This window comes from Mesoplodon mirus, assembly GCF_964341445.2.
Source record: "Mesoplodon mirus genome assembly, chromosome: 3".
NCBI classification, from domain to species: Eukaryota; Metazoa; Chordata; class Mammalia; order Artiodactyla; family Ziphiidae; genus Mesoplodon; species Mesoplodon mirus.
The window spans coordinates 123,136,471-123,279,445 of NC_138978.1; the positions used below are offsets into that span (position 1 = coordinate 123,136,471).

Below are 142,975 nucleotides of genomic sequence, written 5' to 3' on the forward strand. Positions count from 1 at the left end.
ACCAATGGGAGGGGGAAGAAGGTTGGGACAGCCCTTCTCCCCACCGCCTCTGCTCAGCATCAGATCACATTTCCAATCACTATCGACCCCACCCCTAATTTCTCTTTTGGACCCCCCTCAGGACTTCCCTTGCCTCTTCCAGGGGTGTCATCCCCGCTCCTGGGCCTTCCTGACCCCAGACCCAACTTCTGTCCGTCTCCCAGATGCCCACTTTCCCAGATTAGAACCCCAACCCAATTGAGGACACATGAGGCCCCCATCCGAGGTTCTCCTCCACACCCGGGACCTCACCATCTCAGCCGCACTCTCTTAACTCCGCGCCTCCACCGCCTCGGCCACCCACGGCACCACCGACTCTAGGTGTTGACGCGTTACCATAGTAACCAAGAGCCCGCGTTCTCCGGCCAGGGCCCCGCCCCCGCCCGGCCCCGGCCCCGCCCCTCTTCTCTGGCTGGTAGACGCGGCGTGCTGTGGCTTTAGGAACACGAACCCCACCCTCTGACCGTTCCCGCCGGCGCTTGAGCGGGAACTTTGGCTCTGAAAGACTGACCCGCCCTGGCGTGCCCCGCTCTTCACTTAGCTTTGGCTGAACTCTTGGGTCAGGACCCAAACCGTCAAGGTCCTAGCATGGGCCCAGGGGGTCTGACTTGCTGGCAGCCACTCCAGGAGCCAGGCCCAGGGTCACGGTTTTCCCCTACACCCCATCTAGGTTACCATGGTAACCGTTGCCCCAGTGCCTGTGAGGGACCAAGCCAAACGCTGATGAGAATTTAGTCTGCAGAGAAGCAAGCAGGATCAGACGAAACAAATTTCACAGCAGCAGAGAGTCTGGTTAGACCAAAGAAAGAACTTACAGCCGTGAGGATATGTATGTAGTTTCAGGAGCAGTTCCTTAAAATGTGGGCCTCAGACATCCAGCTCCGAATCGCCTAGGAGAGTTTATTAAAAATGAAATGTAGACCCTACTAGAGTATCTGAATCGAAATCTATGGACCTCGCTTTAGGGAACCTGCCTTTTAATGCTTCCCAGTTTGTATGTACTGTTCTGGAAAGCTTTTTAGGAGTTTTATGATTTTCCCAATTTGGTTTGGCACCTATACCTCCCAACCTGCAGGGACACGATTGGACTTATCCCACAGCTGTGCCTGCTCCAAGCCTCACAAAGCCTTCCCACAAGACCAAGTCCTTTTGTTTTTTTCTCCAGTGCTGATAAACTGAACTCTTAGACCAAAAAGAAGTGGTGACTTCGGTTCTGAGCTACTTTCCCACGCCCAAACCTCTCTCCACAGCCCACTTTTCTGGGGCTTACTCCAACCTGACTTTTGTGTTGTAAAGCCAGTCACTGCCTCCTCCGACATACTCAGGGCTGAAGGATCGGCTGCAGAGCTAGGGTGGTTGAGGGCTGTTTACAAGCTCCAAGGGAGTGGGGGAAGGGAGACCAGGTCACCTCCAGTTGTTTTTAAAAGGGCTTAACTCCGGCAAGCTTCACATTCCTTCCCTGGATTTTCCAGCCTTATCTCCTTTGGGATCCTCAGAAGGACAAGTTAGGGCGTGGGGCAGGCAGAAAGTGTTGGAGGTGGGATCAGAGGGAGGGAGAAGCCAGGGCAGCTACCATACAGGTGCTGGCACGATCCTCCCGGCTTGAGAGTGAGGGAAGGGCTTTTCTGTTCCTGGCACCCTTCTTTCCCCAGCCTCTTCGTTGCAACCCAGAGAGGAGGGAAGATGAAGTAACCAGTCCCCTGCGGATTGGATGCTTCCCCTATGTTTTCCACCCAGTTCTCACAGCCACATCTCTATGAGGTAGTAATTATCCCCATCACCAAAGAAGAAACTGAAACTAAGAGAGATAACTGTCCAAACTCAAAAGTTAGTGCTCTTTTCTCAACTCAGGCTGCCTCTCTGAAGGAAAGGTGTGAGGTTGAGGCAGAAAGGAGGGGGATGACCAAATTCAGGGTAAAGGAATTGCTTCCCAGGCTTTTGTTTGAATATACCTCAAAGCTACCAGTGCTTAAGCTTCAGGCCTCCCATTTGTATGAACCCCTTGAAAAAGTAAGTTGAGGGAATTCCCTGGTGGTCCAGTGGTTAGGACTCCGCGCTTCTACTGCACGGGGCACAGGTTTGATTCCTGGTCAGGGAACTAAGATCCTGCATGCTGCGCGGCATGGCCAGAAAAAAAAGTAAGCTGAGTTAAGGATACATTTTACTTTGGATTTAATGAAACAGGTTTGTGTGGTTCTCCACCACTTACACGGATAGTTAAGTTACCGCCAGCTGTCCAGGTGGAGGAACAGTTGCCTGGAACACTCCTTCCACCAAGCCACTATGCCACCTCACCTGATGTCAGGACAGGAGGGCCTGGCCATAATCTCCATGGGAATATGTGCTACGATGCTCACACCAAGAGTATTTGCAAAGTGGAGGAAAAACAAGGTTTGAAATGAACAAAGCCAGAAGTCCCTCTGTGAAAAGATTCTAAGCCTCTGTTATGTAAAACTGTGAATGTTCTGTTCTTATCAAGACCTGGTCAAACTGAAGTTCTCTCTGGCCTGGAAGAGACCCAGTGATGCAACATATGTAATTATAAGCACAGTATGCATCTCATCAGAGAAAAAAAGCTGCCTTCAAAGGACCTAAACTCATTGACTACTTCTGTTTTTCCAACAGTGATAGGTTTTCTTTTTGACTTCTCCTAGATAGTTTTAAACACACATGCTTACTTGGAGTTTTCTAGGTATAATGAGATGGTCTTTCCATTTGAAAACTATTCAAGCCTTGTGTACTAGTTTTCTACCACTGCTGCAGCAACTTACCACAAACTTAGTGGTTTAAAACAACATAAAGTTACTACCTTACAATTCTGGAGTTCAACAAGGGTCTTACTGGGTAAAAACCAGGTGTCGGCAGGGCTGCGTTCCTTACTAAGGCTCTAGGCTGAATCCTTTATCTAGTTTCTAGAGGCCACTCATGTTCCTTGGCTCATGACCCCCTTCCTCCATCTTTAAAGCCAGTAACATTGTAGGATTTCCCTGGTGGTCCAGTGGTTAAGACTCCGCTCTCCCAATGCAGGGGGCCTGGGTTACATCCTGATCAGGGATATAGATCTACTATACTGCAATGAAGATCCCTCTCGCAGCAACGAAGATCCCACATGCTGCAACTAGAACCCGGTGCAGCTAAATAAATAAATAAATTTAAAAATTTTTTTAAAAGCCAGTAACATTGCATCTCTCTGAGCACTCCACCTTAGTCGCATCTCGTTCTCGGAAAGGTTCCCTGAGTTTTAGACTTGTGATCAGGTTGGGTCCACCTGAATAATCCAAGAGAATCTCTCCATCTCAGGGTCCCTAATCTAACCATATCTGCAGAGTCCCTTTTGCCTGTAGATAAATATTCATATTTCTGGGAATTAAGAGGTGGTCATTCGCAGGAGGGGAGGTGGTGCACTGTTCTGCCTCTCACACCTTGCTACATATCAGTGATATTTTAATGATCTATAATATATTCTCAAAAAGTTGAAAAAACTTACATATGCTTTTCTAAACTGCTTTTTGGAAAGTGTCTTTAAAAATTTAAATAATACAGGGCTTCCCTGTTGGCGCAGTGGTAGAGAGTCCGCCTGCCGATGCAGGGGACACGGGTTCGTGCCCCGGTCCGGGAAGATCCCACATGCCGCGGAGCGGCTGGGCCCGTGAGCCATGGCCGCTGAGCCTGCGCGTCCGGAGCCTGTGCTCTGCAACGGGAGAGGCCAAAACAGTGAGAGGCCCGCGTACAGCAAAAAAAAAAAAAAAAAAAAAAAAAAAAATTTAAATAATACAGACTTCCCTGGTGGCGCAGTTGTTAAGAATCCACCTGCCAATGCAGGGGACACGGGTTCGAGCCCTGTTCCAGGAAGATCCCACATGCCGTGGAGCAACTAAGCCTGTGCGCCACAACTACTGAGCCCATGCGCCACAACTACTGAAGCCTGAGTGCCTAGAGCCCACAAGCCACAACTACTGAAGCCCGCACACATAGAGCCCGTGCTCCGCAACAAGAGATGCCACCTCAATGAGAAGCCCGCGCTCCGCAATGAAGAGTAGACCCTGCTCGCCACAACCAGAGAAAACCCGCACTCAGCAACAAAGACCCAACGCAGCCAGAAAGAAAGAAAGAAAGAAAGAGTACATTTTCTTCTTTTGTCAACTTTACAAGTATGTATTAAAGGACGGAAAATTTACCGAAAAATTAATGGGTTTATTCCACACAGCAAAGGAAACCATCAACAAAAGGAAAAGGCAACCTACCAAATGGGAGAAAATATTTGCAAATCATATATCTGATAAGGGTAAATATTCAAAGTGTGTAAAGAACTCATATAACTCAACAGCCAAAAAAAAAAAAAAAAACATTGAAAAATGGGTAGAGGATATGAATAGAGATTTTTCCGGAGAAGACATACGTACAGCCAACAGGTACATGAAAAGATGCTCAACGTCACTAATCATATGGAAAATGCAAATCAAAACGACAATGAGCTATCACCTCATAACTGTTAGGATGGCTATTATCAAAAAGACAGGAAATAACAAGTGTTGGCGAGGATGTGGAGAGAGGGGAATTCTTGTGCACTGTTCGTGGGAATGTAAACTGGTGCAGTCTCTATGGAAAACAGTATGAAGGTTCCTCAAAAAATTAAAAATAGAACTACCGTATGATTCAGCAATTCCACTTCTGGGTATTTATTCAAAAGAAACAAAAACACTACTCAAAAAGATATATGTACCCCATATTCACTGCAGCAATAGCCAAGACATGGAAGGAATCTAAATGTCCATCAATGGATAAAGGAAATGTGGTGTATATACACAATGGAATATTATTTAGTCATGAAAAAGACTGAAATCTTTCTATTTGCAACAACATGGATGGCCCTTGAGGGCATAATGCTAAGTAAAATAAGTCAAATAGAGAAAGACAAATACTGTGTGGTATCACTTATATGTGGAATCTAAAGAAAGAACTCATAGGTACAGAGAACAGACTGGTGATTGCCAGAGGCAGGGCAGGGGGTCAAAAAGTACAAACTTCTAGTTATAAAATAAATAAGTCCCGGGACTTCCCTGGCAGTCCAGTGGTTAAGACTCCGTGCTTCCACTGCAGGGGGTGCAGTTTCAATCCCTGGATGGGGAACTAAGATGCCATATGCCATACAGCATGGCCAAAATATTAAAAAAATAAAAAATAAATTAATTTAATTTAATTAAAAAGTCCTGGATATATAATGTACAGCATGGTGACTGTAGTTAGTAATATTGTATTGTATATTTGAAAGTTGCTAAGAGAGTAGATCTTGAAAGTTTTCATCATAAGAAAAAAACTGTGTGGTGATAAATTATTGTGGTGATCATTTCACAATATATACAAATATTGAATCATTGTATTGTACACCTGAAACTAATACAATGTTATATGCAATTATATTTCAATAAAAGATATTAATGGGTTTATGAAACACAAATAATAAAAATGAACCATGAATCAGTAGAAATTATTTTGAAATTGAGAAGCAAATTGAAACAAAAATTTTCAGATTACCAGAAAAGGTAATTCAATAAGAGGAACAGATAAATTTTGAACAGAATAAACAAGCACTTGGATTGTTTAATAATCCAACTAACAAGGGGAAGAAAATTGTATGGACATATTGGGGAAATATTAAATTTCTTGTTGACTTGATATAAAAGATTGACACTGATGGAGATTGCATAAAACTCACATTAGTACACTAAAATAAGGACTTATGACAATCGGGTAAATGAGTGTCATCAACTCAAAGAACACTTAAGATTAATTACTGAAGGACTTCCGTGGTGGTCCAGTGGGTAAGACTCTGTACTCCCAATGCAGGGGGCCCAGTTTCGATCCCTGGTCAGGCAACTAGATCCCACATGCAAGCCGCAACTAAGAGTCCGCATGGCACAACAAAGATCCCGTGTGCCACAACTAAGACCCAGCACAGTCTAAGTAAAAAAAATTTTAAAAAAAAGATTAATAACTGGACAATCTCCTGAAATTCTACAACTCATATAAGAGAGAAATTTCAGAGGTTTTTCCCAAATTTGACAACAATCAAAAAATTGATACAACAAGAAGCTGTGAAATGAAACATTCTAATCTATCAATAATAAAAGTGGTGATCAAAATCATGCCAGAGGAAAAACACTGAATTATTATTCTGTTCTCCATATAAAGTAATATTATAAAATCTTTATCATGTGAAGAGACAAAGAATAAGTTGCCAAAAAAAAGGTAAGGGCGAAAACTATTTTAAACTTGTTTCAGGCAGTGAATTCATATGAATCTTATGTCACTCTTCCAGATGTTATGATGTTTATAGTATTTGCCAGATTTTTATTTTTTGAATTTTTTTGCCACACCGCACAGCATGTGGGATCTTAGTTTCCCAACCAGGGATGGAACCCGTGCCCTCTGCAGTGGAAGCACGGAGTCTTAACCACTGGACCGCCAGGGAAATCCCTGCCAGGTTTTTTTTTAATGTATAATTTGTTGTGACATTACTCTAGTTCAATGTTTACTCCTGTAATTAATTTTGTTTTTCTTAAAAGGAGCTTCCAAAATTGTGTAAGCTTCAGGCCTCACAAAACCCAGTTCCACCTCTGAGAAGTGGGGAGACAACCTTTCCCTTCTCAGCAATTGGCTCAATTGCCCAGCTGTGTCTGGTGGGTGTGGGTGGATTTCCCTCGCTCTCATCTCCCGACCTCAGCCACGCTCAGCCCACTCCTCCCCTCACCATCGTGTTCCACTTTCTCCCCTCTGCCCTTCCTTTTCTTCCTGTGTCTTCTACTTGCTGTGCATCTTTGGGGGCTTCCTCCTTCTATCCCAATGCTTAAGCTCTCATTTCACTCTCCTCCTGTGCTCTGACCCATTTTCAGCATTCTCATTGCCTAGCAAGCCGAGGGATGAGAACAATGAGGGGTAGGTTTAAGAGGCTGGCTGCTGCCGCCTGAGGAAGAGGGCAGGTCCAGATTATCTGCCTAACCCTAACTCCACCTCTGGCTGCCTGACACTTCCTACCAAGTCGCCACTCCCAGAGAAGTCTCACAGTAAACCCAGGATTGCTGGCCAGGAGCCCAGATCCTGGAGAGTTGCTGGGTGTCTCGGAGCAGCGAGCAGAGCCCAGGGGCTGGGCTGGGTCCCTCAGCTTCTCCTCACCCTACCAGGCCTTGGGGCGCTGGGTCAGGCAGGCCTCACCCTGCTGTTCTCCTGAGATGCTCCCCACATTGGCTGAGGCAGGAGGGATAGGAATTTTGACTCTGTGATGAACAAGCACGTTTAAATGGGAGGAGCCTGGGAGACAGGACCCAGAGGAGCCATTTGGTTAAAATGAAAACTCTGGCCTCTCACTAGAGCATGTCTCCTAAGAGCATGAGAAAGGAGACAGATTCCCTTTCTCTCTCTCTCTCTCTCTCTCCCTCTCTCTCTGATATGCATTTAGGAACAGGGATCAGAGTTGTGGATTCTGGATGTGGCATGGGGGGGAGCAGGGCCCCACATGGACAAAAGGCAAAAAGATGGGGCTTCCACATTCCCATAGAAGACTTTGTGTTAAGTGCATGGAGTTGTGGGTTAGTGGTGGTCTATTGCACTCCTGTTTTCTCCGAACTCCTTTGCTGCATATACACATCCTCGCAGTTCTCCAGGATAGAGTCCCCAGCTCCTTCCTCCGGACCCACCTCCTTGGGCAGCTTCTACTCCCATCTTAGGGGTGACACTCTAGGATGCCCGTCAGGTCTCAGTAAATCATCATTTCCTAGGCTGTTCAGAGCCCACAATTCTATCTAAGGCAGCCTGGAAGATGCTCTCCCATGACTTATGCTCCTGGGGTAGCTCAGTGAAGAAGAAAATTAGTGACTGATTTTGGAGCCAGACCAACAGACTTTGACCCCTGGCACCATTACTTATAGCTGAGAGACCTTAGGTGAACTGCCTAACCACCTGGGCCTTGTTTCCTCATCTGGGCGGTGGATAATAGCCCAAAAGAGAGGCGCTGGGAAGAGCAGACCAGGCTGGAAAATCAGTTTGCATAGTGCCTGGTGATTTTCTTCCCTTCTCCTTCCCACAGAGCAGGGAGGTACTGGGTTGGGCGGGGGGGGAAGAATGTCTCTTGTCCTCAGTGTCGTATAAACGACCAAGAGTCAGACTGTAAATCCTCTAAGTTGCAAAGGATGCCTGAGAGACTGTTTCACAACCCCCTTCTTCCTGGAATACTTGAACTATCAAAATTGCCTCAAGTCTCTCTAAAACAAAGTATGGCTTAAAAGATAAATAAATACTTAAATGCATGAATTATTTTCCTCCAGGAATTTGCTGCCTTCCTGCTTTCTTCCAAATTCTCTTTCTCTTTCCCATTCTTCAAAACTGTAGAGCCTTCCTGCTACAACCTGAGAGACTGGGCAAGGGACAGGGATGGAGAAGAGAGTCTGAGGAACAAGAAGAAATTTTGGGCCAAGGAGAAAGATAGTGAGCACCAGGGAAAGAGTTGGGGTGGAGTGGAACTGGGGGAGGAAGATGGTTAGGGTGGGAGTGAAGTGGGGACTACAGGGTGATGCTTGTGCCTGGCTGGAGGCCCTGTGTCTAGATGGGGGAGGGAGGGAAAGACGAGAGGGCACAGGCCAGAAGGGCAACATCACCCTCTGATACTGGTGCCCCCACCCACGGGAAGAGGCGTGCATGAGGAGATGAACCTCCAGAGCCATGACAGAGAGAGCCCCATGCTGGTCATACATCCCCTTTTCCTCAACCTCCCTACCTGGCCACGTTTCCACTGGGCAGATAACCCTCAGGCCAAGGAGAAAGTCATCAACAAATCTGCAGCCTCCCCTACTTCTTCAAAATCTCATCACCCTCCTGCTCGCCCCAGGTCCTTGGGCCAGTGTCGCCCTGGTGCCCTGCACACGTCTCCAGACACCTGGCACCAGCTTCCCCTCCTACGTGACCAGCACGGCCCTGGACTGGGTGGCGGGATGCTGAGATAAGGCCAAGGAGGGGAAAACAACCCAAGCCAGGAAGTTACACAGCCTGGTTCCCCCGGCAACCCAGCCACAGTCGCCAAACAGTACAGCGTGGGGGGGTGGGGACAACTCCCGTTCAAGGCGCAGCCAGGGCTGGCTCAGAGCTCAGTTTCCTTGTTGGAGAAACTTCTCTCTCCAAATCCCCTAGGACAGTGTTGCCGCCTAAGAATTATGGGGTAAGCCAGTTTGAAATGCAAGTTCAAGACACCACCCACATCACCTCCACCACAGATTCCCGGCCTCATAGGTCTAATAGGACTAACTAGAATCTGCATTTCTAACCAGTACCCCAGGGGATTCCAATGCTCGAAGTCTTAGAGGGTAGCTGGGTTGGGGGAAAATACAGGATGGGGCCTACAGTCAGCCCATCCCCAGGGATGCTTGACATGGGTATTTTCAACACCCGGTGACTGACGAGGAGTCCAGAGACCTGGATTCCAGTACATGCAGAACCAATTCAAAACCATGAACTTGGGCTGAGCTCCTCTGAGCCTGCTACTAATGTTCTGAGAACCATGAGCTATCTAAAGACACATAAGGTGTGCTTTCTACTCTCAAGATCCCTGGGACCCTGACCCATCACTTTCAGTCTCTCGGTTTCAGTTTCTCTCTTCTCCCCAAAGGGTATAAAAATATTCAAGCCTTCCCAAGAGGTGACAAGTCTCCCTGGAATTAATAGATATGGAAGTGCCTTGAAAATACAACTCTCAGATACTGTCCTGGGGGCTGTGGTAGTCTTTATGGCTGGAAGGAAATGGTAGGCTGTCAGAGGGCTCCAAAATGTCAGGGGACCTTGGGCTTCCCTGGTGGCGCAGTGGTTGAGAGTCCGCCTGCCGATGCAGGGGACACGGGTTCCTGCCCTGGTCCGGGAAGATCCCACGTGCTGAGGAGCAGCTGGGCCCGTGAGCCATGGCTGCTGAGCCTGCACGTCCGGAGCCTGTGCTCTGCAACGGGAGAGGCCACAACAGTGAGAGGCCCGTGTACCGCAAAAAAAAAAAAAAAAAAAAAAAAAAAAAATCAGGGGACCTTCAGGACAGAAACCCCAAGTTGCAAGATCAGGGCCTGGGCCTCAGGGTTTCTTAGTTCCTTTCTGTGGCTGCCAGATCTCCGTTTGCCTTGGAGAGGTGGCTGCTGCAGAGCTGAACTTCCTGCACCTCTTCCTAAGCCAGACCTCTCCCTTCCTCACTGTGGCCCTGGCCTCCACCTACAGAAAAACCACAGTTCATGCTGGCTGCAGGCCGAACCCTTCCCCAGGGTCAGCCACCAAGCCAGGGAGCTCCACGATGGGGTGAGCAATTAGCTTGGACTTCTTCTGCCACAAGTTTTAAGTCCCAGTTCAGCCACCTGCTAGGTAGGTTCTGCAAGTTACTTTTGTTCTCTTAGCCTCAGTTTCCTCATCTGTAAAATAGGAGAGAATAACATTCTGTGGTGGTGGTCAAGCCCCTTCTCCTGGATTTCCCATCCTAGCCACAGACACCATTTGCTTAGTGGCTGAATCCAGAAGCCCGTCTTTCTGGATCCCTCGCCCCCTTCTTCAACTCTGCACAGTCAGAGTACTAAACGATTTTGAAATCCAGTCTCTTCTTTCCAACCCCACTGGCCCTCCTTCCCAAGGCCGTTCTTGCCTCTGCTGTGACTGCTGCAGTAACCTCCTGGAGTTGGCCTGCCTCACTCACTAGTCTTCTCCAACCCTAGGCCATTCTCTACCCTGCAGCCTAAGGAAATCGGCTAAATTAAAACCCAGCTCTCATCTCCTCATCCCCCTGCTTAAAATCCTTCAATGTCTTCCCCTGCCCTTAATGAAAAGTCCAAAATTATTCATTGACATTGAAGGCCCTCTGATGATGTGCATTTCTCAGCACCCACCGCTCCGGCCTCTAAACACACCCATTCTACTGTCCAGCCCTGCACATTCCCACCTCCAGCCCACACCCATGCTGCAGCTCGGCAGAGACCGGAGACCGCTGTCCTCTTCAACACTACTGGCCTCTCCTTTATGCTTCTAATTATCCTTAAATCCTCCGTTCAGACCTTCCAGAAATCTTCACTGATGCCCCTCCCCGTGAGGCTGGGTTAAGTCCCCTCCTCTGGGTTCTCACCTAGACTCCCCTTAGCACACCACAAATCACATTATAATTGGCTCTCTGCTCTTCTAGCTCCTCCCAGGAGTTAGTACTCCTCCTAGTACTTGTTTTGTTGACTTTTGTACCCTCCAACACCCAGTAGATGCCTCGCCCTGAATAGGTGCTCAATAAATATTTTTTGAAATAATGAAAGAACAAATACAATATACAGGTAAAGCTTTCAGCAGAGTGAGTAACAGAAAAATGGTAGTGAATCATCATCATCATCATCACCGTGATGGTTCAGCCCCGCACGGAGCTACATTTCTCTCATGGAAACACAACTCAAAATTCAGGCCCTGCTCACAGCGGGGTGAAATGGTGTGACAGCCCCAGTGTTTGGGGAGATGCTTGTATGGCCCACTCCCCACCTACCCTCCCCCAGTGATGTTGATCTCTCCCCACCCAATCCCTGGTTCTCACCCTGACTCAGGCTTCTTTGCCCAACCCCACTCCAGGCAGGAAAGGAACAGCCCCTTCACCCCCCACTGAAACTTGACTTCTGACCACAGAGCCAGTGACTACTCCTTCTTCCGGAGGAGCAATCCCACCCCCACCAACCAGCAGCCCCACTCCCCCCAGCAGATCAGGGGAGAGGATCCCTGAGACACGTAGCCTCAGCTCACCATGACATCATCACCAACCTCCACCCCAGAAATGATCCAGGGCTGCGGGAGGCTGGCAGGTGATCCTCCCAAAGAGCCCTATTTGCATTTCTCCAAAGGCACATGTCACTGGCTTTCTGAATTATCATGGCTCCTATCCATGTTTTACCTCCCCTACAGGACTAGGTACTTTTTGAGCAAAGAGATCATGTATTAATAATCTTCATATCCCCCATAAGGCCTGGCATAGGGTAGAACCCCAATAATTGTTGAAGGAATTAATACATGAATGAAAAAATGGGTGTGTATATGAGTGTTCCCAGGCAGAATTGCTCATTTTCCACCTTAAGAAGATGAGATTTGTCCTATTATTGAAGACCTTCCTCCTGACCCTTAAGAGAATCCAGAGGCTAATAACACCTCAGACTCAAGAGGATCACTTTTCCTTGTTTAACCTAAATTTCTCTAGGTGCAACTTCAGTGCATTTTCTTTTAATCTACCTCCCTAGCCACTGGGACTAAAACTCATTTCTTCACAAGGAGACAGTTACTAATTTACCTTTAGCCTTCTCCTCAACAAATTTAATCCCAGGCCCTTTATTGCTCCCTCCCTGGGGCCCTACTGCCCAGCCCTTTCCCTGTTCCACTGGTCTTTGGGCCTTTTGCCAAGCTCTCAAAGGCCTCTCTGGGCTGCACAGGCAGGAATGGACATATTGTTCTCCATGGAGCCATGGACAAACACTCAGACGCTTACCCTCTGCCTACACACACCCGACACACACCTCTCTGCACCCCCAGTCCCCAGTCCTTGGTAAACACATACTCACAGGCAGCCTCCACACAAGGTCACAGTTTCATCTCCTCCCAATCCCACCTCCTGAGCCCTGGCCCTGTGAATCTCACACACCTGGACGCACACTCAGTGCACATGAACAGACGGCACAGAACTATACTTTTCCCCTACAGGTCAGCCACACTGTGAACCCCTCCCCCTCCCCCTCCCCCTCCCCATCCTCTTCCTCCTCCCCCTTCCCCTCCTCTTGCTCCTCCCCCCTCCTTCTCCTCCCCCTCCCCCTCCTCTTCCTCCTCCCTGCCTTCCTGCTCCAGCTCTCCTTCCCATCAGCCACCGTGGGCCAAGCCTGCTTTCCCTTTACCTCCACAGTGATCTTCCACTGCAAGGCTGAAGGCAAGGAGTAAATGAACCAATGCCGGCTCCTACCCCTTCCTCCTGCCCTCTTCCCATTTTTTTCTGCCAAATCCTCAACCACCTTCCACTTGCCCAGAGCACACAAACCATCCTCCATCCCCTTCCCAACCTCCACTCCTCTGGCTATAGGGAGAACTGGCTTCTCCGGTTTTTACCTTTGGGAAATGAACAATGAGGAAGCATTGGAAACTGACAGGAAATGAGGAAGCATTGAAAACTGATATGGAAACTGGTTTCATTTCAGATCCAATGGCAGGCTGGGTCACTGGGACCCTGGGCTGGCTGGGCACCAGGCCAGGGGATTCAGGAGCATGAGGGCAGTGTGATATTCACTCATTCATTCGTTCATTCAACAAATATTTATTTATCCAGCACCTACAACATGCCAGGCACTACTCTGCATCAACAAAACCAACACAAACCTGCCCTTACAGAGTGTACATCCTGTGGGTGGAGACAGAAGATAAATAAGTAAAATACATTGAGTATCACGTAGTGATAGGAGAAAGGAGGGAAGGAGGATGGGGTGCAGGCTGAGAGTGGAGTGTGCAATTTTAAACACGGTGGCCAGGGAAGGCAGTATGTTTGAACTGAAAGGTGACATTTGAACCAAGACCTGAAGGAGAGAAAGTAGCCACGGTGACACCTGGAAGGGGAGATTGTTCGGGGCAGCAGGAACCGTCCTGCAGGCGCAGGGTATTAGGGAACACCAGTGTGGAAAGCCACGGGGAATGAGTTGCTAGGAGATGACAGGAGAAGGGGGTGCCACTCAGAGAAGCTTTTCCTTCTATTCCCAGGGCTGGGACCCATTCTGGGCTCCAGGGCCTGATGGAGTGCCAGGAGAGATGAGAGGGGCCAAATTAGGGATAAAACTGTGATTTCAGATGGAACAAAATGCTGTAAAGCAAACAGAAAACAAAACAAAATGTTGAGGTGTCAATGGAAGCCATTTCCAGAAGGAAGGAGCTGCGACTTGGAGCGAAGTGGATTAAGGGGCGACGTGGAAGGGCCTCCCAGAGCTTGCTGGTGGGTGGTGGTTCCAGCCAGGAGGGAGGTGAGCCCCGTGGCTGAGCACCTCTCAAATCCAGTCCAGCTGGAGCAGCATAGGCTCAGCCGGCTCCCAGCCAGGATGACCTGGGTTCAAAACCCCTGTCCACCCACTAAATCCTTATGTGCCTTTGGGTGAGTTTCTTGTCCTGGGACCCAGTATGCTCATCTGGGAACAAAATGAGGGAAATAATACAGTTATATCCACCTCATGGACTAACATGGGAATCTGCTGGGAGAAGACAGTGGTTCTCAGTCTTGGCTCTGCGGTGTGCCAGTCCCAGAAAGTCGTGAGGCCTGTGACCCATAATTCATTAGAGCTATAGTTAAATCAGAGAAGGGTGCAAATGGTTTGTTTTTTTAGTTTAAATATCAATGAATTCAATGTTGCCTCTGCGATGACATCACTCTTCCTCACTGGCATTCCACGGAGGCTTGGGAGATAACGGGGTGGAGTGACAGCTAATCCTCTGGGAATTTGCAAATAGGCTGCACCCTATCTTATCTGTGCCACAGCCCAAGGGAGCACAGCATGCAAGCAAATACCATCTCGCCCATGGCTGGAGCTCGGATAAGGTGGAGAGCCCCTGAGCTGATGGCTAATGTACAGCAGTGGCATGGGGCCTGGCACACAGTAGGTGCTTCTTGGCAGAGGGAACCACAGTGGGGTGGGAGAAAGGAGAATGGAAGCTCTCTTGTTATCCACCACTGCACAATTGGTCACCCTCAGGCACAGTGCTGTGGCTTTCCCATCCTCAGGAAATAGAGATACACTGAAGTAGACATGGGGAGAGGGACAGTGGAGGCCAGGCTGGCTGACGCGGGTGGGAGCTGAAGTGGGGGACTGGCCCAGAGCCTCTAGGGAGACACAGGGTCTGATGGGAAAGCCGTGGGGTTGGAACTACATTCATGCCTGGGTCAGGGCTGGGAGCTCAGGACAACCTGACCCCAAAATTGATTATTGTGGTCCAAGGCCACCCGTCCAGAAGGAATGCTGCTAGGCTCTCACCAGCAAGCAGCTCACAAGTGCCTGGGATGATCAACAAGGCTTCCTGCCTCCAGCCACCACCACCAACTCCTTCCTGCTCACTCATCCCCCAGCTCACCAGATCCTCACCACCACAATGCCTACCCTGGCCCCCAGACTGGTCTGGCCACCAGAGGCCACTTTGCATCAAGCTTGCCTGAGGGCCTCCCATCCAGACACCTGCCAGGACTCAGGACTGTGTGGACAGCCGGCCCCACCTTCCTGCAGTGGCTGAGAACTCTTCTGGCTGTGGGAAGGGCCCAGCCAGGAGCACCTGGGTAGGTGACGGCCCCCCTCCCTGTGGACCCTGGCCATGTATGCTGTCATCATGGCTTCTAGCCCGAGGGCAGCTGGGAGGGCCTGTCCCATCTCAACCCCACCCCTAAACCAAGTGAGAAAAAGAATGGGAAGGAAATGGATGATGGGGAGATGTTTGTAACCTTTCATTTCAAAGCCCTCTTCCCTGGAGCCAGTCACTGCCCTTCCCCCACATTCCTCCCTTCCCAACAGTGGACTCAGTGGCCCCAGACACAGCCAGAGTCCATCCAAAAAAAGACAGAGATTCTTTATTTAAATCAGCAAACTCAGATTCTTCAAGCCCCAGCCCATGGTGGGCAGCCTTCCCTCCCGAGTCCCCTCACTCCCACCCCTTAGCCACAGAGAGGGGAATGGAAAATGAGAAGCCAGAAGGCCTCTGCCAGGGCAGGCTGCCTCAGAAGTGTGGTGAGCGCAGTCCAGCTGGGGCTGGGGGGGCAGCCGCCACAGACCCCTCCCTATAAATTAAGTCCCTGCAGCCACAGCTGTGGGCGAGGCGTACTTGTGGGGAGAAGGCCATTAGGCAGCATCCCTGACTCCCAGCCAAGGAATGGATTAGGGCACAGGGCTCAGGGGAAGAGAGGCCAGAGAGAAAGAGAAGAGGTATGGTAGGGAGAGGGGGTGATGCCCCCCTAATTTTGGTCCCGGGCAAAAGAGGCCAGTTGGTCCAGTTTTGGTGGATTTAGAGAAGGGAATGTATTAGTAAGCACAGTGTGGAGGCCACCGTCAGGCACCCCCGGAGGAGACAGGTCAGGCCCCCACCCTGGCAGAGGGGAGCGTGAGAGCTCCAGGGGCTCTCAGGGAATGTCACTGCTAAAATATATATATACATATATATATATATATATATATATATATATATACATACATATATATATATATATATATATATTAACCATTCACGGCAGGCAGGGGCAGGGCTGTGGGTGGGATCAGAGGATCTGGCGTGGCATCCCGTAGCCGGTCATGCCTGCCTGAGATGCCCCGCGATTGGTCCCCATCTGTAACCCAATCACATTCTTGCCCTCCTGCAGCTGGTTGTCTGAGAAGTTCCGAGGGTTCTCCTTGGATTTCCTGCGTGGAAAGGGAGTGCTGGTTAGGAGGAGGGTGAAGGCTGTCCCAATAAATGTCCTCCATGGACACAGCACAGGCTTTCTTTGGCTTAAGTGCTGGTGCCAGCTCGGCCCTGGAGAGCCTTGAGCTCTCTGAAGCCACCCCCTCATATCTCAAAAGGGACTGTCCCTTGCCATCCTGGGAGACTCATGAGGATTAAGTGAGACGAGGAATGTGAAAGTGCTTTGTAAAGGGCATTTCCGAGGGACAGGAGTGGGCAGGATCAACGCGCCAGCCCGGGGCCTGGGCTGCCCCAGCAGTACTCACTTGGGAAACCAGTTGGGATCTCCAGAGAAGAGCCCATTGTTCTGGGCTACCGCCAGCCCACCCAGGTTCATCAGTGTCCGCTGCACACAGGCCATGTTCTTTCCTGGGAAGGGGGAGGGGGTGTGTTGGCCTCAGTGGGTCTGGGGTCCTGCATGCCAGGCTTCCACCTCTATCACTAAGTCAGCAGGCCCAGCTTCCTAAGTCTTTTACTCTTGGTCTCCCTATCTTTCTCCAACCCAACCCCCAATATGGCCAACTCCTCCATAAACACACACACACACACACACACACCACTCTTTGTCCTCAGGTGTCAGAAACCTGCCCCTTTTCCCTGGTGGACATGGCCCAGCCCAGCCTCTGGTCTTCTGGATGACAGTGCCCTGGCCCTGACCCACCTTCCCATAGGTCCACAGTCTGGAAGATGTCAGTGGTGTTGATGCCGTAGCGCTCGGCTGCTTGCAGGAACTGGGAGATCTGCTCCATCTGCTTGAAGGCCATGGTGGAGGCCTGGATCTTCTTCACTGGGGCCTGTCCCTCGGGGTACAGACCATTAATGAGCTCACACAGCACCTGGGTGAGGACAGTAGGTGTGCAGAAGTGAGGCCCTGCCTACCACAGATCAGAATGTACCACCCTCGGCGCTAGAGACAGTGAACCGCAGAGATGCCTCTCCTACCTGAAGACAGCTCTGACTCTACCTGGAGTGAGCATCAGGCTCCTTCCTGCCCAGCCCCCTGCCTCTGAGCCCAGAGTGTAAACCGTGCTATTCCAGGATTACCAACTACAGCACACCTCCCCCAGCTCTTCCCTTAGAGCTCCTCTTCCTTCCGTCACACACGGCTTCCACTGCAGGGAGGCACGTTCACCCTCCCACTTCCCTCAGCGGGAGAGAGGAAGGCAGGGGGCCTCTGCACGATGAAGATATCCCGGCTCAAGAAAAGCGGGGAGGGGGCTGCCCTCCGTTCTTCAGCTGAGAAAATCCCCGGTCCCTCAGACCCAGCCCTGCTCTCTTGGCACTTCTGGTCAGAGGCGCCCAGCTCTCACCGTGCCATCCTTGAGCCAGTTCTGAAAGTTCTCGCGCCCAGGCTGGGGCCGGCCCACATCCTTGCGGCACTGGGTGGTGATCCATTGGATCAGGATCTGCTCCAGGTCTGCATCATATTGTTTCTCAATCTTCTGCTGCACCTCCCGGCTCAGGCCGTAGGCAGGTCCTCTGTTGGCCATTCCAAAGGGTGGTGGTGTCTGGGGGAAGCTGGGGAGAGGACACATCCAGGCCTGTGATCAGCGCTCTGCAGCCTGTGGGGTGGGGGATTCTGACACACACCATATCCCCAGGGTGGGCCCCGGAGGTGAGGAGGTGAGAACAGCCACCAAATGAGGGAAGTCTCACCTTAACCCCTGGACATGGGCTAGAGTCTCAGTGCTCAGAACTCTAGGAGGTGTTAAGGCACCTCTGGGTTCTTCCACCCCTGTGACAGGTAGCCTGTCTACTCTACTGAGGCTTCCCATTAGATTTCATTTGAATGGTTCCACTGCTACAATGAAATATAAAACCCACTGGAATAGAAAATAGGGTAAATGAGGCCAGGATTGGGGGTTCAGTCCCTCATTTGGGGTGGTCAGTTTTAGCAAAGGCAAACTAGTCATTCTAACCCCAACCCTGCCTTTTCCAGTTCTGGGCAAGAGAATGATTTGGAAAGAATATGGAGGGTCTGGAGAAACCTATGTCAGGAGCTAGGGGACTGGACAGATCTACCCTTAATTAGCCACTGGATTTTAATTGAACACCCACTATTTGTGCTGGGGATTGTGGAAGAGACAGAAGTCCTTGGTCCTAAAGTTGCCCACAGTGCCATCAGAGAGACAAAGTGAGCACACATGAAAGGGCAAGAGTTGTACATGATGAATATTAAACTACATAGTCAGACCATATGTTATAGGAATTGAGAGAGGAGTATTGGCAGAAGCAGCCTGGAGGACTTCCTGGAAGAGGTAGGTCTGAGTAGGTCCTTAACAGATTTCACCAGGCAAAGGGGTTCCCATGAGAAACCAGGTAATACCTAATTCTACTTTCCTTTCTAGAAGCAGTGGTAGGCAGAATAATGGCCCCCCAAAGGTGTCTATGTCCTAATTCCCAGAACCTGGAAATGTTACCTGATATGGCAAAAGGGATTTTTGCAGATGTGATTGAATTACAGATCTTGAGATAGGGAGAGTACCCTGGGTCTCCGGGGGGGCCAATGTACTCACGACGAGGGTCCTTATGAGTGAAAGAGGAAGGCAGATGAGTCAGAGTGGGAGAAGTGAGAAGGAAGCCAAGGTTGGAGTGACGCAGGGTCATGAACCAAGCAATGCAGATGGCCTCCAGAAGCTGGGAAAGGCAAGGAATGGAATCTCCCCTAAGTCCCCCGGAAGGAATGCAAGCCCTGCCAACACCTTGATTTTAGCCAGTGAAACCTAGCTCTGCAATATATTATATGTGTGTTGATTTAAGTCACTCAGTTTGTGATAATTTGTTACAGCAGGAATAGGGCACTAATCCAGGAGCCTTGGGTGGCATTTTTAGGGAAACCCAGGAAGAGAGGGAGGGATGGGGAAATACACAGTGGGGTTTCTTTAACTTAGTTGGAGGACCTCAGTTAGGAAGAACTGGGTGGTTTCCTGACCACTGGCCTGGGTTGACAGCACCTCGCAGTGGGCAGTCTATCCCCACCTGCCACCTCCCTGCCTAGGTCCCACACCCAGAGCCCTGTCCTAGGCATGCTACCCATGCCGAGGGGGAGCCAGGACCCCATTTCCTGCCCCCATCCCCTCCCCATGGGCTCTTCTTTCTGCTCTGAGATAGAGCTGGCTGACTGTACATAAAAGGGGATGCCCCAGGCCAGGCACCTCTGTTCAAGGAGAGGGAAGGGAAACACTGCCTCTCCCCACCTCTGGCCCGAGGCCAGGTCAGACTTAAGGGATGGAGTTACTCTGGCTCCCTGGGTCCCGTGCACAGCATGTAGAGCCACCCCAACACCCCCTCACTGTGCCTCGGGGCAGGCCACAGGGACAGCAGCTGCCTCAAACGCCCTCCCACCTCTCAGCCTCAGCAGAGCTGGGGCTCGGGCCAGTCCCCTCCCCCCCACCTCAACATGGCTACTCCTTCCGACTGCAGCCTATTGGGCTGCACATTTCCGGCAGCGATCCTCCCCATATCAGTTATTGTTAAACCTCATTAAGACAACCCAGCCCCACTTCACCCAGCCCGGAAGCCCGGCCAGATAAATGTCAGTCTGGGCCCTGACCCACACCACCAGCCAGCACACATTCAGCAGGGGGAGAGCAGGCTGGTCGAGTGGAGAGAGGGAGACAAGACTCTCTCCCCTCAGCCCAGCCCCAGCTGCCCAGCCGAGAGCCACTCGGTCTCCATAAGCCTGTGACCTCTGACGCACAGGGCCACGGCTGGGAGTCTCAGAAGGAAGGAGAGGGGGGCCAGAGGCTGCTGCCACCAGTAAACCCCCTTTTCCCAGCCCACTGTTCAGACCTCAGTGGTCACCTGGGCCTCAGGGCTGTGTCTCCATGAAGCCAAGTGGCCTGAGGCCCAGGGATCACTATGGCCCAGGGAAAGAAAGGACAGGGGAATGATTAACCCAGACACCAGGGTTAGGAGGGGAGCGCAGGACCGAAGAGTGACCCCTTCAGTGTCACCTAGGGTGTGGACGGGCAGGACAGACTCAGCCTCCCAGATCCACCTCTGGGTGGGTGTTGGGGGCTCGCCTAAACTCTGGTGCCTGGGCACATCTGGCAAGGTCACAGACTCCAGCTGCCGTGTCTCAGCTCCACTCGGTGGCCATTGCCCTAGATCCCGAGGTGCCAGAGCCATAAAGCAGAGCTCTGGGAGGAGGCAGGCCAGACGGGCCCAGCCTGCCCACGGCTGCTCTCCCCACCACCGCGAGCAGGCACACGCTGAGGGGCTGCGGCCGCTGGAACTGGAGTGGCCCACGCTAGTGACACTCAGGGGACCTACCCTGGCTCTCCCTTAAAGGAGGGAAGGTAGCCAGTTGCCTACTGCGGTGGGGAAAGGCTGTGTGGGAGATGCCCAGAGCTGGGGGTCCAAAGGGAAAACAACAGCTGCACAGCTTGGGGGGTGGATTGGCAGTGAGTAACCTAAACTCCAGAGCTGCCTACAGCGGTGGGAACAGCCCTCACTCCCACCCACAAGGTTACAACAATTGGGAAAGGGGGAGGGGCCACAAAAGGCACTCCAGCCCTCAGCCCCACCCAGACCCTGGGCTGGAAGCTTACCTCACCCCACCGCCGACGCCAAAGAAAAAGCGGACATGGGGTGGGAGTAGGATTCCAGGGCTCCTGGCTGGGGTGTTGAACTGGAAAGACAAAGGGACTCTCCATTCATTGTGCAGAGAAGACACAGGGGAACTTCCCAATCCAGAATTGGCATTAAGACTATTTTGAAAAGGCGAAACAGGGATACTTGCCCCCAAAGTGAAGTGCCACAGGGAGCGGGGGTAATGGGAGACCTATGATTGAGGGGCCACCTTGGGGCAGCCCCCTTGGTATCAAGAGTCAGCGAGCAGAAGAGAAAGCTGAAGCTATACAAACAGGAAGCCACAAGGCTTGCGCAGGAGGAGGGGTATGGTGGGGGCCGTTGCCATGGCTTCTGTGTACCAAACACAGGAATGGGGCAGGGTGGGGGCACCAGGCAGAAACATCCACTCGGCGCAGGAGTGGCGGGGAGGCTCCGAGTGGGGGCGGGGCGGGGGCGGGGCGAGGGCGGGGAGCAGAAGTGGGATCCTTGGGAAAGGGGCCGCTTCACAGGTACAGACAGGTGCAAGGGATTCCTCAAGGAAGCAGCTGTGGAGGGTACGGAGGGCGTGCGGAGAAGGGAAATTACAAGTTTTGGGGTAGAGAAGTAGATTTAAGGAAATAGTTCAGGAGTAGAAGAAATGTCCTGGGAACAGAAGGTACATTCTGAGCTAGAGAGCCCCATAACAAAATCCTGGGCGGGAGAAGGGATGGGGGTGGGTGGGGGAGAAGGGATGGGGGTGGAGGAGAAGGGATGAGGGGTGGGGGAGAAGGGATGGGGGTGGGGAGAAGGGATTAGAGGCCAATCCCGAGAGCAAAAGAGGGACCCGGGGTGTGGAGTGGGGGGGTGGGGGGAGAACTGCACTTGGACAAAGACTTATTTGTTGATTCTGGAAGGGTAGGGCCCTGCCGGCCCCACCCTATCTTGGCCTCCTCGGCAGTCTTCCCTGTGGACTAGGAAGGAGAAACTGGAAGTGGGGTTAAAGACGGGGAGCTGTCCCTCTGTCTGGTGCTCTGGAGTCAGAAAACTAGGAGAGCCACAGGTCTCCTCCTACACCGGATCCCTACACCAGTCCATCCTCACTTCTACCCCGTTTCTTTCTGCTCACAGACACCAAGGTGCCCCAGAACTTCACAGATACCGGCTCCAGGAGACTCCAGGAGGCCTGCAGAGGGAGGGGGGCGGTGGGGGGAGGTGGCAGTCCATTTCCGGTCCTGCCGCCCCTCCCTCGCCACACCCTGGGCCGTTACTGGGATGAATCACCCACCGCCCGCCGCTGGGGTGACGCAGTGGTCTGGGCAGCCCGCCCGCCCGCGGCCACCACCGACTTTCCCAGCAGCAGGGGGCAAGGGGTGGGGGCATCGGCTCCCGTAGGGGCTGGAGGCCTGGAAAGCATCCATCCTCCCTCAACACCGCCTCCTACAGGCAGGGCTGCAGCCTCCCAGCTGTTTCAGGTCGGGGGGACTCTCCTGGAGGCGATTGGAGCTTCAACTCCCCGCCCGAACCCGGGAAGGCGAGGCCACTGCGGGACCCGCGCACGGAGCCCCCTCGCCCCAACCCGCGACGCCAAATCCCCAGAAAAACGAGCTGCAGAAGAATGAACAGAAAGGTCGGCTTCGGGGACGCAGAGGGCAGGCAGCACCCACACGTGCTCCTGGAACTAGGAAGTGAAGTGTCGCTTCGGAAGCCCCGGCGGCGCCGAGCTGGCCAGGGTGGGCGCCGGGACCCTGTACGCTCCATCACTCAGGGCCAGCCAGCTAATCCCTGACGCCCCCCTTTCTCCACCCCAGCGAAGACCTGGCGGGCAGGAGCCGGCGGGCAGGACGCAGTCCCCGAGTCCCTGATCCGGACGGCCGGCCCCGTCTATGCACTCGCAACAGCGGCTGACCTCATTGCTCAACAATGCGGGGTCAGAGCCTGGGGACAGACCTGACAGCCCGGGGAGGGGCAGAGCAGTCAACGGACCCTTGCCTGCTAGCCCTTGATCACCAAGCTCACTGGAGCAAGTCGCAAGCTCTGGCTTCTAGCTTTCTAGAGACCCCTCCCTCCAGCTCACCGTTCACGCGGGCCGGAGAGTTGCGCACTCAAGGCGGGGTCTGCAGCGCGAGTGAAGCGCCGGGCCCGGGCCCGGCCGATGGTTCTCAGCCTGCTCCCGCCTCGGACGGGGCGGACCAGGGGCGGGGCAAGGGCCGAGAGGGCTTAAAGGCGCCGCAGTCCAGAAGCCGAGGGCAGTGCTTAAAAGAGAGGGGCGGTGGACAAGAACCTGAGTTAAAGGACTTGGAGGCAGTAGCCTCCACTCTTGAGAACCCCTACCCCTACCCCAGAGCCCTTAAACTTGTGCCCCAGTGGGAAACTTTCTGCCTAGGTTAGCTCAAGACTGTGGGCGTTTTTATGCGGGAAGAAACCTCTTGGTTTAAAAAGGGTGGTTAGGTAAATGGAGGCACAGGAAGACGCTCACCGCCCCCACCCCCACCCCCACACAACTGTCTAGGGTGTGGCAGGACTGGGGCTAGCAGGCCAGGACAGCTCCGGGTCTTGGTGGTCTTGCTCCCCACCTTCTTCAAGCCCCAGACTAGCAGTGAGGTCATTCTGTGCCCAGGGCCCAAGAGGCATGATCAGCGTTGGGACGCAGGGTTCAGACTTGACTTCTTTTTTTTAAACAATTATATTTTTTTATTTTATAATTTATTTATTTATTTGGGGGCTGTGTTAAGTCTTTGTTGTGGTGTGCAGGCTTCTCATTGTAGTGGCTTCTCTTGTTGTGGAGCACAGGCTCTAGATGTGTGGGCTTCAGTAGTTGTGGCACATGAGCTCAGTAGTTGTCGTTTGCGGGCTCTAGAGCGCAGGCTCAGTAGTTGTGGTGCACGGGCTTAGTTGCTCCACGGCATGTGGGATCTTCCCGGACCAGGGCTCAAACCCGTATCCCCTGCATTGGCAGGCGGATTCTCAACCACTGCGCCACCAAGGAAGTTCCCAGACTTGACTTATTTCCCCTTCATTTCGTCCTCTATGACCTGGCACCTCTTCTTAATCCTGGAGGGATCAAAAGAACCCTCAGTGGAGGAGGAGGCTGGCAGTTCTGTCTCTGAGGGTGGAGAGCCTCGTTTGGGGGTTGAAGGAGGGCTCCCTCCTCCCTGTTTTCAGGCTTCAGTTGAGCAGTCCCTCTGGGGTGGAGTCCCTGCTTACATCCATCAGTGGAGTTCTTCATAGATGATAGAAGACCCAGTTGAGCCTGGTTTTCAAGCGCATCACCAACCAGTGCCGGACTTCCCTCGTAGTGCAGTGGTTAAGAATCCGCCTGCCATGCAGGGGACACAGGTTTGGTCATTGGTCCGGGAAGATCCCACATGCTGCAGAGCAACTAAGCCCATGCACTACAACTACTGAGCCTGCACTCTAGAGCCCACGAGCCACAACTACTGAGCCTGCGTGCCACAACTACTGAAGCCCGTGCGCCTAGAGCCCGTGCTCCACAACAAGAGAAGCCACTGCAATGAGAAGCCCACGCACCACAACAAAGAGTAGCCCCCACTCCACGCAACTAGAGAAAGCCCGAGCACAGCAACGAAGACCCAATGCAGCCAAAGATAAAGTAAATTTTAAAAATAATAATTTAAAAAAAAACAGTGCCTTCCCACTTTTCCATTCTCTCTTGCCCAATCCTCCCTACCCCTATATTCCAGTGATTCCCTGGCAGGCCAAGGAATCCTCCGTGCCTTTACACAGGCTGTTCCTCTGCCTGGGATGTTTCCTCCCTTGACTGACTTCTCACCTGCTCTATCCATCACCAACTTTGTGACTTTGGGGCAACTTACTAAAGCACTGTGCACCTCAGTTCCCTAGTCTATAAACTAGAGCTAATAACTACCTACCTCCGAGTGGTAGAGAATTAAATGATACATGGAAAGAGCTTACAGCAGTGCCTGGCACACAGTGAGTGCTCAGCTGTGGCTGTTATCATTGTTCTCACTTCCTGTGATGATGCCTGCAATCGTCCCAATTTATCCCAGCTCAAGCTGTAAGCATTCACTGTTTGCTGACTCCTTCCTTCGTGCTACCTTAATAACCAACACATACTTTATCACAGAACTTATCACATCATACTGTAACTATTTCTTTCTTTCTTTTTTTTTTTTTTTTTTTGTGGTACACGGGCCTCTCACTGTTGTGGCCTCTCCCGTTGTGGAGCACAGGCTCCGGACGCGCAGGCTCAGTGCCCATGGCTCACAGGCCCAGCCGCTCTGCGGCATGTGGGATCTTCCCGGACCAGGGCACGAACCCGTATCCCCTGCATCGGCAGGCGGACTCTCAACCACTGCGCCACCCGGGAAGCCCTGTAACTATTTCTTTACTTGCCTGCTTCACCGACCAGAAAGAACTCCCCAAGAGCAGACATGTCTTGTGAACTTTGTACTTCCTCTGCATCTAGCTCAATGGCTGGTCTCAGTAGGCATTCAATAGCTGACCTCAGTAGGCACTCAGTAAATGCTTTTTGAATGGATATTGAAGGTACGTCCATTCATTCAGGAAGAGTACCCTCCTTTTTTAGGGTTCAGGGATTTTCCAACCTCCCTCTCAAATTCAAAGCAGATGACACACAGAAAATTTTCAGACTTTATTCACCTGTAAAAAAACCTCACCCACACCACAAACACCACACACGCGCGCATGCACACACACACACACACACACACACACACACACACGGGCAGACCTAAGATCCCTGTTCCAGTCCCCAGACTCTAGAGGCTCAGCACATCCCACACTAAGCCCACTGTCAGGGTCTGTGCCTGAGCACCAAAGGAGGAGCGGCAGTGTCCCAGGCTGGAGCTAGTTTTTGCTGGGGGCCTTCTTTGCAGGGTCCATGTGCCTTCCCCCTGCCTCACATTAGGGAATTCATAGCAGAGTGGCCTGTTCAGGGTGGGAGACTGGTTGTCGATAGGCCGGTAGCCGGAACCTAGCAGCATCTCGACGGCGGCGGAAGGCCAGGAATTCCTCCCGAAGGGCAGCACAGCGGGCCTCAGGGCCAGGAGTGTGGGCAGTATTCAGGAGGCAGCCCTCCTCTGGAGTCTTTGCACCTGCAAGAGGGCGGAATAACGAAAGGAAGAAGTCTTAAGGCTCCCTGGGTGAAGTCTTGTGGTTCACCGGCACCATGAAGCTCTCTAGGGCCTGCCAATGCAGAGAAGCCAAGACAGCAAGAGGAGAGGGCCTGGGGCACAGGGCCCGGCTGGGAACTGACTAGGTCCTAAGGGTGTGGGTGCAGGACAGCAAGGCCAGGGGTGCCTGCCTTTCTGGAGGGCACCCACACCTAGCTCGGGCTCAGCTTCAAGTCGGGATCGAGGGCCAGTCAAGCCCAGGTGCAGAGTCTCCAGCAATTCCATGTCCCCTGGGAATTCTGAGTCCCATTCATAGTTCTCATCCACAGATGTGTTCCTCCTGTTAAAAGGGACAGATGTTTGGTATGGGTGGAGCAATGGAGGGTAGCCAGAAAAGCCTGAACCCGGGGACCCCAAGCTGAGGGTGGGACATGGGTTTCCTCCGAAGATCCCTGGACCTCAGCAAAAGGACCTCAGCTCTCCTGGTCCCAGGGTGGGAATGGAGCAGAGAAGGCAGACGGTATAGGAGAGGGGTGGGGAGAATCTGGATAGGGCAGGGCTGGGCAGGGACTGCCCTCACCTCGTGCTGACTGTCACCACATGCTCCCTTCGGGGCCACCTCTCAGGGCCACTGGCCCAGCTGCTGGTGTCTCCTGGAGCGGGGCTGAGGTAGCTGCCTCCTGCAGAGGGGGCCGTGGAAGGCGGCCGAAGGAAGGAGGCGCTGCCCCGCCCACTGCTCTGGCTTGTGAGGCTGCCCCGAGGCGCGGCAGGCAGAAGGCTTGGCAGCAGCCGCTCCCTCAGTGTCCAGTCAGTCAGTGCTGTGTACGGGGGCTCTGGGGAGGCCCCAACCCCAAGCATGGCCCCAGGAAGTGCTGCCCTGGGGAACTCAGAGCAGGAGTCCAGGGGGTGGAGGAGAGATGAGGTGGGGCGGGGCTGGGTATCCATGTAATCTGGGGAAGGAGCAGGCTCCTCCAAGGGGGGCCAGTCCCCATCTACATTCATCTCCCTGAAGAAGGGCAGGCTCAGGTACTGGAGCAGGGGTCCTGGACCTGGCAGGGAACTGGGTGGCGCTGCTGGAGGGGGCCTCACAGGGCTGATGTCTGCAATGCAGAGGGGCTGGGGCATCCCACTGGGGCTGCTGCTGCCATCATAGGACCTGGCCTGACGCTGAGCTGGGGTCCGAGGCTCAGCCTGCTCAGGGCCTGACTTCTCTTGGGAGGTCCCCACCTTGGGTCCCATCACAAATCTCCCATCTGGTCCCCGGCAAATGGGCTCCAGGGGTAAGGGCCCCCGGCTAGGTGGAGGATCCAGAGGGGGGCTGGGGTGTCCAGCGGGTTCCCCCCAGAGCAGACTCTGGCGCAGGCTGGGAACTGGGGAACACTGGAGCTTCAGCTTCGCCACGCTGTCAGGACTGCCCGAGCCCGAAGCAGAGCTGGGGAAGGACAGGAGATCAGGGTCTGTGGTAGGGGGCCAGTCCCCCTCCCAGGAACTAGGGTCAGGCCTTGAGAGGTTTGATGCAGAACAGAGCAGAGCTAGGGAGAGCAAGGGAGAAAAGGACCCACATGGTGGAGGGGTGGAGCGGTGGAGGGAAGGCACAGGCACCACTGGACCAGCCCCCAGGCTGGGGCCTCTGCACTTCCATCCTTACCTCCCTCTCACTTCTGTTCCTACCCCTCCCCAAGGTGCAGAAAAGGAAGCAGAGAGCCCTGGTGCTCACAGAAGGCAGAAGGAAGCCAAGGAAGTGGAGGGACTTACTGGGGAGCTGACTTCCTGGCCAGAGAGAAGATAAGAGGTGGATCTGTAAGGACAGGAGAACCAGAGGTGACACAGGCGCCCAATCCCATCTGCCTGGGAAAAGTGGAGGCCAGTGGGGAAGCAGGACCATGGGTTGTGGGAACACACCTGGCCCACGCAGGAGGGAGGGATTTCTCCTCCAGGCAGGAGGTGCTTATGGAGGGGCGGGGCCTGGCAGGTGGCCTACCTTGGCGGAGGCGTTTTCGGTGGCGACGCGCGGCTCTGCGCCGGTTCATAAGGCAAGCGGCCAGGATACTCACGAGGACAGCCACGCCCAGGAAGCAGACCCCGCCCACCACGCCGGCCAGCACTGGCTGGGGCAGGAGGCCCGGCAGCTGTGTGCGCGAGGGGTAGACCTCCAGGCCTGGGCAAAGGGCCACGGGGGAGGGTCGGTGTCCACGACTTTGTGGGCTTCGAGCCCCCCAATCCCCAGGGCTCTGCCCTCCTGCCAGATTCTCACCAGAAGTGGAGACGTTGGCCGTGTTGCTGGGATCACTGACATAGCTACCGGCGAAGGCCACAAGGCGGAACTCGTAGAGAACGTCCTGGGGGTTGGGGTCCAGGAAGGGGGTCAGGGCTCAGCACTGCCCACCCCCAACCCCGTTCGGAAAGACTTTGCAGTTGGAAGGTACAGGTGAAGTGGACAGCCGGAGGTGAGGATAGTCAAATCAGGGTGAGATCAGGTTTGGGGAGTGAAGCAGAGGGCTGGAGGGCTGCTGGGAGGACCCTCCCTGTGCCCACCTCCCACACCTACCTTGATAAGTCCTGGCACCAACAACTGCATTTCACTGCCTGCCACGGCCCGATCCAGCACCTCCCACCCCTGGGAGCCTTGCCGTGCCTCCAGGACGTAGCCATCCAGTCTCTTAGGGACCAGTTCTGGGGGATCCCAATGCAGGAGGACTCCCCGGGGTGTCCTCACTGCCACCAGACCTCTCGGAGGGGACAGGGGAGGCAGCATCTCTGTTGGGGGAGGACTGGGGGCAGCTGGTGTGGTAGGAAGCCCTGAATGGGACAGACAGACTTGTAAAGATCGGATTTCCAGTGCTCCTCCCCTGCTCCTCTGGCCTTCGACATCCCCTGGTGCCCAGCTGCTCTCCCAGAGCCCCTAAAGACAAGCTTGGATCATCTTCCACAAAGCCCTCTGGCCCCCAAGCGGCCCAGCACCTCTGCCCCCTCCCACCCAGGTCCCTACAGCCCTTGCCTATCCTTGTCTGCTGCTCTGGATAAGAGGTCTCTCACCTTCAGGGGCAGACAAGACGATCTCGCTGAAGGGCCCGCTCCCCAGCTTGTTCTGAGCGAGGACGCTGAACTGGTATTGGGTGTGGGGCTGCAAGCCTGGCACTAGGAGGTAAGCAGCCCCCATGGGCACAGCCAAGGACACCCAGTCGTAGTGGGCTCGGTCAGGACGCTTTGCCCTGGAGGACAGGAGGAAATGGGGGGCACCTCACCTACTAGGAAGAGCAGGAAGGTTGGAGTCCAGAGAGCTGACCTCTCCCCTCCCTTCCACCATCTGGGGTCTCAGGACCTGGGCCATGAATCCCTGAGATTCTCTGGAGCTCGGGCAGCAGAGTTAGGGCAGGGCTGGGATAGAGGGCTGGGAGAAAAGGCAGAGGGCCAGAGAGAATCAGGGTGTTGGAGGGAGAGGGATGGCAGGGGCAGGTCACTCACAATGGGGTGTACCAGACGCTGAATCTCTGCAGGTAGCCACCATCAAAGCCAGGCTCCCAGGAGACATTGGCACCCTTGGGCAAAGGCACGACAGACACATTGGTGACAACGTGGGGGCTGGTGCCTGGGTGGGGGGAACAGAGGGATGATGGTCAGGCTCCTGAGGGACAGCAAAGAGCTAGGGGGAGACTAGGGCTTCGGCCCTCCACCCATCATTCCAGGGGCACCCCACCCAAGATCCCCCATCTGGGCCCCCCAAAATGATTTATTCCCGTCTCCTTCCCACATGGCTGCCTCCAGCTGGCTCTGCCCCCACTAACCCAGCACGTAGACATTCGTGGAGGTGGCCACTCGGGCCACAGCATTGCTGGCTGTGCACTCCCAGCGCCCGTGGGCCTCCTTGGTCAACGGTCGCAGGATGAGGCTACTGTTGCTATCCACCTGGGCCTGGCCCTGCAGCCCCCGGCCCACCTACAGAACCACTGGTCAGCCCTGAGGACACACGCAGCCACCCCTCACCAAGGGCGCCACTCATCTCTCTGGGCAGCTCCAGTTTCCTCCCCGCCCTGCCTCTGACAGCCCTCTCCTCCCCACCATCTCCCTCCCACAGAACGGCCAGGGGCATGGAGAGGCTGGGGCGTAGCAGGCATGAATACAGGAGGAGTGGGGTCAGGAGCCTTACCTTAGCCCAGGAGATAGTAGGAGAAGGGTCTCCTCGGGCAGAGCAGGGAATGAGTAGCTCCCGCCCTACTTCTTGGAAATATTCTTCCTTGGGCCGTTCTAGAAAAGCTGGGGGAGCCTGTAAGCCAGATCTGGCATTGGGAGGGGGCTCTCTCACACTGCTGTCTAAGGGTCGTTACTTCCCCTCTGCGGGGCCCCCGTCATGCTGCGTCTGTCTCCATCTCTCAGTGTCTCTCTAGCTTTCTCTCTGTTCCCCAGCAGGGGAGCTGTAGGGACATTGCTGGAGAGACGAGGGCCTCTCAGAACACCCTTCACCCTGCCCTCTGCTTCCCACTCTCTTCCCTCTAGAGCGGAAGGCAGCCTGGTCCAAGTTAAAGGGTCGGGGCAGGCAGGATATCTTACTGTGTGGAGGTGACCGATGCCCCACCTCCCCAGCACCATCTCTGCAAAAACCTCTGTGATGGCATCTGATAGCTGCTGCCGTGGCCACCATGGGAAACACAGACTGGGAAGCCCGCCCCACCTCCCCACATGTGTCTGTCCCACCCGCCTCTGTCAGCCCGGTGTCAGCACTAGGCTCACATCTTCGGCCACCTGACCCGCTGCCGCTGCCCCCCCCCCCGACCCCGAGCCTCACCTTGAGCAGTACGCGGGTCACCGGGGAGGGCCCTGCAGTGCCAAGACGGTTGTAGGGGGTGCAGGAGTATTCTCCCAGCACATCCTCATTCCCCAGGGCAATGATCAGGGAGCCTTCTGGGCCCTGGGACCAGCCAGGGAACTGGAGGCATGAGGAGATGACAACCAGAGAGAGAAACTCAGTGGAGGCCAGACCAGAGATGGAGAGAGGCAATGCGCAGGAGGGACCCACATCTATGCAGAGGATGCCACAGCCCTACCCCTAGGCCAGACCTCTCTGTGAATTCCATCCTTCCTTTCTCTTTCCTACAGAGGGGCCACTACCAATGGGTGTGAAGACTGGGACTGCAGACTCCAGGAGAGCCACTCACAGGGAATCCAGTGTGCACGGCACACCCTGGGGTTGAGCTTGAGCAGTGTGGGTCTCCCGGCCTGCTGTCTTCCCAGCACTCCGAGATTACATCCTGCATCTTCCACCCCAAACTGGTTCTTCTTCCTGGCTTCCCTAGTTCAGCGTTAAAGGCTAACATCCGACTCCTCACTGTGTCTCACGCCCCACGTCTGTCCTCCTGGGAAGGCCTTTTGTCCCATCTATCTTCATGTCCTCCTTTCTAACTCAGGCCTCGTAACCTCTCACCCACACTCTCATTTCAATAGCCTCTGTACCCCCTCTGTCTGTCCAGTCTCTTCCTCTCCATTCCTATCACACCGTTGCCCAAGCAACTTCACTGCCTCTGAATGGCTTTGGACTTCTCTTTTTAAACCTTAGACAAAAATTTACTGAGCACCACTACAGTTGCAGTAGCCCTGGGGAGACTAGGATTAAAAAGATGAAATACTAGCCCACAAGGAATTTGTGGTCTTCGCCGACAAACAAAAGATCTCAATCACCGTGGAATGAGGTAATATTAACTTGGCATCCATAGTTCCTCCTTTTGGTCCCAACCAGTCTTTCCAGATTTCTCTACACCAGTCACGTCCCCATAGGCACTGTAGCTCCCCGCCAGCTGGTAGACTCATTATACCATAAATGCACTATGCTGTTTCCTGCCTCTGGGCCCTGGTTTCTGCATGGAATGTCTCTCCACCCTTCAAGGCCCATCACCAGAGTCCCAGAAGCTGTTGCTGATCTATCCTCAACCAGTCCTAAGAGGAAGGTGCTCGCTGCCTCCTGGCCTTCTAGCAGAGTGTCTGCACAGCTGTGCTGCCCCCTGTAGGCATGGGTGTCTCTGCTCCTGCTCCCCATCTGACAACCTACACAGCATGTTCCCCATTCACTGAATTGATCTAATGCCACCCCAGCTGTCCTGGCTAGAATACCACCAAGCTAAGCCCTCTATCCCCTGCCCCAAGCCTGTACCTTGTCCAGCTGCAGGGCCTGCCCATCCTTGGTCCAGCTGACAAAGAGCAGTGGGGGGTTGGCACGAACTGGGCACCGGATCACCCCCCGCATGCCCATGGGCAGGGGTGTCTCAGGAGGCATGGCAGTCACCTGGGCAGGGTCTGGGGGGAAGCAGTGGCAAGTTGTCGGGGAGGAGTTTGGCCTGGCCCAGGGGAGGAGAGCAGTCTGGGGAGGGAGCTGGGGTCAGGCTTACAGAGAACAGTGAGGTAGGCAGAGGCCGAGGGTGGGCGTGGAAGGCCATTGCTGGGTACACAGGTGTAGCGGCCCGCATCATCAGGCTGGGCGGCCTGCAGCCGCAAGCTGCCATCCACCAGGATCCGCACTCGGGGCTGCAGGCGGCTGCAGTATGGCACGTGGGCAGGGGGGTCCAGGCCTTGCTGGACTCAGACTGCCCATCAGTTCCCCACACCCACCCCACCCCATGCCCCACCTAATGTGGAAGACATTGGTGCTGTCCTGGAACCAGCTGTAGGTGAGGTTAGTGGGGTACGCCTCAGCCTGGCAGGCCAGGGAAACATCCTGGGAGGCATTGACCGTGCTGTTCTTGGGGGGCACCACGATGACTGGGGGTCCTGTCGGGAGAAGCACACGGGGAAGGGGAGGCCTCAGCCCAGTCTTCCAGGAACCCTGAGGGTCACTTCTACAGTTCTTCCCAGGTCCACTCTCTGGAATACAGGGCTGGTTGCTACAAAGCCTTGGGAATGGAAACAGGTCCTAACCCTTTTATTTAACACCCTATTTATTTAACCCTTCCTCTGCCCTGGCCAGCTCCCCTTCCCATCACCTCCATTCACCTAGTTTCTCGTGTGTGTGTGTGTGTGTGTGTGTGTGTGTGTGTGTGTGTGTGTGTGTGTGTTGGTGAGGGGGAATCAGTTTTACCCCTCTGATCATCCTTTACACCTTTACACCCACTACCCTTTCCATCCCTCATCTGTCACATCTGAAATCACCTCTATGTCTCCTACCTTAATCTGGGTACCCAGTACCTTACCCCAAGATGCTGCAGCAATCCCTGACTCCAGGCTCCACCATCACTGCCACTCTGATGGCCATTCATGCAGAAATGCCCGCCCCCCCACCTTTGGCCACAGAACATGTCTACTCAAGAACCCACAACAGCTCCTGGCTCCTAGCACATTAAGCTCAAACTTCTTGACCCAGCCCTGTGGGCCCTTGTAACCCCTGCCTGGCCAACTATCTTTTCATATGTCAAGTCTTTGTGAACTCTTTCAGGTCAGTATGGGCAGCTCACTGTGCCTATGCCAGTCTCACTCCCATCTCCATGCCTTTGCTCTCTGAACCCACAGTCTAGAATGCTCTTCCCTGAGAGCCTGGCCAGGCCACAGAGCCCCTGCCAAACCGTCTCTAGCATCTGCAGCTGCACTGCTGTTTCCCTTCTCTGGGCTCTTACTGTGTGAGTGGTCAGTAATAAGTGGTAATGATATGAGTTGGTGTATAGAGCGCTTACAGGCATGCCGAGCATAGCTGAGCACCTCACCTGCACTATTCTCATTTAATCTTCCCAAGAGCCCTTTGTGGTAGAAATTAGTCTCCACTTCATAGGTGAAGACATGAAGGCTCAGAGGCAGAGAGACTGTGAGGTGACTTGCCTGAGATGAGCGGGGAAGGCAAATTCATACTCAGGCCTTCTCAACACCAGACTTCACCCTACACCACTGCCCAGCACTGCCTTTCCCACAGTACCCAGGAGAGCAGCACTTCGCCACTGCGTCTTATTTCCCCCTGTGGGTAAGAGGCTCCATGAAGGCAGAGTCTACTTCTCAGCTTTCTTTCTAAGGGGAAGGGCTTGGCCAGGAATTACTATGATCGTTGTGCTCGTCTGAACCTAATTCTTGTAACAGTCCTGCGAGGAACATAGGAACCTCTTTGTATAGATGAGGAAACTGGAGGTCAAGGGGGTTCCATGGCTCATGGTCCAACACCAGCACTCATGCCCTTCTCACTATACCACATTGCTGGCACTAAATATCTATCTCCATTCACTGATCCTTTTACAGGCAAGACGCTGGTTTTAGAGGAAGAGCCTGCATTGGGAGCTCCCTCCCTCTCCGTGGGCCCCTGCCCTCAGGCACAAGCCCCCCCCCCCTGCTGGCTGTGTGCACCTCCAGCCACAGGTCAGTCCTCTCACGTGTGTCCTGTTTCCCGGCCCTCCCCCGAGACAGCACCTAGCACCAGCAGCTGGGTGGCGTGGATGGCGCTGCCCTCAGTGCTGGAGGCTTGGCAGGTGTAGACCCCGGAGCTGCCTCGCTCCACCCTCCGGATCCGCAGCGTCCCGTTCTGCACCTAGAATCAGAGTGGGTGAGGAAGGACCCTTGTGTCTCCCCTGCCCAAGGCGGGCCTCAGACCCCGCACTTCCGAGGCTGGCCAGCAGAGGGAGGCAGCGTGCTGGGCTCAGGGAAGCCAATGCCAGACCCCTCCTCAGGCACGTCTCCCAACCTCCTGGCCTCCAGCCCCGCTCCCAGGCCACTAACTGCCTCACACTCTATCTGGCGCACCCTGTCCAGCCCTGGGACTCACTTGCACCTGACTCTGGCCCTGGCCGAGGTCCTGTCCTCGGAGCTTCCAAGTCACACGAGGTTGGGGGCTGCCGCGGGCCGCGCAACGCAGGGTCACAGGCTCCAGTTCCCGCACTTCCAGCACCTGAGGAGGCGTCTCCAGAAATTGAGGGGGCGCTGCAAGGAGAGAGGCGTCAGGGATTGCCAGAGGGGCCATCAGCCCAAAGAGCAGCGTCCGAGGACCAGGGAGGCAGATCAGGGCCTCAGCCTTCAGCCCATCAGCCCACCAGCTTCATAGGAATCCCCAACCCAGGGCCACCCTGTCTGCTGCACCCAGGACCCAGTAAGGATGCACAAGCCCAGTTTCCCCACTGGCCTGCAGAGTTGGTGAGGGAGCTGACCACCAGGCTGGGTGTTCAGAGCTGGGAGAGAGCTAGGTGCCCTCTAGAAAAGCACTGTCCTGGGAGTCAGGGGACCTGAGTTCTAGACTGCTCTGCCACTAATCAGTGGCATGACCCAGTCTCCCCATGCCCCATCTATGAAATGGGAATAATTATGACCTCCTTGCTTCTTAGGGTTGAGACAGAATTCATGAGGTACTGGGTTAAAAGGTGTTTTGAAAAAACAAAATGTTGTATATATGTGAGTGATGTTTCACTCAGGGCTCAATAACCCCTTATCCCCTCCTACCCATTACCCTCTATTGGCCAGGGAGGCAGGTGCAGGGAAGAGAGAGGAAGAGGAAGTTCCTAACAAAGAGCTGAGAAGGCTGATTGGATTTAGGTTTGAGGAACTGAAAGGGCAGAAGTGGGGGTGGCAGGGGTAAGATGCAAACAGGGAGCCAGCAAACAAGGGGTGTCAGCAAGGGTGGGGCATCGGGACTGCCCTCCTCCCCTCCCCCTCCTTCCCCTCCCCACCCTCCTCTCTCCCCTCCCCCCTCCTTCCCCTCCCCCTCCTTCCCCTCCCTTCCCTCCTCCTTCCCCTCCCCTCCCCTCCTTCCTCCTTCCCCTCCCCTCCCTCCTCCTTCCCCTCCCCACCCCTCCTTCCTCCTTCCCCTCCCCTCCTTCCTCCTTCCCCTCCCCTCCCCCTCCTTCCCCTCCCCTTCCCCCTCCTTCCCTCCCCTCCCCCTCCTTCCTCTCCCCTCCCTCCTCCTTCCCCTCCCCTCCCTCCTCCACCGCGTGCCTGCTCCCAGCTTCATACAATTGACTGTGAGGTGCACCCAGGAGCCGTTAGCAGAGTCGTCCTCGGGTCTGTGCTGGTCCAGGAAGAGCACGCGGCACTCGTACCAGCCCTGGTCCTCAGCCCGGAGCCCCTCGATCTGGAGAGATGCCCCTTTCTGAAGCCGGACACGCCCTGGGGGAGGAGCCCTGGATCAAGGGTGCTGAAGGGACCCCATGGGAGCCCCAGGCCCCTGGTCACACTGGTCATTCTCAGACGTCAAGAACAGGCTCAGTGTCTCCCAGTTACCCTGATAGAGTGGTGTCCAGAGAGGCACAGATGGAGTTGGGGTCACTGAGGGCAGATCTCTCCCTTCAGCCCCTCTGATGGCTCCTGCCTTTCAGCAGCTGGGACCCAGCTTAGACAAAGAGAAACCAGAGCAGCAGCAGGTGGACACTGAACTACGCCCAGCTTCCAGGACTGTAGGGGGAAGGGGCTTGAAGAGCCAACACTTAAGTCTCCTCTGGATTCATACAGAATCTGCCCATCCCTGAGCTCTTTTTGTAAGGGGGGTCCCGGGAGTACTCCTGCCAGAGGACTCGGTGCCCAGAAACCACAGCTGTGTTTGGGATCCACACCTCGCCTACCAAAGCCCCTAATCCGCCAGGGCTATTATCAGCGGCCTAAGCGCCTTAGGGTGGCCAGAGTCCAAACCAGCCAGGCAGCAAGGTCAGCAGCCTCCTCACCCCATCCCCTCACGCTCCAGGGCATCCAAGCCCCGGCTGACAGACTACACAGAGCTCCACAAAGCACCCAGCCCCAGTGCAAGCAGACAGCGCCCTTCCACCCTGACTGGAGCCCTGCACCCCAGACAGCTTCGTGGGTCCCTGGCAGTGCAGCCTAGTGAGCAAGGCACACACTTGGGAGCCACAGAAACCTAGCCTCCAGCTCTGCCATTTACTTCTTTAGCCAAATCACTTAACTTCTCTCTCAACATCAACTTCTTCATCTATAAAATCAGAGAGAAAAAATCCAGGTAGGGTGGATGGAAGGCAGGCAGCATGGTGCCTGGCATCAGCGGGTGCTTAAATAAAAATGGTTGAACAAATGAATGAGCTCATGATTTGAAATCAGCAGCCTGCATTCAACCTTGGCTCCATCCCTCACCTGACGACACACCCTCTCCTTCTTCTCCCCTGTATTAGTGAACAGTGCCATCATGCACGTCACCCTACCAGAAACCTGGTGTCACCTAGATTGCTCTCCCCATTAACCCCACATCTGCTTGTTCAGTAAGCCTTTCAATTCTACCTCCTAGATGCTGTTTCCCTCTCTACCACCTTCTCTTTAGTTTAGTCCCATAGCATCTCTCACCTGGGTTACGCCAACAGTCCACAAAGAGGTCCCGCTGCCTCCAGCCCTCCACATTCATCAGCTACCCACCCCGCCTTGACCTTTGATAGGGACAACTGACATTTTCTAATTCTTGTGGGTTATGCCAAACAAAGGCAACCAGACTGTGCCCCTACTTAGCCCGTTCTAAGACTGGGCAATCTGAAGCTGCTCACACACTCGCCCCCTCCGATCTGCTTGCATTCTACCTCGAGGGTTCACCTTTCTGAAATAGAATCAAAACCTGTGGGGGCCCTGAAGCCATCAGGAAAAAAGAGGAGAAGATCAGGCTGAGGCCGGCGCTGTGCTCATAGGCAAGGGACTTTTTTCTTCTAAGAATGAGGTCCAAGGGTGCAGATTCTCTAGAAAGGGTGGAGCTGCTTAAAGGGCTAGGTGTTTAAATCCCCACCTAGAAGATAAGCCTGGGTCGTGCAGGTAAATATTGAATATGATCACACCCTTCCTCCCACCAGTGGGATTCCTCAGTAACCCTAAACTGCCTGGCCATGGGACCCCCGCAGACCCCACTGCCACCTCTTCTTTTTTCTTTTTTCTTTTTTTTGGCTGCGCCACGTGGCTTGCTCCCCAACCAGGGATTGAACCCCGGCCATGGCAGTGAAAGCCCAGAATCCTAACCACTAGACCACCGGGGAACTCCCTGCAACCTCTACTACATCCCGTGTGATGGCAACTTTTCATTATGGTGATCTTCAGTCGCTACAAAGAAGGAAGAAGAGGGAAGGGAAATAGAGTTTGGGATATGGGCCATGTAATAGTAGGCATTGTCACCATACTTAATCCTTCCAAGAATTCCATTATAGAGGAAGGAACTGATGTTAAGCTTCTTTCCAATAAGCTACTCAGTGATACAGCCAGGTCTTCTTTCTCATGATGCAGCACACTCTCCCTTGCACACCAGTGTGAGGATCAAGTGACGCTCAGGGCACTTATCACTGAGCATAATCAGTATATTCTCACTCGGGGGATGTTGGTAGCCAATGGGTAACAGCTCCAAATGTCTGTTGATCAGAACATCTAATAAAGCATAGAGTATGTCCTAACTTTTCTGTGAGGTATGAATGGCTAGACCTGTAGAGTCACAGAAGGACAGGAAGCTGGCCAGGGGCAGGCCGTCCTGTATCCTCCTGAGTCCTGGGCCCCCCTCCACCCACAGAGCCAGAGCCTGAGTGTCTTTGGACCTCCCCACGTGCAGGGGAGTATAGAGGAAGGAGACACAGTCCCCATTCTTGCAAGCTCTAGGAAGGCAGGGAATCCACACTCATGGACATGTGCAAGTTCATATACACATAGAAGCTTAAAAAATATTCCAAGAAGCTAAGGAGCAAGAGGAGTATGGAAGGCTTCCGGGAAGAGGTGACTCTGCAGAGAGTATGCAAGGCTAAAGGTAGTGAGGGGAGATGATTGGAGGGAGCTAGGTTGTTCTAAATGGAGGATAAGATAACTGATTTGTATCAAATGACTCTGGACAGAGAGAAAATTCATGTCCCTTCTGCCACATGGGGTATCTTGAAACTCCCAAGAAATACAGCACAGAAGTCGAAGACCAGAAGCTGGTCCCATGAATTAGAAGAGCTGATCTAAGATCCACCCCAGGAAAGCTGGTGTAGAGGAAGTGGACCCTCTTTCCTCTGCACGCCTAGTCACGGTTTCACAGCATGCAGGCACTCTGTACAGGCTCTGTGCTGGGTTCTTTACGTACAGCAGCTAACTTCATCCTAGGATTTAGTCCTGGCTTGTTTTATACTGCTTTTTACTACTTTTGTACTAGTCTATAAATCCAGTCTCCTCTGCTAGATGGATTCTAGGGTCCTCAAAGATTGGAAGCCTTCTCTTCAGTGTAATCCCTGAAGCTCCAGTCTCTCTCATGGTCCCTCCCACATTCTACGCCACAGGCCTCACACACACAGTCCCAGGCCATCTCCCCTTCGCTTGCCCAGAGGGTTTATGACAGGACAGCATTGTCCTTAGCAACCTTCACCTCCCGTTGCCTAGCAACTGCAGTTCAGAGTCCCCTACACAAAGGCTGAGAGGCCCCTTCCACACTGGGAGGCAGTAAAAGGGTTAATGGGTGCAGGGGCCTCTCCCCAGGGCCCTGACTCCCCAGACTAGCCCTGCCCAACCAGGAGCTCCAGAGTTGGGGCAGGGGTGGGCATGAAGGGCAGGGGCAGGAAGAAAGACTTGCAGCTCAAAGGAACACCACAGAGACAGAAAGAAAGCCCACAGGTAGCAAAGTTGCTACCGTCCAGTGGTTTGTCTGCCTGAAGGACCTCAAGACAGGACGGAGGGCAGGGGGTGCGGGGGGAGGAGAGTTGCACATCTCCCTGGGGGAAGCCCAGGAAAAGCCCTTCTCTCCCCTGTCCTCCACCTCCCCCTGCCCTGCTGTCAATGTTCTGCCTCTGCGGAGCCTCAGCCTGACAGCCCAGCCCCTCCCAGCCCGGCGGGCAGAGGCAGGGAGGGCTGATGGGCACAGCCGTTGTCTCTCCACTTGTCCTAACTGGGGCCCCGCTTTCATCAGTTCTCCGGGGGCTTGTGCAGACACATACGCTCCCACCAGGCTGTTTGCCAACAACTGCCCCCAGTTTGAAAATAAACTCTTCCCCTCTGCAGCACCTGCCTGAGCCTCCTCCCCTCTCTGCTCAGCCTGCCCCTCAGTGACAGCTCAGCCAATCCTGTGGCTTCTCCCAGGATTCAAACTAAAGAGGGAAAAGGGAGGGGGTCCCCCTGCCCCCATCGACGTCCTCCCAGGTGGCCTTTCCTGGGCTTCCCCTCTGAAGAGGAGGCAGCCAGACTCTCTCCCCAGCATCCCCAGCCCCAGCCCTAGGCTCTCCCACACACTGCCCTCAGAGACCTGCACTAAACCGCTCAGATTAAGGCTCCATCGGGGATTAGGAGGAAGCTGAGCCTTTCGAGGGAGCCAGCTGGGGCACAGGAGAAGGCCCCTAGGGAGGCCTATACACTATTTTAAGTCCATACAGAAGCCAACGGAAGCAGGAAACCAGCCCAGCTCCATCCATTTGCTGATCTTTAGGGGAGCCTGGTCCATCCCCAGCCCACCCTGTCCGTGCACAAACTCTGCTGTACCCAGAATCAGAAGCAGTGGAGAAGCAGACAGGTCGTAAACCCACCCAGGCTGCTGCCCCGTCAGCCCACTCCCTAGAAGCCTAGAACACCCAAACTAGCATTTAAGGAAGTAGGGGAGGAGGAGGGCAGGGCAGTGAGAAGACAGCGGAGCCAGGGACCAGGAGAGGGCCAAGTAGGGAGAATAGGGAGGATCAGGATGGTCTGGGAGGTTTCATGAGCTCTAGAAAGAGTGATTAGAGAATTAGGATGGACACTTGGAATAGGGCTGCAGGATCTCTTTTGGAACAGACCATGTGGAGTTTTAAAGAGACCACATGTGTGTCTGTGTGTGTGTGTGTGTGTGTGTGTAAATGAATGAATCCTTCAATGAATGAACACTGCTTGGGAGCAGGGCCACGCTTGTTAAGCAGAGTTCAGGCAGTGGAGCTGGAGATGAGGTTGGGACAGGGACAGGCACAGAGCTGTTAAGAAGAGGTCTTGTTCCCACTCTACCCAGTCCACCTTTGTTGGGGACACCTCCCGACCTCCCACATGAGGATAAGCCTTACCCACGTAAGCAGGGTCGATGCGGGGAGAGTAGAGGCCGAACTGAATGAAGATGGGAAGCGGGAATCCAAAGCGCAGCCACTCGATGACGTGCAGAGGGGGCCGGCCAGCCGGGGGCAGCAGGTCACAGCCCAGCACCGCACTCTCCCCGGCCCGGCCCACCACCGACACCACCTCAGGCTTCCCTCGACCTGCAGGGCAGGTGGCATGAGGACACAGCAGAGGGCCAGAATCAGGGCTGGGAGGGGAGATACCCTCTCTATCTTTGTGGGCTCCCCAGGCCTTTGTGAAGTGGTTGAGGAAATCCTCGACTTCTGCAGAACCAGTGCTGTTCCTCCCCTCCGCTGACCTGCGCACAGAGAACCCCAGGGGACCACCACCCACCCCAAGGCCAACAGGGAGTTCCGGAGCCCAGGAAGTCCAGCTCACCGTCAGCCCCCTGGCTGATGATCAGGCTGAGGATGGCCAGACTGAGGCACCAAACCATAGCCCAGCTGCCTGCTCTCCCGGCCCCTCCTATCCACAGGGGCCCAGACGGAGGGGCCCAGGGACCTGCACAGCCCAGCAAGCCCTGTCAATCCTTCTGATTGGGTAACAGGGGTCAGCTCTCACTCTTCTGGACAGTTAGGGCTTGGCTCATGTAACACCTGATGAAGCCGTCCTCTGGAGCACCGCCAGATCTAGATGCAAAATGCAAGGCAACATGCAGAGTGGGCCAATGTTGGAAACCAGAAGAAACCCCGAGTTAGAGAAAAGCTGGAGGTGAGCAAAGGCAGAAAAAGGAGAGAGGAGAGCAGATGAGTGGGGGAGGGGCTGGGGTGAGGGAGTGCCGGGTGGGGAGACCAGACAGGTGAGGACATGTGGGGAGCAAAGGAGTTGGAAAGATCTTAGAAAAAGCAGAGGAATTCTGGGGATACCCAGGTTACTAAGGCTCTTGGAAAGCTGAGCCAGGAGGGAAATTGAGTTCCTACACACTTGGAAAAGGACTTCTCAGGAAAGTATGGGAGATGAAGAGCCCCCACAGCCCAGCCTCTTCTCCCTCTTCTCTCCTTAGTCCTGACGCTGATAACAAGGTAGCAGATAGCAAGGTAGAACCAGTATTATCGCCTCCACCCCACGGTGACAAATAAGGACCTTGGGTATCTCAGAGCTTTGCTCAGGCGCACAGAGCCAGTTAAGGGCAAAGCCTGGATGAAAACCCAGAGAAAGTGGCCCCCAGAGCACAAATCCTTGCCTCATTTCTCCAGCCTCCGTGAACCCTGCAAGCTGGAGGCCCTGTACCTCTTTCTCCATCAGCCTCCCAATACTGCTTTAGCCGTGAATGAGTCAAACACTTGGGAGAGGAAGATTGCCTCCCCATCTGCTGGTATGGGGGGCCCAGGCAGCATCCTCCAGGTCTGGGCAGGTCCTGGGGCTGGCGGCTGGCGCCACTTCCTCTTCTTGATGCTGACAGGCAGCCCTCCCTCTGCCAGACACCATGACCCAAGTGCCTTAACCCAATTCCTCCCGCTTACTCTCCCTCCAATATCTTCGGGGCCTAAGGTTTGCTAGGCTCCCCCTTCACTAACCCCAGGGGCATGGTCCATGAGAGGCTAAAAAGTCAACCAGTCCCTAGGGTGTACAAAGTGAGCCCTGGGCCATGGAGGGGAGGAACTCTTGACAGCCCCAGCCCCTGAGCATCTAAGGAAGTCACAGCTGGCTGGGGGTGGTGGTGGGGGGTGGTGGTGCTGCCTTGGGCCTGGCAGATCCAAGTGGACTCTGCTCTGTGGGCCTCCACCCCACTCTTGGCCTCACAGTTCGGAATGGGCTATAAAACATCCTCCATGTCCCTCAGCCTGATCCCTGCCTGTACTGAATGGCCCTGCACGTCTTACTCCTGATAACTCACCAGCAAACATCCATCCCCCTTGCTTCCCACTGTCCCCAGCCACCTCATAGACATATCTTTTTCCAAATGCATAGGAACCCCCAGTTCCCTCCTGGCTCAGTTTTCTGAAAACCTCAGTATCCAGGTTTGCCCAGAACTCCTCCGTTTTTCCTAAGATCCTTCCAACTCTTCTGTCGCCACTACGTCCTCACCTAATAGTCTCCCCACCCAGTACTCTCTCATTCCCCCATCCCAGTTATCCCCACTTCTCACAACTCCCACACCCCAAATTCCTATTTTTCGCACCTGATCTCCAATTGCACCAGGTCCTCTCCGCTTCAAGGAACTCCCTGTCTCCTCCCGAATCGCCACTCACCCACTTCTCCTATCCTCTCTTCCCTGGAATTTCCCTCCCTCGAGTTCTCTTGCCTCAGCCCACAGTACACTTCTGGTACCCCGCCCCCAATTCCCTTCTCCCTCGCCTTCTCCGGACCCCTGGAACTTCTCCCTATTTTTGGAACCCACCAAACCCCCACCCCCACCCCAGGCACACTCATTACCTCCAGAACTCCTCCACTTCTCCAGGAGCACCCACCCATCCACCCACCCAGAATTCCACTTCACTCCCCAGAACTCCCCTAGTTCTGCTCCCCAAAGAATTCCACTTCTCTCCACAAGTCCCCCGCTTTTTCCTGTCCCCCATAACTCCCGCACTGTTCTCCATCCCCCCGCCGGCACCCCGTTCCATTGCCCCCAGGGCGCTCCCGCCCTCACCTGCTCCGCACCGCTCCGCTCCACTCTTCCAGCTACACAATAGGGGGCGGACCCGCCTCCCAGCCTCGGATGCCCGGAGCGCAGCCGGTCGCCCTGGAGACCGCCAATCCCCCTTCCGCGGCGGCCAATTGGAGCGAGGAGAAGGCGAGGCAAGGCGGGCGCGACCCCCAAGCGGCCTGGGAGTTGTAGTTTCGAGAGAGCAGGACTGGGTGGCACGTGGGCCCGGGTCGCCCCCTGGTGGAGCTCGATACAACGAAGGGTGGAAAGGCCGGTTGGCCGCTTCCCGCCGCAAGCTTGAGGGGCTACGCTGGTCAGGTCCCGGGCTCCCGGGGTCGCAGGAGCCGGCCCTCAGCTGGCTCCTTGCACACCTTCCTTCCTGTGTAAGCCACCTTGGACCCTCTCCGCTCCCCTAACGGGCTTAACCGCAGAAGTGGCAGCTAGGGTTGAAATCTGAGCCCGGGGGCAGAAGCACCAAGCGGGGAGCAGGACTCCCCGCCCTCCTCCCAGGGGACCCACCCCGCTCCTCCGATCTCCTCCCCCATCCCCATTCCCACCTCCACACATTTCTTCTCTGGCTGGACTGGAAATACCTGTCTGCACTGGCGAGCTCCCAAATCTTGCCCAGGCGCCGCCCACAGTGTGCAGAGGGGAAGGCGGCGCTCCCAGCCTGAGGTTGCCAAGTTAGCTACCAGCACCAACCACCCAGAGAAACGGGCCCAGAGGGGAGAGACATCCTGGCTCGGGAGACAGAGAGGAGGAATGAAATAAGTGATCATTTACTGAACCCCTACAGGGAGCCAGATCCTGGACTACATGCTTCATGACTCTTATGTAACCTGTACAGAAACCCTCAGAAGTAGGTATGGCTCCGTTTGACTAATAAGAAAACTGAGGCTCCACGAGGTGTCGTCACCTGCCCAAGACTTCCTGTCTAGCACAGGACAGAGCTGGAATCAGACCCAGCTGGGGGTCGATCACACCCACCCCCTTGGAAACTTCAACAGCAGGCAAAAATACATCTTGCATGTCTGCCCCATAGAGCTTTCTACCTCCTCACCTTGGTGCCACCTTGGGGATGCAGGGTCATGACACCTTCCCCACCAGGCTTAAGCAGTCTTAAGTCTGTCTGGGTGCTGCCCTGGAAGCCTTCCCTAAAAGCAGCACTCTGATCTCACCCCGGACTGAAGTCCTGCCCCTCAGAGTGCACCATTCCCAATCATGGCCTCAACACCAGGAGAGATCCAACAGAATAGGTCTAACCACGGCTCACACTGAACTCGGAGGGACATCGGTGAGCGGTCCTGAAGAGATATCTTAGTTCTCTGCCCAGAAATTGACCCTGAGAAGCCTGGATGAAAACCAGGAATCCTAACCGCCAGACCACCAGGGGCTAGAGGCTAGAGACAAAGTTCCCTGGCTCTTACCTCCATTGAAAGTAAGAATGTTTCAAGGAGGCAAAAACTGTAAAAACAGGTACAAAGTTTATTATTAGAGACACAGCACAAGTGGGAGAGCACACAGAAAAACAGTGTATTTAAGACTGAAGCAAGGTAGAAATATACACCTGGAGAGAAAGGGTATGGGCGTCCTCTCTAATGAGGAGGAGCACAGTAAAGAGGTGACTTAAATCACTTATACAGGACAGTCCTTCTGTGTCTTTGTTTACCTTTGGCATATTATCTCGTTTCTTTTTGCACACCTGACCAGTCCTAGGACCTTCCCCAACATGCGTGCACAACTTTTAGCTAAGATGGATCCCACCCCAGAGGCCCGTGTGTGCACATCCACACTTATTATGGGGTGGTGCCCCCTCCATTTTTGACCTCCAAGGAGCCTTCCTGCTCATGTGCAGACAGGGAAGTTTCCCTTAACCTCAGGAGTGGGACCCTTATCTCTTTACTTCAGCAGAGTTCAGCTTCCGCCACTAACTTTGTCCTTGGAGTGCCTGGGTGAGAACAAAGCTTTAGTTTTACTCCACACGACAAACACCAGCTGTCCAGCCCAAGTGCCCATCTATCTCCTACCTCAAGACCCCTGCCACATCCCCCCTTCCAGGTGGTCATCCAGCCCAATACATTCTGGGCCAGGAAGCTCACCACGCCTTACAGTGACTCATTCCATCTTCAGGGACTTTTTTTTTTTTTTTTTTTTGGGGGCTGCACTGGGTCTTCGTTGCTGCACAGGCTTTCTCTAGTTGCGGCGAGCAGGGGCCACTCTTCGGTGCGGTACGCGGGCTTCTCATTGCAGTGCCTTCTCTTGTTGCAGAGCACGGGCTCTAGGCACGCAGGGTTCAGTAGTTGTGGCTCACAGGTTCAGTATTTGTGGCTCATGGGTTCTAGAGCACAGGCTCAGTATTTGTGGCGCATGGGCTTAGTTGCTCCACAGTATGTGGGATCCTCCCAGACCAGGGCTCGAACCCATGTCCCTTGCATTGGCAGGTGGATTCTTAACCACTGCGCCACCAGGGAAGCCCCATCTTCAGGGACTTTGACTGCTCGAAAGTTCTTCCAGGTGTAAACATCTGGGTGCTTTTTGCCACAGCCTGAGATGAAAATGGGGGGATGGGAAGTGGGGGGATGGGAAGTGAGGGAGGAGGCAGGAGCAGTGGCCTGATCTCTCCCACAATCCCTCCAGCAAATTTTCCCAAAGTGGTTGCTTCCAATGTTACAATGTAACAGATTGACCTAACAGTGCTGAGACTCTAATGAAAACATGTCAGTGAACACAGCATGAAAGCAAGGCCAGGCAGAATGCCTAGGAAAGATGGTCGAAGAGCGCAACCTCTTTTACATCTTGGCCCCTCACCAACTAGTGGGAAAGACCTCCCTTCCCCATGTTAGAATCAGCTCCATCTCTGGTTCAAAGGTTTCATTTCTGCTGTCTCCAGTGTTTTCTTGAAGATAAGTTAAACTCTTTTGGACATTAAAATAATTTTTTGTAAAATTGGGATTTAAAATGATTTTCAATTTTTTAAAGTTTATGATATGGTCATTTTTTTTTCTGGAAGTTTATTTTATGTTTTATTATTACTGTCATTTTGCTCTGATTCAGATGCATCTTGTTGGCTTTTTGGTAAGAAAAGGAACCTAACCCTAACTTGTTCCCTCACCATGCCAAGAGTGAAAGTCGGTAAAATTAGTCCCTGAGGCTCAAAACTAAAGATTTTCCTCTGGGTTGTCCTGGATCCATAATCATCACCGTCTGGGATAGTGTATTCAATCTGCTAGGATTCTACCTAGCATCATTCTACCAAAGCTTCAGCCAGCCCACGTATTTTCAACTTGTTGACAAGAAGACCAGACAATGTTGTCAATTACAGGGACTTTGCTGACCACATGCTATGAGCACTGGTCCTGTCACCTGATCAGAAAAGAGGTATGGTTCCTCATCGATTGTTCTTTGGCTGTTGGCGTGCCTATCTGCTGACCCAACGAGACTCTAGCTCCATGAGTGGGTGGAGTTGGTCTTGTTCATCCTTGAATTCCTCCCCAGCCCTTAGCCTATCAGAGGGGCCCTGCCTACCTCTCCAGACTCATTTATCACTTACCCCTTCATCACAGGGCAGCAGCATGTGGCCTCGTAGTCCCTAGAATTCATGGTGCTTGTTCACTTATCAGTGGCTTCCCACTTATCTTCTGTCTCGCTAGAATGTCCTTCTCTCCCTTCCCTGAACTCACTGCTAACCACAGGTCAAAATTCTGTTTACCTCTTCCCTCCAGGACACCATCAATGACTCCTCTCACCACGCCCTCACCTTCACCCATAGCCCTTGTCACAGCTCATTGTAATTATATCTTACACACCCCACAAAGAGTTCCTTGAGGGCAGACAGTGTCTTTCCCGCCTCTCCAGGGCCAGCCCAATGCCTGGCACTTCAATGCTCAAATATTATCCTCCTCCCCTCAGTTTGCTTTTCACCTATTTCAAAACAGCAAACTTTGCAAAAGGCAAAGTGCTGTCAGGTGATTATTATCCTGGCTTCAGAGGAAGAGGCCTGGGTCTCTCTGAGCTTATATTCCACCTTCTTGAGGGTCTGAGCCTTCGTCTTCCAGGTGCTCTGGACTGGTTGGGGACCTCAGCCTTTCTCTGTTCAGAGACTGGGTGTGAGAAGGTATTTTGCCAAATTCCAGGGAGGGCCCTGGGCTAGCCATACAGGGACATTCATTCCCTTATTGACTTCCTGTGCCAGACTCTGAAATATACAAGAAAAGACCTGCCCCTGTGTGTGCAAGATGGCTGTTGGCCTTTTCCACTCAGTCTCCAGAAAGGTATTAAAGGAATTGGAGGAGCTGGGTGCTGCAGGCTTGGTCCTGGAACTTCGTGCCTTTTTGGAGGTGGGTCTCCTCAGCCCAAAGGGAGGCACAGAGAACCAGCCTCAGGCCAGGGACTGCCTTCCAGCAGGACAAGGACTCAGGCCTTCAGGGAGTAGAGTGGATCGGTTGCTATTCTTAGGAGCTCTTTGGGGACCGGTTTCCCAACCTCATCACCTCCTTCCCAAGCCCTACAGGGTTCCATCTCCTGCCCAAAAACCTAGACAGGAAGCCCCTGCTTACCTCCTGGCCCTGCTTCCTTTCCAGCCCCGGAGACCCTGACTCTTGGTTTCCACCATACCCCTGGCTGGAGTGTCCCAGTGGAGCCCCCCTCCTGGAGTGTCCCAGTGCCTGGTCCATGTGTCCTGTTTTCCCTAAAGCCATCCTTGGTCCCCGTGGTTCCCCAGTGCGTCCCATTGCCCCTTCACAGCCTCAGTGTTCCTTTTCTTGGGAATCACTTTGGAGGTCAGCATCCTTCTCCTCACTGAGAGGGGAAATCCAGATGCAGAGGGATGTCCGGCATGGCTTCTGCCACATGGCTCTGTCTCTACCCCTCAGACCCTCTTCTAAAATCCCCCGGGGTTACCGGCTCCTCCTGCCCCTGTGGGAGCCTAGGCGTTCACTTAGCCCTGTCTCTGTAAGAGCGCCAGTCAGCTGCACCTGTGCATGACTCTCCTTCAAAGTGCATGTTCCTGGTGGAAGGGGACGGTGCCTCCATGGACATCTGCTGGGCAAAGTGTCCCAAGCCAGAGACCAGTGGCAGAGCACAGCCCAGATCTCCTGAGATCTCACCCAGTGATCTCCCTACCGTATCCTTCACACCACCCTCCTCCAGGTCACTCACTCCCTAGGCATGTCCTGTGACTTGAGTGGCTTTCCATTCCCTCCCCAATTCATCCCCCTCCCCACCCTGCCACAGCAGCCACATTAAGTAACATCTACAAGATCTGATGTGGGGAGAATGACCAAGACTTAAGCAGAGGGTGAGGAATTCAGACTGATCACTGGGCTTTGGAAAGAGAAAGAACATATAAACTTAAAGGCCTTTGTGGGGGGGATGGGTAATATATGTATAGCGGGTGGGCATTAACCCAGGACAAGAGTCTAGAGAGAAGGTGTGAGGCCTGGAAATCTATGGAGAAGGGACAGACAGGACAGTAACACCAACCACAAACAGAGGTCAAGGGTTCAGCCCTCCGCTATTAATCCGGCTGAGTTGCCGTCTCTGTGGGGCAGGCACCAGAGCCCCAGAGAAGCTGGCACCAGGGAGATGACGGAAAGGTCAGAGTAGAAAGGTCAGACCCAGAGTAGGACTGCACTGGGGTGCTTCAGAGCGCCCGTGCCGGACAGCCGCTAGATTGGGGTGGGGTGGGGTGGGGTGGGTGGGAGTAGCTAAGTGAACTCATCTGCCAGGGCGGAAGGAGGGTGTGAGAGCAGAAAGATCGGCAGGAATAACACCACTCTTATGTAGAGTTCTCATTGCCTGAAATCTCCCATTCACGTGTCACAGCTTCAATTAGGTTAAAAGGAATCTCTCACTTTTCTTATTGAAGTGTAAATGTTATGTGTGTTGGTGGGGAATGGGTTAGGCATGAATAATAACATACCAACACTTCATTGTGAGCGGGTCTTTTAGACTCACTTTCCTTCCCAAAGGCAGGTGAGGGAAGCACGTGGGGTTGGCAGAGGGTAACTGGAATGGAAGAAATGCAGGAAAGCAGGTTTTGCCAGTCACCCAGTGAAGGACCAAACAGCTCCTCCCAAGTGAGGTCACCTAATTTGACTTTATTGCCAGACAATCTTCCCTCGGGGACCATGGCCCTTGGGACACCCATCCCTTGGCCCCCTGGGAAGAGATGAGTCTGCGAAGGAGAGGAAGGTCTCCCTTGGGGCTGGGAAGAAACAATGCTCAGGGCAGGGGTCCCCAGGGGGCCATCAGGCCAGGCTGGGGCCAGGCTTCCCCTTCTTTCTCAGTCTCATTCTGTTTCTCCTGAGTTTCTTCATTCTTGGCATTTTGCATCTTGTCTGGACTCAGAGCCCCACAGCAAGAATTACAAAAAGCAAGAGGATGAGCAATGCCTTGGCCAGGAGACAGAAGGAAGTGGAGGACTTCTCCAAAGGGTAGCCAATATCTGGGACAGAAGAAAGCAAGGAGAGAGGGGCTCCCCAGAGGGAAGGTTTGGATTAGGGGACAGACACCTACCCCAAATTCCACACAGGGGGTCTCAAGTTCACATTCAATTGATGTTCCTTGGCAAGTATCTCAGGAAATGTATATTCTATTCACGGAATTTCAGGGTCTGGGGTCTGGGGAGTAATCTCAACCTGAGTAAGAGACTAGAAGGGACCTTTGGAAGCTGGGAGGACTAGGAAGGAGCACAGGGAAAGTGGGGGGCCCCTCCCCAATCCAGGGCTCAAGTCTCCACGGGAGTAGTTAGGTCTAGATTCCATGTACTCTCCTGGGGAGAAGGGAGGGAGGGAGCGGGTAGACTTGAGGCCCTGTGGTCGCTCAGGGGATGTCTCTGGGGCCCTGGTACCTGCACAGAAGGGCCCAGCAGGGATGAGATGAGAACTGATGTCACTGATGGAGTTGTTTGCCCTGCATGTGTAGGAGACGGCCTTTTCCCTGGGCCTCCAGGATGTGCTAAGGACAGAGCCTTCGTGGGCCATGTCAGCGCCGTCCTCCCAGGATATCCAGCAGTAGGTCACATCCAGGCCTGCCTTCCCTACGGATCATGTCAAGGACATATTACAGTACCTTCTTCCCCAGAGATCTCAAAGTTCACAGTCATGTGAGGCTGTGAGAGCCATCCTAGATGAAGGAGAAACACAAAGACCCTCTAAGTAATCAGGGGTTGGGTCTGTTTTCCTAAGCTCTTCAACACTGGGGTATGGATGCTGCCCACTGAGACCTGCTTCACTTAATAAACGAGCCAAACTAACAGCCACCATCAAACCTGTTGTTCCAGAGTCCCCAGGGTAGCTGCCAAGCAGACAGAGCTGCTTTGGCATCTTCTACCTCCCCTTTATGACTTGCCTTCTCTCTCTTACCTTTGCACCCCACCTTCTTTCAAACTCTGTCCTGCCTCCTTGATCTTAGAAAATATTATCACCCCTCCCAGGGGCATTTATAGTTTAATCAGTGCCTCTGCAAGATTCAAGGTAGAAAATCAGTCAATGGACTTTCCTGGTGCCACAGTGGTTAAGAATCCACCTGCCAATGCAGGGGACACAGGTTCAATCCCTGGTCTGGGAAGATCCCACATGCCACAGAGCAACTAAGCCCAGGAGTCACAACTACTAAGCCCATGCACCACAACTACTGAAGCCCACACACCTAGAGCCCGAGCTCCGCAGCAAAAGAAGCCCCTACTCGCTGCAACTAGAGAAAGCCCACACGCAGCAATGAAGACCCAACGCAGCCAAAAATAAATAAATTAATTAATGAAAAAAGAAAATCAGTCAATGTCACAGGCACTAAGAGGAAATTTGGGTTCAAGTAGAGAGGAGACCCTGATTAGTAGCCCTCAAATCACACAGAAGGACAAAAGGCTCAAGAATGGAGGTGGCATTCATGCCCAGGATGCAAAATCTCACTGGGAGAGAGAGGCTCCCTAGATGTCTGTAAACTAAACCCCTGACCCATCTCACTGCGTTGGGCACATCCACAGGAACAGCCTCAGTCCAGGGTCTTGCTACTCCAGGTCACTTTACCTGCAGTGCAAATACTGGGGTCAGACACACTGGAGGCAGACTGCCTTCCCATCCCAGACCCTCAAGCCATAACCCTGAGTCCTAAGACCCCTGATCCTTTGTGTGAGAAGCTCAAGAGAGCCAGAAAAAGCAGCTTTATGGTTCCCAGTAAACTCACGGTACACACGAAGATTGTAGTGCTGCATGGTGGAGATCTGGGACGCCCTCAGGTTGACTTGAGCTTGGTAAGGCCCCGAGTTCTCCCAGCTCAGATTGCTGATGTGCAGGTAGTAGGTGGGCTCCAGGAAGCTCACTCAGCCCTCATAGCGAGGGTTGGTCACCATGATGGTAGCCGGATGTCCCTCTTCCCCTGACATCACAGTGGCAAGCCTTATGTGGGAGGACCAGATGATGTTCTCAACCTCTTCATCAAATGGTATTTCCTGGGGGAGGGTGATGGACTCCTGAAGGACCGCAACCACTTCCTTGGGATCCCCCCATCTCCAGAGTCCCCTTTGGCTGCAGATAAAGAAAGAAAAGATGGTGTCTCGAGTCTGTTGAGACTGGCAACAGGGCTGTGGTCTCAATCTCAGTTGAGTATTTTCTATGACCCACACTCAACCTTGTCCTCCAGTTGCCTCTTCTGGCTCTAGCTTTTTGCTGCACCTGACTTGAGCACCTACCAGAGCTTGGCTTCCATCTGTGCCCCACCCTCCAAATTTTCTCTTCTCCATTCGCTGTCCTTCCATATCCTCAGGAGGGATATGGGGCTGCTTCCCCTTCCATATCCCCAGGTTTCCTCATCTCTTGGTCCTGCACTGAAGCCACACCCTAGTCCTCTTTACTCCAGAAGAGCTGAAGCATTTGGTCCCAAAGGTGGTGAATTGCTAGCCCAAGACCCAGCAGGAGAACAGAGGGGGAAAGAGATACTCCTGTCCTGGAGCTAGCATTCTGTCTCACATTCCTGGAACAGCAAGAGGAGGAGCAGCCATGGAAGGGCTCCCATGTCAGCAGCCCCATGTCCCAGTGTGCCCCAGGTGTGACTTAGTCAGCCCCGAAGGCTGTGAAGAAGACAAGCTGCCAGGATGCTGCTAGAGACAGAGTGACCAACTGACAGTCCTGAGGAGAGGGAGATGACTCTCACCCCATGTAGCAGCCCTCTAACTTCCTCCATCTCACTAAGCCCCTCCCTGTCCACCTTGGGAAGAGTTATCTCTCTGAGCCTGATTGGCAAGATGGTTTACCCACTGACTCATGTTTCCTGTCCCTCAAACTCAGCTGAAATCCCACTTCCTAAATGAAGCCTTCCTAGATCCCTACTCTCTGTATTCCCAGAATTCCCAGACATAGCACTTTCCCCAAGTTCTTTGAACACTTTCTATCTAGCCCTATCATTTGGCTTTCAGGATATTCTGCCTTGGGTCTCCCTTAGCAGTTCCTATGTTGCTGTGATCATATGACCATAAAAACATCTTTATCTCCCCAGGCAGACTCTGTCTTTTGGGACATCTCTGTATGTCCTATGGATGCTGGTCCCCATGGAGAAATGATATTTAAGCTGAGACCTCAAGGATGAGTAAGATCTGCTAAGTTGAAGAAGAGAATGAAGGAGATACTTCTTAAACTTCAATTTATACAATTATCAAACCTCAGGGGCTGGGTTTTTTGAAAAGGTACATCAAGTCTCAGTCTGAGTATGAAAACTTTTTAACATAAAATCATTTAAAAAATAATATTAAAACAAGGAAGAGGGCCTCCCTGGTGGCGCAGTGGTTGAGAGTCCGCCTGCCGATGCAGGGGATACGGGTTCGTGCCCCGGTCTGGGAGGATCCCATATGCCGCGGAGCGGCTGGGCCCGTGAGCCATGGCCGCTGGGCCTGCGCATCCGGAGCCTGTGCTCCGCAACGGGAGAGGCCACAACAGTGAGAGGCCCGCATACCGCAAAAAGAAAAAAAAAAAAAAAAAACAAGGAAGAAAAAATTCAGTTGAAGGTTTGAGCACATGAGTTAGGTTCTCTGAGAATCAGATACTGGAGTTAGGAGTGAAAGAGGTTTAGGACTTCCCTGGTGGTGCAGTGGTTAAGAATCTGCCAGCCAATGCAGGGGACACGGGTTCGAACCCTGGTCTGGGAAGATCCCATGTGCTGCGGAGCAACTAAGCCTGTGTGCCACAACTACTGAGCCTGCACTCTAAAGCCTGTGAGCCACAACTGCTGAGCCCACGTGCCACAACTACTGAAGCCCGCACTCTGAGCCTGTGAACCACAAGTACTGAGCCTGCGAGCCACAACTACTGAAGCCCATGCGCCTAGACCCTGTGCTCCGCAACAAAGAGAAGCCACCACAATGAGAAGCCTGAGCACCGCAACGAAGGGTAACCCCCACTCTCGCAACTAGAGAAAGCCCGTGAGCAGCAACAATGACCCAACGCAGTCAAAAAAAAAAAGTAATTAATTAATTTTTAAAAAAAGAGGTTTAATGTGTGTGTGGGAGGGAGTGGGGGGGTGGGGGTAAAGCCTGTAAGAGATAAAAGGGAAAGGAAGCAGAAATGAGCAAGGAGAGTCTGGGACTATGATGCTGAGCAGGCAGTCTCCGCTAATCCAGCAGGGAGCTCTGCAGCGGAGCTCCCGCACCCTCACTGCGTGCAGTCATTGGCTAGGGCTGCCCAGGATGCTGCAGGTGCTGCAGCTGGAGGCTGTCAGTTAACTGCATCCCTCACAGCTGAAGACAGGTTCTCTCTTGAAAGGAGATCCAGAGAGAGGACATTCACGGCTGCTGCAGTGAATATGCTGATCACACAAAAGGTGACTGTGTGCAGATTGATTAAACTTGTCTCCATAAACAGTACATTGTACTTATTGAGCAGAGGGAAATAATTTGCATCACTCCCTCCCCAGCCCCTACCTCACCCTCACTAAGCCCTTTCCAGTCCGGTGTGGAGAAAACCCTTCTCCGAACATGATTTTCAAGTGCTCTGGAAATCTGATTTTTTATTCTGGCTCATGGATTGCGACCCAAATGCAACTCCATTTCCGTCTCTCACTGCTTCTTCAATCTTGTTCAGTGGGGTGGTCTTCCCCTGAGGTTTCTGCTCTCAGTTCAGAAATGAGAACTTCTGTCCCATGTATTGGGTTGGCCCAAAATTTCCTTCCATTTTTAACTAACAATAAAAGACATATTTTTCATTTTCACCAAGAACTTTATGAACAACACATTCACCAGTTTGTTCCACTGCTTTCTGCCATTTTTCAGGCAACTTCATAATTCCATCTTCCCAAAACTTTTTATCTTTTTGAGCAAAGAACTGTTCCACGTGACTTTTACAGTTTTCTGGGGAATTGAAATTTTTTCCATTAAGAGAATTTTGTAAAGACCAAAATAAATGGAAATCTGAAGTTGCAATGTCTGGTGAATATGATGGATGAATCAGAACTTCCCAGCCAAGCTGTAACGGTTATTGCCTGGTCATCATGAAACATGCAGTCTTGCGTCATTCTGATGGAAGTTTATGCGTTTTCTGTTGACTAATTCCAGATGCTTTCATCAAGTGCTTCTTTCAGTTGGTCTAATCAGGACCAGTACTTTTTGGAATTAATCATTTGGTTTTCCGGAAGGAGCTCATAATAGAGGACTCCCTTCCAATCCCACCATATACACAACATCACCTACTTTGGATGAAGACCGGCCTTTGGTGTGGTTGGTGGTGGTTCATTTCGCTTGCCCCATGATCTCTTCTGCTCCACATTACTGTACAGTATCCACCTTTCATCGTCCGTCACAATCTGTTTTTAAAATGGGACATTTTTGTTACTTTTCAGTAGAGAATCACATGTGGAAATATGGTTGAGAAGGTTTTTTTCGCTTAACTTATGTGGAACACAAACATCAAAGCGATGAAAGTAACCAAGATGGTGCAAATGATTTTCAAGGCTTGATTTGGATATTTTGAGCATGTTGGCTATCTCCCGCGTGGTATAACGTTGACTGTTCTCAAGTAATGTCTTGATTCGATCGCTATCAACTTCAACTAGTCTACCCGACCGTGGAGCATTGTCCAGCAAGAAATCTCCAGCATGAAAATTCGAAAACCACTTTTTACATTTTCGATCAGTCACAGCACCTTCTCCATACACTGCACAAATCTTTCTTTGGTAGAAAGGTTTCTATTTTTCTTGAAATAATAAAGGATAATATACCGAAAATGTTGCTTTTTTCTTCCATCTTCAATATTAAAATGGCTACACAAAAATTCACAAACATTGATAAGATTTTTTTAAATGCATGCTGAAATGACAGCTGTCACAACTGAATCTAACAAAATTGTTTCAAATGAAGTTAAAGACAACTAAGCGCTACTAGAACCATCTTACAGAAAAAAAAAACAAAAAACGAAATTTTTGGCCAACCCAATAATATACAAAATTCTAAACTTAAATAGAATCAAGCAATCTCCCCTTGCCTTGGCTTGCGTCTATTTCAGGCTGGAAGCTTACAGCAGGGCAATGGGAGAGGTCCTGCTCTCTACTCAGCTTCCCCCTTCCTCCTTCTCCCCTCAGCTTGCCTCCCCAATTCATGTTCCTCCTCTCCAGGAAGGTGGGCAGGTAGTAGAATTGTTCTTATCTGGCTGAGTGACTTTGCGCTCTGTGGGTCTGGCAGATGGTTAAGACGAACTCTTCTGAGGAGCAGTTTTGTGGGTTTTTACAGTTTTCTGCTGGCTCTTTCTCTCCTACTCTTGACCCAGGAAGGATGCATCTTTCTTCTGGGTGGTCCTTTGAAAGTCCTTCCTCAGCTCCTGGACACCTGGCTGCATGCCTCGTCTGCACCCTCACCCCTCCAACTGTCCCCACTGTATGGTACCCAGGCCAACCAAACAGGCTGTGTCTCATAGGTGGTCCTCGGTTGCCCTCCAAAAACATTCCTGGCCCCTGACAGGTTCCGAGATCTACAGCACATTGCCACACTCTTGGCTGCCCCGCGGGAGTCCCATCTCAGTCCACAGTTTTTTTTCATTCTCTGAGCCCTGACTTAGGCTCCGGTCCCCTTACTCTCACCTGCAGGCACATGTCCTCTCTCTGAAGTTCCCTCAGACATAAAATCATCTATCCTTTGAGGGATGAGGTGGGGACTGACAATAAAATAACAGCTATTTCTAAAGAACTCTCTTTCTGGAACTCCGTGGTGGTACAGTGGTTAGGACTCTGTGCTTCCACTGCAGGGGGCACGGGTTCGATCCCTGGTCAGGGAACTAAGATCCCACAAGCTGCGTGGTGCAGCCAAAAAAAAAAAAGAGAGAGAAAAGAAATCTCTTTCCAATCTCCCTCTCTCAACTCCTCATCCATGGATGAGGGGGTTCCAAGAACGGTGACACAGGTTCTCCTTCATTCTGGTTGAAAATTTCACAGGGGGAGGTCTCCCTCACGCTGCCTTTGATCTCTCCTTTCCTGTCCCATGGACTCCTCAGTGGAACGACGGCAGGGAGAGTTCCAGTTAACACATAGAGTCCCCTTACCACAGCCTGTGACCCAGTTGATTTCTGCAGTGCTGTGGTGGACAGTTTCACGACTGTGCCCCTCCACCCTGAAGTTTGCACCTCTGCTTTTCTGCTTCAGGGCTATCTCTGCAGCAATGGAAGGGCATCAGTCTGGTTGCAGTGCAGCTGGAAAGTGTAGGGAGTATACAGACCCCAGAGGCAACCCCTGGAGCCAATAGAGTGCTGCGTTGGTGGATAAATGCCGCAGCTTCCCTGCCCTTCCATGGGATAATTCTGAGGCTTGCTCTCCAGAGTTCTTCAGCAGATTGAGCCCGGTTGTCCTCACCTTTTATGGGCTTTTCTCCCTTCCCCATCTCATGTTCCTCATTCTTTTATGTTGGCTTCCTGGATCATCTCCCAGAAAATACTACCTCTACCCAAGTTCTTGTCAAAGGCCCTGCTTTGGGAGGAACCTAGATTAAGATACTATTATATATGATAAAGTAGTTCAGCCAGTCAAAGTTAGATGCCCTGTCTCCTCTGCCTGAGTCTTTATGGGGCAAATAAGTTAATGAGAAATAAGTCTCTGGACTTCCCTGGCGGTCCAGTAGTTAAGACTCCATGCTCTCAATGCAGGGGACACGGGTTCGATCCCTGGTCAGGGAACTAAGATCCTTCATGCCACACTGTGCAGCCAATTCCCACCCCAACTCCCCTGAGGTAACAGCCTTGGGAAACAGGGGCTGGTGAAAAGCTGGTCTTGTTCTGATGAAAGGATGGAGGGATAATAAAGGGTCAAACCTTTGATCAGATTTTCTCTTCAGCTTCTCGTCAGGACTGGGACCCACACAGCAGAGCCATTAGCAGATAAGTTCCAAATCAGTCACCTCCCTCCCACAGCAAAGCACATTGAGACCTGCACATGTCTTCTGTTCCATCAAAGGGGCTGCGCCTGATACATGGTTTACCTTCTTCCTTTCTTTTTTAAATGTCAGGGTTAAAAGAGTGATTATTCAGTTGAACTATGAAGGTGGCTGGTGAGAACCGAAATAGCCCGCAAATTGCTGAAGAGCACCCAGAGGAGCCATTGTGAAACAGAGGCAAAAGGAGTGTCCCTTGTGAGGGGCCAGCCTGGGCAGGACCCCCGGGGTGGGAGAGAGCAGAGTACACGGAGGCACAGATGGCATCCTGACCAAGTGGGGCAAGAGTGAGGTGGCGGAGATCAGAGAGGGGGCGGCAGAGGCGCCCTGGAGACAGCTCACTTTAGAGCCTTGGAGACCCGCTCAAGAGCTTAGAAGTCATAGTCTCTCAAGAAGTTTACTCTGACAGGCAGGAGAAATAAAGGCTGCAGGTGAAGGGAAAACAGGGTAGAGGGAAAGTTTTATTGCTGCTGATTTTTTGAAATTTTACTGAAGTATGCTTGATTTACAATGTTGTGTTAATTGCTGCTGTACAGCCAAGTGATTCAATTATACATATATACACTCTTTTTCATATTCTTTTCCATTATGGTTTACCATAGATATTGAATATAGTTCCCTATGCTATACAGTAGGGCCTTGTTGTTTATGCTGTTGATTATTTTTTTTTAAATGGGAGAGATTTGAACATATTTAAACGCTGGGAAGAGAAGAAGCAAGTAGGGAGTGGAGCTGTGGGAAAGAAAGGAGATGGTCAGTGGAGCAAGGCCTCCCCCACCACCCCCAGAAGATGGGAGGGAACTGGGATTCAGAGCCCAGGAAGAAGAGCCAGTCTTAGATTGCAAGATGGCCCTTCATTATAATAAGAAAAGATGATCAGAGATGCAGGTAGCATCTTCTTTGTCTGTGGCAAGAAGTTAAGGGGTGTCCTGTCATGTGGTTTCAATTTTCACTGTCAAGTGGAGGCAAAGTTATCTGCTGAAGATGAAGGTTTAGGTGGGTGTGTCAAAGGCAGGTATTTCAGGAGAATGGACAAAGTCTGAAACAGATGAAGTGAGTCTGGGTCCAGGTTTCTTGGGACAGTCCCAGCTTAAGTCTGTTGTCCTGGCCTAATTATTATTTTTTTGTTTTGTTTTGTTTTGTTTTGCGGTACACGGGCCTCTCACTGTTGTGGCCTCTCCCGTTGCGGAGCACAGGCTCCAGGCGAGCAGGCTCAGCGGCCATGGCTCACGGGCCCAGCCGCTCCGTGGCATGTGGGATCTTCCCGGACCAGGGCACGAACCTGTGTCCCCTGCATCGGCAGGCGGACTCTCAACCACTGCGCCACCAGGGAAGTCCCTGGCCTAATTATTAATCATGCTCCTTTTCACTCTTAGAAAGTATCCTGGTTTGTAGGGTAAATTATGTGATTACCCTAAAACAGGAGCAAAATCTTAGAAAAAGAATCACAGTGAAATAGCTAAGCTTTAAGAGTTCAAGGCCACCTTTAGCTTTTCTGGTCAACAAATTGCCCTAAAGATCTGGAGAAAGGTAGTGGGGTGGGCAGGAGAAATGATGACATATCTGGAACCAAACTGCTTGGTTTGGAACCTTCACCTGCAGAATGGGATTCTCACCACACCAGCTTTGTAGGTCGGTTGTGAAAATGAAGTGAGATGATGCCTGTAAAGTACTTAGCATAGAGCGGCACAGAGCGAGGGCTCAAAGAGTGTGAGTTGTGGTTGTTATTGAAGGTTGGTTAAGTGTCGAGATGGTGGGCTTGGGAATTGTGAAGACCTGGCACCCCTTCGTACTTGTCCAGGGTCTGTGGCTATTGAAGAGAATAGGGAGGAAGTCTCTAACCGAAGATACGTGAATAGGCTGATTTGAGACTGTTCTCTGGCAGCACCAATCAGCCCCTGATCTGAGGACACAGAGGGCTTTGCTGCCGGCAAGTTAAGCCCAGCTCGGTGCTTTCCATGCCACCTGCCCGCTCACCAGATCAGCCCGTTATGTACACAGAGACGCAGCATGCTGGGCTGAGCCTTATTTTATTTTATTTTATTTTATTTTTTGGCCATGCAGCAGCTTGTGGGATCTCAGTTCCCTGACCAGGGATTGAACCCTTGCCCCCTGCAGTGGAAGCACAGAGCCCTAACCACTGGACCATGAGGGAATTCCCTGAGCCCCTTTAAAACACACTGCCTGACGACTCATTCCTTATCTCTTGGGCATCCAAATCCCAGAGTGGTTCCTATACCCACACCCTTCCCTCAACCTTCCTTGTAAGTACGACGTGTCTGCCCTTCTTTCCTAAAATCGACTCCCCGCCATATGCTCTGCTTATTGTTCTCACAGTGCAGGTTTTGTATCTTCTGCATCAGAATCACATAGAGGGCTGGTTACAATGCTGATTCCTTGGGCTCCACTCCAGACCCAGGGAATCACGATGGTGGCGAGACCTGGTGGTGGCTGTGAATCCACCTGCTCATCCAGGTCCCCAGGGGATTCCGCTGTACGCTAAGGTTTGAGAATGCCCCACACTGCCTGCTCTTCTGTTTTGCTGAAGCAGAGAGAAAGTTCCCCAGCCTGAGCTGCCTTTGTCTCTAATCACAAAAGGTTTCTTTCCCAGTGAGTAGAGCTGTGAAATGCTGCCTTCTTGGGCTGGGCTTCCTAGAACATGAGATGGACTCTGGGGGCTTTGGATCTGTCCTCCTGGGAGTCCCCCTGGGAATTGGGAAGCACTGTGTCCAGGACTGCTAAGGGAAGCAGGTCCGGGCCAGAGCTTCAACCAAAGACGTGCGCCTGCATTTATTCCTTGACATGCGAGGTGCTGATGTAGAACTCGTTTGAAAATAGGAAAGAAAAAAAGTTCAGAACCTACTAATCTTGTCCAACCCCTTATTTTACAAAAAAACACAAAAAACGAAAATAAAAACCAGAGGTCCATGGGGTGGAGGGACTTCCCCGAGGCCATACAGTTGCCAAAACCCAGGTCCTCTGGTATCTTGGTGGCAGGACTTTACTTGATGAAACAAATTTGGGATGTAACACACTCTATCTGTGATGTCCCAACACAGAAAACCCTCAGTAAATGTTAGTATTGCTGGTGTCATTATTAATTTGTATTTGTATTCATTCATTATTGTTAATTTCTATTTGAGACTGGAGGCACTCAAAGAGAGCCCGACGGGAACAAAGTGGGATGGCCTGAGGGAAGCCAGCTGGCCGCCCAGACAGCTCTGCACAGAATGACACTTTTCTCAGCAAATTCAACATTGATCAGGTTCCAGCTCTCCACACAACCACAGGCTCAAAACTCCAGCTCATCAGTGTCCCATAGTTGATCAGAATCTGGGAGGCTGCCTCCTCTTATCAGAGCTGTCATCAACTGATATATAAAAGTAGCCACTCAAGGGCTTCCCTGCTGGCGCAGTGGTTGAGAGTCCGCCTGCCAATGCAGGGGACACGGATTCGAGCCCTGGTCCGGGAGGATCCCACATGCCACAGAGCGGCTGGGCCCGTGAGCCATGGCCGCTGAGCCTGCTCGCCTGGAGCCTGTGCTCCGCAACGGGAGAGGCCACAACAGTAAGAGGCCCGCGTACCGCAAAAATAAAAAATAAAATAAAAAGTAGCCACTCATCCTACAAATATTTAGGAAGTTCCAACAAAGTGCCGGAAACTGCAGGGCCCAGGGTTGTTTCCCTGAGCAGTCTTGTGACCGTATAGCTGACGTTACTACCTCCTCAGAGTTGCTGCTGTCGAGTAGAGAGCCATGTGGGTGGCCCCCTATGGCCAGGATAGAACACTGAAGCATGCAATTTGGTTACGACGGTGTTCCTGGCACTGGCTTATCTTTCTACCCTGCTTTCTTCTAATCTCATTTTCCCGATTGGTGTCTTATCTTGCCACATTGTGTACATTTTGTAAAACATGTGTGAGTTTAGCCAAGCATACAGTTAGAGAGAATTGAAGACCACCTTCACTTCTGACACCAACTGCAAGTTTCAGGGGTTCCCCCAAACCATCCTCAGTTTCAAAGATTTGCTAAAAGGATTCATAGGACACACTGAAAGCTTTTATTCTCACAGGTTAAAAATCAGCCTAGGGAGGAAGTGCAGAGGGCCAGGAAAAGTTCCAAACATGTCCTCTCTCCATGGAATCCTAGGACAGTGTTACGCTTCTGGCATCAGTGTATGACAATACACACAGAGAATCTCGCCCAAGCCTTGGTGCCGGTTTTGTTGGGGCTTGATGACACACGGCCCTGGTGACTGATCTTTAGCCTCTAGCCTTCCAAAGGTTGCAGGGAGAAATGATACTGCATGGCCCAAAGCCCTCATCATACATCACATTGTTAGACGGTCTGGTGGCCAAGGTCCCCATGCAAACGAAGACATGCTTATCAGACCTGATATTCCAAAGGTCTAAAGATCACTTCCAGTAGCCAATGGCAAAAGCCAGACCTCTCTTTGGGAAAGTTAATTCTTCACGACACAACGTGTTAAATTCATTTTTCCAGCAAGGGGAGAAGGAAAGAAGGAATAAACCAACCAGTCAAATCGAATCAGTCCAGTCATGACCAGACTCCTGACTACAGTCCCCTATTGACAACAGGTGAGGGACCTCAGCAGGGACTCTAGCCCATAGCCTGAGCCCCTCTGTTGTGCTTCTTGTGGTACCCAGGGTTGGAAGAGGGAGCCAGGGTTGCTGCTCTGCCCTGAGTGAGGGTAGGAGAGACAGTGTCCTCTGAGGCCAGGGAAGGCAAGGAGATACTGATGAGACTGAGGTGGATTCAGACTTGTGCCATCTTCTCACGTTACTAGGGAAGGGATTCCAGGTGGAGTAGGCTAAGATGGGCATGCGTGCAGTGGAAGGGTGGGGGTCCTGGCAGCTTTGCAGAACTGTTTGGGAAGGATGCTGAGTCAAGGTCATAGTTGGCACTCAGGGTCCAGAGCCTCAGAGCCACTCTCACAAGCCTTCAGCCAGCACCTGGGCAAAGCAGCTGCCATTTCTCCCCTGGTGCTCCAGGAGTCCTGGGACTTCAGGTTCCTGAAATGCTTCCAGGCTGTGTGGTCGCAGGGTACCCTCGGCAGAGATGTATGCAGACCATGTGACTGCCCCAGTAGCAAGGGGAGAAGGCAATGCAGCCAGCTCTGGGGAGAAGGCATCGGCAGACCCAGGGAGAAATGGGGGTCAAGCTGAGGTTGTGGGGCTTCTTGTGGGTATCTGGAGCTCATCTTCACCCAGGACTCCAGCTCCTGCCTCTCTATTCATGTCCCTGTGTGAGCCTCACTCAGGCTCTCCGCCTCTCTGCTCTCTCTCTAACACACACTGTCTTAGCTCAGGCTCCCATAACAAACTAGGAGGCTTAAAGAACAGAAATGTAATTTCTCACAGTTCTGGGGGCTAGAAGTCCAAGATCAGGGTGCCCAAGGTAGGTTTCATCCTGGAGCCTTTTCTCTTCACATGTAGGTGGCTGCCATCTTGATGTATCTTCACAGGACCTTTTCTTTTTGCACGCCTAGAGAGAGAGAGAGAGAGGGGAGGAGGGGGAAGGGGTGGGGGAGGGGAAGGGAAGGGGGATGGGGAGAGGGAGAGAGAGGAGGCTCTTGGTGTCTCTTCTTACAAAGGCACTTATCACGTCATGAGGGCCCCACCCTCATGATCTCATCTAACCCTAATTACCTTCCAGAAACCCCCATCTTCAACTACCACAATATTGGGGGCTAGACCTTCAACATATGAATTTGGGGTTTACACAAACATTCAGTCTATAACACACACCTTATGGCCTATCCACAGGAGACAAGTTGCCTGTGTCTGAGGCCAAAATCCAAATGGCTCAGACTTAGTGAGATCCCAGGAAAGTGGTTCTCTAAAGGGTCCACAAAATCTGTGACTGTAAAAAGAGGACCCATCTAACTGTTTATTTTCATGTGACCTGAGGTTCCTCTCACTCTACACATCTCCCTCCTCCAAGCTCCCCATGCTCTGTACCCAGCATGGTGGGAGGAGCACAGAGGAGTGAGATCTGACCCTGGCCAGCTTGCTGGGGCTCACAGCCCAGATGGGGGACAAGACCTACCATCCACGGAGAGTGTCTCAGGCTTGCTTGTCTCTTTGGAGACACTGTTCTCAGCCTCGCAGGTGTAGTCCCCAGCATCCTGCTCTGACATCACCGGGAAGAGGAAGGAGACGGCTCCACCATGGGGAGCCACGTGGTTGCGCAGGGTGTCCCCATTGAGGTAGAATGAGGGGAGGAGCTCCACAACTCGGCTGGTGGGTCTCAAGGTGAGCAGAGGACAGGACACAGGAACAGGGGAAGCATACAGTTGGAAGGGTCAGTAGGACCCCCTAGGCTCCTCCCTTGGGGACCCCTCCCCACATTCCCAGGGGGCCCCACTGCCCAGGCCCCTGGGGAGGGTCTCCCCATCCTCCCCTTACCCCACACCCTGACCTCCAGCTGGGGACTCTGTTTCTGGACCCAGCCACCCTCAAGGGCCTCCTCATACGAGTAAAGCCTGGAGTCTCCCTCCTCGGCTGCTGGGATGCAGAGTGATGCTAAGGAGATAGTATCTAGAAGACTATAGATATATATACATATATAATATATATATATATATATAAGACTATATGTACACATAAAACATCAAAAGAGTGAAAACAACTAAAATGTTTATTAATAAGGGACTGGTTAAATAATTACAGCCCAGCCATATAATGAAATATAATGTAACCATGAGAAAGAGGTATGTCCATAAATACCAAATGGAGTGAGCCCAAAGATAAAGTGTTAGTGAAAGAAAATTAAAAGCAACATGTGAACCCATGTGTACAGTGCACCTCCACTGTGTATAAAAAGGTATACACATATATATTCACACATCTATAAGTTTGCATATGCATATAAGATTTTTAGCATATAGTGGGTAGACTGGGTAACTTGTGGGCTAGGTCTGGGAAAAAACAGTTTTCACAATGCGCTTCTTTGTTTTTTAAAAAAATTTCTAATGTTTTTTACTGCATTCACTTTTTTTTTTTTTCTGTACGCGGGCCTCTCACTGTTGTGGCCCCTCCTGTTGCGGAGCACAGACTCCGGACGCGCAGGCTCAGCAGCCATGGCTCACGGGCCCAGCCACTCCGCGGCATGTGGGATCTTCCCAGACCGGGGCACGAACCCGTGTCCCCTGCATCGGCAGGCGGACTCTCAACCACTGCGCCACCAGGGAAGCCCCACATATTTTTTTAATTAAAAAAACTAGATAAAACAAAAGATTCTAACCTTTATTTCCCATTTTCCATCCTTTCATAAACCCCTCCTACCTGAATTACCTGAGTAGGGATCCACTCCCTGCAGCGGGAGATCCTGAGGAGCTGAGTCTCTCATCGCACAAGGAGGAGCTCAGGAGGAGGTAAGGAGCAGACTCTGGGATCAAGAATCTGGGTGAGGGACTTCCCTGGTGGTCCAGGGGTTAAGAATCTGCCTTCCAATGCAGGGGATGCAAGTACAATCCCTGGTCGGGGAACTAAGATCCCACATGCCGCGGGGCAACTGAGCCCACGCACTCTGAAGCCCGCGCACCACAACTAGAGAGCCTGCACACCGCAGGGAACGATCCCCTAACAAAGATCCTGCGTGCCGCAACTAAGACCTGATGCAGCCAAATAAATAAACAAATAAATACAAAAACAATTTTTTAAAAAAGGTAAACATTAAAAAAATAAAAAGAATCTGGGCGACCGCAGCTTAGGCAGAGCAGGGTGAGTAAGTGAGAAGACTGACAGCTGACCATAGGCTTGCATTCTTGTTGGTGGCAGAAGACAGGAGAGACACAAAGCAGGGTTGGGCCAGAGTCCTTGGAGCTACAGGCCGAGGTCCCAGGTAATGCTGGAAGACACATAAGGTGAGCAGATACAGTCTTCACTCAGAGATAAAAAGAAGGGTTTTTTGCTGGCATCATGCTCTCTCTCCAGTTATGGGAAAGATTTGTTCTGTCCTGTATGCTGAGCTGACAGCAAAGCCAGTCACGCACCTTATAGCTCCTGCAGGCAAGGCTAGGACTTCAGTTGGTGGAGAGGCCTGGTGTGAGTGGGAGAAAGTGGCTGAGAGAGTAAAGCAGAATGTGCCCAGGCACAGATATTTGTCACTGGGCACTGGGAAGGAGAGGGTGGGTTCAAGGCTATTCACAGGAGGGAAGAGACCTTGAGACCTCCCATGCCTTCAGACCTGGCATACGGCTCAGCACAGACGGGCACACAGGCGCCAGCTCAGCACCGTGAAGCCAGCCTTACTGACTGATTTAGAGTCAGGGGCTGTAGCAACCTCAGTGGGATGGTTGTCCCTTCAGACAGACATTTCTAGTCTGAGTGGTCAGAAGGGGACATGAATACAGCCATACACACAGAAACAGCAAGGACATGAAACTAAGGACGCACCAAACTTTCCATCACAGGGCTCTGCAGTGGAGAAAAGTGATGGGGGTTAGATTCGACAATAAGGACTTCCTGATGGAAAGAGAGATTCAACATGGGAGTGGTGGATACAGGAGGATGAGTGAGCCCCCTTACTCCCTCTTCCTACACACATTTGGAAAGTGCCAGCCCCTACTGCTTCCCCACCCTCAACGGGTCATAGTTCCTGAGAAGCATCATAGGAACATTTCCACCCAGCATCTGGCCATCATGGCTTTAGGGTGTCCACAGAGCCAGCTCATGGCATACCTCTCCCCACTCCCCATCCTCCCTGCTTCAGGAGGAATGAGGAAAGGAAGCCAGATGGGACTTAAATGACAACTGCCTCGTCCTCTAAGAAGCAGCAGGCAGGACAAGACTTGGGGTTGGGGTGGGGACTTTAGAAAGGATAATTGACTTTGGTGTCAGTTATGAGGGTAAACGTGGATCTTCATACAGGACACCAGATCTGATGAGATTGGTCTCAGCACGTGGAAAGGACTCTTCATCTCTTAGGAGCCTGGCTCCAACTTGAAGGAGGTAAATGGATGACTGTAGTCACCTGGGTAACAGCTGCTAGGATGGCATCCAAACAGACCAGGACCTAAGAAGGGAGGCAGGTAAAGATGCCTAAACTATATCTTACAAGACAGATTCCTGGTACCTTTTTGTTTGTTTCCCTTTTGTTTACCCTAGCCTTTAGTAAATAGCTGTCTAAAGGTTTCAGCCCAGCTCAGTCGTGTGTTGAAGAGGAAGCAGAGCTCTCCAAAACCCAGCATGGTAGACACTGGGAGTGGTCACCAAGGAGAGCCCCCAAGAGAAGGTGAACCTCAAAAGCCAAAAGAACCTCAGATGTGTGGCCCAGTTGGTCCTCTCACCAGGAGATCCTTGTTCCAGGCCCAACTTCAGAGGTTCTGAGTTTTGTTACTATCACAGAAGGCAATATTTCCTTGTAAACTGAGCTGTAACTGGCTCTCTCCTCTTATGGGAAGGGAGGGAGAGTCTCCCATTCCAAACCATCATTTCCCAAGCTGACCCCAGAAAATACTTCATATGTCTGTGTGAAAATACAGATTGCTTTTCGTTTTGAAGGACAGAGGATTCACTTATGCTTATTTATCATGAGGCACTACATGAGCCTTGTACATCATTAAATGCATCTCATCAATGCCGTTGATATTGTTTCCTTTTAACTTCTATTTGATGGTGTTCAATTTTCCGAGTTTTTGTCTCACTTAGTGTGGCCATGAGTAGAAAACCTTGCAAAATTGTTGTGGGTAGGCAGAAGTTATAATACCGTTTACAAATCAGGAGTAGAAGGCAACCTAGGTGGTAAAGTTTGAGTTGTTTTAGAGAAGCCCTTCTCAAGCACAACCCTCTTAGACGTGCCCCCCACCACCCCCCTCCCCACACCCCCGCCACTGATTTCTTTTTGGTTGTCACTACTTTCCCACAAGTTCTTCTTTAATATGCAAATACTGCTGGGAAGATAAGAGGAAAATACAGCATATCTCTGCTTAAAAACTGTTCTAATATGTTTGTAAATGTTTAGGAAAAAAATGTAAATCTCCTTGGGTAAGCAGGATGAGATGAAGCTATGAGCTAATTTTGGTAAATGTGCAAGTTTAAGCATTTAAAGCAAAGATATTTAAATCAACCTAAGCTTCCAAGGCCAGGAGTTAAGCATCAAAGTATGGTAGCCAAAAAAATATTTTATTGACTGGAAGAGCCTCTCATGGGACTCTTTACCATGAATGACCTAGAGAAAATAACATAAGGCGATTTTTTTCTCCTTCAATTTAACTCAACAAAGATCTATTTCATTCTACTATATGTAGGACACTGTGCTAGGTGAAACTGCGGACACAAAATTGCATATAACAGTCCCCGTTCCCAGACAGTCTACCATGCAGGACAAAATACATATGGAGACACAAAGCAAAGTGTCAGAGTACTGGGAGAGTTCAATGAAGGGAGATAGCCCACCCAGTTGCAGGGCTCAGCAGGCATAGAAGAGATTTAGAGGCAGCTATAAGTAAAATAAATTGTATGTGAAGGAACTGACATAAACAAAAGGCACGGAGATGGGAAATCACAATATATTTTAGGAAATATCAGGTGGTCAGGTCTGGATGAATCATCAGGTAGGAATGGGAAGTTAGTGGAAAATGAAGATGGGAGAGAACATTAGGGCCTCTGAGCAAGACCAAGGCAAAGGAAGTTTAGAGCCAATTTACAATGAGTCTTCTGTTCTTTCCCATTTCTGCTTCTGAGAGCTCATCCCTAACCACCCACTAGAACCATGATTCCTAGGCACACTTCCAGGATGAGCTTCTGGGTCACAGACATCTCTCCACAATGAGCTGAGTCTTTGGTTCTGCCCTTAGAAAGACTCACCTTCTCATGTAGCTTAGTGTTCTTCCTTTGGCCGCTCTTCCCAGCCTCTTCCCATTTGCCATATCCCTAACCTCTCCACCAGCCTTAGTACTGCTCATCCTCTTGGCCTTTCAGCCATGGCTACCTTTGTTCTCTCTTGAAAGTGACTAGTGATAGAATGGTACCCAACCACATTACCCAAGTGCCAGGTCCTCCTTTGATGGGCAACAGAGTCTCCTGAGGATTAAGAGCTAATTGGAGATCTCAGGTCTATTTAATATATGTACTTCTCATTCTCCAACTCTTCTCATGTCTTTCTCCAACACTGTCTGTGTCCACGTCTCCTAGACCCATCTGATTCTCCTTTTCCTCATCAGATGGCAGAAGCAGGAATCACAGGAAGGAGGAGCAACACATGCACCAAAGGACTAGTGCCTCTTAATGCATGAGAGGGTAACAGAGGTGGGATATTGCTTACCCTCTGTTATGTGCTAAATTGTGTCCACTCTGTCCACCATCCCATTCATAAATTGAAGTCTTAACCCCTAGTATCTCAGAATGTGACTGTATTTAGAGATAGGATTTTTTTAAAGAGGTGATTAAAGTAAAATGAGGCTGTTAGTGTGGGCTCTAATCCAGTCTGACTGGTGTCCTTGTAAGAAGAAAAGGTTAGGACCCCAAGGCTGCTCGTGCACAGAGGGACCACCCTGTGAAGAGTCAGCGCAAGAGTAGCCATCTGCAAGCCAAGGAGACAGGGCTCAGAGGAAACCAATTCTGCTGGAACCTTGATCTTGGACTTCCAGCCTCCAGAATTGTGAGAAAATAAATTTCTGTTGTTTAAGCCATGTAGTCTGTGGTATTTTGCTATGGCAGCCCTAACAAACTAATAAACCCTCCCAAGGCCATGTTGGAATGGATGGACTGGAGAGAAATTTTTGATATTATCAGTGTCTACCAAACCCATGGCATCCTTCAGAAGAAATCAGTTCTGTCTTGATATACCACCAAAATTCTCCATGCCTTGAGTTTTATGATCCTGATACCCTGCTCACAACTGACTGGACCAAGGATCAAGGACTGACAAGACCCGTGGGTTTATGGAACAGCTCCTTATCATAGAGTGCTAAGTTTCCCAATTAGATTCTCTCTGGGGAGTTTTGAATACAAAACTGTAAAAGACCAGGGAAGGCAGAGGTAATAGAAACAGAAGTAGGAGAAGAAAAGACAGACGAGAGAGAGAAGCTGAGTAAGGAGAACAGCTATATCTAGAGCAGACATTGGCTTCTGAGGGGACAATCAGAGCTGCTGTTGAGTAATTCGCCCTCTTCTGTGAGACCTGACTGTGAGACTATTGAGACAGTTTCCTTACTTGTCCTTGTAGCCTTAAAATAAATCACTGTCACTCAAGCTCTTTAAGTCTGAGCCTCTCTTTTTCCATCAATCTGAAAGGACCTACCTACTACGATAGTGTGTTTGTTTGCTAGGGCTGCTGTAACAAAGTGCCACAAACTGAGTGGCTTATATAATCAAAACTTCTTGTACCACACTTCTGGAGGCTGGAAGTCCAAGATCAAGGTATCGGCAGGGTTGGTTCCTTCTGAGGGCTATGAGGGAAGGATCTATTCCAAGCCTCTCTCCTTGGCTTGTAGATGGTGTTCTTCTTCCTGTGTCTTCCCTTTGTACACATTTGTGTCCAAATTTCCTTTTCTTCTAAGGATATCAGTCATGTTGTATTAGGACCCACCCTGATGACCTCATTTTAATGTAATTGCCTCTTAAAAGATTCTATCCCCAAATATGGTCACATTCTGAGATACTGGGGGTTAAGACTTCAACATATGTATGGGGGTTGGGGTGTGTGTGCACAGTTCAGCTGGTAACAAGTAGGTTTTTTTTTTTAATTAATAAATTTATTTATTTATTTTTGGCTGCATTGGGTCTTCATTGCTGTGCGCGGGCTTTCTCTGGTTGCTGCGAGCAGGGGCTACTCTTCATTGCGGTGTGCGGGCTTCTCATTGTGGTGGCTTCTCTTGTTGCGGAACATGGGCTCTAGGCATGCGGGCTTCATTAGTCGTGGCACGTGAGCTTCAGTAGTTGTGGCTCACGGGCTTAGTTCCTCCGTGGCATGTGAGATCTTCCCGGACCAGGGCTCAAACCCACGTCCACTGCATTGGCAGGTGGATTCTTAATCACTGAGCCACGAGGGAAGTCCAACAAGTAGGTTTTTAATGTTTTAATCTTTTAAAACTTTTTTCCAGCTTTATTGAGATATAATTGACAAATAAAACTGTAATATATTTAAGTGTACAATGTGATGATTTGATATATTTATGCATTGTGAAATGATTCCCACAACCAAATTAATTAACACATCTATCACCTCATAATTTTTTCTGTAAGAATGTTTAAGATCTACTTCTAGCAAACTTCAAGTATACAATACAGTTATTAGTTAATTTTTTTAAAGTAAACTAATATCTTTCAGTCATAAGTTCTGAAGATCTAGTGTACAGCATGGTGGCTATAGCTAATAACAAGTAGGTTTCTATCTAAAACCAAGGCATTTCCAGCAGGCTTCCTCCCAGCCAGTCAGCTTTCCTCCATTGACTTTCCCCCAAATAAGCAGCCATTCTGGGGTAATGGCCCTGCTCAGCAACCAAGCTGTCCCTGAGGCCTGATGTTAATGCTTTTCCAGAAAGGAATACTGATGTTCCTACTTACATCCAACCCACAAGCACAAACTAAATAAAGTGTGATAGATCTGTGTATCCTGATATAAAAAGATCTCAAAGACAATTTTAAGTGAACAAACAAGTTGGAAAACAATCTGTTCAGCATAAGCACATTTACGCTTAAGAACAAACCTATATATTTTGTATATGTATATAAAATAATATAAGTGCACAGAGAATAAACCAGGCAATACGGAAATAGAGGAGAGGAGCATGAACATCTCAGTCAGGCTGTAATGGAAGGAGAAAGTTGAGGGGATGTAACAAGCTTGAAAGAAATTTTTTAAATAATGGAGTAGCACTGAGGACACTGGTAAACAGAAGGGGGAATGGGAAATGTTGAATAATTGATAGGACAGGACCCTCGAGGAGATGGAAAAGAATGGAATTAAAAGCAGAAGTGGATAAGCAGTGCAAAAGAGAAAGAAAAGAAAAACAGAAAGTGGGCATGCAGAAAAGTCCTGAGGACAAAGAAAGAAAACTGGAAACATTCTGGTAAAATGTTTAGTCTTAGTGCTTAGTGCTTAGTCTCAGCACAATAAAAAGTGAGATAGCTCAGTGTTATGGGCTGAATTATGTCCGCCCAAATCCATATATTGAAGTCCTAACCCCCAGTACTTCAGAATGTGACTATATTTGAACATACGGTCTTTAAAGGAGGTGATTAAGTTGAAATGAGGTCATTAGGCTGGGCCCTAATCCAATGAGACTGGTGTTCTTATAAGAAGAGGAAATTAGGACACAGACACACAAGGAGGAAAGACCATGTGGGGACACAGTGAGAAGGCAGCTATCCACAAGCCAAAGAGAGAGGCCTCTGAAGAAACCCACCCACCAACACCTTGATCTTGGACTTCTACCCTTCAGAACTTGAGAAAATACATTTCTGTTCTTTAAGTCCCCATTCTGTGGTATTTGTTATGGCAGCTCAAGTTGACTAGTACATCTACCAAGACTGTGGTGTGCTCAAGAAGAAGAGGAAGATTTCAAATACCAACTAGAAAATGAGAGGGGGCAGCAAGCACACACACAGGAGAGAACAGCCTAAGCCCTTCCAGGAGGCTGGCAGAAAACAGCCTACCCAGACCAGGGGTGCTAAAGAGGTCAACCCCTCTTTCACATCTCTTTTCCATTCCCCCAAAACTGCCTTAATTCAGACTGGGCTGCTGCAGTCATCTCTGTGCTGGGGGAAGTACACTCAGATCTGCTGCTAGGAGCGTGGTTGGCTGGTAGCCTCCAGCTGCTGCACCTCTGGGTGCATCAGGTGTTCACACTGCCCCACCCCCAGGCAGCTCCCAGCTAGTGATGAGCACAGCAGGGTGCCAGACACAGGCCATTTGTGCCTGACATGGGACATTGGTATTGGACACCCCACTGACCTGGCTGAGATTTTCTCAGAGCTGCACTGTGGTCTGAGGCTCCTCTTACTCAACTCTCTCCCCTTCCCCCAACTCCCTTTCACAGGTGTCACGCCTGCATTATGCCTGATGGTTCTCCTCACCTACTCCTGCTCCCTCCTCTTTATCCATCACTGGTGTGGTGTTTCCCCCAGTGACTCTCTTGCGTGTCGACTTTTGTCTTGGTCTCTACTTCTCTTAAAGGATCTCACTGCCCCTGGTCTCCTTTCCCTCCATCCATCCTCCACACTGCTAGAGTCCTCCTTTTCAAGTTCAACTCTTGTCACACTCCCTGCTTTCATTCTTTCCAAGATGCCTGGTCACTTACAAGATGAAATTAAAAGACTTAAGTCTCTCCATGTTCAGCCTGTGCTCGACTTGCCATTCTCATACCCCCCCACCCCAAATGCCCCTCCTGACAGCCATATGGAACTATACCTGCACTTTTCTAAACTTCAGTGCCATTTCACATCAAGGCCTTTGGCCATATAATTCCTTTCTCCTGGAACATTCTTTTCCATTCCCAGCACACCACCACTACCACCATACAGACACACACAGATGCACACACACACCCCACCTAGTGATCTTTGAATTCCTATTAAGACCCTCTTCAAATGTCCTGGACACAGCCAAGCAAAGGAAATCGTGCCTCTCCCTGTGCTATTTTTATACCCAACACTAATATCTCTTATGGCATTTATCAAACTGTCCTGCAGTTCCTTGTATCTTAGGGAAAACTTTAAGGTAGGAATAAAGTTATCTCTGTATCCTCAACACCAGCACAATACCTAACACACAGCAGGTGCCCAAACTTTGTGTAATGTTAAGTATATCTATATGTGTACATACAGACACACACACATAATATTAAATATAACACATGAAAGCAAATGTCTTGGTCAGTCATCAGCACTCTGGCCAGGCTCCTCTCTTATCGACTTACCCTCCCACCCAGGGTCTGCCTCCCTTTGCCATCACGAGGTCTATGATTCTTCATCTCTTGGATGGAGAGAGGTACATATGGGTGCTGGAGGAGCCATGGACTGAAGTATCACAGTCACTGAATATGTGCTGGGAGTCAGAAATGGACAAGGAAAATTTCCCTTTCCCAGGGAAGGAGTCCTCAGGTGGTCAAGAAACGAGAGATTAGGTCTTCCCAAGGAGAGGTTTTCTGGCCACTTTTTCTTTTATGGATAAATTCATTCAAGTCCATTTCTATTACTTGAAAATAAAGGACTTTAATGAATTCACTTGAAAGACATTGCTGGGAAGGTAATGACTTACTTGAGAGGCTGAGTTTAGGTGGAAAGTCAGTGTTGGCTAGTGAGGCAGGGTGGTGGATGCTGGCAGGGCAGGGGTAGGGTGGTGAGGCTAGATGAGCTTTTCGGTCCCTTGTAAGAGGATAGAGGTGCCTCCTCTGGTTAGTGATTCTGGTCAGTCTCCTCTCTCCGCTCTCCCAAAATGAGAAGCAAAAGGCCGGAAGAAGCCTCCTCACAAGTCACCAGTTCCCTCAAGGAAGAGACACATGGAAATCACAGCAGGGTTATTCACAACGGCAAGCGACCAGGACGCTAGGAGAAGCATGGCCACACTTGTCCCAGCAGCAGCCAGTGCTTCAGATTTGATGGAGCAAAGGAGATGGTCTCTAGGAGAAGGGTGAGCTGACTACACAGACAGTGAGAAGAGGAAGTAGAAGAAGTGTGGTCTCAGTGCAGCCTTTTCCTTACATGATTATGAAAACAAAGTCTACTCCATGTGGGCTGAACAGTGTTCCCCCAAGATGCCCACACCTTAATCCTGGAACCTGTGAGTGTTACATTACATGACAAAAGAAACTTTGCAGATGTGATTAAATTAAGAATCTTGAGATGGGGAAGTTATCCTGGGATTACTGGGAGGGCCTGAGGTAATCACTAGGGTCCTTATGAAAGGGACTCAGTAGAAGTCAGCATCAGAAGAAGGCCATGTGATGATGGATGTAAAGGGAAGCAGATCAGAGACAGAAGATGCTATATCACCAGCTTTTTAAAGATGAAGGAAGGGGGCCACAAACCAAGGGGTACATCCGTACTCCTTAGTAGATAGCAACTACTTTGGAGTATCACTATGAGGATTAAATGATTTAATACATGTAATAGTAGTTGTGCAATAAATGCCTGCTATTATAAATATCCTTGGATCTCTTAGAGTTGCACTGTCCAATATGGTAGCCACAAGCCACATGAGACAACTGAGCACACAAAATGCGGCTGGTCTGAACTGAGGTATGCCACAAGTGTAAAATATACCCAAATTTCAAAGATGTAGTACAAAAAAAAGAATGTAAAATAATTCAATAATTATGATATTGATTACAGGCTGAAATTATAATATTTTGGGTATAGTGGATACATAAAATATATTATCAAAATAAATTTCACCTGTTTCCCTTCCCCTGTATGTTACCTTTATATCAAAGTGGCTATTAGAAACTTTAAATTTCTGTGTGTGGCTCGCATTATGTTTCCACCAGACAGAGCCCTCTGAGTTTCTGAACTTGCTGAATAGAACACACAAAGCCAAGCCCTGAGCATTCAGGGAAAGCAGTAAGACACACTGACTTCTTTACAAATGCCCCTGGCACTCATCTGCTTCCTCTTTTTTGTATCTTTATGATGCTGTTCAAGAGACATTCCTGGGAGCACCCTTAATTCTTGACTGCCAGGTCCAGCTAAACCAAAAGAGTAAGTTCAATTAGCCTCAGACACAGTGTGGGTCCCTGCCCCAGGGCAGAAGGAGGTAGTTGTCACTTTCTCTTTGAGACATCCAGTGAGCTCAGAGCACCATCCTCCCGTGTGGCTTAGCAGGAGCCTGTTCCCTCCATACCATACATTATTTTTTCATCCCTGCCATCTGCTCCAAAATGTTTATCCAACAGTCTGCCCCTGTTCTTGAAATTCCACAATTTGGGTGACTCTTTTGAATAGAAAATTTAACTCTGTCCAGAAACGGTGCATGGGTCTTACGCCTGTTAAACCTCTGCAACCATCAGGGATTCAGCTTGCTTTCCTTCCTTCACCCTCACCCCAAGAGTGACCCTAGACCAGAAAAAGGCCTCCCAGCTTCCTTCTCCAGTTGTCCCTAAAGACATACACACAGCTGGGACTTCCCTGGTGGCACAGTGGATAAGACTCTGAGCTCGTCATGCAGGGGGCCTGGGTTTGATCCCTGGTCAGGGAACTAGATCCCACATGCATGCCACAACTAAGAGTTCGCCTGCCACAACTAAGGAGCCTACAAGACATAACTAAGGAGCCCACATGCTGCAACTAAGACCCAGTGCAACCAGATTAATTAATTATTTTTAAAAAGACATACACACAGCTGCCCCCCACCTTAAAGGCTCTACTGCCAATCATTACACTGATACTGATGGCAAAGGATGGCAAAAATAACAAAGCTTGGCAAGCTGCAAGGCTTCCAGAACCTTCCTCAAGTCCCACAGCTAGTCCCTGGATCATGGGGACTCAAGTGGACTCCAGTCCCTGCCCTCATTCCTGAGTGTGGAGCTCACCACCCCATGCCTAAGGAGCACATGGGCTCCTTTCCCCGAGAAGCCCCTTCCCCACTTTGTGGGCCTGAAGAGGCAGCAGGAGCAGACTCAGGGCCAAGTAGGCAGTTTGTACCTAAGAGGCCTTTAGACTGGGTGATGTGCACTTCACAGGCTCTCTGCCCGTACCTCTGGATACTCTTCACAATCCTTATCAAATAGAATTACCAGAGGGACTTCCCTGGTGAGCCAGTGGTTAAGAATCCACCTTTCAATGCGGGGGACATGGGTTCGATCCCTGGTCTGGGAACTAAGATCCCACACGCCGGGGCTTCCCTGGTGGCACAGTGGTTAAGAATCCACCTGCAAATACAGGGGACACGGGTTCGAGCCCTGGTCCGGGAAGATCCCACATACCGCGGAGCAACTAAGCCCATGCGCCACAACTACAGAGCCTGCGCTCTAGAGCCCGGAAGCCACAACTACTGAGCCCACGTGCTACAACTACTGAAGCCTGTGCATCTAGAGTCTGTGCTCTGCAACAAGACCACCACAACGAGAAGCCCACACACCGCAACAAAGAGTAGCCTCCACTAGCCGCAACTAGAGAAAGCCTGCACACAGCAACAAAGACCCAATGTAGCCAAAAATAAATAAATAGAATAAATTAATTTTTAAAAAAAGATCCCACATGCCATGGAACAACTAAACCCATGCACCATAACTACTGAGCCCACGCTATCTGGAGCCCACATGACAAAACTAGTGAGCCCATGTGCTACAACTATTGAACCCGCTCGCCACAACGAAGAGCCTGTGCACTGCAACGAAAGATCCCACATGCCGCCATGAAGATCCCGTGTGCCGCAACTAAGACCCAATACAGCCAAATAAATAAATAAATAAATAAATAAATAAATAAATAAATATTTTTTAAAAAATTACCTTATATCTAGCAATTCTACTTTTGGGTATATACCCAAAAGAATTGAAAGCAGGGACTCAGACAGGTATTTGTTCACCCATGTTCAAAGCATGTGAATTGTGGCATTATTCACAGTAGCCAAAAGGTAAAAGAAACCCAAAAGTAAAAGAAAACCACCAATGATGAATAGATAAGCAAAACGTGGTATATACATACAATGAAATATTAGTCAGTCTTAAAAAAGGAAGGATATTCTGACACCTGACACAACATGAATAAACCTTGAGGACATTATGCTTAGTGAAAAAGCCAGGCATAAAAGGACGACCATTGTATGATTCCACTTATATGGCTAGAGTAGTCAGTTTCTGAGACAGAAAGTAGATTATAGGTTTCCAGGGCACAAGGGAGGGGGTAATGGGTACTTCTTGTTTAATGGGTACAGAGCTTTAATTTGGGAAGATGAAAAAGTTCTGGAGATGGCTGCCAACAATGTGAATGCACTTAATGTCACTGAACTGTATACTTAAAAGTGATTAAATTTGTAAATTTTATGTTATAGATATTTTACCACAATCTAAAACCAATACCTCCAATTAAGAGAAAAAATAATCTGTATTTCTACAACATCTCTAACCAGAGCCAGATTATGATCAAATATGCCTCCAAATCTCCTCACCTTCCCTAGTGGAGGACCCTCTACCAAAGAATACCCCCAGGCCCCTCTCAGACCCTCCAGGCACTGTGCCCAAGGGCGGGCTTCACTTAGATGTTTCTCTGTCTCTTATTGGAACTTGTGGGCTGCCTGAGAACACATATTCTCATGAATCCGCAGGGGAAGCCTGAAGCTTGGGGCAGGAAGTTTGGGTCTGGGCATGTTTGCAAGCACATTTGGCTACATACCTGACAGCACAGACTTTGTTTGTTATAAAGCTGATATTTTTATCTCCATCTTCTAACTGCTGATACTCTGACTTAGTTGGTTCAGAACTCAAGCAGAGAAGAGAGAGGTGTTACTCATTGACCACCTAAAATCCCAACACTGCCAGTATTAGACAGGAGGCCAAGGCCAGGATTTTCTACTGGACCTAGGTTTCAGCAGTCTTAGCTAGGGACGGTATATGCTGGTTATCGAGCTATTGTGTGTAGGTTCAAATCTACCCTTTCATATTTGTTTTGTGATGCTGAGTACTTTCCAAATTATGTTTCTCCTTTGCTGGCTTGCAGCTGTTAGGTTCTGCCAGGAGGGATGCTAGAGAGAGACTGGAAGGCAGGAGTAGGGAAGATGTTCTTCCTATTGGCTTGCACCTCCTGGCAGGTGGGCCAGCAAGAGCCCTTCATCCGAGCAGCCAGTCAACCTGGTACAGCTTCTTTCCACACTCCCAGGACAAGTCTCATGACTCCACCTCAGAGATACCAGCATGAACCAGACAGCACCCCCTCCTCAGAGGTCTGAGCCAGCTCTGCTGTATCCTTGAAAAACAGAGATAGTCAAAGTGGGACTTTACTCTGAGGTTAAGGCTCAGCAGTGTGGGCCTCTCCTCCAAGCTCATAGGTCCTAGTAACACTGACCTCACCCCTCATGCCCCAGCCATAGAGGTAGATGCTTCCTGCACTTATTTTCTTTCTTACCTCACTATTCCTTTTTTTTTTTTTTTTTTAATTTTTTTAGTCCTCTAGTAACTCTTTGACCAATTTCTTACATTAAATATTTTCTGTTAGGATACCTAGCATGGCTGCTGTTTTCCTGACTGGGCCCTGATTATTTTGGGGGGTTAAGGTCTGTGGCAGATAGACCCTTAGGGTGATCCTTATGACCTCTGTCCCCTGGTATCCAGGTCCTGCATAATCCCCTCCCCTTGAGTGTGGGCAGGACCTGTGATTTGCTTCCAGCCCATAGAACATGGCAAAGTGAAGGAATTTTGCAGAGGTAATTAAGGTCCTCAAACTGCTGACTTTGAGTAAATAAAAAGGGAGATCATCTGAGATGGGCCTGACCTAATCAGGTGAAAGCCCCTAAGAGAGGACTAGGCCTTCTCTGAGGTGAGAAAGACACTCCTTGCTGACTTGATAAAGTAAGAGCTGTCTTAAAGAGACCCACATGGCAAAGAACTCAGAACGGGGCCCTCAGTGCTATGACCACAAGATAATGAAATCTGCCAACAAGTGGAATGAGCTCAGAAGCAAATTGTCCCCCAGTTGAGCCTCCAGATGAAAACACAGCCCAGTTTAAACCTTGATTGCAATCTTGGGAGACCCTGAGCAGAAGACTCTGCTAAACCACGCCTGGACTCCTGACCCACAGAAACTGTGAGCTAATATAAATATGTGTGTTCTTAAGCTGCTCATGTGGTGATCTGTTATGTGGCCATAGAAAACTAATACCATGTCTTCAGACTTTGTATGCAGCAAATCAAACATACTGTTAAAATTACCCATGAAAATCCTTTAGGAGAGCTGACACTCACAGCTAGATTTTTTTCTTCTACACTGGAATTTATGGTACCAGTTGAAGTAGGTGGCTTTCATTTAGGAACCATGTGGTTCCAAAATATATGTGTTTTCTAAACATGAGAATCACACTCAGCATACTAAGATACTCATGCAAGAAAACTGAGATTTATGAAAATGAAAGCCAATTTGTGTCTCCCTGTCACCCTCATTCTGTGGTACATATTTATTGAATTTGAAATAGCAGGTGGAAATTCTCTTACTATGTAAAGTATTCTCTTGCTCAGTATATAGTTGGACTTATTTAACTTCAACAAGTATATAATGTAATTCTTCTTTATTTGAGTTTTTGTGTTTGCATTTTTTTTTTACTTTTTTTTTTTTTTTTTTTTTTTGCGGTACGCGGGCCTCTCACGGTTGTGGCCTCTCCCGTTGCGGAGCACAGGCTCCAGACGTGCAGGCTCAGCGGCCATGGCTCACGGGCCCAGCCGCTCCATGGCATGTGGGATCCTCCTGGACCGGGGCACGAACCCGTGTCCCCTGCATCGGCAGGTGGACTCAACCACTGCGCCACCAGGGAAGCCCTGCATTTTTAAATTAATAAGACATTTGTGTTAAATTTTGGAGAACCTTCTTTTATAATTTAAGACCCCTAGTTTAGCCAAGACTCTACTGAGTAGAGTAGATAATAATCCATTAATAAGAGAAATGAAAACACTGTCTCACGAGGTAGCTGCAGCAGAACAAGAAATACGTCTTTCAGTCCTCTGTGTACGACGGCCACATAAGGACTGAGGACACCCTCTACCTCCACCCAGTCCAGAAATCATGATAGTAAAAAGAGAAAAACAGCACATCTGTCACAAAAACAATCTGTATCTTGGAACCAGGCAAAAGATATATTTAAAGTGTTCTTTCAGTGCAATGCTGAGCTTGGTTTCTATTGATTAGGTTATTTTACAATACTTAAGAAGTTAACTTGTAGTTTTTGTCCACTAAAAAATGTGAATAATTTATTGTTGAATAGAAGAGATAACCCCAAAGGTTACAGTTTATTGCCCTATAACACTTTAAAACATTTTGTGTCTACATCTAACCCAGCAATCTTAACCTAACAGTTCTTTATTAAATTGCCAGTCTATACATATACATATTCAGTTTCTCAAATGCTCTTTGAACCAGTTTTGACATCTTACTGGTTCCCACATTAATTCATGAGATAGTTGAATAAAATTTTTGACATGATTCATTTTATATATGCATGAGAGTTAGGCTTTTATCATTTTGAAAATTATACTTTGACCGGGGTCCAAAGAAAAGTGCCAACCACACTCCAGAAACTTCAATGCATTTACACTAGATGATGTTCAGTGGGACTAGACTGAAGAAAAACTTCAGGGTGATTTTTCCCTTCTGTTTCCTGAAAAAGAGAACTTCCATCACCACCTAGTTCTGTAACAAAAGAAGCGAAAACCTTGAGACAATCCCAGTTTGAGAGGCAAAGGCTGGAGACAAGGGCAGGCCCTGGCACAGTCTGGAAAGGGGTCAGAGGGAGTACTTCTGAGCTCTGTAGCATAGTAACTTCCTGAGAAGCCAGGCTTAAAAGCCCAGGCATGAGCAACTACTACAAACAAAAAGCAGCAGCAGCAATGAAGAGTCTTCTTCCAAAGCAACATGAATCCTGTCTGGTTTCCATGTAGCACCACCATCAACAAGGCTGTGTAGGGACTGGTCTGGGCCAATCCTTATAGTCAAAATAGCAAGTATTTTTAAAATATTAGCAAACACTTAAACTGAAAATAGATTTCCATCTTTGCCAAGCATGAGGTTTTTTTCTCACACCAACCAAATTGCTGATTATCTGATGCCAGCTGGTTGCCCCACAATTCAATTCTGACACTAAGTACACAGTGCCCATGCAGACTCCTCAGGTTTCTGGCCTCAGTCCCTGAAACACCAGCCTCAAGACTGGGGTCTGTCCAACACGTCTGTCCAACTTGACCACAAAGTCAGGGGTTCCCACAACCCACCCCCATTCCCATCAGGTTCCATGATTGGCTAGAACAACTCACAGAACTCAGGAAAATTCTACATTTATTATTACAGTTTATTATGTTAAATTAATCAAACAAGGAGGCCATCAGACTGAGATGGCTCTAATGTCATGGCAGGCTATGTAAACAAACCAAAATCTAAGCCTGGAAATGCCTTCAGGTTATGAAATGAAAGCCTAAGGACAACCGATCACAAACAGCCAATCAGGCTTTAATTTACAGCCAATCAAATAATTCCCTTTCTTTGGCACCTTCTCTAAGTCACTCCCTGAGCTCGTACAGGCGGAAAGCACCTGACCTCTTCCAGTTTGGCATTGCCCCATTCCAATGGATTTTTTGCTCATATTCTTAAAACTTATAAAATGTTTCAGTTTATCTTTTATCTTTATAAAGCACACAAATGAACAGTCAGATGAGGGGATAGTAGGATGAGTCCAGAAGATTCCTGAGTACAGGAGCCTCTGTCCCCATGGATTTGGAATGTGCCACCTTCTGTGGTTGTGTTTGCCAACTGGGCAGCTCCCTGAACCATGTCATTAAAGGTTTTATGGAGGTTTTATTAAATAGACATGATTGATTAATCACTGGCCATTGGTAATTAACTCAACTTTAACCCTTCTCCCCTCCCAGGAGGTTGGGTGGAAGAGGGTGAGAGGGGGCAGAGTGGGGCTGAAAGTTCCAAGTGTTTAACCCTGCCTTGTTCTTTCTGGCACCAACCCCCATCCTGAAGCTATCTAGGGGCTGGCCAAGAGTCACATTATTAGCATGAACTTAGTTGAAAGGGGCTCCTTATGATTATGGGAAGATGCTCTTATCACCTCTATCACTTGGAAATTCCATGGGTTTTAGGTCTCTGCCAGGAATCAGGGACAAAGATCAAATAGTTTTTTCTTATTATACCTCAATAAGGGATCCAGATAAATTCATCAGAAAGTCAAACACATTAGTTGTGACATGATATATCTAAATAAGTTATATTTCCCTTTGAAGTGACAAAGATTCTTATATTTGATCCAACCATATATTGTCCACAAGAGGCACATCCAAAACAAAGTGACTCGGTATGTTTAAAAATAAAAAGATGGGAAAGATATATTTAGAAAAGGAAAATTATAGTCCTAAACTATTAAACAAAATAAAAAATAATTAATGAAAACCAAGATCTGCAATGAAGATATGTTTGTCATAAACCTTTAGTTTCTGAATAATAAGAGGAAAATGACTGAAAAACAATTGCTGTGGAGACTTTGTCAGTTCTTAACTGATCAAGTAAAGAAATTGGAAAAATCTGTAACCAAAAAAATGTCTGACTACTTGGTATGAAAAAACTTCAAAATAATCCATGGATCAAAGAGGAAACCTAAACCACAATTTAAAGAACTCTTCAAAAATAATGATAATGACAATACCACATATTAACACCAAGAGGAGACAGCCAAATCTGTAATCAGAGGCTACTTCAAAGTAGCCAATAAAAATAGTAATTAACATTTGTTGAGCACTTACTATGTGACAGACGCTGCACTAAGCACTTTTACATGTAGTTTCTCAATTATTCCTCATAACCAATCTGAAATGCTTTTATTAATATTATCAAATAAGAAAGTAAAAATATATGAAGTAAGCACATAATGCAAGAAGTTTAAAAGAAGAACATTAAAGTTTAAAAAAACAGAAGAAATAAGGAATTCCCTGGCTCTCCAATGGTTAGGACTCCATGCTTTCACTGCTGAGGGCACAAGTTCAATCCCTGGTTGGGGAACTAAGATCCCATAAGCTGCATGGAGCAGCTAAAAATAAATAAATAAAAAATAAAATAAAATAAGATAAAAAACAGAAGAAATAATTAATAAAGCCAAAAGATGAAATTAATTAGAAACCTATGAAAGAACAGAATTGATAAATAAGCCCTTGAGGGTGTACGTAGCAGAAACTGTTGTGCCTGTCCCAATGCCCAGGGCATCATCACTTTTGTGTCTTCCAAAGGAATTCCAGTGTCAATATCTGCATCCCTTTGTATGACAGCTTTTTCTAAGACTGTGGGAGGCCTTTCTGCTTGTGCCCAAGACAGGCTTAAGTGCCAGGGAATGAACACCCTGACACTCACAACCCACCCCATTTCTACACACAGTAACCCTCAACCAATAACGGTCAGGAGCTGTGCGTGTAAATACCTCCACGCCACCACGCCTCTGGTGGGATCCCTCTGAGGCATGCCTTTATTCCCGAGTTTCCCAGGATCACATTCCTGTCCCCACAACAGTGGCTGGCCGAACAACTCCTCCTTTATTGGTCGACTTCCTTCCCCTGGGTCACCTCCCCGCTCCCCTCTAGTGTTTTCTTGCATCAACCAAATAAACCAAATAAACCACTTGAACTCAAATCCTTCTCAAAGGGAAACCTAAACTGTACATTGAATAAATATCCAAAATAAACAAAGTCTTGTACCCACAGAGGGAGAAAAAATTACACCAAATTAAAAATGATATTTTATAGCCACAGATCAAAACTAAATATTATAACCACATATATAGAGACTAATTTTTTTTAATCTATATAAAACTTCATGCCAACTTATTTGAAAATCTTAATGAAATGGTAAGTTTATGGGAAAATAAAAATTATCAAAATTGACTCAAGAGAATGTAGAATGTCTGAAAAGACTAACAAACATGGAACAAATTGGAAATCATTGCCAAAGAATCCATCCTCCAAATGTGGTAGGTCTAGGTGTAATCTTTTAACATGACAAGAAACATATATTTCAAACCAACAGCCAGTTGTTCATGCTAACAAAAAATATCTGCAATATTAATAGCAGATGAAATAGATTTCATGTCAAAAATCTGACTAAAATAGCACCAAAAAGAGAAAATTACAGACTAACTTGACTTATGAATATAGATGCAAAAATCCTGAATAAAATATTAGCCAATTAAATGCAGCAGTGTGCTAAAAGAATAATGCACTGTGATCAAGTAGGTTTATTTTTATAAGACTACAAGGACTAAAATTAGAATATCTATTAATATGCTATTACCCATAAGGAGAAAAATAAAAAGATTAACTCAATACAGTAAAAACATCATTTTCTGATATTAAAAGAGAAAAACCTAAATAGACTGGAGATGAAAATATATTTATTTAATAGAAGAGGGAATATCCATTTCAAACCACTAGGCAATATTGTTATTTAAAGGCAAAATTTTAGAGACTTTCCCAATAAATTAAGGAGTAAGATAACGATAGTTGCTATTGTCATTGTTATATGACTTTTGCAACTCTATGCAATAGGACAGAAAAAAGACATAAATGTATAGCTATCAGAAAGAGAGAAGTCTTTGTTGCAGTTAACATAGTTGCCTACTTGTAAAACACAAGAATATTGTGAAAATAAAGACCACTCAAATGAAAACAAATTGGAGGCTATTTATTCAGAGCTTGGTATAGGAGGGGAGTCAGTCACATTCACTTGGGTTTGGTGGAACTCAAATGCAAACAGGAAAGCTTTACAGTGAAAAAAAAAAAAGGGAGAGGGGAGGTTTCAAGTATGCTCAGATAGGAGGTTGTTGGCATGGGGACATTGAATCCAGGCTAACTAGATTCATCCTATGTGATTGATTTGGGGAGCATATTTGACATTCTCTGGTTGGTCCTGAGCTGGAATTGTAGCCAAAGTTCAGCCTCTGTACACTGGTACCAAACTGAACCTTGGAGATAGAGTTTTGGTGAAGTAGAAAAGAATAGCTTTATTGTTTGCCAGGCAAAGGGGGTCACAGTGGGCTAATTAATGGCCTCAAAACTGCCCTGGAGGGGGTAGTGAGGAGTTTTATAGTAATGGTTCAAAGAGGAGAGCATGATCAGCTTGTGGACATTCTTCTCATTAGTTGGTGGTGAGGTAATTGGAAGTCAGCATCATCAACCTGGTTCCAACCCGTCTGGGGTCTCGTGCTAGTGGGCAGCAGACAGTTAACTTCTTCCAGCTGGTGGGGGTTTCAGTATCTGCAAAACAGCTCAAAGGTATTGTTATGTATCTCCTTTGAGGTGGAATCAGGACCCTGCCCCAAGGCTGAACTATTGTTTCTTGGCTGCTCCTCCCTTGTCTCTGCATCCCCTCCCTTCCCTGATTAGCAACTGTTTGAACCTGTCCTTTGAAATGCAGAGAAGGTCATGGAGGCTGAATGAAGCCTATTTCCTAAAAAATGAAACAGGGACACAGAAAGGCTTTTGTGCCAAGGAGCCCCACAGGGTCCTGCTCAGTTACAGAATCAGGAGCAAAAATTTGGGGAACTGGCCACTATTGACCAAGTCCTGACTTTTCTGGTCTGACTGCTGCAGAGGGTCTGGTTTGACTTTCCAGGTTGGTTGCTACAAAGGTTATGGGTCAGAGTGTTATGGTCATCTATGGTCTGACCATTTTCCATTTGTATATTTTTTTTCTTTTCTTTCCTTTTTTTTTTTTTTTTGGCTGCTTCAGGTCTTCGTTGCTGCACATGGGCTTTCTCTAGTTGCGGCGAGCGGGGGCTACTCCTCATTGTGGTGCACAGGCTTCTCATTGCGGTGGCTTCTCTTGTTGCGGAGCACGGGAGCTATGTGCGTGGGCTTCAGTAGTTGCAGCACGTGGGCTCACTAGTTGTGGAGAACGGGCTCTAAGGTGCGCAGGCTTCAGTAGTTGTGGGGCACAGGCTTAGTTGCTCCATGGCATGTGGGATCTTCCCAGACCAGGAAGATCCCTGCATTGGCAGGAGGATTCTTAACCACTACACCACCAAGGAAGTCCCCCATTTGTATACTTAGTCTCTTAATATCAACCAAAAAATAAATGAAAACCAACCACAAAATAAGGTAATGAAGTATAGTTGTAACCCAGATTTCTGCAACCAGAATATCTTGAAGTCATCAGCCTTCTTGGATTACCTCTCTCTACAAATCAAAGAAAACAGTTCAGTCCTCCATCCCATGTAGAAAATCCAGGGTCCCTCTGAAACAGGAGGGAAGGGGGCAGGGCACAATCTTTATAAGAATGACATAGCCCAAGGACACAACATAAACTGATAGAACCAAATATGTCCAAGATGGTCCAAGTCGACTTCCACTAGACCTTGAGCCTCAGTATGCACTGTGGGTATGTAACATACACACAGGCACCTTGGCAGTTCCAAGGCCAACCATCAAAGATCAAAAAGTCTGCAGTGGCCCAATTCCCAGAAACCTCCGCTCCTACCCCAAAATAGCTGGAATGCTCCTCCCACTCATTAGCCTGTGAAATTACTCATCCCTATAAAAACTGACAACCCTGTACCCAGGGGCCTCTCTTGCCTCCTGAGATGGCCCACACTCTATCTGCAGAGTGTGTTTCTCTCTAAATAAATACACTTCTTACCTATCACTTTGCCTCTCACCGAATTCTTTCTGTGATGAGACATCAAAAACCTGAGCTTCATCAAGTCCTGAGACCAGGTGTGTGATCTCAGTTAAAAGACCATGGGTTCAGGCTTCCCTGGTGGTGCAGTGGTTAAGAATCTGCCTGCCAATGCAGGGGACATGGGTTTGAACCCTGGTCCGGGAAGATCCCACATGCCACAGAGCAACTAAGCCCATGTGCCACAACTACTGAGCCTCCACTCTAGAGCCCATGAGCCACAACTACTGAGCCCTCATGCCACAACTACTGAAGCCCACGTGCCTAGAGCCCACACTCCACAACAAAAGAAGCCACCGCAATGAGAAGCCCGCGCACTGTAACAAAGAGTAGCCCCCACTCACCACAACCAGAGAAAAGCCTGCGCAGCAACGAAAACCCAACACAGCCAAAAATAAAATAAATAAAATAAAATAAATTTTTAAAAAAAGACTATGGGTTCAAGTCCCAATCTGGGTTTTAAATGGGTTTGAGTCCCAGCCCATGGGTTCAAGTCCCAATCTCTTAGTTACATGATTTCACTTCCAATTAAATAATATTCTCAGGGGACTTTGTATTTCTCCTGGTTTCCTCTTGCTGTAACTCCTGGACTTCAGCAGGTTCTTAGTCTTTGCTGTTAACTTGCCTCTCATAACAATTTAATTCTTCCATCATCTCTTAGCCCTACACTGGACACTGCCCCTATTCCTTCATTCAAAACACTGTTAATCCCAGCCTGTTATATACAACAGACTTTTTATCAAAGCAACTGAGAAAATAAAGAGGTTTATTTATTGCAGAACAGTGTGGGTGACAATATTGAATATGTCATCATTGTCCTAAAAATGCATTTTCCATTCCTCAACATGGGGATGTTCCCACTGGTCTTATTCCTCCTTAGGAATGTGCTCTTGTTTCCACCTCTTTCTCTCCAGTCCTTCTCCCAATCCCTCTCTAGACATCCCTCACACTCCTCTCACCTTTCTGTTGTTGACCCCTCAACCCCTCTCCCAGCCTCTCCACAGACACTTAAAATTCTTCTCACTTTATAATAATGTCATTCAGGACTCCTTGAGTCTCCCCAAACCAAATGTCAGGCTGTGATTTTCTCAACCAAAAATGCCCATGGAGGCATTTGTTTAAGACATACAACCATGGACCCCAGAGATGAGGTATGACATTCCCCAAGGAGGCAGTAGTAGCTGAGTTGTTTTTTCTTTTTTTAATCTGTTTTTTTCCTACTCTCTACACAATATAAATTTGCAAAAATCAGCTATATTTTAGAATAATTATTCATGGGGTAAACTCCAATTGCAATATAAACAGTAAAAAAAAGATGCTCAATAATAAATATAAAAAGTATATGGGGCTTCTCTGGTGGCATAGTGGTTAAGAATCCACCTGCCAGTGTAGGGGACATGGGTTCAAGCCCCGGTCTGGGAAGATCACACACACGCAGAGCAACTAAGCCCATGCACCACAACTACTGAGCCTGCGAGCCACAACTACTGAACCCATGTGCCACAACGACTGAAGCCCACAGACCTAGGGTCCATGCTCTGCAACAAAAGAAGCTACCTTAATGAGAGGCCTGCACACAGCAATGAAGAGTAGCCCCCGCTCGCTGCAACTAAAAAGAAAGCCCACGTGCAGCAACAAAGACCCAATGCAGCCAAAAATAAATAAATAAATTTATTTTTTTTAAAGTATATGAACTGATATAAGGAAAAATTATATTGAGGAATATAATAAAAGCTTTGAGAGAGACATACCATATTCCGTGATGGTAAAATGCAGTATTGTGAAAATGTCAGTGATTTTATATTAACTTACAAATTTAATGCAATTTTAATCAAAATCCCAAATAAATTTTTTGTTTGCAAACTGACTGATTTATCATAAAATGTATCAAGAAGAATAACAGATGAGAATAATTAACAAAACATTTTGAGAGGTATATGCATTGTCACATATTAAAATATGTCACAGTGTTAAAATCTAATTTCATAGCCTTGTTACATGAATATGCAGATACCAGTGGAATCTAATGAAAAGTTCCATCACTTAGAATTAGGTTCAACTGCAATGACCAATAAAAACAAAGTAACAATGATTTATACAAAATAGAAGTTTATTTTTCTCTCGTTTATTAGAAGTCTAAAGATAAGCAATCCACAGCTGATAGTCATCAAGACCTCTTCAGACACCAAGACTTCTTCTATTTTGCAATAATGTTCAACAAGTAACTTCTGCTTATGGTCCAAAATGGCTGCCAGAGTGCTTGTCATCACATTTACATTACAGTTGTCAGAAAGCAGGAAAAGATCTAAAGAAGAGCATGGCCCTTTTCATTCAGGACATATCCTGAAATTTACAAACAAAATTCCCCTTATATATCAATGACCAGAACATAGCCACGTGACCACGCCTATCAGCAAAGGATGCTGGGAAACATAGTTTTGATTTAGGGGAATCAGGTGTCCAGCTAAATTAGAAAGTTTTATTACTAAAGATGAAGGGGAGAAGGGATATCGGGGTGTCTCTGGCAGCAAAGCACAGACCAACATACACGTGAGCATTTAATATAATCTAGTATAATGTAGACGTGGCATTTACAATCAATAGAGAAAGGTGGATTATCTATAAAGGGTGCTGAGATATTTGGCTAGCCTTTAGGAGAAAAGTTACACTAAAGCTCCACCTCATTCCTTATATCAAAATAAATTCCAAAAGGAATAAAGAATTGAACATTTTAACAAATGAAATCATAAAAAGACTAGACAAAAACTCAAAATCGTGGTTTTGAAACTTCTTTTAAACTATAACATCAAATGTAGAATCCATAAAGGAAAAGATAGACAAATCTGACTGCATGAAAATTTAAAGCATCTGTTGGTCCCAAAACACCATAGCTAAAAGTAAATGCAAGTGACAAATTAGGACAAAATGCCTGCAATATATTAACCAACAAAGAGTTAATATCCTTATTTTATGAGGTTACAAAACTCAATAAGAAAAAGATGAACCCCCTATTAGGATAAATAGGCAAAGGATAGAAACAGATGATTCATAAAAGAAAAAAGCACATGGGTAGAAAAGTGTTTAACCTCACAAGTAATGATCAAAAATTAAAATAAAAATGGTTTTATGCTCTTTTTAAACTATAAACTGTGAAAGAAAAAAAAAGAAATAATGATAATACCCAGTTTGGGGAAAGACAGTTGGCTGTTTAAAGTAACATTGCTACCACTTTCGGGGAAGATAATTGATAATGCCAGTCAAATGTTCTGAAATACTTCTCTGACCCTTGTAAAATCCACTTCTGGGATATAAAAGGAAATAATCAGTGATGTGGGCAACGCTGTAGGTACAAGGATGTTTATTACAGGGTTATGTATATAACCTAGGAGAAGGGTATCTCCCTAGACTCTTGGGGGATAAACTGTAGACACCTATTTTACTGCATTCCCGATTGTACCGTAATTATTGCGGATTTATTAAATGTTGTCTTAAGTCTTATTCTTTCAACTGTGTCGATGAAAATTCTAGTATTTGAAAAAGTGCTATAAATATGAGGTTGAGTACCATGGTGATGTGGAAGAGTATCTAATGATATGCGGACATGCTGTTGAAGTTTTTTGCTAAATTAATAAAGCTGACTACAAAATTCTTTGTGCACAGTATATTCTTGTTCTCCCTAACATCTGCTCCTAGACTCTGTTCCCAGCTCCTTTGCTCCTTTGCCACTCCACTTTACTCCATGCTTCATTTCAACCAGAGCAAACAAAACCCCGGAGTGTTGTTAATAGCATACTTTTACTGAAGGGTTGAGTCATGGAGTACAATTACGGCACAGGGCAGGAAACCACTTCACGTTTAATATCAGACATTCTCTACCACTGGGAATTCCTCACTGGTTGTGTTCCTTCACAGAATCTACCCTTTTCTATGCTTCCAGTGCTCCTCCCCAGGTGCCCTCCTCACATTTCCTCCAGTCTCTTGAACTGCCAGCTCAAACTCTCCTCTTGTTCTCCTGTGGAGTAATTTATTACTCTCCCCTGGGAGCAGGGTTGAGAAGTGTCCACTATTCACACTTTATACATACCATTAGGACTGCTTATAAATTAAAATAAGTCTTCCTTGAGATGAATTCTATCATCCTCCTAAAGGCAGAAGCAGCTACAATCCTTTGAATGTATGTGTATAAATACATATCTCTTCTTCTAGACACATCATATTCACGTGCGCATATAGTTAGAAAGAAAGACTGAAAAAGTATACTCCAAAATGTTAACAGTGGTTCATTCTGATTGTTGGAATCACAAGAGCATTTTCTTTTCAGGTCGATATGTTTTTCCAAGTCTTCTGCAAGGTAGGTATTTATTAATTTTATATTTATGAACCTTGTGTTTTTAAGTTATCAAATGTAGCAACAAAAATATCCTTTTGTTACAAAATTTTACTTATCAAATGTAAATACCTTTCACTTTATCTTGGCTTCCTTTACCCCCAATGCTCACCAATACATTTAAGGGGAAAACAGATTTATAAATAGCTATCATGGGCTTCCCTGGTGGCACAGTGGTTGAGAATCCTCCTGCCGATGCAGGGGACATGGGTTTGAGCCCTGGTCCGGGAATCCCACATGCCACGGAGCAACTAAGCCCGTGCACCACAACTACTGAGCCTGTGAGCCACAACTACTGAGCCTGCGTGCCACAACTACTGAAGCCCACGCACCTAGAGCCCATGCTCCAGAACAAGAGAAGCCGCTGCAATGAGAAGCCCGCGCACCACAACCAAGAGTAGCCCCCACTCGCTGCAGCTAGAGAAAGCCTGTGCGCAACAACAAAGACCCAACACAGCCAGAAATAAATAAATAAAATAAATTTATTTTTAAAATAAATAAATAGCTATCATTACAGTATAAAATATGTATTTCAAAGATGTGGACAGGCAAAGGTGAAATAAAAAGCAACCATGAACTAATGTGCAACACTGATCCTTAAGTTCGAAATGTGGGTGAAGACTGTCCTGGATTTACACCATGTATTTCCTGGATTTATACCATGGGTTGCCTCTCAGCAGTGCTCAGTCAGACTTGTAGACATTTGACCAGATTCATGGCCCTTGAATTTTAACCAGAGATAAAATTTGATAAAATCTATCAGTCTTGATGTTTAGTTTTTAAAAAATATTTATGTCAGCCATTTGTCTACATAAAGTACATAAGGAACAATAGACTGTTAGGCTGACATCAAATATGTAGATGATGTCATATCTGGGGGAGGGCACAGTGAGTTGAATAGTGTCCCCAAAATTCATAGCAACCTGGAATCTCAAAGTGTGTCCTCAAAATGTGCAGGTGTAATTAATTAACTCCTCCATTTATTGTGAAGTTAAAATAAAATAAGTATAAAACAAAAAGTGTAGTTAATTAGTAGGAGAGATTACACTAAGGTCCATAGATGCAGTAGGTTCTCACTGGGATGTCCTCATCATTAAAGCAGGGAGGGGATGTGAATATCATTGAGTTGGAAGATTTAGCACTTAGGCCTAGGTCTGGGTACTATTTAGCCCCAAACGATATGATATTTCCTTAAAGAAGGGAGCAAAAGAGTCCAACTGCACAGTCTTGGCAGCCCTGGTCGGCTGGTTGAGAAGGGCTGAGGCCTCAGGGATCAGGGTGGATGGGCAACTGAAGATCACAGACTCCCATCACAGAGGAGAAAGCCCAAGAACAGACAGGGGTCCGGAGGGCATGTCGGTGATGGGAGAGATGTGTGGATATTGGAACGGTCTAAGAAGCGAGCTCAGCAGCTTCAGGGTCCAGCTAGAATGTGATTAATATGGCACGTGCCAACTTGAAATACTAACCCAAGGGCACATGAATCTGGCCCACCTATATCACCAGCTGCCTTGCCTGTCTGAAAAAAGATTGTGAATAACTCAGGGTCATACGCAGTTTTTATATTCAATACATTCTGCATGGAAAGTATTCAATTCATAAATGATGATAATGCAAAACCTTCCCACCTTCATCAGAGGCAGAAGCCAGTGGCCACAGGACAAGGAGGACTGGGTGCCCAACATTATTAATAACACTCAGCCTGGAAGAGATTTATACCAGGTTCCTAGATTCAGAGAATTTACTTGATTAAGATGGTTCCAATCAAGTCTCAATTAATTCCAGTTGATAATGTGGATTATTCTCTTGTGGATCACGAACAGTTTTTTTTCTTTTTTCATTCTAGGCAGACTTTTCCCTATCATCCCAGCAGAACATTTGTGAAATGATGCCTCTGTTCAAGGAACCCAAAGTAATTTAATTAGTAACTAAAAAATACAATACAAGAGGTTTAAAAAAATCTGCTGGGAAAAGAGATCTATCTGCTAAAAAGAAAAAATGGAAATAGAGTATAATAGTGAGAAATGATAATAATATGACTCTGTTTATAGCTTTTGATAGAGTAACTCTACTTTCAAAGCGTGCTTCTCTCACGGTTTGGGTCTTCGAGTCTGTGTGACAGAGATGGGGTGGGGCTTATACTGTTTTCACTCTTTCCTGGCTTTGAATGTGGATCCATTCTCTTTCCGTGAAGAAGCAGTGCTATTGCAGACACTGCCAATTACCCTCCAGTCATTCTGGGGAATCTCCATTTAATAGGGAGAATTGTGTGCCTCCCTTTCAGGGACACTGGCTGTAAATTTCTCTGGCTTTGGGACTCTCCAGGACTAGGTAGCGTGAGTGAGACATCACCTTAGGTACTGCCAAATTTAAGGAACTGCCAAAAAACTCAGTAGTCAAGTAAATAATATCTTAATGCAATATTTAAAAAAATCTTATATCAATGCCCCCCAACCCATTGTGAACCAAATATCAAAATTTGGAGACAGGATCAGTATTATTAATTTTCCCTTTGGGCTCCAGGCTCCAGTATGGCTCTATAGGACACTGCTCTGGTAGTCAGCAGCTGGACCCCAAAAGGAGCCTTCCCTCTCTGCCCCCAACCCAATCTAGGGAGTATTTTCTGAGGCCTGATCCCCCATAACATTTGGGGTGTCCAGTTCTCCATATAAATGTCCCAGCAGATGATTCTGGGCCTGAGGGTGGCCCTGTGCTTATGTGCTATGACCATGGTTTCTGGTCCCAATCAGGTACATACAATTTCTTTAGGCCCCTCTTCTGAGTTACAGTCATAAAGAGGCACCTGGAAAAGGATAGTTGAACTTGGGGCTGTCTTAGAAAATCTAGGTGGCGTGGTTTTACTTGGCAGTAGAGATTAAGCTTGAAACTTGGCCCCATGCCCACCTTTTTGACCCCTTTCCTCCAAGTGACAGGAAGATAGAGTTGGAATGGAGATTCCTTTATGCCAGAAGAAGAGATAGATGGGATCTCCCTGGGAGAGTTGTGGCCTGGTCCTCTCCTCCAGGTTCCACAACACCCCAGCACCCAAATGCCAAGGACTCAGTGGGTAGGTCACACATGCTTCCATCCCAATCCTAGAGAGTCCATAGCTTTGGATGGGCCTTTCTCCATCACTTTATCCCCAGCCAATCCCTTGCACCTCCAGATCTGGTTCTGCTTGAGTCACCTGGACCCTTTGGCATAACAGACCTCCAAGTGTTGATCCTTGAGGACATGTGGGACCCTCATCAGTGATGTCAGAGATGTCCATGCTGATTGGATGAACAGTGAAAGCCCCAGAGAAGAGGAGGGAGTCTTTCCCCTTCCCTTGCTTTCTTTCCTGTGCTCACAGTCTTGAGGGGTGTTGCAGTGAGTCAGCAACAGAACTTGAATGGCCCATACCTTCTAGCAGAACCAAATCCTGGGCAAATCAGTAGTGGATGTCCAAACAGCCCTACCTACCACCTTACCCACCCCTCCCCCAATTTTCCTTTGCCACCTTCTCCTTATACCCAGTAGAATTCAGGTAGCTTCTCCAAACCAGAAGAAAAGTTTGAGGTCAGCATCTTAGGATCTCACTACAAATACATGTAGTGGCCCAGTGGGAGATGGAAGCTGGGTTCTTAGGACAATGCAGAGCTTGGCTGGCCCACACTACACTCTCCTTTGGTGATTGATGAATGAATGTTTGGCCCTTGCAGCTCTAATCTGCTCTAAGTGAGGCCTAAAAATATCCAGATGTACCCAGGAGAGGAAGTATTGAGACCCTAAGGAAGACCATGTATGGCCTGAGAGACGTCTCCACAACGCAGCAGAGGAAACAGGCCTCCAGTCTCCCCTGCTCATCTATGGGAAGTAACCACCACACATGGGTCAACCCTTGCCAGTTTGTGAGTTGGTTTCACAACCATTAACACATTTGTTCCTCACAATAATCTGTGAGGTCATCACTGGCAGAAACCAAAAGGGAAGAGAAACACAAGCTATTATTTATTGAACTGAATACTTGCTCTGTGCCAGACGCCACGGCTGGCACTGGGAACACAGGACAGGAGACTAAGTCCTAACCCCAGGCAGCTTTAGCCACTCCTCACCTCACCCTCATCCCCAGTCTATGGTCCTGGCACATTTGCCTCCCAAACACTGCTCAGATCCACCTGCTTCTCATCGCTGTCACCACCCTGCTTCAGCTAGCAGTGACTCCAACAGCATAAGTGCTAACCCAGTCTCCCCATGGCCACCTTTGCTTGCCCATGTTGAATTTTCTACATTGCAGCCAGAGAACATCTATCACCATGCAAATCTGATCATATTATCTACTTGATTAACATTTCAATAGCCTCCCAATGCTCTTGCAGTATGAACCAAAGCTCTTACTATGACCTCCAGACCCCACAAGGTCATCCCTTCTCCACCTATCCAGACAAGGCTCACGCCAGGCTCCCTTGGTCTTTTCCTTCTAGCCACATGGGTCTTCTATCAGATCCCCCAAAACACCATGCTCCCTCCTGACACAGGACCTTTACACAGGCTGTCTTCTCTGCCTGACATGCTCTCTCCTCCTCTTCAAACTCCCCTGCCCCCACACACACCTTATTTATGTGCCCTGTCCTACCCTTTAGATTATTGCTCTTCTGTCAAAGGAAGCTTTCCTGACCTCCCAGATTAGAGCAAGGGTGCAGTGATGGTAATTTTATGTGTCAATTTGGAGGGTGTTTTTGGATGAGATTAACATTTAAATCAGTGAACTCTAGGTAAAGCAGATTGCCCTCTGTTATGTAGGTAAGCCTCATATAATCAGCTGAAGGCCTGAACTGAACAAAAAGACCAGCCTCCCCAAACCAGATAGAATTCTCCAGGAGTCTGTCTTCAGACTTCACCCGTACATTGACTCTCCACCTGCCAACCTTGAGACTGGAACTGCACAATCGGTTCTCCTTGGTCTCTAGCCTTCCAGCCCACACTGCAGTTTTGGACTTGCCAGCCTCCATAATCCCATGAGCCAATTCCTGATAATAAAGCTCTTTCTACATATATATTTAAATGTCTATATCTATATCACAATTCTAACACCACTTCCAACATGTGTGGTTTTCTCCATACCACCAAGCAATTTATTCTGACATTATCTACTCAGAGACAGCATCAGATCCCATAGGTCAAGGGCTCAGTCTCGCAAGACTGTCCCCCACAACACACACACATACACACTTCAGGCACCAACTGCAAGTCCAGATTGTCACCTGTGCTTCTGATCAAACAACTATAGATCAGACGTTCCCACAACTCCTTCCTCAGGTTCAATTAATTTGCTAGAGTGCTTCACAGAACTCAAACATTTTACTTACTAGATTACCAGTTTATTATAAAGTATATAACTCAGGAACAGCCTGAAGAGATGTGTAAGGCAAAGCATGAGGAAAGCATAGAAGCTCCATGCCCTCTCCAGGAATAGAGCATGACACTCTCCCCAAACCTCCATGTGTTCACCTAGCTGGAAGTTCTCAGAACCCAGTACTTTTGGGGTTTTATGGAGGCTTCATTACATAGTCATGATTGATTAAATCATTGGCCATTGATTGAACTCAACCTCCCTCCCCTCTCCCCTACCTGGAGGTCAGGAGGTGGAACTGGAAGGCAACCAGGCCTCATCCATAGATCACCTAGGGGCTTTGTCTCATTAACAAAAGACACCTTTATCTTTCTTATCACAGGAAAGTTCAAGGGTTTTAGAAGCTGCATGTCAGGTACAGAAATGAAGACCAAATATCAAGGGGCAGGGGGATAAATTAGGAGCTTGGGATTAACAGATACACACTACTGTATACATATTTATTTTTATTTATTTATCTATTTGGCTGCACAGGGTCTTAGTTGCAGAATGCAGACCTTTGTTGCCAGGTGCGGGATCTTCGTTGCGGCATGTGAGATCTTTAGTTGCAGCATGCAAACTCTTAGTTGCAGCATGTGGGAGCTAGTTCCCTGACAAGGGATCGAACCTGGGCCCCCTGTATTGGGAGTGTGAAGTCTTAGCCACTGGACCACCAGGGAAGTCTCATACTATATATAAAATAGACAAACAACAAAGTCCTACAGCACAGGGAGCTATATTCGTTATCTTGTAATAACCTATAATGGAAAAGGATCTTTAATATATGTATTATATATATATATATATATATATATATATATATATATATATATATATATAACTGAATCACTGCTGTACACCAAAAACTAACACAATATTGTAAATCAACTATATTTCAATTAAAAAAGAAAATTTAAAAAAATCACCTATATCTCTATCATTTATCTATCTATCATCTGTCTATCCATCCTATTGGTTCTGCTTCTCGGAGAACCCCGACTAACACAGAAACCTCCTAGGAGCTCTCATAGTGTAGTGTTTCTCTCCATCATAGCATGATTCTTCAGTTAACATAGACTCTAATTTCCACGACTGCACACTGGTGCCCATTTTCCCCTCACCTTTGCATCTCGAGTGCCTAACTCTGTTTCTGGCTTACCAAGTTAGGCTCCTGGTAAATATGTGTTTAATACTTAATGAATAAGAACAGAACTTTCACTCATGGAGCTTACAGTCTAGTAGGAAAAGACGGCAAATGAGACAATTTCAGTGCTCTATGACAAGCAGTGACTTTCAGCTCTGAATGCCATAACAGCTTGGAGGTGCAGCTCCTAACCTATGGGGAAGGAATAAGTCGCAAAAGTCTCTCTGAAGGAGAGGACACTTGAGCTGTGCCTTAAAGGACAAATAAGGGTTAATCATGAGAAGTAGAGAAAGGAAATGTGCTAGGCAGGAGTAACAGCGCGTGCATAGACTTCAGGCATGAGAGCCCTTATGGGAAACGGACAAGCCTGACACGGGACCTTTGGATGCAGGGCTAGCGTGCTTGTGTATTATCACAAAGGTGAGGGGGCTGTTGAGGTAGACGTGACATGCTCGTTTTGTACTTCAGTCAGATCGCATGGAAGATGGATTGCAGCCAGGGAGGGAATGGAGTCAGGGAGCTCTGCTGGAAGGCTTTGCCCTAACCCAGAGAAGAGGTTGTGACCACCAGGGTTGAGGTGGTGTTAGCGCTGATGCTGAGAAGGAACAATCTGAGCTAGAGGCAGAGCAGATGGGACTTGGGAACCCAGGGGAACCAGGGCAGGAGGAGGGAATGACTCCAATTTCTGGGCTGGGCAGCTCGCAAGTACAGAAGGGGCGAGTATGAGGTCATGGGTGGGGGAGGAGGAGGAACCTGAGGGGAGTTGGGAATAAGCTGTGTTTGAAATTTGAGTCACGTGGGAGGGAATTAACATTTGTTGAGCAGCTGCCATATCCCAGGTCCTGTGCTGGGTGCTTTTGGTTGATTGTCTCAGTTATTCTCTGTAACTGGCCATTTAAGAGTCAAGTGTGTGGTTTGGGAGCAAGGTCTCACTTTGATCTCACAACCACACACAGGTCATATCTCCGTCTCACAGAAAGAAACCCGGAAAGGTCAGGTTCCTTCCCCAAGGCTGCAGAGCGGGGAAGTGGCAGAGCCAGGATTAGAACAGAGGCTCCATCTCCCAGGAGAGGGCTCGTCCCCCATCCCAGGCTGCCAGCTGAACCCCACATTGCCAGTTCTGTAGTGGAGAAGGCCTGAGGCCTGCTCTTGGGGAAACCACAGGTACATGCGGGGTAACTCCTGTCTCTCCTTTCCTGTCTGCCCCATAGGGCTGGCGTCTCCCCGACTGAGCCACTCTTGCTTCCCTGCTGCCCGTGACCTCTGACTTCCCACCCCACCCCCAAGGCTGGATAAAGGCCAGCAGCGATATTCCTCGGAAGATCCCTGGCAGCACATGGCACACACGGGGGCCTTAAAATGACCACACAGGATTGGAATCTTACTCTGTATTTGAAATCAGGAAAAAAACAGGGAAAGTCACCGCTTTGAGCTCAGCTCCACGGAAAAGGTGTAGTGTTGGGAAGGAGGACATTTGTCCTGGCGGGGTGAGGGGGAGGTGGGTGGCGCTGGGAATTGGCAATTAAATTCCCGGGCTTTTGGAGCTACGGCCAGGATATATGATTCCTTAACAGCCCCTGGGGGTCAAATGCAAACCGCCCAGTGACTCTGGCCCCAGACCCCCCAGCCGGGCCAGGAAGAGCAGTCCCTCACCATGACAACCCACCTCACCCAGTAGGAAACAGGGGAACAGAAAGCGGTCTCTGAGCCTGGAACGGAAAGGGGAAGGAGAATACATTCTGTGGAACATACTCACAGAACACCCACAGGCCTCACATAACTCAACCGAGGGCACAGAAGTGAGGCGCTGGAGGCAGGGGCCTCAGGAATGATGAATGATGAATGGGAGCACCCTAGAGAATACTTCAGCACTTTCACAGAATGTGAGGGCCTTAAGGGTTCTATTTCTTGTCCAACTCCTTCATTGTGTAGAGGAGAAAAGCAATTCCTAGAAAAGTGAATAGATTTATCCAAGGCCACGCAGCTGAGAACAGAGGCAGGATCAGGCCCAGAACTACAGAGTCCAGGGTCCTAGTCCCTGAGAAGGATGGATCCCTTCCTCCCACCTGTCGGCTGCTCTGGACCCTGAGCTCTTGGGCCTGCTTGTGCAGGATGCCCACCCCCATCAATCCCAGTGAGTCTGGAGTGGGGAAAACAACGACCCAGGGCTGACATTCACTACCATCCTCTGGAGCCTTCCTGGGGGCCAGTGAAGTGCAGGCACCAGAGGGCCAGGCCTTCTTGGAAAAAGGGAGAAGCAGGCACTGAGTGGCGATTAAGGTAATTAAAGCTCTAAGCAAATTCCATGCCACACGGAATAAAGGATGCGGGCGTGTGGGTGCCTGGCTGTTCAACCCCCTCCCCAGTCACACCCTCAGCCTCTGATTCTGCAGCCTCAATGACAAGGGTGTCCCTGCCCTTCCTGGGAGCTTGCACGCCTGAGTCCAGTCACTTTGGGGTCTGCTGTTCTCTTCCTCTCGCCCCCAGAACAGGCCGACGCCAGGCCCCCCGCCCTTCCCCAGGCCCTTGGTCCACCTGGCACTAGGATGGTACAGGGGGCTGCACTGAGAGGGGCTCCCCGACCAGCGGTCCCACCAACCCTCTCACCTTCCCAACCCCACCTGGGAGGTCGGCTATTTGCATTTTCCTTGGGGAGGAACGGAAGAAATTTGAGGACCCGTTAACGGTCCCAGGGCTTGTGAACCAGACTAAAGATTATGGGCATCAGAAAAGGGAGAGAAGGATGGGTGTGTGCAGGAGGGGTCCGAGGTGACTGAGAGGCAGAGGGGGGCTTCTAGTCTACTCTCTTAGCTTATCATTTCTTACTTGGAATTGCCTCCTAACAGGCTCCCCTCTCTCCGGCTCCCGAGCCCTCACCTCTCCCGACTCGGTCTTTGTATAAATCAAACCTGACTATGTCTCTACCTTGAAGAAATCTTGCAGTAACTCCCCCACTGTTAGCAGGGGGAGCCTGGCCCTTGGGCAGAGCCTGAAGCCCTGCCTCTCTGCATGCTTATTTCTCCTCAATCCCCATCTCGTCCCCTAAGCTCAGCCTTACGCAGCGCTGGCAGGCCCCAGCACCCTGTGTTCTGTGGCATCAGGGCCACTCACGCCCTTCCCTCCCTCCTCACTTGGCTCGTTCCTGCTTGCCCTTCGAGACTCACCTTCCCAGCCAGGCCTGCCCTGCTCTGCCCTGCGCACACCTCACAACTCCTGCCACCCTGCTGAACAGACTTCTAGTCCAGCAATTGTCACTGTGTGCCAATGGTCTATTTTGCTTCTTTTCCCCACCTTTGAGCTGCCTGAAGGCAGGGACCATATGTTACTCATCTGTGTACCCAGGCCTGGTTCCATAAAGGCTGAAAGATGAAACCATAAATGAATACAGAAATGAATGTGGTAGTAACACTTCCCCCTGCCTCCCACCAGAGCCAGCCTAGTGAACGGACCAAGGAGAGGCCAGAGGGTGAGAGCCGCCTTGGTGACCTCAGTGGTGGTCAAATAACCATCACCGAGTCCTGGGATCCTGACATGATGGATGGACCTGTTCGTTCTCCACACCCCACAAGGCTCACAGTGTTTCCCGGGATGGGAGGGGCTGCTGGCGCCTGCCCAACGCCACCTGGTGGGCAGAATCTCCACTGCATTCCCCACCCAGGAGCCCAGCAAGCCTCCCCCACTTCCACCCTGCCCAACTCCCCTCCCCTCCTGGGGGAACGCCCTCGAAGGCCCCAGCCCCGATCGGGCAGCCGAGAGGGTACAGGCGCCACCCCCAGGAGGCCAGGCAGTAGGGCCTGGAGTGTCAGAGCATAGCGTCACTGGCTGGAGAGGGAAGGCTGGAAGAAGTACCTCCCCTTCTTGCCAGCCGCAAGAGTTCCTCTGCGTCAACCAGCAAGGCTTGCAATTCACTCGCGGGGGGGGGGGGGGGGGGAATGTGGTCTCCTGTATCCTCTGAAGTCCAGGTAGAGACACCTGCTTGGAAATCTCAGAGCTCCTCCAACGGTCACTGCCCAAAGAGGGAAAAGTCGATTCAAGCTACTAGTTTGTCTGAAGCACTGTTCTCCTCTCCGCCCCCACCCCTCCCAGCCTATATGAGAGGAAACGTCCAGTTCCCCACCCTGTGCTCACCAGTCCAGATGTGTGATGTCATACAGATTGCAAGGCGTAAAACAAGCAAGGGGTAAAACGGTCCATTTATGAAGATTTGGGAGGCAGGTCAGAGGCTAGAAGCTCCTGGCTGTGAGGTCAGGAAGGTCTTTGTATGACCAGTTTTGTCATTTAAAATAATTTGTAGACACCCACGCCACCTCCTTTACAGTCAGTCCGAGCCAACATGGGCTCAAACTTCTTCACCCGATGCCCATCTCAGGCCTCAGGCCAGTGTTTGCCTTCCGGACAGGGATCCTCCTCCTCCAACTTTCTCCCTCTCCTCCCTCTCACCCCACAGTCAATTTAGGATTCTCAGAATTTGGAAGTATAACTCAGGGTTACATTATGACTTTCGTGGGCCCTAGGCAATTTGGTCTTTGTCGGCCCCTTGTTCCATTAAAAAAATTTGTAAATTATATTTCACAACTGTCAGTATAAAAACAAATGTAATCTAGGCTGGATTCATTATTGTATATTCATTGTAATTATATTTATTTTTTATTTTGATTTCAAAAGGAATTAAATTCAAATCATGTTCATGAGCTCCCCCCCCCCGCCCCCGGCAAATATCGTGGCCCCTAGACACTGTGATTCCCGTGCCTACTGGTTAAATCGGGCCCCTCAGGACTGAAGCCCGAACTGCACAGGTGCGCAAACCGGCCTTTTCACCGGGGCGCCCACGCCTGCGCCCTCTGTCGGCAGCGGCCCCAGCGGACATCGGGGAAGCCCAAGTTCCTTTTTTTAAGGGACCAGTGACCGTGACTCTAATGGCCTCTCTGCTTCTCCCTGAATACCATGGGCAACCTTCGAAGTAGCCAGAACATCATGAGTCTCATCATACCAGTCCTTGAACTGTTCGGTTCCGTGATCCAGAAGTTTCTCTGACTCTGGATTATGGAGCACGTGGAGTTGCAATGGGATTCTATCATAATAAGATTGCATTTCCTTGAAAATTACTATTTGAAATCTTAGGAATTCTGAGAAACAGAAGTTAAGTGTTAGTGTAAGGTGGATTTCCATAGGAAGGTAAAATGAAATTTACATTACATGTGAGGAACAGATCCACAACACTTTGAATTATTCTTTCAATTAATAATTATCAAAGCAAAGAATATCATAAGTCCACAGATCCATGAATTCCCATTTCATTAAAGCCTCCACTTGGCAGCCTACACAGCTATTCAGTGAATGTGAAAGTTCCCAACCAAAATACTGCCAAATCAGTTGAATCAAAGCATTAAATCTGTGGCTGAAAAGTTATGAAACCATTTAAATTTATTTATTAAATGATGTTTTGACTGCATTAACAGAATCATTAATTAAGCACATCCTTTGTTTAAATTTGACAGACTTGTTCTGGATTAATTTTGTAAGCTGAACAAATAGAATAAAAATTAAATTTAAAAATAAACTGAACTATTTGGCATGTTAGATCATTAAGTGAAGAACTGTTTTGTATTTCATCAGTTTTATAAATTCACATGGTGACATATCAAGTTTCCCCAAGTAGGGAGGGATACACCTGTAAAAGATTAGAACCAACATGTCCTGTTTTACATAAATAATTATATTGTGTTATGAAATTGTGAAACTTAGAGAACTGCTTAGCCTCGTAAGTCCCAGTTCCCACATTTTTTAAATGAAAGCTTGGACTAGTCTGTAGTCTTCAAACGATTTTAGATATAAAAACATTTCTATCAAGTGAAATAATCATAGTTAATAGTAACAGGTAATGTTTGTGTTTTCACTTTTCATCCTCACAACACCGTATGACCAGTGTCCAATTTATATTGCAGTTGAAGAAACAGAGGCCAGAAGAGGTTAGCTAACATACTCAAGATCACACAGCTAACCACAGAGCTAGAATTAAAACCCAGTTCTCTCAACCTCAAGACTCATGCTCTTTAATCATTTGAAGCCCCCTCTGTGAAGCAAAGAGGGAGGCTTTTCTGACTGAAGAGCAAGTGGGGGCTTCCCAGAGCCCCAGTAACTCTACTTCTCATCCTAGGAGTTCAGTTTAGGAAGTGCCTGTTTTTTTCCTTTAAAAAAATTTTTTTTCAACTAAGAGTTTTGCCTTTATATCTGGTCAAATAACAAAAAAATTTTCATCATGATTAAAACAGATTTTAAAATTCTCATAGCTCTCTTTGGTCATCCGGTCCCACGTCGTCGCCCCTCCCCCCAGCTCCCCCATCTGCCTTCTTCAGTAGATTCAGGGATTCCCAGGAGTCTGCAGACCCGCAATTAAGAAATTCAAGTAAAATTCAGGTGGAGACCATATACAGAATATATGGCATATAGTGACATCTACTGGTAAATTGTGGTATTGCATCCAACTTCCTCTTACAGGAAATGAGGATCCCGCGGCTAAATTCTACCCAGTTGCAGATGTAAATCAAAATAGGAGAAATTTCTGTCATACAGAGAAAGCAAGGGGGAGATCTTGGAATTTCCCAGCACAGTAAAAAGTTCGAGTTATGGTCCTGACTTTGCAATCAATACGCTTGGTGCCTTAGCTCCAGGACCTCACCTTGAATCACCTGGGCTTTACCATTGTGTCCCCAAAGCACTAAGGGCACAAGGGGCCATGTCAGAGAGGCAGAGCCAAGAGAGTGTGGCTCCTCTCCTCCTCCTAATCTAGGCACTTCTCTTTTTATCTCTTCATATGCTAATTTTTTTAATAATGTTCTGTTTTCAAAAAGAATTCCACATCTCTTTTCAAAAGTCTCTCAAAATTCTGTTTGTACTCTGAAGACCTGGGCAACCTATGTCGGCATTTACTGTGCCTACCACATTTTAAGGTCCTGTACTAACTCTTTATGAGCTACAACATAGGAGTCCCAGCCCCCTTCTCTTAAAGAGCTTACAGGGACTGCCCTGGAGGTGCAGTGATTAAGAATCAGCCTGCCAATGCAGGGGGCATGGGTTTGATCCCTGGTCCAGGGATCCCACATGCCGCAGAGCACTTAAGCCCATGCACCACAGTTACTGAGCCTGTGCTCTGGAGCCCACGAGCCACAACTACAGAACCTGCATGCCACAACTACTGAAGCCCGTGGGCCTAGAGCCCATGATCTGCAACTGGAGAAGCCCGCGTACTGCAACGAAGAATAGCCCTAGCCCCGGCTCGCGGCAACTAGAGAAAGCCCGCGGGCAGCAACGAAGACCCAGCGCAGTCAAAAATAAATAAATAAAATAATTAATTAATTTTTTAAAAATAAAGAACTTACAATTGTGGAATAAAACAAGCACATCATCTGTTCCTTCCTTAACTAAGCATTTTTGTCAAACTAGGATATATTTTCCATGTGATCAGAGAGAGAATTCTTTTTATAGTCAATCTTGCTGGAAGGGGTCTTTGCTATAAAATGAGTGTTTCAGGAGTCTCTTGGGAAGAAACCGTTATGGACTTGAGATCCACTGTCGTTACTATGTAACAGTGTTCCTTCTCATGGGAAGTGTATCAGATTAGAGACTTGGCCAGTAGTGTCTGTTGTTCTTAAGCAAAGTACATAAGGCTCTGAGGTTCCCAACCCAGACAACAGGCTATATATCTGCAAATTTCCCATTCAAAGTCCATCTTCATTTTGTAATCAAGTTGTTTGATTTTTAAACAGTTCTATTAAAGAATAGGGAGCAATGTACTACTCAATGATCCAAATAAGGTAATAATAATATCATGAATTATTAGTGTTGATTAAGTACTTACTCTGGCCCAGAAATTGTTCTAAGAGCATTAACTTATTTTATCCTCACAAAATCCCTAAAAACTACATTTTCTTCTTATCATCATTTTACAGAGGAGGAAACTGAGGCACAGAGTCATTAAATAACAAGGAAGTTACCATTGTCTGACACCACTGATCCAGACTTCCTGCCCTTAGGGAAGTTATAAAAGGGAGTCAGACTAGCTCCATCCTCCCCCCTAACCCACTGGTTACTCTCAGAGGCCTTGCTGTGGGCCCCCCGCCCCTGCACTCAGCTCTGGGCTCTGGTATTATTTGGACAGATGAAGAATCCCACCTTCCGCCCAGGGCCAGCAGTGGCATGGGCAGTGCCTGAATATTGTTTAGCATTGCGTTCAATAAGGAAAAGGAAAATTAGAAAGAGAGATTCAAGTTTTTGGACTGTCTCTATCTCTTAGCATCCTGTATAAGTCTATATTTGATAAGATTAGATTGATCAAATCTAATCCTCCTTTAGATTAGACAAAGAGGATTATCTAATCCTTTTCAAGTTGGGCCCCCTTGGATGACATTTAAGGCAAAAAAAATGAGAGTTTCAAGACTCTAATGGGCATTAAAAAATCAGAATTATTTTACTTTCCTCTTTTTCCTCTATCCAAGAAAATCCAAGAAGTACTTGATTGTAATATGTATAGCTTCCAGATCTTGGTTGAAGATGAGATTTTCTTTTCAAGTATCTGAGAACTCTCTATAAGACCACTTTCCCTACTCTACCCTACCCTGGCCTTGCAAGGAAAAAGACTCCCAAACCACAGCCAAGCCCTGTGGGCACCGTAGGATAACTCTCAAAGGGAAGTGTTCTCACCTTTTAATTATCTTCCCAACAGCAGGAATGATCAGCTGGAGACTCCCAACCATAACTCACTGACATCGTAGACCAGCTGCATAGACAGGTCTGCTCTGATAGATACATTATGTGGCAAGCAAAGAACAAAGAAACCCATCATCACTATGTGTTTTCACCCTTGTAATATGTATAATTTATCTTCTTTTGGAAAGGTGCATATAAATTTTAATGCAACTTGCTTAAGAAAAAGTCACAGTTTGCTACTCCCATTTGTTTCCCAGGAGAAAGAGGAAAACCTTAACTTCATGATGAGTATTAAGAGGACTTCAGGTCCATAAGGAGATCTCCCCAAAGGGGAGGCATCTCTGATATGTTAGGTCCTTAAAACAATAAAAAAAAAAAATCTATGTGATCCCAAGACAGCCCCATCCTTCACACACTGACTAAGAAGCCTTAGGTGACATTGAACAAGGAGGCACGTATCTCAGGATTTCAGGATTAGAGAGATGGATTCTCTTTAACACACATGAAAACACCAGGCACAGAATTTCTGGAAACGAAGAGTAGTAAGGACATTGTCTAACAACCTCCCATCCAGTGTATTTTTCCCTTCTACAATATCCTTGGCATATGGTCGGCCCTCCTTTTTGTTGTCCAGAAACTGAGGAAAAGACGATCTAATTCAACATTAGAGACAAATGCTTATCTCCTGGGTGACTATAAATCCAAGGCAGCCTTCAGGCAGTAACCTGCTGAATAGGCTACAATATTCTCAAAGTGTGGACTGGAAAACAGAAGCTGCCTATCCATCTCTGTCCTCCACGTCGGACTCTGAGAGACCTCATACATGCACAAGCAGGCCCACTTTTCAATCTGAGAGTCAATGCAAGTGAAATAGGTAGTGTTTCCAGTCCAAAATGACAATCTGAGTCAATAAATTGAACACAGTCCCTTCATAATTCCCAGATGAAGTGACTTCTGGGGCAGAAGAGGACAAACACTCAATGCCTCAGTGTGACATGGATCAAAGATGAGATGAGGAATTTGTGGAGGGTGGTACCAGATTCAAACCCCACAACATCCTTGAGAAGAGGATAGATGCTGGAGTTCTCAAGGAGGGGCAGGTGGCCAAAAGTACGCCCAATGCTTGTTCGTGGCACAGAAAGCATGAGAATGGAGGAGAGGTACTGATGAGGTCTGCTCTTGGTGCGGGCCACCATGCTAGTTGGAGAGATACAGCTGCCTTTTCAGCTTCAGCGGCCACAGAAGGAGCCCTTGAGTCGGAGGTGAGACTGGCTGCCCTTGGCCACCTCTCTCTTACCCTCACACACCATGAAATGTCTAAGGTGATTAAAGTCAAGAAGATGTAAACTTGTTTCCTTTGCTGAAGGGACGCATAATCTCTAACAGAACACCTATCCTTTCCTATATTGGACAAGCACAGACCTTCTTCTTTAAGGATGAGAACATGGAGGAAAATTACCAGATATAGAAATAAAGGGGCCACTATGAGGAGTGCCAGGCAAATTCAATAAAATAAGGTTCATGAGGTATACTCTAAGCAAACATTGAATGTCAAAGATAAAGAAAAAAGGCCTATAGCCATCCAGGTAGAAAGCAAAACCAACAGGCTATTTATACTGAAAAGCAGCAGATTTCTGCTTTGGAACCTTAAATGCAAAAATGTCATTCGGTAGCTGAACAGATAATTCATTTGCGTAATGGAAGAAGATACTGCAGGGAAAATAAGGGTGCTTCAGCTATACCTTTGGCACAGAGGACTCACACTCATAATATGGGGCAAAAGGGGTTTCATAAAAATACAGTATGATTCTATACATGTAAAGATCAAAAATAGTCAAACTAAACACTGTATTATTAAGGATACAAATCTCAGAAGTAAAACTATAAACAAGAAAGTGAGATTACATTAACTCAAAATTCAGGATAATGGTTCCATTTGGGGAACAATTAGAGTGATGCCATTGGACACTTTGAGGTGTTGGTGAAGTTCTATTGATATTCCTTAGGCCAGTGGTAGCTTCATGGGTGTTTGCTTTATTATTACCCTTTAAATTGTACAAATACATGTTGTACACCATTCTGTATATATAACATGTTTCAAATAAAAATTAGGGAAAAAATACATCTAAAATAGAAAATAAAGAAAATGTATAAATGAAAAATGAACTTTTTTAAGATTTAAAGAATGTACCAGTTAATGCAATTTTTAAAACTTAAGCATGGACAGAGTAGGAATATTATATAAAGTATATTTTAAGAAAAAAATCTGATAAAGCACCAAAAAGAGAAAGAGAGGAAGACTACAATGGATGAATCTCATTTGTGAAAACAGATGAAAAATTCCTAATAGGTTTTTTTAAAAATAGGAAATTAGACTAAGAGGTATATTATTAAGCCTTATCTGGTACTGTTAGGTACTGTTAGACTTTATAATAAAAATATGCAAATGGTTTGACACTAGAAAATGTCTTATACTGAATTCAGAGAAAAGTCTCAGGATAACAGTAGATGCCAAAAAGTCATTCAATCAAGTTCAACACATTTTACTTATAGTAATAAAAAATCAAAACATCAGAGAACTATAAAAATATACATCTTTGAAGTCAAACACTAGGGGCATTCCTACTAAAATCCAATATAATATAAAGATGTCTGCTATCAGGACCATTATTCAAAATTATTAGGAAGTTTTAGGCAAGTGTAATAAGGTAAGAAAAAAGAATAAAGAAGTATACATATTGGAAAAGACAATTATAATTTTTTTCATGATGATATAATTATTTGAAAAATCAAGAAAGAAAATTAATGGAAAAATGATTAGTGCTAATGAGAGAGTTCTTGTGTTGTGTTCAATTGCAAAATAAATGTACAAAACTTAATAGTAATAATCACAACCTCAAACGCCTTCAGGCAAACAATAAAAATGAATGATGCAGACTGGTGGGGACCTTCTGTGACTATAGGAGACAACAGCTTCCCAGCTCCCAGCTCATTTTTATCAAGAAAGAAAGTGACCACAGAGTTTCTAGATATTCTGATTTTTCAAGAGAATTTGGAAAATTATATTTTTGTATAAAATTTTCTGATTTTTTATGTATATAACTAATTCAAAAATTACATGAACTAAATATATCCATAGGCTAGATATGACCATGGGCCTCCAGTGTGCAACTTTTTTTTTCTTTTTTTGTGGTACGCGGGCCTCTCACTGTTGTGGCCTCTCCCGTCGCGGCCTCTCCCGTTGCGGAGCACAGGCTCCGGACGCGCAGATTCAGCAGCCATGGCTCACGGGTCCAGCTGCTCCGTGGCATGTGGGATCCTCCCGGACCGGGGCATGAACCCGTGTCCCCTGCATCGGCAGGCAGACTCTCAACCACTGCGCCACCAGGGAAGCCCCAGTGTGCAACTTTTGATCAGCATTTTCCTATATAACTATTCTGCAAATATAATGGAGGGAAATGTGAAATGGGACAAAAATTGATTAACTTTTCAATAGCGCACCATTTGAAATAAATAAAACGAAATTTCTACTTCTTACAGCACACCAAATAAAGCCTGGAGGATAAAGATTTAAATGTAACATAAGAAACATAACAAGCACTAGAAAAAATATAAAGCTGAATATTTATGTAATCTTGGTGTGGGGAAGGCTTTCTAAAACTAACAATAAATAGAGAAATTATAAAAGAAACGTCTGACCTTGATTACATATACTTTTTAAATATTTCAGGTCTCAAAAATTAAAAAGCTGGTGGCAGACTAGGAAAAATATTTAAAACACAAAGGATCAATATCTCTTATATAGAAAGACTGGTCTTACAAATTAGTAACAAGCACCTTCAGAAAATATCAAGCACAGGATGTGGAAAAACAAGTTGCAAAATAAGAAATGCCAACAGCTGATGAATATATGGTAACATCGCATGTCACTAGTAATCAAAGAAATACAAATAAAACCAGTGACTCAATGCCATTTTCCACTACTGACTTGACAAACATTTTTTTAAATTGTTTTTGAGGTCCAGTATTGACAAAGACATTTATTGTTGGTAGAGGTATTTTTGAATACAACTTGTAGAAAAATCTGGCAATATGTGTCAGAATGCTTTAACTCAGCAAGTCCATTGCTGGAAGTTTAGTCTAAGGAACTAAGAATATATACAATAATTCAGTTGCAAAAATGTCATTATTGATATAATAGCAGAATCCCAAAACAAACAAAAAACAGAACAATGCAAACACTAACTGAGAAATAGCTAAATTAGTACATTCATACTGGGAAATTCTTGGCAGTCAATTTAAAGTCTGAAGAAGTCCTGAAAAAATATTTATTATTATTGAAAGATATTCACAATACATTGCTAAGAGTTTTGTTTTTGGTTCTTTTTGTGGGGGGAGGGATATGTCTTTTAAGTCTCCTTTATTTATTTATTTTTTAAAATTTTTATTAGAGTATGTTGTGTTAGTCTGCTGTACAGCAAAGTGAACCAATTATACATATACGTAAAGCCACTCTTTTTTAGATTTCCTTGCTAAGCGTTTTTAAAATTTATTTTTAATTACATTTAAAACATAAAATTAAGTCAATTTTTATTTTAGATTAGTGTGACTCCAAACTACACAGTGTATGTACAGAGATCAGAAAGGATATATCTCAAGATATCAACAGTAGTACTAACAGAGGTTATCTCTGGATTGTGAGCTTATGATTATTGTGTTCCAAATTTCCTTTTTATTTTTTTATTTATTGTTTTTTATTTTATTATTTTATTTTTTTGGCTGTTGGGTCTTCATTGCTGTGCATGGGCTTTCTGTAGTTGCGTTGAGCAGCCTTCTCATTGCAGTGGCCTCTCTTGTTGCAGAGCACAAGCTCTAGGTGCGTGGGCTTCATTAGATGTGGCATGTGGGCTCAGTAGTTGTGGTTCGCAGGCTCTAGTAGCTCTGGTTCGCAGGTGCACAGGCTTAGTTGCTCCACAGCATGTGGGGTCTTCCCGGACCAGGGCTCAAACCTGTGTCTCCTGCATTGGTAAGTGGATTCTTAACCACTGTGCCACCAGGGAAGCCCCCAAACTTCCTTTTTTAACATTTTGTTTTTCTATAATAAATATCTTGTTTTGATAACAAGGGGGAAAGCTTTATTTTTAATTAAAAAATAAGGAAACCTGGGGGTACCAGGTGGACTAATTGATTATTATAGTTACACAGCTATAAGTATTAGAAGGAGCTAGATAGAGTTCACATAGTTCAGTTTGCTCTGTGTGTGTGCAAATATGTATACTGTATATAATCATCAGGCTCACCTTTCTACTTATGTTTTGGTTAGACTGCTTTTTTAAAATATTTATTTATTTATTTATTTTTAAATTTTTTTGCAGTATGCGGGCCTCTCACTGTTGTGGCCTCTCCCGTTGTGGAGCACAGACTCTGGATGCGCAGGCTCAGCGGCCATGGCTCATGGGCCCAGCCACTCCATGGCATGTGGGACCTTCCAGGACCAGGGCACGAACCCTTGGCCCCCACATTGGCAGGCGGACTCTCAACCACTGCGCCACCAGGGAAGCCCTATTTATTTTACTTATTTATTTTTGGCTGCACTGGGTCTTTGTTGCTGCACGCGCTCTTTCTCTAGTTGCGGCAAGTGGGGGCTACTCTTCGTTGTGGTGCACGGGCTTCTCGTTGCAGTGGCTTCTCTTATTGCGGAGCATGGGCTCTAGGCATGAAGGCTTCCGTAGTTGTGGCACATGGGCTCAGTAGTTGTGGCTCGCTGGCTCTAGAGCACAGGCTCAGTAGTTGTGGCGCATGGGCTTAGTTGCTCCACGGCATGTGGGATCTTCCCGTGCCAGGGCTTGAACCCATGTCCCCTGCATTGGCAGGAGGATGCTCAACCACTGCGCCACCAGGGAAGCCCTAGACTGCTTTTAAAATAAAGTCATTTGCTAAACGTTGGTAAAGAGAGCCACCCCAGAAATATGCAAAATGCCATAAGAGAGCTTAGGCAGGATTTAATGTAACACTCTGAAAAATTAAAATTTATTGCAAATAATCCACAAAGTGGATTTTCTGCATGTGGTTTATTAGAGTTGCCTATAAGAACCTGGTTTATCCCCAGTAACTTAATGGACCTTAGACAAATATTTACAGGCCCAGAGAGAGATTTACTGGCAGACTTGGCCTTCCTGCCAGGCCTAGTTAACAGTGAATTCCTGCCAACCCCTCAAACACACATAAAGAATCTAGAAATATCTTGCCAATGATTTAGGCAAGGAAAAGTGTGGAGCTGTGAAGGGTCTGACATTTACCAGATAAATCTGTAGTGTATTCATAAACAATGCAAGTGTCCAGAATAAACTAAGTGGGACATGTAGAACGTACAAATTAAAAGCCGGCACTTTAAAAACAAAATGGCATTTCTCTGACCTCACGGACCACTCCCTGTCTCTATTGCCTGTTGCTGCCCAGCTAGACTTTCTAATGTGACAGTGCCCAGGGCTCGGTCTTAGGTACCTCCCAAGTGACCTCACCCTGCCCCTTGTAAGTAAAGTCTGTAATCTGGTGGCTCCCAGATGTACAGCCAGCGGCCCCCATGTTTCCCCACTAAGACATCCGACCCCTCAAACTTGACACGAGATTGATCGATTCCAAACTCCATCTTCCTCCCTAAATCTGCTCCTTCTCTCAGTCTTCACAGCTCAGTAAAGGGCATTACTGTCCTTTTAGTTGCTCAAGCCAAAAGCCTAGGATTTGATTTGGATTTCCCTTTTCTTCTCCCTGACATCAGTTCCATCAGCAAGTCCTGTCAATTCTCTCTCCAAAATACAAAAATACATGCTGAATCCACCCCCTTCTCACCCTCTCCAGTACTACCCCTTGATTCAAACCACCATCACCTCTCATCCGGATTATTGCAATAACGTCCAAGTTGGTCTTTCTAGAATCCTTTCTCTATCACCAAACTGAATTTTTAAATGTAATTTATATGTGTTTAAATCCCTCCAGTGGTTTTCTATTGTACCTAGGAAGAAAAAACCTGAACTGCCCACAAAGGCCTACAAGTTCTGTGAACGCCCTTCCTCTACTCCCCACTCCTTGCAAATTATTCTCTAGCTACAAGGGCCTTCTTTCTATTTCTGGGATTCCAGGTTCATCCTACCAGAGGGCCATTGCACTGTTTGTTTCCTTTGCCTCAAAGTTCTCCCACCCAACTCCCACCCTTTTCCCATTCATTAGTTTTTAAAACAGTAGGAAATTAAGAATATGCATTGAGGGCACATAGTGGTAACTGTCAAATAGAAGACCTGGGTACTTGTCTCCCATTATTATTATTATTATTATTATTATTATTATTTTTTTTTGCGGTACGCGGGCCTCTCACTGTTGTGGCCTCTCCCGTTGCGGAGCACAGGCTCCGGACGCGCAGGCTCAGCGGCCATGGCTCACGGGCCCAGCCGCTCCGCGGCACGTGGGATGCTCCCAGACCGGGGCATGAACCCGTGTCCCCTGCAGCGGCAGGCGGACTCTCAACCACTGCGCCACCAGGGAAGCCCTCCCATTATTTTCAAGGTATAACACCTACCCCAAACCAATAGTGACAAGGACTGCAGTCAGCAATAACTGAGGAAATACCTTGGCTCACGCTTTCCTCTTCTCTAGGACCAGTACCAACAGTTAGCTTCTCTCTTGGAAATTTAAAACCTGGACCCAGAGATCTGCAGACTGGAGGTCACTGGAGCTGGTCACCAGCTGTGGAAGTCCCCAAACTGCCCAGTTTCTTGTGTTCCCAGATTTTCTTGTTCAGCTCTTTCTTTGGAGTTTATGAACTATCCAGTACTCTTCAAATAAGTCCCTTGGCTAACATTTGTTTCTGTAACTTACACCTGAATTTTGACTAAAATAATGAAGGACTCCATCTTAATTGCCTACTCTGCTTCCTAGAACTCAGCCTCACAGAATTCTTCTTTTACAGGTGACTATTGGCTAACCCAGGACATCCTTGGAACCCAAAATCAGCACTGATGTTGGCATACTTGGACAAGTTAATATTCATCCTGTCCCCTCTGATACATACGTGCATACACACACACACACACACACACACACACGCTCCTGAATTCTCTCCAGGTCCTCTCATCATTCTTTCTCCGGCATCCTTGAGCATGGACTCTGCTCTGCCTTGATGTTTGCTCACAGCTCATCTCTCCACTGCATGCTTGTACGTGTACATGAAGGGGCCTCATGCAAACACAGCAATAAATCTGAACTCTAAGAAGGAAACATCTCTCTCCTAAGAGGAATTCACTTCCCTCACCTTTTCTGGTTAATCTTCTTTCTATTTCCTTTTCCCCAGTAGTTATATTTTCATCACCAGGGGAGTGGGCTTCACTTTTTGGAGATCAAGGACCCCTTTGATGAAGTCTACAGACATTTCCCACAAATAAATGCACACCACCCCCCTGCACACACACACACAATTTTGCATACAACAAAAGTTATTGGATTCCTGATTGAGAACTTCACTAGGAATAGTAGTTCTGTGACATTCCACAACCCCATACACACACACACCACTAATTCCTACCCTTCTCTACCAATGACTCATCCACGCCTCTGCTGCTGGAGATACTGATAAATTGAACGTGGTTCCTCCCTTCTAGAGTTTATTCTGCTGTAGGAAAAAAAAGCATGCAAAGCATCCTTAACAATTATGGGCAGTTAAAGTCATGAGTCATCAGAAGCTTCCCCCTTTAGAACACTTCCCCAGAACAAACATTTTAAAATTTCCTAGATTACAGTGTATCTCACACAAGTTACATTTTAAATGCTTTCCTTCAATGAGGAGGCACTCTTGGACCCTGGCTGAGAGTAGGAAACAGCCACGTCTTATCAGCAGCACACTTATCAAGAATTTCTTAGATGGGTTATTTCCTGGGAAGATTATCACAGTAATTAATCTCATCCTTTTTTTGTTTGTTTGTTTGTTTGTTTGTTTTTTGTTTTTTTTTTGAGGTACGCGGGCCTCTCACTGCTGTGGCCTCTCCCATTGCGGAGCACAGGCTCCGGATGCGCAGGCCCAGCGGCCACGGCCCACGGGCCCAGCCGCTCCGCGGCATGCGGGATCCTCCCGGACCGGGGCACAAACCCGCGTCCCCCGCACCGTCAGGCGGACCCCCAACCACTGCGCCACCAGGGAAGCCCTCATCCATTTTTTTTTGTTGTCAATTTCAGAAGGTGACATTTTTGACCTTGTTCCCAGATTCTAGGGATGTTGTCAGTTTGAAACCTGCAGCTTCTTATATAGTGACTCTACCTTCTAATCAGAAAAGAGGTCTGAAAACGTTGGAGTTTTCTGGGTTGCCTTCTCCAAGCTAAATTAGAGTCTGCTGAGGAGACGAAAAGTTGGAAAAGAGAAGAAAGATAGAAAGAAGAAAGACTGGGTGAATGCAGTAGAGAAAGAACCATAAGATCAGAAGCAGGTCAGGGACTGGGCAGAAGAGTCTTTTTTTCTCATTAAAGCCAGTAGCTCATGATTGGCTTCAAGCCCCTAAGACATTTCTTCAGCCCGGTTAGCCTCCTAGCAGATGCATTTACTTTGTTTGATTTCTTGCTTTTCAGTAGAGTTTTGGGGCCAGAAAAGTCTTTGCTGTCAGAACTGTCCTGTGCATTGTAAGATGTTTAGCAGCATCACCGGCCTGTACCCAGTACAGTACCCAGCACATGCCCAGTACCCAGTAGATGCCAGTAACATTTCCCAGTTGTGGCCACCAAAAATGTCTCCAGAGTGGGGGGCAAAGCTACCCCTGGCTGAGAATCACTCAATAGAGGACAGTTGCAGAGTCAGATTTAGGTTCCAACTCTAGCTCCATCCCTTACAAGCCTATGACCTTAAAAAAAAACTATTTACTTGAGCCTGTTTTCTTGTCCACAAATAATACTTATATTAAAAAGTTGTTTTGAGAATGGAATGAAACGTGTGAAAACCACACATTATTAAGTTCCCAACAGGTATTCAATAAGCATTTGTTCCCTCCTCATTCCAGCTTCATTTATTTAACAAATATTTATTGAGAATTTATGCTGTATACTAAGGATACAAGCACAAAACAATTCTTGTCCTCCACAAGGTAACCAACTCTGAGAGAAGACAGATACACAAACAACTATACTAGACCAAGTGCATTAGTAAAGTTTACCAAATCTTACAGCTCTGGCCCTATTTTTTTTTCTTTTCTTAATAGTTAATGTCTCTCCATAAACTCACCTTGCATGCCTTCCAGTAGAGGAAGGGGCCTGTGAGTTGGGTCTTAAAAAATGAATGGTAGTTCATCTGAAGAACAGAAGAAGCACACATGGCAGAGAGACAGCATGGGCAAAGGCTGAATAGTTCAGTGATTTCAGGAAACTATGTATTATCCAGCTGGCTAGAGTGAGGCTGAGTAGAAGAAATTGGCACAAGATGGAGGATGCTACAGAATTTAGACTTTTTCTCGCAGGTCACGCATGGAGTCCTCTAGGATGCTTTTATCAAGATGGTGACAAGATCAGTCTGCTTTGGAAAGTATACTCTGGCAGCAGTGGGGAGGATAAATGAGAGGTGCAGTAAAGGGTGTGAGAGATGGGAAGCACGAGGACCAGTCAGGAGCCAGATGAGAGATAATGAGGACCTGAACTGTAGAATCGGCAATGACAATGGCGAGATGCCAGCAGGCTCCAGGTACATTACAAGGTAGAGCTGACAGGAAGCAGTGACTGATTAGATGGGAAGGCAGGTAGCAAGTGAAGAAGAAGTAATAGGAGGTGATTATAAGATTCTAGCTTAGAAAATTAGGTGGATACTGAGGGCATTTAGAAATGACAGGCACCCAGAAACTGCTCCCTTTCTTTTTTGCAGCTGCCACCATTGACACTGGGCAAAGAAGCTCACTTTCCCCAGTTCCCACTTGACAGATTCACGTACAACTCAATTCAACAAACCTAGGAAAGTATGTGGCACACCTAACAGCTTGATGACATGGGTTACTCCTGTTCATCTTTGCTTGGTTCTGGGAAAGCCCGAGGAAAATAATATCAATGACTAAGAAAAAATCACTATCCCTAGGGAACTCACAGTCTAGACAGCTCAGACACACAAATGGGAAATTACTGTGCAACATTATCCGCTCTATATAATAGAGGTACTAAATCAGAGAACGTTTCATTAAGGTAATCATTAAACTGAACAGGAGGGACTTCCCTGGTGGTCCAGTGGTCAAGACTCCACACTCCCAATGCAGAGGGCCCAGGTTCGATCCCTGGTCGGGGAACTAGATCCTGCATGACGCAACGAAGGTCCTGCATGCGGCAATGAAGATCCCGCAAGCCGCAACTGAGAAGAAGCACAGCCAAATAAATAAATATCTAAAAAATATATATAGCTGAATTAGGAGCTGGTAAGAGAGACAAGGGGATGAGAAGGATGTTTTAGCCAAAGAAACGGCAGATGCAAAGGCATGAAGAGGTGATGTGATTTGGTATAACTGTAGGGTGGGGTGAGGTAGATGAAGCTGGAGATATAGGCCAGAGCCCCATCATGAAAGGTCTTGTGAGCTAAGCTAAAGATGATCAAAAGTATAATCAATCACCTAGTGATTTAAGCAAGGGAGTTTCAAAGAAAGCCCTCAATATTTACTCAGTATTAAAGGAAAACAGGTAAGGTAACAAACGTCTCAGTACATAGTGTTAAAAGATAAACCGAAGCATATTAAAAATTTTAAGATTATTTGAGCAAAAATTGATTGGAATTGGGCAGCATCAAACTGGAAGTGGTTAGGAGTGCTCCACCGACAGGAGCTAGGGAAGAGACTTTTATAGGGAAGAGGTGGAAGCAAAGCAAAAATTATTTGATTGGCTATAGCTGTTGCATTATTTGGAAAAGCCTACTTGGTTGTTTATGACTTGTTGTCCCTAGGTTTCGGTTTCTTAACCTCTGAGAGGTTAAGGCTTTTTTAACCTTTACAAGCTTAGGTTTTGGCTTGCTTATGCAGGCTGCTAAGGTATTGGAACCACCTCGGCCTAATGGCCTCCTTGTTTAATTAATTTAACACTAGTATGCACCATGTTGTCTGCTAGCTTTGTCAAATGGATGGATTAGTGAAGTGCTCCCAATTACTTTATGTATTTGCTCTAGCCATTGTCACACTGAATTAAAATCACCTTTCCATCTGTGTCCTCTATTAGACACTGTGAGTTCCTTGAAGCAAGGACTGTTGTCATAATCATCCTCATAACCACAGCCTAGCTGAGTGTCTGGAACAAAGTAAACCCTTAGGAAATGTTTACTAAATGAATGAATGAATGATCTGTTGGAAAACTTTTCCCCAAACTTCCTACCTTCTAGGGTCAATATCTAAATGACAAGCGTAGTACAGAGAATGGAGTAGTAAATTTTGCTCCAGAAGATATGGGTTCTGGTCCCGTCTCACGTACTAACTCTGACCTTGGGCAGAGTGCATATATTCTAAGCCTTAGGGTTCTCATCTGTAAAAATAGATTTAAGACAATCCTCAGCATCTCAAAGTAACATGTGAATGTACCTTGTAACACTGCTCAACTTAGTTGTTTACATATATTTCATCTTCCTTACAAATTAACATGTGCTCAACATCAGGAAAAACAGGCTGAGCTCAAAGTTATTCTATTACAGGCCAAAAAAAATACTAATGTTGATTGTATTTCTCAACTAGCATTCATGTTCTACTGGATACTGTGAATTAGATTCTGGGTGATCCTTGCTCACTCCAACCAATTATACTCCCCTCCCTGCTGTTCTTTAAACATGCCAAGCTCTTTCCTATCTCACCTTTGCACTGCCTTCCACTCAGTAAGGTATGCTCTTCCCCAGAGAGCTGCATGAATGTCATGTCTTCGTTTTTTCAGGTCTCTGCTCAAATGCCACCTCAAGATGCCATCCCGAACTGCTTTATCTACAACAGCACCCACACCTCTCCTCACTGCCATCACTACTTCCTTAGCTTGCCTTATTTTTCTTTATGGCAATCGTCACAATCATGTGTTTGCTTCTTCTTTGCCTCCCGTGGAAATGTAAGCTCCATGAAGACAGAGTCTTTGCCTCACTCAGAGCTGCATCCACATTGCCCAGAACAATGTCTGCCACATAGAAGATACTCGGGGCCTTTTGTTAAATGAATGACATTTGGTAAACAAATGAAGCCTTTCACTGTGATCACCTGCATCATATGGAATCCAGGAGGACTTGCAAAATATAGAATTAGAATCAGAAGACCGGGCTTCTCTGGTGGCGCAGTGGTTGAGAGTCCGCCTGCCGATGTAGGGCAAGCGTGTTCGTGCCCCGGTCCGGGAAGATCCCACATGCTGTGGAGCGGCTGGGCCCATGAGCCATGGCCGCTGAGCCTGCACATCTGGAGTCTGTGCTCCGCAACGGGAGAGGCCACAACAGTGAGAGGCCCGCGTAACACACACACACACACACACAAATGTTAAAAAAAAAAAGAATCAGAAGACCTACTCTTTTCTAAGAGTAGGCCTACAAGCTGTGTGGCCTTAGAAAGTCACTTGCTTCTAAGCCTTAATTTTCTTATCGGTAAAATAGGAATAGTAATACCTTCTACTGCCCCATTTTACAAATCACAGGATTGTTGTGGAACTTAATGAGGTCTCATGTGCAATTTTATTATATTAATGCTTCTGTTCTTACTGTCAACTCTTCAAGAGCGTGGACCTTGTCTTATTCATCTATTATAGGACTTGGCATAGGCCTGGATTTATAAATAATCACCAAAAGAATAGAGAGCAAAGAAGGTTAAAAATTCCGTTTGTGAAATCACTGAGCTTCAAACATTCATGATCCAAATTATCTTTAAATAGTCACTGTAAGTGTCATTTCATTTTATATAGCAGACATAACAATTAGCAAAGTGTCTGAACAGCTAGAAATATTCCCATTTAGTCTGTTTTTTTTTAGGATAATGAATATGAATGCTGTTTTGACTAAATGAATGGTTCCCCTGGATCAGCGCTGAATAAATGCTTGTGCTATTCTGATGACTCTGATCTAGGCAGAGGACATGTGCTTCCATCAACAGAGAACCAACCCTTGAATGACCCCTCAACACAATGGAAAAAAGAAGTGCTGTGTAACTTAGGGGCAAGAGCCAAACTTCCACTGCGTAGAGCCAGCCAATGTATGACAGGAATGCACAAATACAAAATTGTCAAGCCAGAACTAGACATTTGAAAAACCTGTGCATACACTTTCACATATAACTACTATCTTCTCAGAGAGCCAGATCAAACTTTAGAATAAAGTTTATATTAACAAAAGGAATAAAGTTTATATTAACAGGTAGTTAAAACAATTATTTAGAAGGAATAAAGTTTATATTGACAGGTAGTTAAGACAATTATTTAGTACAAATCCAGGTTCTTTTCCTAAATCCTAGTAAATTGGGAGGAAAAGGCTTAAGCTTAAATTCCAAAATGAGCTCCTTCTTTAAAGGTTTGTAAACAGATATATTAAAGCTGGGGAGGTGATAGGGAATGGCTTGTCCTGGGTCAGCATAAGCACTTTGGGCTTATTAACTCGTTTAATTCTTACAAACAGTTCTATGAGGATTACATTATCATCCTCATTTCACAGATGGAAAACTATTTCATCTAGATAAAAGAATTTTGCCCAAGGTTACACGCTGGGATTTGAACCTAAACTATATGAATCTGTGTTCTCTTATGCTATACTATCAGTATAGGACATGAGTTTTAACTGTATGAATGCACACTGCAGAAGGTACATTGTAGAGCAAGAGAAATTTAACAATAATCATTTGGAAATCATGTTCACATAATTCCATAGCTTGATTTACAAATAGATGGGCTAACATGTGGTTCAGCAAATCAGCTTCTTAGACCAGGCTATGGAGGGAAAGGGCATTGCAAATTCAGCAGTAACAAAGAAATTATACAATTTGGTGAGAGAGTTTGGATGTGGGAGGGGGTTATTAAAGGTCTGGAATTACTAAAGAGAAAAGTTTGGGGATGACAGAAACTTGCACAACTGCAGGGGACTGCCCCTCAAGCGAATACCTAAAAGAGTAAGGACAAATTGATTGGCAAGACATTTGTTAGAGTGGTGCTGAGTTTCATTTATTTTGCCACAATCTTTATCCGTTGCAACTGGGCACTTTGGAAAAGTCCAAAACCTAATATAGTGGAAAGAGTATGACATTTAGTAAGGCAAAATTTGCTTCAAATTCTAGCCCTGTCACTTATTTGTAAGCCACTTAATCTTTGAGCCTCTTTGTCCACCTTTAAAATGGAAGTACAAATATCAACTCTAAAGTGTTGCTGTGGAAACAAAATGAAACCATATGTGGTGGAATAGGTACCCCAACTCATATAGTCATGAAAAGCCAGAACTTATAATCAAGATTTAAAATCAGTTAATCACCTGTTGTTGGAGGAGAGGGGTAGGTATTAAGAATCTAAACGTGGGACTTCCCTGGTGGCACAGTGGTTAAGAATCCGCCTGCCAAATCAGGGGACACGGGTTCGAGCCCTGGTCTGGAAGGATCCCACATGCCACGGAGCAACTAAGCCTATGCACCACAACTACTTAGCCTGTGCTCTAGAGCCCGTGAGCTACAACTACTGAGCCCACGTGCCACAACTACTAAAGCCCGTGCGCCTAGAGCCCATGCTCTGCAACAGAGAAGCCACAGCAATGAGAAGCCCGTGCACCGCAAGAACACCGAAAGCAGCCATAAATAAATAAATAAATGTTTAGAATCTAAACATGGGGAGTTCCCTGGTGGCCTAGTGGTTAGGATTCCGGGCTTTCACTGTCATGGCCAGGATTCAACCCTTGGCTGGGGAACTGAGATCCCGCAAGCCATGCAGTGTAGACCAAAAAAAAAAAAAAAAAGAAAAAAAAGAATCTAAACATATATAATCTTTTATTTGGAAAACGTATTAGGGATGATTACCACCCTGTATTTTCTTAGGAGGGAGACAGAAAGATTTGCACAAAAAAATTGTTCAACTCTGATGGAAGGTAAATCCCTTTAGTTCTCACTTTTTTTTTTTTTTTTAGTTTCTGCTTTATAACAAAGTGAATCAGGTATACATATACATCTGTTCCCATATCCCTTCCCTTTTGCATCTCCCTCCCTCCCACCCTCCCTATCTCTCCCCTCTAGGTGGTCACAAAGCACCGAGCTGATCTCCCTGTGCTATGCGGCTGCTTCCCACTAGCTATCTATCTACCTTACGTTTGGTAGTGTATGTATGTCCATGCCTCTCTCTCACTTTGTTTTAAAGACCAGGGAAAGGGCTTCCCTGGTGTCGCAGTGGTTGAGAGTCCGCCTGCTGATGCAGGGAATACGGGTTCGGGCCCCGGTCCGGGAAGAACCCACATGCCGCAGAGCGGCTGGGCCCGTGAGCCGTGAGCCATGGCCGCTGAGCCTGCGCGTCCGGAGCCTGTGCTCCGCAACGGGAGAGGCCACAACGGTGAAAGGCCCGCGTACCGCAAAAAAAATAAATAAATAAATAAAATAAAGACCAGGGAAAGATCCAAACTTCTTAATCATAGATTATTTATCATCTCTTTCTTTCATGGAATCTTTGAGGTCCAAGAATGTCTATTCTTTAAAATTAAACACAAAATAATTGGAGAGATTTGAAAATGGACAGGATGATAAAATAATATTAGATAACAATATACTAGTTTTATAAGAAAAGACTTTTTAGGAGATGCATGCTGATGTATTTAGTGGTGAAGTTCAATGTTGTTTGCAACTTTGCATGGTTCAGAAAAAAATTATATATAAATAGATAAAAATTATATAAATAAAGCAAACATGGCAAAATGCTAATTGTTGAACTTAGATAGTAGGCATATGGGTAATGTTTAAAATTGTTCATAGTAGAGCACTGGGGGAAAAAACAAACAAACAAGAGGTTGCGTTTAGGGACTGTCCCATGTGAAATTTTCCATTTTTTCCGTTTCCACTCATTGCATAGATGGTTGAGGTAAGGGTGGTTAGAATAGAAACAGCTGGAGAAATAACAATATATTCAGCCACAAGTCAACTAAAAGACAAGTCCTACAAAACTTTTTTTTTTTTTGCGTTACGCGGGCCTCTCACTGTTGTGGCCTCTCCCGTTGCGGAGCACAGGCTCCGGACGCGCAGGCTCAGCGGCCATGGCTCACGGGCCCAGGCGCTCCGCAGCATGTGGGACCTTCCCGGACTGGGGCACGAACACGCGTCCCCTGCATCGGCAGGCAGACTCTCAACCACTGCGCCACCAGGGAAGCCCCTACAAAACTTTTGAAACAATGTTATGTCACTTACAGAGTCATTCAGCCTTATGATAAGTCAGTAACTGAAACAACATGGTTTTAACAAAGAGATTAGCCTTTCCAATAGACCTAATCTAGGGATTTTATCTAGGGATATTTAGGGATCACATTTTGAAGACATTAAGGCAACTACAGAAGAAAATAAGTAATGCAGTCCTTCTGTTTAGAACACAGACCATCTTGAGAACCATGCTTCATACGTTAATAATTAATGCTTATCTGTAAATGGGTATATTGATCTTAAGAGGTGGCATAAGAACAAAAAGAATCATATAGGAAATAAGCCAAAGTGCCATTCAATTTTAAAGTGTTACTACAGGATGAATAAAGAAACCAAAGGACTGCAAATGAAAAGAAGACAAAAAGAGATTTTACAAAACTGGAACACAAAAATAAATGAAAAAAAATTAAAAACCCAAGAGACCAAATGAAATCATTTCTTGAGTTAATTTACTAAATGTCTCACAGCATATAAGCTATAAAATACTCTCTGCATCTTTTAAGAAACACCTGCAGTTCTTTGGTAGAGAATTTCTTGTAAGGCAGGATCTGCAGTTCCCTCCAAAGATCCCAACAGAACTCCACTGACTTCTAAGAATGTTAAGGGAGTGATCTAAAACATGCTAAATGTTTAACATCTTATGATGCATTTACAATGTGAACATCCATGTGATAGTATATTATTCAGCAATTTCAATGTAAGTAGGAAGAGTAAAGCACAACAAAGAATGTTAAAGTAAAAAATAATAATAATAATAAGGAAATGAATAAGTAAGTACACTTGTGACTATTAAAAAATTAGTCAGGGGGGCTTCCCTGGTGGCGCAGTGGTTGAGAGTCCGCCTGCCGATGCAAGGGACACGGGTTCGTGCCCCGGTCCGGGAAGATCCCACATGCCGCGGAGCGGCTGGGCCCGTGAGCCATGGCTGCTGAGCTTTCACGTCCGGAGCCTGTGCTCTGTAATGGGAGAGGCCACAACAGTGAGAGGCCCGTGTACCGCAAAAAAAAAAAAAAAAAATTAGTCAGGGATACCAAAAAGACAATTATAATGAGATGTTGGAATTCTACTTCTGTTTCCATTTTCCCACTAGTTCTACCAGATAAAAAAATTTTTAATTATCATTATAAAGGAATGAAGGGAAAAAAAAGGTAAGAATGCCTTGGCTGGAAGGCCACTAATGATCATATACAAAGAGCCCTTAAGATAATACCTAATGTGGGATATGAAACAAGATGTTATAAGCAAGGTCACCGTCCTCAACAATTAATTGTCTCTGCTATTTTCACCCTAACAGCAGCCCATGCAAAGGGACCCATTCACCCCTTCTTTCCAATGGTGGGTCCTAAAAGGTATCCATCTAAGAAGTGCTGCCAGTAATAGCATTCTTAATTATGACCTGCCTAGAGACATCTTATTCTCAGAGGCTTTTTAGGCCTGAACTGATATGAAATATACTACTTCTCTGGAGGTTTTTGTTTTTCTTTTTAACTGTGAAAGAACAATGTTGTTAAATTACTCATCTTTTAATATCAAAATCATAAACTCAAACTCACTCATTGCTAATGCATTTTAGAGTGTTAGGGAGTCTCCACTTAGATAGGCTATTTAAAAAAAAAATTTTTTTTAGCTTGCTTGTTTGAAACTCACAAAGCATTTTTTCCTAGAAATATTATAGTAATAAGGTAAATGGAACTGGCCACCAAAGTCTCATTTCCACAATCTCTCCCTCAATTTCCTGGTCTAAAAGACTAATGGCTATTAGGATGCTTCTTATGCTTTCCAGGAGCCTCCCATGCAGGCCTCCATTCCTATCATGGAATTTTCACAAGTAAGGTATTTGTAAGCTGGGAAATGCCTTATTAACAATTTAATATTTTACCACCTAAAAACTACTAATCATTTTTACAACACTGATAACACTTGATTAACTTAAACTCTAAATGAAAAATGTTTTTTAGCAATCAGCAAATTAAAAACAAAGGGGTAAAAGAGAGTTCTAAAATGTCCTTACAGTGTGTGACCTCAAACATATAAAGCAAGATGCTATTTTAAAATATGTTGAAAAGTTTAAAGATGGATGAATTTTAATTTAATCCTTTTTGTAAAAAACCAAACAGCAGTCTATTACCACTGGGACTAAGCACTGAAAAACTAAGTTATAAAACAAATACATGAAACATGACTACAATTTAAATTCTTTGGATTCTTTATCTTCTAAGCCCCCACTTTTAATACAGAATTAGCTTTCCCAACTTAAGCACAGCATCATTATTTAACACTTCATATCTAAAAGCTGTACTTTAGGAACATTTTATGAGTTTTCAGTTATCAAGAAAGCTTCAGAATGAAAAAGTGGGAGTTAAAAGATAAGACAGCTTCAGATAGTACAAAAGATAAGACAGCTTCAGACAGTACCACAGTATAAATACTGGAACAAATACTGGCTTAGACTTTTATGTTTTTTGACTTTATGTTTCCTCTATTTTCTACAAAAACCTTTTAGCATCTGATAATTTCATCAGCCCTTCTGTTTTTTAATTGCTTTTTAATTTAGCCTAATACTTTTTTTTTTTTTTTTTTTTTTTGGCTGCGTTGGGTCTTCGTTGCTGGGCGCAGGCTTTTTCTAGTTGCGGTGAGCAGGGGCTACTCTTCGTTGTGGTGCATGGGCTTCTCATTGCGGTGGCTTCGCTTGCTGCAGAGCACAGGCTCTAGGTGCATGGGTTTCGATAGTTGTGGTTCACGGGCTCTAGAGCGCAGGCTCAGTAGTTGTGGCACACGGGCTTAGTTGTTCCGCGGCATGTGGGATCTTCCCGGACCAGGGCTCGAACCCGTGTCCCCTGCATTGGCAGGCAGATTCTTAACCACTGCGCCACCAGGGAAGCCCCAGCCCTTCTGTTTTCAAACTAGTAACCTTTACTTCCCATCGTGTCCCAGATAAATGAGTCCTGAGATTTCCTAAAGGGTGGACCTCAGTTACTGAGTCCCTGTTATAAGGCAAACATTCAATTAAATTTGTTGGAATAGGGTTTTATGCTCTAAACTGAAGTTTCACTAGAGTGCTTAGGATGTTCAAAACAATTCTTTCCAAAGCTCTCTTTGGTCCATTCAGAACAATCAGAATGGAAGTTGCAGAAGAACTGGAGCATCTATCAGTCATATTTGGTTCTGTCTGTCAGGGGTTCCTCCTTGTAATGGGAAATGATTTGAATGAGGATGGAACAGTTGATAAGGAGAAAGAACAAGCTAGCTAACCAGATAAACAGAAAGGTGTTCTTTCCTTGAAACTCAAGAACATAAGCAGGAGCCAGCCATAAGGCCTGCCCTATGAACCATAACATCAGGAGAACCACAGCTCTTCTCCAAGTCATTCTCACTAGTGGCATCACAAGAGGCAGGAGGCAGAGGTACCAAAGAAAGTACTGGGAGGTGCAGACTTTGTTAAATGTCACAAAAATAGACGTATGAAGAAAACAACAAAAGGCAAGGTCTCTGTAATAAGCGAAAGACACTGCTGAAAGCAAGATGAATTGTGGCAGGAATGCAGCAATTCCCAGGGAAAAACTCCACTTGCTCTCTGCGGTCAAATACAGCATGTAGAAGTATGGAGAGAAGTTGTGACGGATATCCCGCCTGGCCAGGTGATAAAGGTAGGTGTGCTCCAAAAACTCCCAACCATATTTGTAGTAAAAACCGAAGCTCAGGGCAAAAAACGTGAGTCCAGCAACGACTACGAAGAGCAGCACAGCCCGATTACACAGCCTCTTCAGGAATTCATACAGACGAGCCTGGGAAGAATACCGGGACTGACGGAGGCCTTCGTCACTGTCGTGTTCCGGAAGCAAGTGGAGTGCTATGGGAAGGATATAGGTCACCGGATACATCTTCAAATGCACTGCGAAACCATAGAATACAGCGGCACACGCGACGAGCCTCTTTTCTATTAGGTACAGGGTCATAAGCACCAGGGAGGAGACGATTGAGTCCGCATTGCCTCGGCTGGACACCGCCATAGGTAGGGGGTTAAGAAGCCAAAAGACACAGTAACCGCAAGCCCGGCGGCGACCCAGCCCCTTAAGAAGCAGTAGCCGGTATAAGAGGAAGGCGGTGAGGAGGTCGAAGCTGACGAAGAGAAACTTTCCAAAGAGTTCATTGAGATAGATGTTGGGAGTGAGGAACCACCCCAGCAGCGGAGTGTAACGGTAGGTCGCCCTCAGGTAAGGGGAGCGCCCTTCCGTGACGAAACGCGCGGCGTCGGTGAAGACCTGGTAGTCGATGTCTGTATACCTAACGAGCAGGGTCCGGTCCTGGAAGACCCCATAGAAAACCAGGGCCACTCGGGCAAGGAAGGCTACGCCAAATACCCCGGCGGGGGACACCCACAGATTCAGGAACCACTCTCCCCAGTGCGTGGTCGGGCTCATGATCTGACTGCACCACAGCAGCTCAGTCCCCAGCTCTAAACTGCCTTGGAAGGTCTAACCCTCGCTGCGGTTCCTTGCTGCAGGATGCCGGGACTACTCCTACCAGCTAGATGGCCAACCGAAACAACTGCGAGACGACAACTTCCGGCAGGAAGGCCCGCCCCCGTCCTGTTTCCGGTTGCACGCCAGGCACTGGGTTCTTAGTGGCCGCAGCGGGAGAATTACCTTCCTTCTGGACAGGCTGTCTCGCGTCCTCTCCACCTCCGGCGGGGGCGGGGTTTCCGGTCCGGCGACTTCAGTTTGCCCGGAAGGCGGGCGCTGGGAGGTGTTTTTTTAGGGCCGGGCGAGTGTTATTTGTGGATGACACCCTACTTCCCCCGCCTCAACTCCAGTTGATGGAGACTGACCCCTGAAGCGGAGCGAGCTTCGAGCTTCATCCCTCAGGCCTGGGCCGGTGACCCGAGAGTGAAAAAAAATAAGAGTGAAGGAAAAATAAACCTGTGATGGTTTCTCATGCTTTACCTCGCCAGCTCTTGGGTAATACCGGGGGCGGGTTTGTGGGCTCCGGGGCGCGGTGGCGAGCTAGGATGAATTGAAGGGGGCCCGGAGTGTGTGCGATATTTGGGACATACTTGTATTTTGAAATTATTAGTTGTTTATCTAAATTTGAATTTAACTGGGCATCCTGTATTTTATCCCTCAAACCTTGGTGGAGGGATGGGAAGGGAGGACAGGAAGCTTCGTAGGGTTCCTAAACTATATCACGCCCTCATGCCTCAGTGTCATTGTACTTGCTATTCTATCTGTCAACGTTGCCTTCCCCTCCGCAGTCACTACTTAACCCTTCAGGCCTCGGCTCAAGTGTTAACTCCTAAAAGCATATCCTGGCTCTCACTCACTTTTTCATCATGCACTGCAATTTAGATGCCTTTCCGCTAACTGAGGGTAGATGAACAGAGGCCGAAGGGCTCTAAACTCTAGAAGATCACTCACCCAGAAGCCCCTGCCCTTCTATGTAAATATAGAGTCCTGTCCATTGTCTGCCCTCCCATTGCTCCAAAATTCCCTTTTGGAATGACCATCCCTATATTATAGCATTTGTCAGTGATAACTTTTTTGTTTCATTTTCCTAGTTTTCTGTCAGGGCATTCTGAGTTCTTTGAGAACAGAGATTATCTTGTTTTCTGTACCTCAGTATATAACACATTACCAGACACAGTTGGCATTCTGTACAAGTTGAATTGATTTTTGAGGTTCCTCTTACCAGGATACCTCTGGAGTGGCATCTTTGGGGTGCTCCCAACTCCCAGTCCTTTCCTCTTTCAAATATCCTTTATCTATTTCAAGTTCTTCCCCCTTCACCCATCCCACTCTAACCTTACTCCCATGAATTTCTCACCAAGGACTCTAACCCATTAGCTCTTTCCCTTCTGTGGGCACTTATTGAACTTACAGTCTGCAATTCAGAATTTCATTATTTATTTTAGATTGTATTCATAACCCTTTCAATGAGGTTGTAGGGTTTTTGAGGTTAGGGGTTATATCTTATCCTTAATTTTTTAAAATTACTCATAATTTATTTCAGTCTTAGGCACATGGTACATGTTCAGTAACTACTGACTTACTTGATTTTACAGATTGATCCTGCTTCCTAGGGGACGTCTTCTAAACTAGCATCTACTAGAGTAGATGACTCCATCCAATCTGAACATGCAGCTCCCAGGACTACCCTCCATTCATCCATCATACAATTTACATTTATCCTTTGTATGAACCAAGTTAATCTCACACATTCCATATTCATATTCTGATATCTCTTTGTCTTTATCTGTACCTTGGTATAAGTATATGCCTTATGTTGATAACTACTTTTTTTTTTTTTGATAACTACTTTTAACCATTTTTTTTGCAGTACAGTAGCCGTATATACAATGGCAGCACATCATCATTCAAATAATGATGATGATTATTTCTTTTTTTTTTTTTTTTAAATAAAAGGTGTCACATTTTTTATTTATTATCTTTGGCTGTGTTGGGTCTTCATTTCTGTGTGAGGGCTTTCTCTAGTTGTGGCGAGTGGGGTCCACTCTTCATCGCAGTGTGCAGGCCTCTCAGTGTTGTGGCCTCTCCTGTTGCGGAGCACAGGCTCCAGATGCACAGGCTCAGTAGTTGTGGCTCACGGGTCCAGTTGCTCCGTGGCATGTGGGATCTTCCCAGACCAGGGCTCGAACCCGCGTCCCCTGCATTAGCAGGCAGACTCTCAACCACTGCGCCACCAGGGAAGCCCCGATTTCTTTTTTTTTTAAATGCTATTCTCACATTTAGAAATCAAATCTTAAAGATTCATGAAAGCTATAGGTTTTTTTTAAAAATTTATTTATTTATTTATTTATTTATGGCTGTGTTGGGTCTTTGTTGCGCACAGACTTTCTCTAGTTGTGGCAAGCGGGGGCTACTCTTCATTGTGGTGCGCGGGCTTCTTACTGTGGTGGCTTCTCTTGTTGCAGAGCAGGGGCTCTCGGCATGAGGGCTTCAGTAGTTGTGGCTCGCGGGCTCTAGAGCGCAGGCTCAGTAGTTGTGGCACACGGGCTTAGTTGCTCCATGGCATGTGGGATCTTCCTGGACCAGGGCTCGAACCCATGTCCCCTGCGTTAGCAGGCGGATTCTTAACCACTGCGCCACCAGGGAAGTCGATGATGATGATTTCTAATAGCCAGCTTTGTTGAGAACTTATTTGCAGTGTGTCAGTCACTGTGCTAAATACTTAACCATGTAAGGTAGATATTCCCACCTTCACAAATGAAATCAAGGCTTATGGAGATTAAGTAATTATCCGAAGTCATACAGTCAACTAGTGGCAGAGCTGGAACTCAAAAGCATGTCTATCTGGCCTAGCGTATTCTTAACTACTATGTGGCTAACCTGCAAATAAAACGTTGATGATGAATTCTAATTTCCCTCTCTGCCTCCTCTCATTGATCTCTTGTTTGAATCTTTCTGATATTTTCTGTCACTGTGATTCTATATATTTATTCTTTTCTTCTGCTAGTGATAGATAAGTGAGGGTTAGTCCCAGAAGGTAGAGAATATGGGAGGTAGATGTCAGAGGTTTAATTAAGTGAGGGCTCCTCTGTTTGGGTTGGTTTAGGTAGTATGACAGAAAGGCCTCAGCTAATTTGTCCCTATAGAGCCTACCTAGTAAACAGGTGAGAGGCACCAAATTTGGGCAAATAAGGAAACAGTAAACAACTAATCAAAAGAAAGGAAGCTTGGATCAAAGTGAGATGTAGATAGTGTTTGTGGGACTGAAGAGGGGACGAGAGTCCAGTAAAATTAATTGGACGTGGTGTGCCAACTATTATTACTATTTCTAGGCTAGACAGAAGTATCACAGGGTCTAAGGACCCTATATTGAGCTTTTTGCATTGGGTGTAGGGGTTCTGTTTTCTCACTTCTCCCTGAAAGGGCTGCATTTTTTCAAATGCTCAACTGTTCATTACCTCTTGAATTATTACTTACAGCCCTTCCTCATTCTCCCTTTCACTGTCTGTCTCTAGGTTTCCATTCTTTTAGAGCCAGTGGCTAGGGAAGGCACACACATGCATACCTCATCCCTAGCATCCTTAGCCAGGACCTTGGCCTTGGTCACTATGCCGTATATGCTGTCATTACCTTTTTAGATCCATTCGCCATCTCTTCTGCCCTGTTCTGTGCAGCATCATGCAGTCTCCCTTGCCCTCTGTCTTCTCATTAGAATAAGCCAGTGGCAGGCACTAGCAGATCTTTGGCAGTGGCTGAGTTCCTCTACCTAAGGCCAATGCTCCTGCTAAAGCTGTAGCCCTCTCCCTTCAGAAACTCTCACCAGGTTTCAATGATGGTCCCTTCAGCTTTAATATCAGTAAAGGCTTCCTACTGTTGCAAGTCCCTGCGTGCTTCACAAGCCCTTGTTGGTTTATTGACCCTGCCCACACCTTTGTAAATACTCCCTTCATTAAGTCCTGTCCAGTTAGCCCTTTGAGTGTACCATCTGCTTCCTGCTGGCACTGTAATTCAATCACCTTCTTTTTTCTTTTTCTAGATCTTGCTTATATTTCCTGCTTTGTAATTTCTTTTGAATCTATCCCTAATTCTTTTTGTGCCCAGCATCCTGCACCTTAGTCCAGACTTCAATAACTCAATTTGATAACAGTATTGACACCTGTACTCAACTAGGATCTGTGGCAATTACCTTTGCCCTAAGGTTTTGCAAGTCTCTTAAATGGTTTAGTGTCTTCTGTCTCTCAGTTCTACTGCCAGATTGTTATTCATAAACAGTACTATAATTAGATGCTTTTCTTTCTCAAACATCTTCAATAGCTCCCAAGCCTGTGGAAAAAAATAATAATTTAGATTGACATTTAATCCCTCCATGACCCTGCCTTTTCAACCTGTTCACCAAGAAAGCCCTCTGTTCTAGGTTTGTTTTGTTTTGTTTTGTTTTGTTTTATTTGCGGTACACGGGCCTCTCACTGCTGTGGTCTCTCCCGTTGCGGAGCACAGGCTCTGGACGCACAGGCCCAGCGGCCATGGCTCACGGGCCCAGCCGCTCCGCGGCATGTGGGATCCTCCCGGACCGGGACACGAACCTGCGTCCCCTGCATCGGCAGGCCGACTCTCAACCACTGCGCCACCAGGGAAGCCCTGTTCTAGGTTTTTTCAATTTAATTTTTATTTTATATTGGGGTATAGTTGATTTACAATGTTGTGTTAGTGTCAGATGTACAGCAAAGTAGTTCAGTTATACATATACACAGATCCATTCTTTTTCAGATTCTTGTCCCATATAGGTTATTACAGTATACTGAGAGAGTTCCCTGTGCTATACAGTAGGTCCTTGTTGATTATATTCTAATATAATGGTTAGATGGTTAGTCTCTTAAATATGCCTTTTGCTTTCTTACTGTGGTACTTTTGCCTGTGCTGTCCCACCTACAAAGAATCCTATTTCTCATCACTTATTTGTATACTATTTGTCTCTCAATGCTAGGCTCAAACCTGAACTCTCTGGACTCTTCCTAAATCTTAACTAGTGGAAATGATCTCTCCCCCAAAACATTGGTGTTTATTGTCTGTTCTATTTTTTTAAACAGTTAATTTTGTCATGCCTTATGAAATATGTTATCTAAATCTTTTACGGTTATTTAACCAATATACCACCTCCACTGCATACTAGCTGTGTGAACTGTAGGCAAATTCCTTTCCTCCCTCTTTTCTTCCCTTCCTTCCTTCTACATTTATTGAGCATCATACATGCAGGTGCTGTGCTAAGTGTCCAGCTGTACTGGTGACCCAACACTGACAGGAATCCCAGTTACAGTTACATGGCACTTAAACTCTAGTGAGCGAGGCAGACATTGGTCAAATAAATTCACAAGTAATATAAAATTGCATCTGTGACAAGTGTAATGAAAGAGGGGTACATGATGCAATCACAGCTTTTAACAAGATTTGGTCTAAGATGGGCATACTGAGAGTTAACTTGGGAGTTGGTAAGCAGTACGGAGAGTTCCGCAGAAGGAATAGCAGGTATAAAGCCAAAAAAAACTGTACGTACCTTGCTGGCATGTATCATGTCTTCTGTTTCTTTGTCACTTGAATGGTACATTTCATGTAATAGGAACTCGGTTGATTTTTCTTGAATTCTGTGTCAAATGTGTTCTAACCAGACCTCTTAGATTGATGCCATCCCTTGCCTAGTGCCTATCCCTGGGGAATGTTTTCCACAGAGATCTCACTGTTTAGAACATGTCGTTAATGGCATATCTGGCCCTAATGTATGCTACCTGTTATTTTATCTTATTTTCTTAACAAGTTGGCAAGTTTCTTCATATGTTATGGGACTGTATATTTCACGTATCTTATATATCTCTCATGTCTTATGACTCATACCTAAAAAACAGTGTTTCCCAAATGTTGTAGATAAGTATTTACTGACGATAGTAAGAGACCCAGTTTTCTCCCTCTGTCCTTCCATTTCTGGGGAACAAGAGTCAGTGACCATAGGGGTCTGTTACTTTAATTCAGGGCTGGATATTGATAGCCAGGCCTTTTTCAGGCTATTGATAGATAAGAATAGAAGAGAAACCCACTTCTTTGAGAACTGGGCCAGGAAATGCCCAGTGATTAAATGAATAGGCATATAGAGCCTTGAGGATATATAAGGAATGACCTGCACTGTAGTGTGGCAGGGAAGTTGGGTGCATGATCACTGGCTGAAAGGGACAGTGCCTGGGTTCCAAAGCAACTTGACTTTCCTGGATTAACCTGAGCCAATTTTCAGATGTCTAGGTCTTAACTTTTTTTGTAACCCTTTAAAAACTGAGTTTAAAAGGTATTTGCTACAGGACCCTGAAGTTAATGAGGGGAGGTGTGGGAAAGGAGGTGGGGGAATGGATGATAGCACCAAAGGGGAAAGGCCTGGCTGTGTGGTCAGAAGCTCTTCCAGCACAGCTCAATTCCACCCTCCTTTCCCAGAGGTAGGTCAGTGAGTTCAGGCCTTAGTAACAGGATTAGTTTTGTTCTGTTTTTGTTTTTGTTTTTGTTTTAATTTATTTTTCTTTGGCTGTGTTGGATCTTCGTTGCTGCGTGAGGGCCTTCTCTAGTTGTGGCGAGCGGGGACTACTCTTCATAGCGGTGCGCGGGCTTCTCATTGTGGTGGCTTCTCTTGTTGCGGAGCACGGGCTCTAGGCGCGTGGGCTTCAGTAGTTGTGGCACATGGGCTCAGTAGTTGTGGGTCACGGGCTCTAGACAGCAGGCTCAGTAGTTGTGGTGCACGGGTTTAGCTGCTCCTTGGCATGTGGGATCTTCCTAGACCAGGGATCGAACCCGTATCCCCCGCATTCGCAGGCGGATTCTCAACCACTGCGCTACCAGGGAAGTCCCCAGGATTAGTTTTGATTTCTAAAAGAAGCTAGAGTGAAGAACAGAGATTCAGCCATTTTATTTAGTAACTTGTTCTGAACAGACAAGAATAAAATAAACCAAAAAAACTCACATGTCTTTTTTCCTAGGTACATTTGACCTGGTTTAGTCTTTAATGCAATGAATGGAAAAACCATCCCTAGATATTTCTGCTTCGGTAGAGTTGGCCATTACTGAGCCGGAGCCCAGGCTAACTTTACAGCAAAGGTAGTGTGTTATTTTACAAATAAGCCAGGTTAACTAGCAAGGGTACAGGACCAGGGTAGCAGCCTTGGGAGGGGGCAGTGTCCCTGGCTTGTAGCAATAGTATAACTGGCTTCCTTTCTCTTCTCAGGCCTCAGAGAGAAATCCCTGGATGGTCTTATTAGCTGACAGGTTGGGGTAGGAGGTTGGGCAGGTAATGAGGTGAAGCACAGAGTAGGGATTTCAGAAGCCTCTCCCCATCCCCTAGGGCAGCTGGTACCCCCACTCCTCATTTTCATACAGAGGTGCAAAGCTAAAGCACCACGCCCTCCCCCATGCTCAGATGCCAGGATTGGGACTCTTCTAGCATAGAGGGCATTCTCTTTGGGCTGCTTGCAACCGTACAGAAATCTGGTCCTCTGCCTTGGGAGTATCTTGGGCCCAACCGCTCTTTAGTCCTGGCATTTAGATTCTAGAGTTGAGGCTTCCCTTTAGCGCCTCCCGCACACTGAAGTGTTCAGCTTCTTAGTTGAACAGCCATCACCTCCCGGGGCTGGAGCTGCAGTTGCCCCACCCCTGTGGAGGAAGGGGAAATACAGTGTACCTTAAGAGGGGGAAACAGGATTTTTTTTTTTTTAAGTGCTACAGTCACAGGACACCGCTGGGGATGGGAGCGCACAGCCTAAGTAGCAGATTCTCCTAGATTTCCACAGATGGAGTGTCTCCCTCCTCATGTTCCCCTTATCTCCCCTCTTCCTGGTCCTGTCAGCAGCACAGGGTTTGTCAGAAACCTCATCGGACGCCTCTTTATTTCTGAAGAGCAGCTTCCACCCCTCCCTTTCCCGTCATCAAACCTGAAAGCCTTAGTCAGGTATCTCACTTCCATGTTGAAACCAGGATCACTGGCTGTAAGTCTGGGAATCTGGGGAGTCCTACCCCCAAACCAGAGCAAGATATCTGCCCCCATGCTAAGCTCTCTGAATACTTTCTTTCTGTACATTCAGTATATTTGGTCCTATATACATCTATATACATCTGTCTACATATATATATATATATATATATTATCTGTTTCTCTTTCTTAGATAAACCTTTCATTTATATATCATAGCTTAATTCCCTGAGCCTCCACCTACCTCTTACCTGCTAGCCCAAGTAACACTCAAGGGTTTCATTGATTTCACCAGATCCCGCAGCACCACCCTTCCTCATCTTCATACCCTGAGTATCCTCCCCCATCAGTTGTGTTGCCCATCCTCTGAAATCTCCTCCCTTAAGATCTGTGCCCAGTGCTCTCCTGACATTCCAAGTCCATGGTTGGTGTGGTCAGGGATCCCATTTCTCATCAGACCTGGCTGCTTCTAAAGCTTGCCTGATAGCCTGAAAGATAATTTCAGCTCAGAGGAGAGGGGGGCTGTAGTCTAAAGAACCACTTAGGGTTGAGGGAGAGGGGCATTGCTCTCTGATGGGGCTTATGGGAGAATAAGCCAGGTTGTATTAAGAGGAGAGTATGATTTAAAGTGCAGTTTAAAGGAAAGTGTGGAATCATGCAGGAGAATCAAAAAGGTTAAGTCAGACAGTGTTCTCTTCTCATTTTGTTATCCAAGAATCTGAGGATTCTGGAGGCTTGGAATAGACAGCAGGGGAATGGGAAGAGAGTGTTTCCCTCAGGAGGGAAGCAGCTCTGTGCAGAAGAAACTTGATGGAGGATAACTTGCTAATGGATAAGAAGATACACACACACACACACACACACACACGTTGAAAGAAATCAAGTGAGTCTAACATTTGAATAAAGTTGAGAGCCCAGAAGCTGGCTCTTTGCCTTCTGTTCTCTGTCTCAGATTTTCAAGTTGTTCCGGTTCTTGTTTTCTTGAGAGCTAGGGAGTAATGGTGGGGTTTACAGTAAGTAGAGAATGAAGGGTCTTCATCTTCAAGATATAGTTAGTTGAGTTCAAGGAGAGATCAATATAAGAGGATCTTGTGCAGTTGTAGTAAATGGTGACCATGGGTCCAGCCTCCAAATTTTGTGGGTTTTTCTGTGAGGCTCTGCACACAGATGCATGTACTCATTCTGTATAAATGTGTAGCTTATAACAACTGGCTGGTCCACCTTAAATAAACTGCCACTTGATTCATACAGGGACTCTGTGCCAAACCATTTGGGGTGGGGGAGAGTGTCCCTTGGTACCTAGATGAGAACAGGAAGCACTCTTGGGATTTGGAGCTTTAGAGAAAGTTCTGGTGCCCATACACCCTTCCTGACCCCATACCACAGTCCCCATCAGGGAACAAGGAGTGGCTTGAGTCTGATCTCGTAAAGTATGCCTTTTAACTTGCCTGAAACTGGCTTCATAGCAGAGGAGAGGAGAGATGAGACTGATATTCATTTTATACTGTCTCAGGAATGGCTGAGGGAGACCATGGTTATTTGATCAGGAGGTATAATTTCCTTCCCTCCCAGCACTGCCTAACAAAATAGCTGGCACTTTTCAGAAGGGCACTGGGAGGGGTAACAGGGTGAATAGTATCTGCCAGCCACAGAGTCCTGCCTCTGCCCAAACCTTAACAAAGCATTGCCAATTCCCAGAAGCTCTATACAGCAGTCTGGAAATCGGAGAATGTACTCATCCCATTTGGTTGGTTTAACTTTCCTGGGGACTCTGTGCCCTGTGAGTCTAGTTTTAGTGGTAAGAGAGGAAGGCCCTTGCATTTTCTCCCCCTTCCTCCAAAGTTGGGTTTAGGTGAGAGTGGGCTGGGCAGGAAAGAATCAGAGAAGCCAGGGACAGTGTAATCTGGAACACCATTTCCAGAGCCTTCTATGGGGCCTGGGCGTTGGACTTTTTCCAGGGGAACATATTGGGGAAGGTCATTACTTTCATGGGACACAGGGAAACAGATCCCCCCAGGGCTGCCTGGAGGATAGGTTCAAGGTTTTAGACAATAGCTCTGCATTAGTCACCCCACAGTGAAGAGTTCAGTATTCAGGTCAGGAGCAGGTGTGGTGGCTGTGCCTGTATGCTTTATATCTCCCGGGTCAACTGCAGTTCTCTGGGAGCAGAGGCATCTATGTGGGAACTGGGTATCCTAAGAAAGTGTCCACTTGAGAAACTAGAAAGAGAACAATGGGGACCAAGTTCCCAGGTTATAGTCAGGAGTTGCCAACAGAAATTAACTACACCATGAAAAACCCTGGCTTCTTTCAACAGGTTTTGGTAGAGACTTCAGAATAAAATGATTCTGGACTCCTATATTTCTGAGGGCACAAACCCCAAAGGGGCCATCAGAGAGAGAGTCTTGCCTTAGGGAACTTGCTAAGTGGAAAGATAGGGAGGGGGCTCCAGCCTCAAAGCACCAAACTTTCTGCTGGTGGCAGTGAGAGGTGGCGGGGTGGGGGGAGCCTATCCATCCAACTGCATGGTCCTCCTAATGTCAGTCTCCAGGCATGGCTGAGGCCTTCTAAGCCACTTCAGCCTAATCTTCCCTCTCCTTCCCCCATCCTGGCTTAAGGGACGTGTGCATCTTGGGGTGGAAGTGCGGTGAGGTGAAGGGAACGACGGGAGGAAGTCCAGTTGGCCTAGACTACCCACAGGCCTCTGGGTTAAAGAAGAGGGAATGGAAAAGGGTGTTTCTGGGGCTCTCCAGTATGCCTGGGTAATATCCCTCACCCAGGGTGCCAAAAGAGGAAAAGAGACCAGAGGATGGGGAGGTGGGGAACCAAGCCATCAGACATTGCTGATGCGTACACTAATGGCACTGCCCTCCTTCTCAGCCTGCTCCCTTAATGACTCCTCCAACTTGAGCTTTTCAGGGTCTCTGTAGCGTACAGTGGTGTCGCGGAGGCCACTCGGAGAGGCTACTTTCACAACTTGGTCAAAAAGGCTAAAGTCTGCTATGTATTTGCCACTGGCTGACAGCGAGATGGCGGGTGTGAACTCGTAGCCCCAAAGGATCTCCTCCGGCAGGTAGGAAGTGCGCACCTGGCAGGTGGCGCTGGTGGATTCCACTGTCCCACTTAGGATCAGCACCAGCTCGAAGTCACCCTCACCACTGCGGAGGGGGAGGTCTTTCAAGGGACTGGTCTCATCCACCACATGGTAGAAGGTAAGGGGTAGGATGAGGAAGGGGCTGTCAGAAGCCGTGTCCACTTGGAAAGTCACATTGACCTGGTTGAGCCGGATGTTCTCACCCTCCTTTGTCTGGTGGGTCTGAAGCAGTTTGCCTGTCACCTGGCAGCCAATGAGGAGGCTCTTACGCATGTTGGCGACTCGGATCATAAGACAGGGCTTTCCATTGTGTGCAGCTACAACTGCATGCTGGCTGAAACGGATGGTCTCCGCCCGCTTCTTGGGCCGGGCAATCTTTGCCAGGAAGGTACCCGTGATGAAGATTTCCAGGATGGTGGTGAGCACCAGCTGGGCAATAAGAAGCACGATGGCCAGTGGGCACTCCTCACTGATGTAGCGGAAGCCATAGCCAATGGTGGTCTGGGACTCAAGGGAGAAGAGGAAGGCCCCGGTGAGTGTGTGCACCTGTACCACACAGGGGGTATGGTTGGCTGGGGGTCCCAGCTCCAGCAGGTCCCCATGGGCTACAGCTACCAGATACCACACCACACCAAAGAGGAACCAGGTGCCTGCAAAGGTTGCAGAGAAAAGCAGAAGCTTGTAGCGCCACTGCATGTCAATGAAGGTTGTCCACAGGTCCTTGAGGTAGAGGAAGCGCTTGTCAGCAATGTGCTCCATTCTCACATTGCTGCGGCCATCTTTTGTCAGGACTCTCCTCCGTCGTATCCCTGGGCCCATTAGGGGCCGGCTTTCTGTCTGAGTGGTTTGGCTGTAATACACCTTGGCAACCGACGTCATCTGCAGAGAGCAAGACAGCATGATGAGCGGTATTGCAAAAATCCAGCAACTCCCAGCCACCACCCAATGGGAAGGAAGAAGAAACATTCATTTTAGGGCCACTGATTTGTCCTCTTATTAGCAAATGTTTACTGAGCACTTGCTATATGCCAGCCACTGTAGTGCAAGATGCTGGAAGGTCAAAGATGAATCTGACAGCATCCTTGCTCACCAAGAACTCACAGCATAGTGAGAAAGATTCATGTTCAGTAAGCAAACAATTGCAGTACAGTCTGACATTTGTAATTCTTAGGAGAAGCAGAGAAGAAAGAGTAATGAGTTCACAGTTCCTTGAAGGTGGGAGTGAGACTAAAGAGGGCTCTACTGGTCTCCATTCACCACAAAACCAGTTCTGTGAAGATCTCTAATTCTGAAATAGGATCCCTCCCCACCCTCAAGAATGGCAGCAGCAAGAAAGACTATCCTGTTGAACTTCCAAGCCAGTCCCCCTTAACACACACATGCCCTTAATTTCTCCATTCTCTCCCCTACCTCCACATCAGTACCCACTGGTGATACAAAGATATTTGCCTGGCTCAGAAGATAGCAGAAACTACCCATTCTTCTACCCCTTAAGATGTTCTCTAAGCACCCAGCCCATTTCACTATTATTATTATCATTGTCATTATCATTATTATTGTCGTCATCTATTTGCGTCTTCTGGGGAAATTAGGTCCGGGTTAGGGTCTGGGGTGGTGTTGGGAAGAGCACAGACAGAACTGAGCAAAAATAAACAAGTGAAGGTGGGGGCTTCCCTGGTGGCACAGTGGTTAAGAATCTGCCAATGCAGGGGACACGGGTTCGAGCCCTGGTCCGGGAAGATCCCACATGCCACGGAGCAGCTAAGCCAGTGCGCCACAACTACTGAAGCCTGCGTGCCTAGAGCCTGTGCTCTGCAACAAGAGAAGCCACTGCAATGAGAAGCCCGCTCACCACAGTGAAGAGTAGTCCCTGCTCACCGCAACTAGAGAAAGCCCATGCGCAGCAATGAAGATCCAACACAGCCAAAAATAAATAAATAAATAAATAAAGTTATTAAATAAATAAATAAACAAGCGATGGTGGAGGAAAAACATCAAACTGAAGCCTCCTGGCAGCACAGGAACATTTTCCCAAGGACTGGGAGAAATGCCAGGTTGTAGGTGGCAAAATTGTCTTGACTGAGTGAAGTAGAAGAGTTAGGAGTGTATGTTAGTTTGTGGCTATGTCTGCACAAGTTCAAAGTCAGGATTGCTATTTACTCTGATAGTAGAAAGTGGGACAAGGCTCTGAAATAGGAGACAACTCACTTAATACAAAGTGCCTGGCACCCCTGCCCGAGGAATAACTTGTACTTTTCCATCAGAGAAAGAATTGCAATCACTTGAGCCCTTGGACTCTGGATCTGATGGCCAGACCTTCTGGGAAGGAGCAGGTGACCTCTGGGGAATTTAGTTCTTCTTGGAGAACACAGAGTGGCTCATCACGTTCTCCATTCTGAGAAGTCTATACCACTGCATTTTATCATTCTTCTTCACACTGCCCCTTATTCTATATTCTCATGGCCTTACCCCTGGGAAACTCTAAATTATTTGGGTCCATTCATATATCCACCCAAGCAGACACTAAATTGGAAATCACCAACAGATGAGAATCCCAGTATATTCAGAGGCAACCTGGAGCCCATTTTACACCACCCACTTGGAACTTCCATACACATGAGACTCCTTGCCCAGAACTGGATGCCATCCACTTCCCAATATCCTTGGCTACTTTGGAGCAAGAGGGAGGCTTTGTAATTCTGAAGTTTGAAGAATTGTTATTTAGAGCCCAAGTGAAGCCCCATTCAGTACTCAATAGTAGTAATATTAGTAAAAGAAACAACCACCACAAAGCCTGCATCTATGTACCATTCAAAGTTTACACGTTAGCATGCCTTCTCATTTGGCCCTCAAACTCGTGAAAAGATGTGAAACCTCTACAGGAGATTTTGAGGAACAGGGGAATCTAAAACAGATTCTAGGGAACAAAGGAAGTGCTGGAAAGTTGCGGATAAGTGAGCATAATTTTAATTTTCAAAAAGAAAAATAAAGTACATTTCACAAACTACAGACAAACAG

General features: G+C 47.6%; 5 protein-coding genes across 5 annotated transcripts; all 5 read right to left on the reverse strand.

Moving 5' to 3' along the window:
* Positions 1-15,624: 15,624 nt before the first annotated feature.
* TAGLN2 (transgelin 2) lies at positions 15,625-23,265 on the reverse strand. Its single transcript, XM_082613202.1, has 5 exons — positions 23,138-23,265; positions 17,820-18,027; positions 17,171-17,345; positions 16,776-16,878; positions 15,625-16,469 (listed from the first exon to the last, which is right to left on the reverse strand). The coding sequence occupies exons 2-5, from the start codon at positions 17,997-17,999 to the stop codon at positions 16,328-16,330; spliced, it is 600 nt and encodes a 199-aa protein (XP_082469328.1). The 5' UTR covers positions 18,000-18,027; positions 23,138-23,265; the 3' UTR covers positions 15,625-16,327.
* A 2,505-nt stretch (positions 23,266-25,770) lies between these two features.
* IGSF9 (immunoglobulin superfamily member 9) lies at positions 25,771-43,847 on the reverse strand. Its single transcript, XM_082612975.1, has 21 exons — positions 43,717-43,847; positions 41,505-41,755; positions 41,078-41,266; positions 36,078-36,230; positions 34,900-35,054; positions 34,548-34,665; positions 32,792-32,933; positions 32,555-32,700; positions 32,320-32,462; positions 30,961-31,101; positions 30,325-30,441; positions 29,963-30,113; positions 29,643-29,766; positions 29,214-29,389; positions 28,726-28,976; positions 28,432-28,516; positions 28,159-28,335; positions 27,933-27,975; positions 26,758-27,609; positions 26,390-26,517; positions 25,771-26,159 (listed from the first exon to the last, which is right to left on the reverse strand). Exons 2-21 carry the CDS (start codon positions 41,560-41,562, stop codon positions 25,978-25,980), a joined length of 3,531 nt encoding a protein of 1,176 aa, XP_082469101.1. The 5' UTR covers positions 41,563-41,755; positions 43,717-43,847; the 3' UTR covers positions 25,771-25,977.
* Positions 43,848-49,818: 5,971 nt separating this feature from the next.
* Positions 49,819-106,557, reverse strand: SLAMF9 (SLAM family member 9; the record flags this gene model as incomplete). The annotated part of the gene is given in 10 exon segments (XM_082612208.1): positions 49,819-50,057; positions 50,061-50,158; positions 50,564-50,759; positions 50,763-50,780; positions 50,783-50,838; positions 51,898-52,033; positions 52,037-52,215; positions 52,218-52,238; positions 64,176-64,375; positions 106,505-106,557. Coding segments are annotated over 10 exon segments (1,053 nt in total). The 3' UTR covers positions 49,819-49,961.
* Positions 106,558-126,595: 20,038 nt separating this feature from the next.
* Positions 126,596-129,326, reverse strand: PIGM (phosphatidylinositol glycan anchor biosynthesis class M). The gene has a single exon (XM_082614391.1). It carries the CDS (start codon positions 128,826-128,828, stop codon positions 127,557-127,559), a length of 1,272 nt encoding a protein of 423 aa, XP_082470517.1. The 5' UTR covers positions 128,829-129,326; the 3' UTR covers positions 126,596-127,556.
* Positions 129,327-139,696: 10,370 nt separating this feature from the next.
* KCNJ10 (potassium inwardly rectifying channel subfamily J member 10) lies at positions 139,697-140,836 on the reverse strand (the record flags this gene model as incomplete). Its single annotated transcript, XM_082615240.1, has 1 exon — positions 139,697-140,836. The coding sequence occupies one exon, from the start codon at positions 140,834-140,836 to the stop codon at positions 139,697-139,699; it is 1,140 nt and encodes a 379-aa protein (XP_082471366.1).
* Between the last annotated feature and the right edge of the window lie 2,139 nt (positions 140,837-142,975).

Bases quoted from the DNA above. Each gene is read 5' to 3' on its own strand.
- TAGLN2 (XM_082613202.1), bottom strand. From the start codon at position 17,999: ATGGCCAACAGAGGACCTGCCTACGGCCTGAGCCGGGAGGTGCAGCAG. The intron at 16,879-17,170 runs GTGGGTCAGGGC...CCCCCTTCCCAG, and splicing joins GACTGTGGACCTATGGGAAG to GAAAGAACATGGCCTGTGTG. The intron at 16,470-16,775 runs GTGAGTACTGCT...CTTTCCACGCAG, and splicing joins GATCCCAACTGGTTTCCCAA to GAAATCCAAGGAGAACCCTC.
- IGSF9 (XM_082612975.1), bottom strand. From the start codon at position 41,562: ATGGTTTGGTGCCTCAGTCTGGCCATCCTCAGCCTGATCATCAGCCAG. The intron at 32,701-32,791 runs GTGGGGCATGGG...GCCATACTGCAG, and splicing joins ACCAATGTCTTCCACATTAG to CCGCCTGCAGCCCCGAGTGC. The intron at 27,610-27,932 runs GTAAGTCCCTCC...GTCCTTCCCCAG, and splicing joins GCCAGGAAGTCAGCTCCCCA to CTCTGCTTCGGGCTCGGGCA.
- PIGM (XM_082614391.1), bottom strand. From the start codon at position 128,828: ATGAGCCCGACCACGCACTGGGGAGAGTGGTTCCTGAATCTGTGGGTG.